This window comes from Ochotona princeps, chromosome 1 (genome assembly GCF_030435755.1).
Source record: "Ochotona princeps isolate mOchPri1 chromosome 1, mOchPri1.hap1, whole genome shotgun sequence".
Taxonomy (NCBI): Eukaryota; Metazoa; Chordata; class Mammalia; order Lagomorpha; family Ochotonidae; genus Ochotona; species Ochotona princeps.
Window position 1 is genome coordinate 64,702,653 of NC_080832.1, and position 144,179 is coordinate 64,846,831.

The window sequence follows — 144,179 nt, forward strand, 5'->3', positions numbered from 1 at the left end:
AAACACTTCAAGGTACCAGTTTTATTATGCAAAATTATTTCTCAAATATAGTGTCCCCAAGCCCTCAGAAATAGAACAATATTGATCTCCTCACTGTAACTCAGTACAAATAAAACCAAATAATTATGGGTAAAAACGAATGAAGTGAATAGAAAAATGAAGTAAAATAAAAACATTTAAGATATATATATATATGGAACTGACACTATGGCTTGGTGGCAAAATCCTCTTCTTGCAAGTGTTGGGATCACATATGAGTACTTACTCATATCCTGATTGCTCCATTTCGCATCCAGTTCCTTGCTTGTGACCTGGAAAAGCAGTAGACAATAGCCCAAAGTCTTGGGAACCTGCACCCACATGGGAGACCCAGATGAAGCTCATGGTTCCTGGCTTCAGATTGACCCAGCTCCGGCTGTTGCTGCCACTTGGGTAGTGAACCAGCAGATGGAATATATTTCCATGTCTCTTTCTCTCTCTGTGTATCTGCCTTTCCAATAAGAAAAAAAGTTCTTTAAAAATATTTATTCTCGTATTAAGGAAGCATAGTTACAAGGAGGAGAGACAGAAAGAGACTCTTCTGCCTTCTGGTTTGTTCCCCCAGAAGCCAACAACAGTCAGACCTGGGAACAACCTAAAGCCAGGACACAAGAGTTTCCTCTATGTTTCCTACATAGGTGCAGGAGTGCATCAGCTTGGGCCATCTTCGGCTGTTTGCCCAGGCCATGAACAGGAAGCTGAATCGGAAGTGGAGTAGCTTTCAGTCAAACCAGAGTAAATTTGGGATGATGGCATATCAGGTAGAGGCTTAGTGTCAATGTCAGCACACCGGCCCCCAAAAGAAAGCTGTTATCTCTTGATTTCATTCTCAAATGTTATTAGTTCATCTTTATGGCTAGCAAACCATAATTTATAAAGTTTAAGTAATTTTGGCAGTACACTTCTAGTTTTCTGAAGAAAACAGACTTCACTTATAAAATGCCTCTCTCCCACAGAGAATGAAACCTAAACATCCTGAATTCTTGCATACACAGTTTTATGCAGATTCCTAGATTTTTGCCTCTTAATTTGCATGTTTAGCCTCATTTGCCCAACCCAACCTCAGCAATTCGGCTACAACCTTTTGGTGTTAGAGTTTTTCAGATGCCTATCCTGAGACCATGAGTAAATTGTAAAATTTTCATGGATTTTGCTCAGTCATCTGTGTGAAGAGTGTAATCATAGCACTTTACTTCATACAGCAGTGCTAGTGATCAAAAGACATAATCTAAGTACGTGCTTAGCTTAGTACCTGGGACATAACAGGTGTAGGACATGTCTTTAACAAGTCATTCTTACAATTGTGATTTTGAGGGTCTCCTATTCTTTCTTGTGCTTCCTTATGTTCGGCAGAAGGTGATGAGATGCAGGAAAAGAGAATTATATGGATGACAAATCACATAAAAAGAGATGGGATACATTGAGGTATTATGAAGCTACCAAATATGTTTCTTTAACGTTTAAATAGCTAAAACAAACACCATAAAGAAAAGTGTACTGAAATTGTGCTAAGTAAAAATATTGAATATTATATGGTTCTATTTATTGAGGTTTGTGTAAATGACGCATTTATAGAAATGGATACTTGATTCAGGTTAGAGATGTTCAGTGGAAAGGTATATGTGATTGTAAAGGGAAATCTTTATGTTGATGGAGTAAAACTATACTTCAGTTCTCGTGATGGTCACACTAATCAATGGTGTGATTAGATGAAAAATAAGTGTAAAACATAATATATCAATATCAGATCTCTGATTTCAATATTGTATATAGTTCTAACAGAAGAAGCGAAATTGCATGATCGATCCTCGGAGCTGGTGAATAGTTAGCATGTGCAATTCAAAATACAAACTTTAAGGCAAATTAAGAAAAGAAATATAAAAATTTTTAGAGAGTAAAATTATTATGACAATTTTTGAGATACATTTAGCTATTAAAGATTTGAAAGGATCTCTAAGTATCAGCGTAAGAATTGGTTTCATCAGAGTTCGGCTGAGGCTAACATTAGGGAACCATGATAGTTCATTTTCTTACATTCCAACTAAGACTTAACATTGAATAAATTATAATACTAATTGCCACAGTCATTGTAAGCTTAAATTTAAATTGTCATATATGGCTGTATCTCCTCTTTATACTCTAAATGTATTTGCGTATACCACATTTTATGCATCCATTCATCTCCTAAAAGAATACCCATTGTTATACAATATGAATAAGTGTAGAGAATGCTAATCCAGTCTCAGAAGCACACATACTGATAGATTGTGCTTATATGAAGTGTATAACAACACAAAAAGGAGAAACAAAGGCAATGATGGTTACCAGGAGCTGGGAAGGAAAGTGAGATGGGGAGAGATTCTATTAAGAGGTCATGGATTTCCAGTCAGGAAAAACAGAAAGCTGTATGGACATGCATTATTGCATTGTGCTTATAAATAAAATACTGTTCTGTGCTTTAAAGAAAATTATGAGTAGATTAGATCTCAGTGTTTTCTTGATACAATAAGAAGCTTGCATTGCTATAGAAAATATCTTGTCATGTTAATACTCTTCAAACTGTACCTCATAAATTTTGATGACAACAAACTCATTAATAGAGGCTTGCACCCAAAAAAGGGAGCTTAGGATACAAACCACTATGGCACTCAGAATTTTGACACAGACATCTGAGAATTTCTTAGTTGCACAATCCTTTTAAATGCATAAACCAAATACATTGGATTAGAAGCCCCTTATCTCAGTATGTGGGTTACAAATAATTTCATTAATGGCCACTTTGAGTAGTGCAATTACTTTCAATATTTGTGAGTTATTTCAAGAATAGATTACCAAAAACAAAAATTGCAAGACAGGCAAAATGATTTACTCATCCTCAACCGAACTACTAAAAATCAAGAGAATCTTAATGTTCTTTATTTTGTCATTTTCTTATTATCTAGGAAAAGGATTATCAAACTTTTAGAATGGATTTATTTTAAATATTTGAAAGAGTTAGAGAGGTGGAGAAACAGAGAAAGAGATCCCACATCTCCTGGGTCGCCTCCTAAATGGTTGTAATGGCTAGGTCTGAAACGGGCTGACACTAGGTACAAGGAGCTTCTTCTGAATCTCCCCATGGGTGCATTTGCCCAGACATTTGAATCATCTTTCTTTGATTTTCCAGGTGTATTAGCAGGGACTGTATTAGAAGAAGAGCTGTTGGGACACACACCAGTCCTCTATGGGATGCTAGTTTTGCAAGCGTTTTCCTGTACACCATAATGCCACCTCCTGGATTATTAGATTTGGTTGTTGACATTAAATGATCAGCTCATTATCATCTATTTCCTGTATTTTCCTGTATTTAGTGAAAACCATGGCCAAGCCTGACATTACCATTTAATGACTAACTATTGTGCCAATAAACAAATACAGTAGACAAATTAAATATATTTTTTTGAAAAACAGTATAGTTGACAGATAATATGACTGTCCTTTTCCTTCGTTCTTTTTTTTTTAAGATTTATTCATTTTTATTGAAAGGCAGATTTACAGAGTAAAAATGAGACAAAGAGAAAGATCTTCTATCTACTGAGTCTCTCTCCTAGTGGTCACAATGGCTGAAGCTAAGCCAATCCAAAACCAGGAGTCAGGATCTTCCTCCCAAGGGTTTGGGCCATCTCCGCTGCTTTCCTAGGACAACAGAAGGAAGCTGGATGGGAAGTGGAGCAGCCTGTACATGAACTGGCACCCAAAAAGAGACCTAGTACATGTAAGGATGTAAGGTAAGAATTTACCCAGTAAGACCTCCCACTAGGCCCATGGCTATCATTTTTAAGCTGCTGAAAATGAAGTATCTGCAATCAACTGTTCTTAAATGTGTAATAATTTGCTGTGCTAAGTTCAAAAGTTGACATTGAAAATATTATAACATAGGCCATAATGTTTCTGCAACCCAGATATGTATCATGGGAGCATCTTATGGTGCATATTCAATATATGTCATTTGAATTCAGATAGCTAGTGGTATGGACACACTGGTTGCATGGGCTTGGGATCATAAGTTTTGGTTTTAGGCCCAGCACTAACAAAACTAGTCATGTGGCTTAAGTAAATCATTTGTTGATTTCACAATTTAATTTCCACTTATGCAAAATTCAGAGCTGCAGAAACAACATGGTAGGTTTTCTTACAAATTCTTTTTATATTGCTGTGCAACCCAATAAACATTAGTAACATATTTTCAAAATCTTATGTTAATTTTCTGATTGGTTTCTAGCCCCAACATTTCAGATTTACTGGTGACTTTGGGTAAATCTTTAAAGATTTCTTTATTGTTTTAACACACTGCTTTTTTTTGAATATTTTTATTTTGAATTATGTGGTACATTTTTGTATAGGCTAGGATTCCCCCATAATCTCCTACCCCCATCAGATTTTTCCCATTTTGTAACAACAGTATAATCCTTCATAAGGAATCATAATTCAGTCTTTTACTTAAGTTAACACACTGTTATTAAAACTAAATAATAAAGAAAGAAAGAAAATGTCTTTATTGCCCAAATGAATGATTCTCATAGACTTTTTTTTTTAAGATTTATTCATTGTATTACAAAGTCAGATATACAGAGAGTGGAGGAGAGACAGAGAGGAAGATCTTCCGTCCAAGGATTCACTCCCAAGTGAGCCACAACGGGCCGGTACGCTCCAATCCGAAGCCGGGAACCTGGAACCTCTTCCGGGTCTCCCACGCGGGTGCAGTGTCCCAATGCATTGGGCCGTCCTCAACTGCTTTCCCAGGCCACAAGCAGGAAGCTGGATGGGAAGTGGAGCTGCCAGGATTAGAACCGGTGCCCATATGGGATCCCGGGGCGTGTTCAAGGTGAGGACTTTAGCCACTAGGCCACGCCGCCGGCCTCCTCTCATGGACTTTTGTTAAGCTTTACTAAGTCCCTAGAACTCATCACTGGTTGCTATTCCGTGTGGAATGAATTCAACATTCATTTCAGTCCTACCATGGACTGCCATTTACCATGCCTGAATGAATTTTGTTTTGTTTCTTTGCATTTTGGCTTTTCATACTTCTCATAGAATGGCTCTCTCTCTTTTTTCTTTTTTTTTTTCCTTCTGGCCAGTTCTTCAGTCAACAACACATCACAGTATTGAGTGATCACCAGTACCAACATACAATCTTAAGAACTTCACAGCATGCTCATTTTTTAGTTTCCCAACAAAAGTCTCAAATATGTATGAGCACTTGTGCCATCTTACTAAAAAGTAAACGGAAATATGTAGAAGTTAAGTCAATATTCCAGTCAGACAGATAATGTTGTAGTAAAGTTGGAAATGAGCTATAGGAATCTGTATTATATGTGGAATGTGTATAGATTTTTCATAGAGAGAACCAAAGAAAATCATTTGGGTTGCTTAAAAAGTAATAATAGTAATGTTTATTTTCAAAATTATCTTAACATTACAATTGAGTCTTTATTTTCTTAATACAGTATCAGCAAATTTTAATTTTGACAAGTAGTATATGAGACTAAGAGAACACTATCTCGATTCCTAATAATCCATTTAATACTTTGAATATAAAACTTGACATAATATACTTGCTTTATGTTACTATTTAGTCATATAAATCATACTCCCATCTGAAAAGTGTGAAAACAGTTCCACTGGAATATTGATTTGTTTAAAGGAAGTATATCTAATATTGGCACTTTAAACAATGTAAACATAAATGCAGAACTTTTTTATAAATCACTCCATATCGAACAATGCCTGTCTGGAGTGTAAGTTTACCTGTTTTTTTTTTAATTGATGCTTACACTTATGTATATCTATTTTTGTTTTAATTTTCAACCTGTAGGCTAGGAAAGCCTTTCAAAAGATTTAAGAAGCTATTGCTTGTTGAACAAATGCTTTATGCTCACCATTGCAAAATAGGTTAATCCTGCTGGTTTAATTAGCTTAACTAATGAGAACTTCAGCTGGTCCTGGCATGTGTTAATTTTCTGATGTGGACCTATTGAGATATCTGCATAGAGAAACTTTCACATTTGGGAAAGCTTTCAGAAGCATTTGACTTACTTTGAAGTCACAAATATTAAATGTCCCAAATCTCCCTTGCTTCAGTACATTTGATACCAGGACAATCTCAGTTCTTCTCTTCCTACAGTCTTCTTTAATTGCTCCCACTCAGGCAAAAAACAAAGGATTCTGTCTGATTCTCTAAGGGGTAAAAATAAGACTAAGGATTGAAATTTGCTACTCATTGTTAGGAAGAACTCCTGAAGACTGTCTCCAGATGATAGCGTGTGTAATATGGAGGTAGGTTACAAAAACACTGGTGTGTTTGGGAATGAGTGTGTCTACATAGATCCTTAGCCCATTTACTAGTACTCCACTAAAAAAACTATAAATCACTTATTTTCATCTTGAAAGTGCAACAAACCATACTAAGGATAATAATTATGCAAATTTATGTAATAGAGCCAGATTCAATGAGTTTTTAAAACTGTGAGCTTTCTGTTACATGTATTACTCTTTATTTTACAGAAAAATCAGCAAATTGGAGGGCATAGGCTAAAAGGAATTCAAGCATTTGTTCAGGCACAGAGAAAGCATTGAACTAAGGTCTTGAATATATCTTACAATACCTTGAGAAACTAATCTCTTTCTAAATTGTCTGAAAAATGATGTGACCCTTATCATGACTGCTGATACATATAAAGAATGGTAAAATGAATGAGACAAAGTAGACCTCCAGAGATTAAATTCTTCTGAATTTTGCAACGGACAGATTTTATTCTATTCAACTTTAGCTTCTTTGCATAATGCTGGAAACAGGCCTAACATTTGTTCTAATGCTTGTTGCATAACAAGACAACTTCTTGTTCATTAGTTATTGTCTGAGAGGACTTTTCTGTTAATATCATGTCTACAATTTACCTTCTAACTGTACCCTAACTTTTTCTCATAAACAAGCGCCTGAAAAAAAATCCACGACTTTCAAATCTTTTCCTTCAGTGTGAACTATTCTTCTTTTGATATATCTTTTCCCAATTGGATCCCATTATGGGACGTCAGACACCTCTGGCAGCATAAAATTTCATATTGCTAACAAATTGGATAACCTGAGTGAAAATGGCTAAGTACATGTGAGCACACAATCTGAGAAAAGAGAATAAAAATCAGAAGGCATAACAAACCAATGGCAAGCAAGTGTATTTGTTTAATCAAAACAGAAATTTAACTATATATATATATATATATATATATATATATATTTTTTTTTTTTTTTTTCAGCAAAGGAAATCCAGGGCCAAATGACTTCACAGAACTGTTACGGCAAACATTTACAAATATTCTTATTTTCATCTACTTGAAAGTTGAATCATACCCACCCCCCACCACACACACACACACACACACACACACACATCTCATATCAGCTGGTTCACTCTCCAATTGCCCGTAACAACCAGGTCAAAGCTCAAAGCAGGTGGCTTCAGCGCATCTCCATACGGGTATCAGAATTCTGAGGATTTGTGCTGTCATCTGAGGCCTTCCAGGTTTAAATGGCAGAAAGCCAGACTGGAAGTAGTATATCCCAGACTCTAGCCAGGCACTCCAGTATGAGCTACAGATATCCCACGCATGTTTAGCTTGGTGTGGTACAATTTCCATTCCTGTACCAAATATTTGAAAAGAAGTTCATACCAATCCTTCTTAGGCTTGTTCAAAGAAATAAAGGACATGTTGTATTTCCCAACTCATTTTACATGCATATAAATACTCTGATAGCAAGATCAGGCAATACACTATTGAGAACTAATACATCAATATCTACAAAAAACTAATTCAGATTAGTAAAATAATAACAGAATACATAGAAAACAGTAGAGCTTACCAACATACGAGTACTTCAAGTGCATTTTTGGAAAAAGAGCTAAATACAACAGTGCTAGCAGAGAAAAAGGATGGTGAAAAACATTACAGTTTAGACTGTCCAGCAGTAGCTGGGAAATAACTGTCAGTGTTGCAGTGAATATAAAAGTTAGCACTACGTATGAGGACGAAAGGAGGAATGAACCGAGACTCTAAGCTATATTCTGTCTCCTTTATATTAGTATATGAAAAGATATTTAAATTGGAAAATGCTAACATCACTGAAAAAAGGAAAAATAACAAGTATTCCAAACAATGCAAGGCCACACTGCTGCCCTCAAGGACTTACCCCATTCAACTGACTCTCACTTCAATTACTAGTAATGCTGCTCAAAGTCTACCCACAATTTAATAATGTCCAGTAAGACTCATATCAAATACTTAAAAAAACCAGCTTGGGCCAGGCACGGTGGCCTAGTGGCTAAAGTCCTCACCTTGGATGCTCCAGGATCCCATATGGGCACTGGTTCTAATCCTGGCATCCCCGCTTCCCATCCAGCTCCCTGCTTGTGGCCTGGGAAAGCAGTTGAGGATGGCCCAAAGCCTTAGGACCCTGCACCCGCGTTTGAGACCTGGAGGAAGTTCCTGTCTCCTGGCTACAGATTGGCACAGCACCAGCCATTGTGGTCACTTAGGGAGCGAATCATCGGACGGAAGATCTTCTTCTCTGTCTCTCCTCATCTCTGAATATCTGACCTTGCGGTAAAAATAAATAATTTTTTTAAAAAAAACAAGCTTATGTATTTGTTCTATTTTTATTCTTTCTCATTTTATATAAATGGTAAGTGATATATTTCATATGCTATATATATTTATAAATATTTATGTGGCATGTGTATATTTACTGTTGGGAAGCACATTAACATACCTGTCATAGCAACATTATCATTCAGTTTGTGTGTGTGGAATAAGAAATATAAATATTATACTAGTGTATTAGATCCCTGTACTTAGTTATACTACATAATTGCAGTTTTGTACCTTTTGGTCTACATCATAATTTTTTAAAGAATTATTTATTTATTTATTTGAAAATCAGATATACAGATAGGAAGAGAAACAGAGAGTAGGATCTTCTGTCTGATGGTTCACTCCTCAAGTGGCCACATCATCTGGAGCTGAGCCAATTCGAAGCCAGGAGCTCAGACCCTGCACTGCCAAAACTTTGGGTGGTCCTCAACTGATTTTCCAGGCTGCAAGCAGGGAGTTGGAAGGGAAGTGGGGCCGCCAGGATTAGAACTGGCGTCTCGGTGTGTTCAAGGCGAGGATTTTAGCCGCTAGGCCACTGCGCCATGCCCTAGCTACATCATAATTTTAAAAAGATGTTACCCAGATAGAGAAAGGATAAACAAACTAAGAAAGCTTCTATTTTCTGGTTTACTCACATTAGCTAAGACAATCTAGGTCTCCCAAACAGGCAGCAGGGACCTAATTATGTGTGCCATCATCATCTGCCTCCCAGTTTATGCAGGGTCAGAAAACTGGAATTAGCAGCAAGAAATGAAATCAAACCCAGATACTGTGATATAGGACATACACATCTTTACCAGCATTTCAACAAAAATGCCAAATGATCATCACTGAATTTATTTTTAAGTATGAATTTTCAGCTAAATGATCAAACATTTGGGGAGCACTAATACCATGATATGGAAAGTCTCCAAATGAAGCTTGTTCAGAAAACTGATGAAAATATTTTAAAAGATCTGTTTTTCCTGATAAGATGGCATATCTTGAACTCTGCAATGAACTTGTGATTACTTATTTTACATACCTGAGGTACTATTCTTCAACTGTTTCCAACTACTTGGGGAGTACCTTTGTTGAGCAGAGACCTTAGTCTTCCTTTCTTATTGATAGCCGCTTTTCAGTTCAAAGCTGTCACCTTCAAGTTTGTATAAAGTCTATTCCAGCTTCACTTTTTCTGCTTTGAAGTCTCCATGTTACCTGAAGAATTTGCAAGTTATTTTGGGACATACGTTTAATGACACTTGGGAATCCTACCTTGTCCTTGGGGTTTCCCTGGACCATGGAGTGGGTGAATCTCATCTAGGGTCATGGCTTAGTCACCCACTGCGTTCTCATATACTACCTGGTGAATGGGTGATCATCTTCCAGAGCTCAGACAAGTCTGGAGGTTTTATTCTACTGAAATCATTGTTGCAGTCATCATGCATTATTTTGACATTTAGTCATTGACTTTTTGTTCTGAACGTCTTTCAAGTCTTTCAAAAGATTGTCAATATTAGGGCCCGGTGGCGTGGCTTAGCAGCTAAAGTCCTCGCCTTGAACGTGCCGAGATGCCATATGGGCGCCAGTTCTAATCCCGGCAGCTCCACTTTCCATCCAGCTCCCTGCTTGTGGCCTGGGAAAGCAGTTGAGGACTGGCCAAAGCCTTGCGACTCTGCACCTGCATGGGAGACCTGGAAGAGATTCCAGGTTCCCGGCTTCGGATCAGAGCAGCACCAGCTGTTGCGGTAACTTGGGTAGTGAATCATTGGACGGAAGATCTTCCTCTCTGTCTCTCCTCCTCTGTGTATATCTGGCTGTAACAAAAATAAAATCTTTCAAAAAAAAAGATTGTCAACATTGTAGAGAAAGTCCTACAGATTTAAATTCAAATTCCTCAGTTGTTAACATTTTGTCGTATTTTTCATGATTTCCTCTGTTTCTGTTTAGGGGGCGGATATCATTACACATATTATACCCTTTTACCCAAAATATTCCTGTGCCTTTTTTCAAATAGCAAGTATATTTTCTTACATAACCATAATAAAATTATCTAAATCAGTTAGTCAAGATTAGTATGATAATATTACTAAGTGCAATAAGATTATGAAAAGTTCCCAAGTGTCCTATAAATGTCCTTTATAACAAAAGAAAAAAAATGTCATTCAGAATCATACATCACACTTACTTGTCAAGTCCTTTTAATCTCCTTTGATATGGAACAGTTCCTCAGTACTTCTTTGTCTTATGTGACATTGATATTTGCAAAGTACAGAGCATTTATTTCATAGCATGTCTCCGTTTGGATCTGTCTGATGTCTCCACATGATTTTATTCAGTTTGTGTTCTTCTGGCAGAAACACCATGAGTGACTACTTTTTGGTTTCTAACCTCAACTATCTGCCCTACAGCAAGTAGCTACAAAGTCACTTCTTGCTTAAGAAAAAAAAAAAAGGAGCAAACTTTTTGGCTTTGGAGTCAATATCACCAGGAATCTGTTCTGCTTCTTTACAAGGCACAAGGGACTCAAGAATTCTTCCATGCTAAATATAAATATTATGAATCACTATGGAGTTAAAAATCAGACTGTTTCATTGCTTAAGTATGCATAACACTGAACTTTATTCTCAGTCTTTTGTTATGTTTGGAAAATAGGGATGATGGTCCTTCTATTCTTACCTTTCTTTTGAACCTAATTATCCAAATCAGATGGGAATTAGAGGTAACTGCATCCATATGACAATGTTAATATTTGAGTGTTTTATAAAAGAAAACAAAGAAATTCTTAATAGTTAGAAACGTCATTGCTGAATTATAAGAATGAAAGAAAAGTTCAATGGCAAACTCCAGAAAGTGTAATGGGAGGTAGAGTGCATAGGACTATATAACTATAACAAAGACAATATTAGAAATAAATTCAAGTAATCATTGAATTTCCAAAAGGAAAAATATCAATATTTGGAGTATGATCTAGTTTGAAAATAAGGCAGAGTCATTCTCAGACACAAAAACAATCAGTTAATTTCTGATATACTCTTTCAAAAGCAATTACTTGTGTATCTAAGGACATTTTGGCAGATTTTTAAACAAAGCCTCCACAATAATAACATGGTATTGGACAAACGTCTTGCACTTGACTAGTTTAGGATAAATGGTAACAAAACCAGTGTTATGATTTCAAAGGAAAACTTCAGAGTTATTAGTTTCCATGCCTAAATTTTGTTAGAGGTATTCACATAATCTTATATTCCTCATTTTTATTTGCTGACATATTTCTACCCATCACTTACTGTCCTGTGTTGAAATCCATAGAGAGGCATTTGTGTCTTCTTTCAAGAAACAAGACAAAGGATAAACAAGACAAGAATGTTAGCAAAATACAATGTTTAAAAATTGTCTAAGAATAATTTTTCAAATATGATTAAGACACCACATGATCTTGAGAAATCGATAGAGTGAAAGGGAAAATAGTGATTCTTTTGACAGTCTTGATGCAGTGAATCACTTCCTTGTATTGAACTGACTAGTGAGGTTCTTAAAGGTGGGTGCATAACATCAGCAAAAACTTGTTTCTTGCATTAGAATATGTTTTCATGCTTGTAAGCGTGGGGGACAGTTCTCCATGGATCATACATACCTGAGCATCCCCAAAGATATAAGTAGCTAATTTAATCTAATTTTTTTACAGATATGTTGGTTTCTCAGGTCTTCTTGGAAGATAAAAATGTTTCCCATAGTACACTTCTCCTTAGACCTTAGAGTGACAAGACAATAAGATCTCTTGGAAGGAAAGGTGGGAAGTAAAATCGGGGGTTTGGAGAATTAGTGTAATGGAAGAGATTTCTGGACATGGCAATTGTTGTGAAATTGAACTGAGGTAACAGGATGATGCTGCAACAAAGCACCAGAACATGTGAGAGAAGCACTCAACAGTTTTCTTGATGGCCTCAGAAGAAACAAAAGGAATTAACCTCGTTGGCCCATTGACTTGACCTTGATACCCCATAGAACTAGGCAACAGTATTTTGTGATTTCATCTCACACAGCTTGTGTGTTGTATGACAGTATCCCCAATGCACAAATATACCACTCATCAAACATTGTTACATTTGCACAGAAGACAATTGCAAATAGGCATCCAACAGAGAACTCTCCAAGACTGTTCACATTATTCATAACAGGCTCAGAGTGAAAATAACCTGTGTGCACAACACCAATTTAATAAATAAATCCTGATAGTTCAATGAAATAAAAAACCTTGTAGCAGTAAAAGGAGCATACTACTGATGCACATATAAATGAATACATTTGAAACAGAGTTGTGCTGAGTGAGAGAAACTATGTCCAATGATTTGCATCACATGGAAGACTAGAAAACATAAAAACTGATGCATAGAATCAGGATTGTGTGATTACACTTAGAGGGAGATGGTTTAGAAGCATCAGTCAGAAAGTAACTAGAGACTTTGGAGGTGATGGAAAAATATTTCTGTTGTAGTGATGTTCCTGTTTATAACATTTCATTGGATATTGCTTAGAATAAGCCTCATTAAGTGCAAATTATCCCTCAATAAATTTGTTGATTTTTTAAAAAAATCATTCTTAGCAATGAAATAAGTGTATTTAAGTTGAGACAATATGTGTGGAAATGACAACAAACTCATTTTTAGTTCTTAGTGTCTATATTACATAAACATGCTAATGAAACCTCTTCCTATATTTATCAGTTTTTAAATGGGCACATAAGAATATGACATGGTCTAAAAACTGCTCATAGGAAAAAAAGATGTATTTACTCTTGTTTTTGCTCAAGGTTCTGCATGGAGAACACACAGTTTGCTCTGTGAATTAAAATAGTTGGTTAGAAAAGATTGCTTTTCATTTGGAATTATTATAGCAATGTCTGGTCTTTGTTACACTAGTGCAGCATTTTGCTGAAAACTATTTTGACACAAAATGATGGATTTAAGTGAGTCTTAATTGTCTTTAGTTAAAGATAAACTTAGAGCAACTCTGTAACCAATGAGGGAATAATTCAAAAACTTCATGGACCTTATTCAGGCACTCTGTTACACCAAAGTTACCATAGTGTCTTCCTCAAATTTGGGTATGCATGTAATCACTTCTGAAAATACTTGTATTTGGATCTCAGACCACTTGAATATTTTTCTTTTATTTATTTGTATAAAGGGAAATCTTTCATATATTTAACATAGGTAAGGCTTTTTTGCTTGGTTGTTTATTTATTATTTATTTGAAAGACAGAACAACAGAGACAGGGAGACAAACAGCTTAAGCCTTTCCATCTGTTGGTTCTTTCCCGAAATGGCACATAGGTCAGGGCTGGGCAGACCAAATCCATGAATCCGAGACTCCATTGAGGTCTCCCAAGTAGGTGTAGGAGACAAACTACCTCACCTTCTGCTGATTTTTTCAAGTCACTCTCCAGTAACTGGATTAGAAGAGGGGTAGCAGGATTTAAACAAGAGCCCATATGCATTTGCAGGTGGTAGCTTCACATACTTTGCCATAACAGTGGCCTTTACATAAATACATTTAAAATGATACTTCTCACCCTCCCTTTGTCCTCTTTTCTTTTTTCTTTTAATTTTTGTGATGACGTGGTATCACTTTATATAGCCACAAGCTTAAGTCTCCACTAGAGAAGAAATTCACCAAGTAATAAGCACAAAAATGGTTATCCTTCAGGAGTACAGACAATGGCTATGAGCAATAGTAAACTTCATAAGATCAATAACCCTTTCAATAACGTTTTTGCTGTAACTCATGGGTTTTGATATTTTGTTTTTTTATTTTAATTTTCTTCCAAATAGATTATTGTCTCTTAAATTCTTCATTAACTCATACAACACATAGCAACATAATTTTCTCCAAGAATCAGTTGTGTTTTCTTTATCATTTCTTCAGCTACACATTGGTTTGCAATGGCATGTTACTAAACTCCATGGTACTGTAAATTTTTAAAATTTTATTCCTGTTGTTGATTTTGTTTTACAGCTTCTCATTTAAGGGAATATATAGTAACTGCCTAATAGAGATTATCATATGTAGATGTGAAGATATGGTGCAGTATGTGTTTCTGCTTCCAAATCAAAAATTGACTCCCACTGATACTGTTGGATGTATCGTGACAATAGGATGCTGGGCTGTCTGCCATTTTCTGTACCAGCAGTGTCAGGACACACTTAACTAGCAGGGTGATGGACTTATGATTGCTTATGAAGGACTATAGTATTGTAATAAGATGGGAGAAATAAGTTGGGGAGGATGGAATTTGGGGAGTGGGTAAGGGAAATCCCAGGGCCTATGAAATTGTACCATATAATTAAAAATAAAATAGAGGGGGAAAAGCATTTTATAATGAACCAATTCATCAAAAAAGTTCTAATTGCATTAATTTCATTGTGAAATACAGGATTTCATTATTTTTATGGCTGAATAATATTCTGCCATGTGCCTATGTGTATTCCACAATTTCATCATCCAGGCATCAGTTGATAATCATCTGTGCTAAGCATTTCACATCCTTGTTACTGTGACTTAAGTTATTTATAGAAACATGCTTTTTCATTTCCTGATTTAATTTACTTTAGTTAAATTACCGGAAATGGGATGGCTGGATCGTATGTTACATTTATTTTCAAATTTCTGAGGCTTTACCATAGTATCTTCAATAAAGGTTGTATTAGTTACATCCCAACCGATAGTGTAAAGGGAACGTTTCCCTCTGAATCCTAAATAGCATATGTTATATTTTTATTTTAGGATGATAGTCATTTCACTTGCAAGTGTGATGGAATGTTCGTATGGCTTTATTTGCATTTCTTTGTTGGTTACTGATTTTGAGAATCTTTTATTTTCTATTGCCATTTGCATGTTATCCTTTGAAAAATACCAGCTTATATCTTTAGCTCATTTCCTTTCTAAAACTATTAATTAATTAATTAATTAATTAATTTTGAAAATCGGAATTACATAGAGAGAGAGGAAGAGAGAGTAAAAGTGATTTTTCACTCATTTGTTTAGTTGAAGACTGACAGTCTCCAACTGTTAGTGCTGGTCTAAGCTGAATCCAGCACCCAAAAGCCATCACATGAGTTGCCATTACACTTGGGCCACTTTCTTCAGCTTTTTCCTTGCCGTTAGCAGGAAGCTTGAACGTAAGTGAAGCAACAGGGCATCACCTGGCATCTATATGGGATGCTGGTTTCACAGGTGTTGTTGTTGTTACCCATTCACTTAGCCCAGCCCCCTTAGCCCATTCACTGATTGGGATGTTTTACTGTTGCTTAGTTTCTTAAACTCCGTACAATATTTTATATATTAATTCTCTACCAGATGTATATTTTGAGACTATTTTCCTTCATTCTGCCTGCAGCTTCTTCTCTCAGTTGTGTATCCTTTGCTGTGCAGAAACTTCTCTGTATAATCCCATTTGTCCATTTTGTGTGTCTGATATCATATCCAATATGTCTTTGCTTAGACCAATGACTTTAAGTGTGTTACCCATGTTTTCCTTCAGAAATTTATTGGGTATTGATCTTGGATTTAAATCTTTTATCCATTGTTCACTGGTTTTTGTAGAGTATAATGCAGGAGATTTCTTTCAGAATTCTGTATGTGAAGATCTAATTTTCTGATCACACTTTGTTGAAGATACTGTCCCTTCTCCAGGAAATTATTTCAGCTCATATTAAATATAGGACTTTTTTTGAAAACCACTGGTATTTTTCTCTTGCACATTATAATAAAAACCTTGAATAACCGAGCATTAGTTTATGGCTTTTCACCTGTAGCAAGTAGATCAAAAGCAGCTGACTTCATGACTCTGGACTTCATGACTCTGGACTTCATGAAGGAGCCAGCTGCATTCTACTGATGAAAAGATTTTTTTTTTCTTTTTTGCTGTTCAACACAATAGACTTAAAGAGATTTACCTGAAAATTCTACTCTATAAGTGTGAATTTCAAGAATTGAATGGTCTATTGATAGGAAATTATCAGTTTTTAAAAGGACATTCCAATATGTTGAACACATTCTTTTTTTTTAAGATTTATTTTATTTTCATTGCAAAGTCAGATATACAGAGAGGAGGAGAGACAGAGAGGAAGATCTTCCATCCGATGAATCACTACCCAAGTGACCGCAACAGCTGGTGCTGCGCTGATCCGAAGCCAGGAATCTGGAACCTCTTCCAGGTCTCCCATGCGGGTGCAGGGTTCTGCTTTCCCAGGCCACAAGCAGGGAGCTGGATGGGAAGTGGAACTGCTGGGAATAGAACCGGTGCTCATATGGGATCCCAGGGCGTTCAAGGCGAGGACTTAAGCCGCTAAGCCGCGCTGCCGGGCCCAAACACATTCTTTTTTAAGTTCAAATTTTTCTGGAGAACTGCCATTTGATAACTCATTAATATCATGGAAGAGAAATACACACATACTTTCTCCTAATTTTAAGAGCAGTTTTATTAATCTGGTTAACTGATGGCATTTTAAATTTTATTTGCATATTTCTACTGACCATTTTCTACATTAGTGATTGTTATGGAATGAATTGTTTCCTCACAAGCGTCTTTGTTATAGTCCTAACAACAGTATTCAGATTGTGACTATATTGCAGGTGGGGTCTTTAAAAAGATAAAATCAGTTCATTGGGGTGGACCCTAATGTGGTATGTCTGATATTATTGTAGAAAATATTAGGACACACCCAGACTAAACAGCTTATGGAGACCCAGACAGAAAGATATTTACAAATGAATAAAAGGCTGCAGAAAAAAAAAATGATTGCTTAAAGCTTGTTTTTTGTACTTAAGTGTCATGTTTTGAGAAAAAAATGAATTTCTGTTGTTTCCATCATCACACCTGTGTGGTATATTGTGATGACAAATCTAACAAATGAATACAGTGGTTCTCCAATTGATTGCTCAGCGGAAAAATCTGTATCTATATGCCTATCAACCTAATAATAAAATCAAATGGTGCCCATGTCAATTTAATCACACAGAGGTTTGTACAGTAAGGGGAAGGGATTATAGGATGAACAACACTTTTTAAATGCAGTTTAAATTTGACATGTTAGATTACTGAGTGCAAGCTTCCATTTTACTGATTTCTTTCTATGAGAGTCTATTGCAAAGTTATTGGAATATAATAAGCTGAAAACTGATAAATACATCATAAATTTTTTACAATCCATAAAGTTTCTGTTGGCTATTTTGACAAGTGTGTACCTTATTTTGTATACTTTTCTCCTGAGTTAGAAAACAAAAGTGAGTTGGTTAAAATTTTTACTATCCTCTACTGAAATAAATTTCTTCTTCTGTGACTTATGCAAATAAGACATTATTTATTATATTTTAACATTTCCCTTAAGTGCCAGATATTGGTAGGTTTTTATTTTCTTGTGTAAACATACTCCCATGGAAAACATAAATGCCAGGACTTTAAGTGATTTCATACTCATATTTTGAGAATGAATGTAAAATAATCAGAGTCTATAGTTTGACTCCATTGAAGTGAAGGTACTACATCAAAAGTAGAGCTAGAAAAAGAATTCCTGAAACAGGGGAGAATACAAGTGAGAATCGCACAGCTGCTGCAACTAAGCACAGGAGCAACTGTGCCCAGAAATGCTGTTTGAACTATAGTTCTTTCCAAACTGACATTTGCAAATCAGTTCTGTTGATTGCTAGGCTAAAAATAGTAGGACAGATGTCACACATTAAAGATTGCATGCATAAAGGATCTCTGGAGCTGATCTCTATGACTTGGAGCAAAAACCATCTGGAGATACTCCTCCAGCTATTCCTGAAGCTCAGCTGACAGACAAAAGGGGTATAAGGCTTGATATTAGAGTCAAGTGTTGGAATATTTTGTCTCTGTTCAAATGTCATTTTCTTCTTTTTAAAATTTTGTGATGTTGGACAAATTATTATTGTTGTTGCCATTATTATTTTATCTTTGTGTGATTTTTTGTGGGGGGAGCTCCAAGACCTATGTCAATTTATTGAAGCCTGTAGTAACCATTCAGTGCTAACTTCTGTCAGCCATTATTTATCACAATTGTGTATGTTTACTTGAATCTTTATCTTCCTACATAATTTCATGTGTATTTTTTTCTACCCTGCTTATTTTCTCGTCTTATGTTTATACACTACTAATATCAGAAATTATTTCAATTCTGTAGCAACCATATCCTTGTACGGTTCCATCATAGCATAATTAGAGATCTCCTCATTGGTAATGATTATTGATTGAAAGAGAAACTCCTACTCTCATAACAGTCTTTTTTCCCATCCCTTTCTTCACTTTAGAAAGAGAAATTAATTCCACAGTGGTTGCTGATCAAGGTAAAGAATGATGACTGAAAAAGTATATCAAACTTTACAACAGCACACAGCCAAAATTATACTGTTTGGTGAAGACACCATGTCCCTTTATTGATTTTATCCAACCTGTTTAAAGATAATCTTTAGTCTTTTTTCCTGAAGTTTCTTTTGATTAATCGTCTTATGACATAGCTACACTAAAATCCACACCAAGATAAGTTGTTCAGTTACTGTGGGCTTAATACCTCTCAATATTTTATCCCTTTGAACCTTTTGTTTTTTCTGGTAACTTCTGAAATTTGATATTTCTGGATTCTGGAAATCTTTTGTAGAATCTTTAGCAAACACTGAAATATGTATCATATGAAATATATTATTATAACCCCTTTGTGTTTATATGTCAATGCATGTAACACTATTTTACATGTTTTTTGCTTTTTAAATAATTGGAGTAGTTATGAATAAGGAGATTCTGTTAATCTCTTCTCCAATACAAAATATTGGCAGAAGCAGAAAATATATATAAACCTTAATTCTCTAATTATTCATTTTGAAGAAAGCACCATCAAAATACATTATTTTTCTATATTCTAAAAGTATTATAGGGATATTTTTCTTGCTTGGCATCACTGTCCTTAAGAGATTTGGTTCTACTGTGGTTTGGCCATTGTCAGGGTAGAGATGAAATAAAAGCTCTAGGCATATTTCCCAAATGTAAGCAAAACTATAGATTGCTCTTAAGTCAGAATTTTTATGGTATGTATGTAAATATATTGCTAAACTACACCATGATATTAATTTGGCTGACTATTAATTGCTTGTGCAAAAGAATATTACTTGCTTCAGTTAAGCTCATTAAATGATATAATGCATTAAGAACAGATTTTTAAGATAGTTATCAATTTTATGTTTGCTTTTAAAATTTGTAACAGTCAATTCGCTATTTTTCTTGAGTTTAATAACATTTGGAAGGCACAAATGAAAATCCGACTGTATAGATAACAGCTTGCCTGATTTTTATTAGCTCCACTGGGTGATTCATTGCTTTACATTTATAAAACAGAGAGGCATTAAGTAGTAATTTCTTAAAAGTAACAAAACACTGTGATGTGGAAAGAATGAAAATTTTTCACTTGTGTAAAGAGGTTAATATTCCCACGAACCACAGGTATTTTATTGCGTATTGCATTGTATTAATTTGTGTATTTCAGTTCAGTTTGCACAGTGACTGCTAAAATCAGTCACTGAACACAGTAGACTGAGATACTGGAAAATCTTGCAATGAGGGCTTACTCATCCCCTAATGCTTTCTTGAAAACATTTTCCATTAGAATGCATGGATATGTGTGTGTGTGTGTGTGTGTGTGTGTGTGTGTGTGTGTGTATAAATTGCATGGGGCTCAGCACAGTAGACAAGCAACTGAAGTCCTCCCACTGCACATGCCAGGATCCCATATGGGCACCAGTTATTGTGCCAATGGTCTGCTTCCCATTCAGCTCCTTGCTTGTGGCTTGGGAAAACAGTAGAGGATGACTCAAAGCCTTGGGACTCTGTTCCTTTGTTGGAGACCGGGAAAAAGTTCCTGGCTCCTGCTTTCAGCTTGGCTCAGCTCTGGCCATTGTGGCCACTTGGGGAGTGAATTAGCAGATGGAAGATCTTCCTTTCTGTCTTCTTCCTCTCTGTATATCTGATTTTCCAATAAAAATAAGTAAATATTTAAAAAATAATGTTATATAAAAAGCATTGGGTTGGCATTGTGAAGCAGCAACTTTAGTGTTGCTTGATATATCAGTAATCTGTATTCAAACACTTATTTGAGCTGCAGCTACTTTGCTTCCAATCCAGATCTCTGTTGATATACCTGGAAAGCAGAAATTCTGGAGTGGTTGGCTGCTGGCTTCAAAATTGCCCATTTCATCATTGTGGCCATTAGGCAAAAGGACCAGCAAATGAAATATCTCTCTAATGTGTGCATATGTCTTCTCTCTCATACTATTGCCCTCACTATATGTCGCATCCTATCTCTCTCACTCTACCTTTCAAATAAATAGCTAAAAAATATTTTAAAGTGTCTCTCTCGAAGTATAAAAATGAGTTTATTTGTATTAAGTGGAGCATTAAACATATGAGTGTAATAGAAATAAAAAACACTTTCCAAAACCAAAAAGAAAAAGGAAGCAAGGAAGGAAGGGAGGAAGGGAGAGAAAACGAAGAAGCTGTGCCATATTACGCTGAGTTTTCTCATAGAATGCTGGCATCTCATGTGGTTTCTGGTTCATATCCAGGTTGCGTCACTTCTGATCTTGCTTCCTGTTTGTGACCTGGGAAAGTAACAGAATATGAGTCAAGTCCTTGGACACTTGTACCACATCAAAGACCCAGAAGAAGCTTCTGGTTCCTGATTTTGGACCACCCCAGCTCCAGCTATTGCAGCTATTGGATAAGTGAACAGATAGGTAGAAGAACACTTTCTCAAACTCTACCTTTCAAATAAAAATAAAATAAAATCTTATGAAAAGAAAGAAGGAAAGAAAGGAAGAAAGAGAGAGACAGAACTAGTGGAATGGAAAAGTAAATGTCATACAGTTAGAATTGTATCTATGGACTAAGAATTTCCTTCTCCTTGCACAAATGAAACATTAACATGAAAGAAATAATAATATTGCTAAGAGACAAAAGGTTAGCTTATAACAGTACACTATAGTAAAAAGAAAAAAGATTACTTGCCAAATTCAAATAAATTTGATAGTTCTAGTTACAGTTATGCATACTTTATAGCGTTTAAATTAGTAGTATTCTGTGAAGCAAAGTTCAAATGTTGAAACAGTCCCCTACGGTAGAAATAAAATCCTATTTCAGAAAAGGTTTTTTGGAAAAATTAACCATTGAAAATGTTTCTGATATTCGGTTATTGCCTTATAGTATATGAGAGTTATTGCCTAGAAAGATTAATATTCACAAATGGTTAATAGATTTTATATCCTGATCAATTGCTTTCTCTGATTTAATTGTATATGACTAAGGATAAAAAATAAATGTTGGTACACTATCACGACATATTGTGAAAAACATGTAGACCTCAAAGGGAAGACGTTAAGATTACCACAGATGCCATCTACAGCATAATTCAGAGCCAAGGGATTCCATAAGATAAAATTTACGTATAAGTTTCCTTCATCAGTAAAAGAAGACCTGTAATAAATGTTAGGAATAAGGATGATCATAATACAGTTGGTGGGTAAGATAAATAGGAAAACTAAATAGCTCATGATAAAACATCTCAATCAAAAAAAGTGAGAATTAATTTATTAAAATAATTGTCTCAGGGATCCACATCTCCTAACAGAATGTTTGTTTGAGTCATAGTTGTTCAAATTCGAACCAGATTCATGTGAATGGGTTTGAGAAAATAGCAGATGATGATCTCAGTACTTAGGGTCCTGCCACCCATGCAGGAGACTGGCTTGGATATTTGACTCATGGTTTTGGCATGGTGTAACACTGTTTGCAGCAATTTCTCTCTCCCTCTCTTGCTCTCTCACTCTCTCACTCTCACTCTCTTCCTTCTCCTATGCTCTGCCTTTCATATCAATAAATATTTAAAAAATTCACTATATCAACCAAAAAATATGATTGTGTAAAAGGTCCTGCATATGATACCCATATCCCTTCTGCATTCATCTCCATTGTGTCTATGTTATAGGTGCAGAAAAATCCAGTGCCTCTAAACAAAAGCACATTTATAATCATCACTTATATAAAATTTTAAGAATAAATTTTTAAAATAAGAAACAAATATTTAGAACATAGATTTCAGAATTTTTTTTTGATTAAGCCATTTTCAAATATACTTATAAACAGAGGAAATTTACAATGTGATATTCTAATGAGAAATAAATGTCCTGCAGATTAAAATAACAACAGTAGCAACAGAAAATAGAAAGCAATATTTCAGAATAGAAGTGAATAATTCCAGTAGAAATAAAATAAGATTAGAAAATAGGAAAAAAATGAAGTAAAATAATTATAGCATACATGGGAACCACTGAAAAAGCCAAGAATATTACAGAAATTAGAGAAATCAGAAGAGCCAAGAAAAGCCAATAATAATAGAGAAAACATAAAATGAGATGAGGCAGGACCTGGCGGCGTGGCTTAGCGGCTAAAGTCCTCGCCTTGAATGCCCCTGGATCCCATATGAGTGCCGGTTCTAATCCCGACAGCTCCACTTCCCAACCAGCTCCCTGCTTGTGGCCTGGGAAAGCAGTTGAGGACGGCCCAAAGCTTTGGGACCCTGCACCCACGTGGGAGACCCAGAAGAGGTTCCAGGTTCCCGGCTTCGGATCACAGCAGCACCAGCTGTTGCGGTAACTTGGGTAGTGAATCATTGGACGGAAGATCTTCCTCTCTGTCCCTCCTCCTCTCTGTATATCTGACTTTGTAATAAAAATAAATAAATCTTTGAAATAAATGAGATGAGACAAAAGTGATAAAGTTTATTGACAATTAGAATAATATTAATCTTTAGAACTGTAATTTAAGGAAAATTCCTCATGTCACACAGTATGACCTGAAGTTACACATCTGCCACTTGTTCTATTCCCTGAAGGGAACAGTCTTGTTTTAATAATGAGGGAAAAAAAAATTTGTGGATCTTTAGGCAAAATGTGGTACCTACTTATAAAAGAAACAAAAAATAGTTTCAGCACTCAGTTTCTTTTTTTGTGTAATTTTATTAGCATTATTATTATTAATTATATTGCATTATGTGACACAGCTTTATAGGTACTGGGAATCCCCCACCCCTCCCCAGCCCCTCCCCACATGGTGAATTCCTCCACCTTGTTGCATTACCACAGTTCGAGTTCAAGTTCAGTTGAGATTCTTTCATTGCAAGCATATACCAAGCATAGAGTCCAACATCTTATTGTCCAGATAAGTTCAACGGCTTGTCGGGGAGACCATTTCTGGTCTGAAGGTAGAGCTGGCAGAATATCATCCCAATCAATTAAAAGCTCCCAACATAATATCAATAATTGACATAGTATTGAGTAACCAATATGTTAAAAAAAATGCAAGTTCTTAGCCACATCCTGTGACTTCACTGACATTTCAATATTAGTTTATATACAGCTGGGTTCTATACACCTTAAAATGGCTATAGATCACTACTCAGCTGTCTTGTGTCTATTTTCATTTTAGTATTTAGCATTTTATAGCATTGAAGCATAATTTTGGTGAACCTGGCTTTTTATTTTTTTCAGGTAGTCTAGACTGGCTTATAACTCTAACGACAGATATGTCAACAGTTTAGGTGCAGTGCAGTTTTAGGTGGGGTGTGCAGAGAATCTTCAACACCCTAGTGAGGAGTAACTAATCTTTGTGTCCCCCCTAGTAAGCTATATGTGAATCCACGCTGACCATTTCCTGTCTGATTCTGAGGGGGCTAATCTCCAGAACATACAAAGATCTCCAGAGAAACCAAAACACCAAAACAAAAAACTAATTTAAAAATGGGCACAGGAAATGGACAAAAAGAACAAACCCAAATGGCAAACAAACATACGAAAAAATGCTCAAGTTCCTTGGCAATAAGGGAAATCCAAATGAAGACAACAATGAGGTACCACCTAACACCAGCAAGGATGGCACACATATAAAAAACCACCAACACTTGCTTGTGAGGATGTGGGGAAAAGGGAACCCTACTCCACTGCTGGTGGGGCTGCAAACTTGTACAGCCTCTATGGAAATCAGTATGGAGAATACTCAAACAACTGAAAATCAGCATACCATATGATCCAGCAATAGCACTCCTAGGAATATATCCAAAACACCTGCTACACGAGAAACTAACATGCACCCCTATGTTTATAGCAGCACAATCAATAATTGCAAAAACTTGGAAGCAACTGAAATGCCCATCAACAGAAGACTGGATAAGAAAGCTATGGTTCATCTACTCCATGGAATACAACTCAGCTATTAAAAAAAAGAAATGCAGTTTTTTGTGGCCAAATGGGCCCAACTGGAATCCATTATGCTAAGAGAAATGAACCAATCCCAAAAGGTTAAATACCACATGTTTGCCTTAATTTGAGATGAAAAGATGTCAATCTGGAAGATAGTACCTGTATATTATAATATTATTGCAATCTCTAATAGCCTGTGTCTAATGCAATAAGATAATGCGATGTAATCTATAAATCAACAATTAATGTCAGACTGCTTATGATCTACATGAAAAAACTGTAAAACCTAAAACACTCTTAATACCCTATGTTACTCCGTAATGGGGAGGGAATGCAGGGAAATCTTCCACATCCCTAAAAAGTGTGAGGAAAACGTGTAATATAGCTATCAAGATCAAATCTGGTAACTCATAGACAACAGACTCGAGTCGGCACTAGACAATAGTAAAGCTACAAAGGCATGAGGGGGGAATCGGGAGCGATCCTGACAGACTCTTAACAGCACTCAGTTTCTTAACCACCACATCACATTGAAACAAGAGAACCCTGGAACAAATGAGCAAATGCTTATTTTGTATTCAATCAAGTTTCTTTCAAATATAAAAGCTATTAGGCTATCACACTTGAAGAATATTGGGAAACACTTGATTAATGAGAAGTCAGCAAATAAATTGAATTTCATATTGCAGATTAAAGCAAAGATACAGGTGGAGTGAAGATGGGAACACAGTATGTCAATGTTGTGTACTTTGATAAGGTGAAACAGAAAAACAGGGAGACAGAAAGAAAAGCTATACTCTGAAACACAGGTAATATGTAGACACAAAGCAAAATTCTTTGTTAATGGAATGTTCAGATTTTATAAATATCCTTTATAAATATCCTTTATAAAAGAAAATTTGCATGGTAGTTATATGAGTTCATATATGTATGATGTATTTAACATATGTATCACATTTTATCAATTCATCTGATGACAAACATGTTGTTGCCTTGATACGTTGGCTATTGTGAACAGTTCTGTTATAAACATGACAGAGCAATTATCTTGTCAATAAAGCTCTCTAATGTTAAAAAAATGTAGTGTACAAAGATAAACAGGGAAAAAAGGAATTAACCATTAATATGATGGTATGGTTAGAATAGAGAAAAATGCTTTCTAAATTTCAAAAATATTGTATTATTTTTAAATAGCAAAAATAAATTCTATAATAGAAAACATAAGTAAAATAGCAAATTATATGCCAGAGTAGAAACTGAACAGATTAAATATATTAGAAATTTTAAATAAGCTTAGTTTTCTCTTTTTTTAAGAAAAATGTTTTTAAATTTGTTCAGAAAGCAAATCTTGTTATGTGCTATACAAACCTATTCCTTTATTTCCGCAAAATTCAGAAAGACTATTTACGTAAAATTAAAGGTGAAGTTTTAACAAACAATCTATTAGCACTCAAAGAATAAAACCAAACCCATTTTTGGCCTGGCACCGTGGCCTAGCGTCTAATCTCCTTGCCTTGAACACGCCGGGATCCCTTAGAGGAGCCAGTTCTAATCCCAGCAGCCCAGTTTCCCATCCAGTTCCCTCCTTGTGGCCTGGGAAAGCAGTCAAGGATGGCCCAAAGCCTTGGGACCCTGTACCTGCGTGGTAGACATGGAAATGCTCTGGGCTTAGCACCGGCCATTGTGGTCACTCGGGGAGTGATTCATTGGATGAAAGCTCTTCCTCTCTGTCTCTCCTCCTCTCTGAATATCTGACCTTGCAATAAAAATAAATAAATCATATATACATAAACACACACACATAACATGAAGACACAGTCCAGACTCCCGTTTCCCACAGCCTGCAGTTTCCTTGCCAAAAATGCATCCACTGCATTGAGTGAGAGGCACAAAAGACACTACAATGTTTTAATCACAGCACTCAAGGAGTCATTTGCTTCTCCAAATGGTAAGAACAATAACAGCAGATATTGTCTGGAGGGGTTCCTGTAGGAGAATTCCAGGTCTGGGAACAATTTGACTGCTGCCTTTACATAAACCCCAGACCAACTGGAACCCAGCCAGCATTATAAATTTGACAAAGAGCACGGATCCCCAACAAGTCCAAGCAGAATCACAAGCATTACTGGCTAATCAGAAAGTTGAATGTGAGCTGATCCCTCAGCCCCCAAATTAGCCTGTAAGAACATTCAACCCTAACTTCTATGGGAACTTGAGAATTAACCAATACATGCCCAGATCTTTGTTCTGTGCTTTGCAACACATATCTGCTTTCTTCCACTGTCAGAGGTCGGCTTTTATGGGCACAAGGCAAATTGTTCCATTTTGAGTGTTTTGCAGCAACACCTCCAAAGAGTAGGGGTGTTTGGTAACAAAACTACATCAAGACCAAGTGGATTTTGTCATATGAATGCAGATTGCTTTGTATGAAGTAAAATGTCTATGATTTATAACACATATTGGACCTAACGAAGAGTTTAAAGCACATCTGATTACTGATACATGGACATCTCTGTATCTAAATTTTTCTAGTTATAATTTATCAAACCAAGCACTTCATTTTAAAAATAATAGGCAGCCAGCAAGTACTGTGGTTAAACCACTGCTGGTACTGCTGGCATCCCAGAGGGCACCTAATTAAACTCTGAGGTCCTTTCAAATGTACCTGTGAAAACAGGAAAAGATGGTCCATCCCACATGGGAACCCCAGATGAAGCTCTCGGTTCCTGGCGTTGACCTGGGCAGTTATCTGCTGAAGATCTCTTTGTCGCTCCATCTCCTTCTGTAATTCTGCCACTAAAAAACAAATTTTTGCTCACAACAGAATTAATTTGTATAGTGGTTATTTACAAAAAGAGAAGGATGCAATATTTGATTCTTTACTTAGCTAGTAATTAGGCAAGTAATGCTACATTTTTATGCTGGTGATTATTTTTTCAAATTATGAACTGCCAAATAAATATTGAAATTGAATATTGCTCATACCATTTCAGCCTATAGACATATTAATATTCTTTCTTGCTTGTTTTTTGTGCTATTTGTTTAGTGAAGAAAATACAACAAAATATCAAATAAAAATGGCTATATAGTTTGCCATTCTATCAAAGAAGGAAGCATACTTATTGAATAAAGATTTACAGGATTCATTATTCTTTTTTTAATGAAATTGATATATTTACATATCAGAAAATAAAAATCATAATTACAGAAAAGTTTTATAATCTCCATTTAGCAATCACATGATAGTATAATTGGATGTCAGCTCTACAAAAGATATTTCTTTTTTTTGCAAAAGATGTTTCATGATATTTTTTCTAATAGGTAATATATAATTTATTCACAGTATATAAACTTAATGGCATATGTTGTTCAATCCACTAGTAACCCACTATTTTTTAAGATTTATTTATTTTTATTGCAAAGACAGATAAATACAGAGAAGAGGAGAGACAGAGAGGAAGATCTTCTGTCCAATGATTCACTACCCAAGTTACCGCAATGGCTGGTGATGCACTGATCTGAAGCCAGGAGCCAGGAGCTTCTTCTGGGTCTCCCATGCAGGTGCAGGGTCCCAAGTCTTTGGGCTGTCCTCGACTGCTTTCCCAGGCCACAAGCAGGGAGTTGGATGGGAAGTGGGGCTGCCAGGATTAGAACTGGTGCCCCATATGGGATCCCAGAGCGTTTAAGGTAAGTAATCCACTATCATGTAATTTTTAAATGACACAGATATAGTTTGCTGTGTAAAATTATACATGCACAAAAAAGATGTAGCTTAGTTTGAAAAATATGAATATAATTTTAATATTACCCAATCATAGAAGTAAATGCATATGTAGCTATATAAAACATTATATAGAAGCATAGCTCAAGAACATACACATTACTGGTACATATATGTTGATTCATTTAGACAAAGGCTAATGAGCTTTCTTTCTTCTGAAACTAGGGGTGGAGCAAAAAACTACAGTCCTCTTATTAAATATTCCAGCTCTTCTTGTATAACAGAAAGCACTGGGTCAGGCTCCTTTATCACTCTCAGCAGTGGGTCAGCATTCCCACTGAGATGGTGGCTTCCTTTCCCTAGTAGGTACTCCAGATGAAAATCTATCTGCTATAAATCAACCCATCCTAAAATGTAGCATCTTAATGTGGTAAGTGTAGCTCAGGTTCTACCCTGAGAAACTGAGAAAATCATAAGCAATGTTGCCTGTAAACAGGATTTCAGTTGAAAGGAAACTAGCCTGTGGTTTAAAAGAACAGCTTTGTTAGTTGAGTGTAACGTGGATTATTGGAGATATATTGCTACCAGATCAAAGGTGCCAGACCCATAAGGCTACATATCCCTAGGACAACCAACTCAGGTCACCTAGTCAATAATGTAGACACTCCTGCCTAAGTGACTTACAGGCCTTCTTATGAACAGCATCCTAGAGAATTGGGGGTTCAGGTCTCCATCATCTCACAGAGGCAGGTTAGTAAGCTCTGTGTACCATAATACACATGAGTGACCAAGATGAGTACAAAGCAGTCAGAGTGTGGGACCAGTCTCTGATGTTAGATGAGTGAAAATTATAGCCATCAAGGGTGACAAGCAATTGGGATGAGAGATTTGGGTCCATATATTAGAAAGTGTGAGTAGGACATATATTAAATAATGTGAATAGATGATATTAAATAGGATAAGGAGTTAGGGCTAGACAGGTACCAAAGTGAGTCAAAAGACCTTGGTTCACTTTATCTGACAGATTAGAACTGGCCCTCATTTGGGATCCTGGGCACATTCACGGCAAGGTCTTAAGCCACCGCTACCACGCCAGGCCTGGATTATTCAAATTTATGTTGCCTTTCCTGGTTGGACTCAATCAAGCCATTCCTTTTCTGAGTAACTAGGAGGCTCTTCTTTATGAATCTTCCACCCTCCATAGGTCTGCTCCCTACAGCAGGTTGGTAATGCAGAGTTCAAAGGGCAGTAGACTACTATATGTCTTCAGTGTTACACCTCCATACTGTGTTCTCTGATCATTGGTCATGCCCTGTCACTCCTCCTGGGTAAAGTTCATAGCTGGGTTTATAGATGTCACTAGCATTGGAAACAGGTAGAAGACTCCAGAACACAACATTCATATATACAGATTCCATGGCCAGAGTAGTAGAGCACTGTGAGGCAAGTCCCTGGGCCTTGAATCAGTGAGGAGGAGTTAGGACATATTTAATGTGAAGCACCTTGTTTAAATTTTATAAAGAAATTAATATATTTTCCAATTTCTAGTAAATAAGTGAGACAGACTCATTAAATAATGTTATAGTGAAGTAACCAACCAAATCGAGAATGTAGTATAAAAAGCATCTAACTTGAGTTCATCAAAATATAATATCATGAATACAAAAAAACAAGAGTTAAGAGAGATGCAAGTCACAGAAGTAAAAGCAATGCAAAGATATTGTTTACTGGTTTTGAAAAATAGTAATACACTGGAGGAGATTGGAAATATTTGAATAGACTGAAAGGCAGAAAATGTTAATAAATAGTTGTTAATTTAATTAGAAATGAAACTGGTATCATTGTTGTTTGTGTTTAAAAGGATTTTGGGATGAAATATGGTTTTTGTAACTTTAAATTGTTCGTGAAGTATGCATCTTATTAATATGTGTATATGTTAATATGTGTACATGTTGAAGAAGAAGATAGAGCATTTGGGAAAAAGCTAACAGTTGTTGATATAGATTTGTGAAGTTTCATCTTCATTGTAATATACTTCGAATTTTTTGTTTGTAATATTTCATAGTGAAAACCTGTGGGAGATATCTATTTTCAAAAATGAAATCGCGGCTACAAACATGAAGAATTTTTTATCATTTCAACCGTTGTTCAGCAAACGCCTACAGAATAAGTCCCTTTAAATAACAGAAAATAGAATCAGACATATTCCAGCACTCAAAGTGTAGTCAAATATTAAAACAAAATAGGTTTCATCTTAGAGGAAAAAGTAATGTATAGATAAAGAAATAAAATATGTATACATAAAATTAGTGGTATGCTTATGAAATAAATGATTGTCTACTACTAATAATAATGTCAGAAAAAAGCAGCAAGTTCTAATATGCCACAGCAGAAACAGAAGAATATATTTTACAGTAAAGACCTAGGAAAGATAACAAAATGGAGAAGCTAGCCTCCTGCTTTTGCTGGTTTATGCACTATATCCTATGTAGAAATATTACACTGTACCTGTAAAAATAAATATTTCAACAACAGTTTACAACTGTGTCACATAAAGCAGCATAATTAATAAAAAATAAGTATTTCATAATTAGTCAAATCTTTCATTCTAAAAAGAAACAAATTCAAGGAACACTCATGAAAGGCTATGGAGTAAACTTGCCAATACACAAAAATTAAAGTTGTACTTGTCAAGGTAACTAAAATAATATTTAAATAATAAACAACAATCAATAATTTTTAAGCTACTCCCACAAGTTATCCTTCTGTAGATAGTATATTGATCAACCAGTATACTTGTGGTTTCCATATTATATATATTATGATGGATTTGTTCAGGAAAAATGATATGCAAAAAAACAATTTTAAAGGCAAAAATACAGAACACTTAAGCTTTAATAATGTAATTTTTCTTTGAAATAGTAGTTTAATATTTTCCAGATGGTTGGCTTGAATTATTCCAAGTTATGTCAACACTCTTATGAGTTAATTAGCATAAACTGATAATTCCTCAAAGACAAAAATTAAACAAATGAGAAATCTGGGGACTGTGATTTATAGAATCAGGTACTTTCTTTTCTCTAAAACAATTTTAAAAAGTATACCTCATAATAAACCTTCCATGCCATCTTAAGTGAACAAACTCAAAGATGAGTGAATGATAATGTGGTTGTGTGAGTTAGCTGTTGACAAATATTCAGAGATGCTTGTTCTTCAAAGTATCCCCACTGTGCCTATATCCTTAAGAAGTGGTTCACTTGGGGCCCTGTGAGATATCCTAGTGGTTAAAGTCCCTGCCTTGCATGGCCAGGGTCCCATATGGTCACCGGTTCTAATCCCAGCCAAACTGCTTCCCATCCAGCTCCCTGCCTAAGGCCTGGAAAAGCAGTCGAGGATGCCCCAAAGCCTTGGGACCCTGCATCGTCGTGGGAGACCTGGAAGAGCTCCTGGCTTTGGATTGGCTCAGCTCCAGCCATCATGGCCACTTGGGAAGTGAACCATCTGAGGGAAGATCTTCCTCTTTGTCTCTCCTCCTCTCTGTATATCTGCCTTTCCAATAAAAATAAAATAAATCTTTAAAAAAATAAGTGGTTCACTTTCTTTATAGATTACAAGATGAAAATGTTTAAGAACAGTAACATGCTTTTGTTCCCATAATATAAAGTGTCATTTGGAATTTTATGTTTTTCTTGTTATGCACAGAAGGACAATTTCAGATTTAAGTATTAAGTTCCTGGTAAGTTACTTGGACCAAAGTATAACAGCCTAAAATAGTACTGGCAACTTCAAAAATGTAAATAGTGTCAACTCTCAACTAATGGCTAAGGAAGGAATAAGTTACAACTTGAAATGCTTTGTTTATGCAGGAAGTCATTCCAGTGCAATTGTATCAGAAAACCTGATAACTTACCAAAAGTCATATTCACATACCTGAAGTGCAAATAACGCATATCTATTTTTGAGTAGAGCTCACAATTAAATTTACTTCTTCATATTTTAATGGCCCATTCTGTTCCATAGCTTTTTTTTTTAAAGCAAAGATTTGGTGCTAAGTAAGCTCAAATGCCAAGAAATTCCTATAGTAGATACTGTGATAACTCATGTTACTAAATAAAAGGCACATTCAAAAATAATTTCTGTGTTTTGATTGTCTTCTCATCAACAACTTATGAAAAGTTTATGATACTTTGAATTTTGTTACAAACTGTAAAGGCATTATTTTCTGCTCAGTTTTTTTGGTAGCTGAATCACCTAATAATCACTCAGTTTTGAGTCTGCTTCCATCTACTTTAGAGAGCACTGCAAAGAACCAACTCAAATCAAAGCTTCCCTTTTTTAAAATAAGAACCAATTCATCAAATGCATTGATGTCAGCCAATCTTGCTGAAATTAGTATTATGGTAATTGCAGCATCAGTATTTTGACATTTTTAATGTATGCATCAACACTATTTGTTAAGTGTGTTACATGAGTTCTCTCATTTGGTTGTCCGAAGACAGTAAGGAGTTGTGTACATAGAACATATTGCCAATAATGTGACTTCCAAGGATACTCTCAGAAATGCCAAACTATAATGATTTGATTTCTTGGAAGCAAAACAAAGGCATTTCTCCTAAGCTCTCTGTCCAGTATAAAAGCATTCAAGCATTTGAATATAAACATCTATTTATGGATCAATCAACAAATAACATTTAGGCGTTTAGTCTTGCTACATCATTTCTTCTTTGAAATGTTGATAGGATTTTCCAGTTTATGCAATAGAGAAGCTATCTCTTCACTGGCTTTAAATCTTTCCTAAATGCAGTTCTCTCTGTCCACTTAAGCTGTCAAGTAGGCTGACCTAAGTGTGAAAATCACACATTCTAGTCTTCCACTAACAGCAAAGAAGCCATTGCTCTTCTTTTATTCCACTAGCTATGAGGTTTTAATTTGTTGTTGCTCAGAATCGCTACACACTGTTGCAGGCTAAAATGTTTCTCTCTCTCTCTCTCTCTCTCTCTCTCTTTCTCTCTCTTTCTCTCTCTCCCAGAGTCTTTTGCATTTAATGTAGCAATTAAGATGAAAATCTTTATATTCTGTGATGAAGTGCCTGGGTTCAATTCTCAAGTCTGCCTCTGCTTCCTATGAGGCAGCAATGATTGCTCCAATAATTGGCATCCTGACACCCGTACGGGAGACCAGAGTTATATTCCTAGTTCCTGGTTTTAGTCCTGGCCTAGACCCATCATTTGAGGAGTGAGACATTGGATAAATTTTTTCTGTTCTTTCTCACAAATAAATACAAAAATTAGCATCCCCAGTTTGTTCTCCTTTTCTTGTTTATCATTATCCTTACTGACATTCCCAAATACCTATCATACTTAATCTCTTCATTGAATGTTGGCTCACAGATGGGCAAATCTTCCCCCTTTTGTCAGTCAGTGCTCCTTTCCCTTCTGTGGCTCCAAATCCCATAATCACAGCATTTTCTTCATGATCCAGTTTCAGGAAAGAAAAATTGACACATAACCCATCCTTACACAAGTATTTTAAAAAGATGTATTTATTTATTTATTTATTTATATTAATTGCATTGCATTATGTGACACACTTTCATAGGCTCTGGGAATCCCCCAACCCCTCCCCGTATCCTCCCCCATGGTGGATTCCTCCACATTGTTGCAATATTACATTTCAAATTTAGTCAAGATTCTTTCATTGCAAACATATACCAATATAGAGTCCAGCATCTTATTGTCCAGATAAATTCAAAAGTTTTTTTGAGGAAACCATTTCTGGTCTGAAGGCAGAGTTGGCAGAATATCACCTCGATCAATTTAAAGCCACAACATAACATCAACAGAAATCTACAACATTATGGCATTATTTGCCATGGTATCAAATAACCAATATACTGAAGTTCTTAACCACATCCTGTGACTACTTCATTGACATTTCAATTTTGGTTTATATACAACCGAATTCTATACACCTTAAAATGGCTATAGGGTACTATTCAGCTGTCTCTTGTCCATTTTCGTTTTAGTATTTAGCAGTTTATAGTGTTGAAGCATAATTTTGCTGAACTTAGCAGATTTTAGGATAGTCTAAACTGCCTTAAAACTCTAACAAGGCATATGTCAACAATTGAGGTGCAGAACAGTTTTAGGCGGGGTGTGCAGAAAAATCTTTAATACCTTAGTGAGGAGTAATTAATCTTTGTGTCCTACCTAGTAAGGTATGTGTGAGTCCATGCTGACCATTTCCTGTCTGGTTCTAAGCTTTCCTTGTTGTTCTCTGTCTGTCTATTCTAATGTGTGTGTGTGTGTGTGTGTGTGTGTGTGTGTGTGTTTAGGGGTGGGGGGCTCTGGAGCAACCCTGATGGTCATTGCAAGAGAGAGTGGGGATCCAAAGTTGAAACTAAGCAAGGACCAGGGAAAGCTCCTCTCCCTAGTCCCGAAAGAAGTTTACTGTTATGTTTCTGCGGACTGCTCAGGGCTCCTGGCTGTTGTTCTGATGAAATTGGATCCTGCGAGGAAGGATTTGGGCTTTTACCATCCCATGTGGTAGAGCCAAACGGGAGTGGATGACTTCAGAATTCTTGGCCTCTGAAGGCACTCCAGTTCCCTGTGGTCTATTTGGCAGTTGGGATGTTGTCCTTGGTGCTCGTACTGATAGTCCTTGGTGAGGATCCGGGAGTCTCCATAGACAAGTATTTTAAAGACCAATTCTAATTGTTCATTTTGCATTAATCACCTGACTCTTCTGAGTCTAATAATTCCTAAAATATTTTAAATACTATCTTAATTTTTATTGTATATCTCTATTTTTTAATATGTAATCTTATTTTTGACTATTTAATGTGTAAAGGACTTAACTCATTTCTTACATAAAAATACCATAACTTGATTAGTTGAAATAAAAAACACTTGTTTTACATACTTTTGGAAGCAGGATTGTCCATGATCAAAGCACTAGAAGATTCTGCCTCTGGTCAGAGCCACTTCCCAGTACACAGAGAGCTGTCTTTAAATGCGTTTTCAAATGTCAGAGTGAACATGATGGCTTTCTGAGGCTTCTTTTATTTTTTAAGATATGTTTATTAGAAGGTGAACATGGGGGCCCAGCACGATAGAATAATGGTTAATATCCTGCCTTGAGCGCGCTGGGATCCCATATGGATGCCGGTTCTAATTCTGGCACCTCCACTTCCCATCCAGCTCCCTGCTTGTGGCCTGGGAAAGCAGTCAAGGATGGCCCAAAGCTTTGAGACCCTGCACCTGCGTGGGAGACCCAGAAAGAATTTCCTGGCTTCTGGCTTCGGATCGGTGGAGCACTGGTCATTGCGGCCACTTGGGTGGTGAACCATCGGATGGAAGATCTTCTTCTCTGTCTCTCCTCTTCTCTGTCCATCTGTCTTTCCAATAAATATAAATAAATCTTTAAAAAAAAAAGAAGGTGAACATGCCAGAAAAAGAGAAATAAAAATCTTCTATCTGCTGATTCAATCCCAAATGGTTATAAGAGCCATATCAAGGCAGATTGGAACTAGGAGTCAGAAACTCTGTGTTGGTTTCAGATGTGGGTGGCCATTTCATATGTATTTAAGCCAACTTCTACTTCCTTCCCAGGTACTTTAGACTGAGCTAGGTTGGAAGTGGAGTAACTCTTACTAAACTGGCACTCAGATATGTGATGCAGACGACAGTATGGACTTTACAAGCTGTGCAACGATGCAGGCCCCCTGAGTATTGACTTATAAAGCCATTAATATTAGTACTTCACCCTATAGACCTAATTCTTTCTTAAGGATGCTACTTCCTAGCAATATCACATTGGGGAACAGGATTTCAACAAATGAATTTTAGAGGGACACAAACATTCAATCTGTGGCACAAGGTTTTTTGTTAGCTTCACTTTATTTGCTCTTGCATGCTCCTCTTCTATTAAATTTTGGAGTCCAGGTAAATATCCAATTCACCTCACTCTAGTTCTATCTCTGTGAAATATATGAAGAAATTACTTTCTCCCTGAGAGAATACTATGCTCATACGAGCACCTAACTGAACAAGCATTTTGAATCCCCGATGGACTGAGGTAGTCCTGAGTTCAGGGATTTAGCTGACAGCACCACAGGCAGCCACTGCAGGAGTTCCTACCTGTGCACAGTTCTGCCTTGTCCCCTGCATTGTCTTTGCCATTGATACTGTTTCTACTAACCCCAGTTGGCATAATCTCTGTGTAGTAGTTCAGATTCTTTTTTATTTATTTATTTATTTTCTTTTTTTGTAGTTCAGATTCTTGAACTTCTCCCCTTTGCAGACTCTTGCTGGAAAGTTATTGACCACCTCATTAGCTTTTATTGTTCCTTCAGATTTACTATTTGTTCTAAATGAAGCATTTGAGCTGAATTATCTAAACAGCTATTAATGACAGAGAAAATATAAAACCTAAGTCATTTACTTTAGATAGGTTGGCTATTTAAATTCTCCAAATAATTGTATAATTACACCATTCTTTGCTTCATAGACAGATAATAAATAAAATAATCTTATCTGCTATAAAAAAGCTTTCTATTCAGAAAAGTAATAACAAATTATTTAGTAGACTATAGGAATTTAAGATGCATAGTAGTTCAGAAAACTTATCATGAATTATTATGAAATATTTGCTTGTGAAATATATTCTGCATTTGTAATGACTTTATTTTTTGCATCAAGAACTGTTGGAAACCATCTATCACATTATCTCTTAATGGTTTGATGGATTGAGCATTCAATCATTGTACATCTTCCCAAAATAATAATAAAGTGCTTCAAGACTCTAAGGAAAGTTATATAACCATTTTCTTCCAAAATATTTATTTATGTACAAATATGTGCAAATATAAAATTAGTGGATTGCTTTTAGTGCATATATGTATGAGGGTGTATTACAAAAGAATGATTATTTGAATAAGATATGACGTTCAGCGAGTAACACATGCTTACATTACACTAGTGATTTCAAGAATATCTGCATGTATTTTGGTCAATTTTTCTATGATTAGGATGTTCCATATTTTATATGGATTGCATAAGTAGGAATATGATAATAACAGATAAATTGATATAATAGAGTAAGAAGAGTGGAAGAAAACTGAAAATTACTTCATATAAGCAGAAAATAAGAATGACACAAGAGAGGAGACAGAGAAAGAAGGAATGAAGAAAAAGGTGGAGGACAAAAAAGAAAGCAGAAATAATCTTGGATCTAGGAAATTTCAGGTTCTTTATAATAGATTCAGGAAATTAACTTTCTAAAACAGTGAATACCAAGTAAAATTTGTACTTGCTTTGATATAACTGGAAGGTACATAATCTATAATTGATGAGTACTAGAGACTGGAAAAGATAAGAAAAAGGAGGTTGGTGGAAAGCTGGATAATGGATACCAAAACACAGGTCAGAGCAATAGATTGTATTGTTATATGGAGTCATAGGGTGACTACAGCTTGAAATAGCCAATCAGCCAACTAATCTTCAACAAGAGAGCTGAAGATAATTCAGGGAAACAGCTTGATCTCTTCAACAAGTACTTTTGGGACAATTGGATAGCAGTCTGCAGAAACAAGAAACAATAGCCCCACCTGTCACCCTATACAAAAATCAGCTATAAATATGCCGAGGACTTAAATCTGTTCCCAGAAACTATCAAAATATTTGAGGAAAACATAGGAAACACTCTATATGATACAGGTATTGGTAAAGAAAAACAGCTTAGAAAAGTCAGCAGAAATGCAGAGAGTCAAAGCCAAAATAAGTGGACTACATCAAACTAAGAATCTTCCTTATAGCGAAGTAAACAATCAACAAAGTAAAGAAGCAACTGAAAGAATGGTTGAAAATCTTTGCACAGTAAGCAATAGGGTATTAATATCCAGGAATTACAAGGAGCTGCAGAACCTCAATGCTGGCAAAATAAACGACCCAGTGAAGAAATGGGTGAATTGAACGTGCGGGCATTTTTCAAAAGGATAAATTGAAATGTATTACTATGAACATGCATTACATTTGTGAAGATAAAAATTTCATTAGAAAAAAATAATAAATCAAAATGCTTGAAGTAAAACTTTTATCACATTATTTTAGTGAACAGTATGTGAAACTATGTATCCTAAAAAGGACATTCTACCACTTGTTAATATATTTTTCAGCTCATCTAATTGTGTTATGGTCAAACTTTGCTAATTTCCATCAAATGGTTATTTGGAATCATCTCAGGTTGTGATATGAGATCTCTATTTCTTCTAAATAATATTCTATATATTTTCATGACAGCCCACTTGCTTTACTATATATCCCAGATGCTAGCAGCGTTGTTTTAATTATCTTGTTATTCAATGCCTGTTTTCTCCAAACATGTTTAACTGAGCTAAATATAAACCATCAAATAAACATCCAAAATTCAGAAGAATAATGGGGTTGTTTTCATTTTCTATGAAATCATGAGATTAAATGCCAGAAGTTTATCTATGTGAGTAAAAATAAGTAAGAATGAAAAAAATAGAAATAAAGAAATGTGTGGTGAGACACATTCAGATGGATGCCTTTTAGTTATTAAAATCCTGGGCTGCAGTTTTACAACAGCATATTAATTGAATGGTTGATTTTTTCTTTATTTCATAAATGGGAGTTAAAAGAAAATCTCAGGGAACTGTAAAAGCATAAAAAAAAGCTTTGCTTGTGTCCACAGTTGTACAGTGTTAATCTATGCCATTTATTGTTGAAAATTGGTATTTTAACAGATTAATTATCATTTATGATGACAAGAAAAATCAAATGTTATGAACAATGCCCTGATAGAGTTGTTTTGTCACCAAGCTTCTGAATCTTGTGTTCACATACCTTCACTACAGAATCTATCAATTTGGACTTCAAGTTTTACCTATTGTTAACGAGGATGGGCTGAAAAATACTTAGTCATGAAATTGTGAAATAAAAAGCTTTAGAGGAAGGTAAATATATAATACTTAGAATATTTTGATGAGAAGTAAAGTAGGTATTTCAGTGATAATTTAGTTGTAGAAAGCTCAATAGAAGTAACAAACCTTGCTTCTGACAAGCTGTAGGAACAAAGGACTAGAGTAGCTGAGGACATAGGAATATTTTTCTTTCTGTTTGAAGCTGAGGTTCTAGTGATAGAGCAATAATAACAGGCAGATAGAGGGAAGAGACTATCCTTGCGCTTGAGGCTGCTGAAATCTCCAGATGAATGCTCTAATGGAAAGTGTCTGAATCACATGAAAATCGAATAGAAGGTGAAGCAAACTGGGAACCCTCAGGCATGTGTATGGCTTACAAATGTGAACTCAGAGTATTTCTTGAGAGCCTGCTCTGTCCTTTACTTACCACACACCTAGATCTGCATTTTTAAAATATTATTATTTTTTAAAATTTTGTTATATGACACAGTTTCATAGGCTCTGGGATTCCCTCAACCCCTCCCCATGTCCTCCCCCCATTTTGGATTCCTCCACATTGTTGCAGTATTATAGTTCATATCCAGTCACGATTCCTTCATTGCTAGCATGTACCATGCATAGAGTCCAGCATCTTATTGTCCAGATAAATTCGACAGATTTCTTGGGAGACCATCCTTGGTCTGAAAGTAGAACTGGCAGAATATCATCCTGTCCAATGAAAAACTACAACATAACATCAACAACAATTTACAAGATTATGGAGTTAATTGATATGGCATTGAATGACCAATATGTTAGAAAATGCAAGTTCTTAACCACATCCTGTGACTACTTCATTGACTTTTCAATTTTGGCTTATATAAAACTGGCTGCTACACACCTTGCTTTTTAAAATCATGCCTTTCTGTTTGAATGTTATTGAGGCCTGGATTCCTGAATAATAATAGCATTCCATTTCTATACAAAGTTTAATCCTTAAGATATTTTTGGACTATATTGGAGATTCTCTTACCTAAATAGCCTGCATTGACTTTGCTGTTATCAAGTTATTTAACTTTGTCATCATGACAACAGATATAAAATATAAATTAGGCCAAAAAGAAATTTGCAATACTGAAACTACGTTGCAAAATGAAACTTGAAAACATTTATGTAAATTATGTTTTTATAAATGATTGAACATGACCTGAGAGGTGTAGGAGCATGTTTAAGCTTATGAGATTTAAAGTTTATATGCAAAATCATATGGGGACCAAGAAGAAAAAGGGATACAATTCTCAGAAATCCTATCTAGCCTTTATTACTTATTTGAATTCCCTTAATCATTAAAGCAGTGCTGGGATGACTTCATTCCAACTTCTACATGGTTTATCAAGTGTTATGTGACCCTGAAAAAACAAACATATAAAATTTTGTAGTAGACATGAAAAGCTGCAAATGAAGCAAGAACATAAAAAGGGCCAGTGCATTTATCTAACTGAATCACATGAAGAATAATAAGCCAACTCATTACCAAAGTCACAGTTCCACAATGGCCAGGATATAATTTCCTGGCTACTTCACTCTATTCAGTGCATGAGAAGAGAACGTTTCATGGAACACCTAGGGTCACACATCCTGCACTGATATTATTCAGTCTGAAATCAAATCATCATGATGACACTCTGACAAGTCGTGTGAGATACAGCATTACAGACACAGATGAAGTTGTGATCTGTATTTCCTGCCAGTTCCTTGCTGAGGAAAAAAAAAATGCAACCATGTTTTAGTAGCGGCACATCATAATAGACCCAAGGAGCTATGGATGAAAGTTCTTTGTTTATTAATGTGTGGAATGCATTTATGATTACAACTGAGTATGATTAATTCTGTTGACATCTAAAAAACATATGGCCTCTAATCAATTCTCACACATATATCTTTCCACTTGAACTTAGCAATTCATCATAAATGCCTTAGTTCTTTTCAAGAACAAGTAGATGGGCTTTGGACATTAGATACATTCATCAAATTGATCTTCCTTTCACAAATATAGAAAATTTTCCACAGGATGAAAATAATGTTATTTCCATTTTGATACAAATACACCTGAATAGTGGAATTTGATTGCCCTTCATTAAGTTGTTTTCTGCACCAATTTTTGTTTGCTCATCTTCTGAATCTACACTTTTGTTTAGAAAGACAGACATGCTTTTAAATGAGTCCTGAGCAGTAGCCTAGCAGCTAAAGTCCTCACCTTGCAAGTGCGAGGATCCCATATGGGCACTGGTTCTAATCCTGGCAGACCTGCTTGTGGCCTGGGAAGGCATTCAAGGAAGGCCCAAAGCCTTGGGACCCTGCACCTGAGTGGGAGACCAAGAAGAGGCTCTGGGCTCCTAGCTTCAGACTGATGCATCACCAGCCATTGTGGCTACTTGGGGAGTAAATCAACAAAAGGAAGATCTTCCTCTCTCTCCTCCTCACTCTGTGTTGGATTTTCCAATAAAAATAAATGAACCTCTAAGAAAAGAAATGCTTTTAACCATAACCTACCTAAAGATATCTAAATGTATATGCTGGTAAAGAGCTTACAAATTCAGCATATAGTCCTGATGTGCACACTGGAAAATATTATCTTTGAATTGATTGAAGTCTTATCTCTAATTTTTAATATTAGACATGATAGGTGTGCTCTTCAAAAACTCTGTATAATTTGATGAAGATTAATTATTTCATAAGAAGGAAGAGTTTAAATTGCGTATGAGCTTTAGAAAGCACCACATTCAATTCTTTATTTTAGGAGCCGTGTGTATTCAGATTAAAGGAAAATATGTTCTGATTGATGTGCAGATAAAGTAGGCTTCATAGCCAAAACGATTTCAATAAAAGTGCTCCACAGATTTGGAATTAATAAGTATTCTAAACTTCATTCATTCATCCACTCTGAGGATAATTTAAGTGAGTAACTTTTCAAACTGGTGCTGTATAAAATATTCTTTTTTTAATTATTATTATTTAACTTCATTAATTACATTGTATTATGTGACACAGTTACATAGATACTTGGGTTCTCCCACCCCTCCCCAAACCCTCCCACCATGGTGGATTCCTCCACCTTGTTGCATAACCACAGCTCAAGTTCAGTTGAGATTCCCCCATTGCAAGCATACACCAAACATAGAGTCCAGCATCTTATTGTCCAGTCAAGTTCAACGTCTTCTTAGGTATACCCTCTCTGGTCTGAAGACAGAGCTAGCAGTGTATCATCCCAGTCAATTGAAAGCTCCACCATACCATCAGCAAAAATTTACATCATTATGGAATTAATTGACATAGTAATGAGTAACCAACATGTTGAAAGTAAATGCGAGTTCCCAGCCACCTTCTGTGACCACCTCACCCATACTTCAATTTAGTTTATACACAACATATAACAGTCAAAACATAACATGTTATACATAACATCATATCATCTTAAATTAAGGCAAACATGTGGTATTTAACCTTTTGGGATTGGCTCATTTCCCTTAGCATTATGGTTTCCAGTTTGGCCCATTTGGCCACAAAGAACTGCATTTTGTTTTTTTTAATAGCTGAGTAGTATTCCATGGAGTAGATGAACCATAGCTTTCTTATCCAATCCTCTGTTGATGGGCATTTTGGTTGCTTCCATGTTTTTGCAATTACTGATTGTGCTGCTATGAGCATAGGAGTGCATGTTGGTTTCTCATAAAACAATTGTTCTGGATATATTCCTAGGAGTGCTATTGCTGGATCATACGGTATGTTGAATTTGAGTTGTTTGAGTATTCTCCATACTGATTTCCATAGAGGCTGTACAAGTTTGCAGTCCCACCAGCAGTGGAGTAGGGATCCCTTTTCCCCGCAACCTCACCAACAAGTGTCGTTGGTGCTTTTATTCATGTGGGCCAGTCTTACTGGCGTTAGGTGGTACCTCATTGATGTTTTAATTTGGATTTCCCTTATTGCCAAGGAACTTGAGCATTTTTTCATATGTTTATTTGCCATTTGGGTTTGTTCCTTTGTGAAGTGTTTGCCCATTTCCCGTGCCCATTTCTTGAGTGGCTTGTTTGTTTTGACATTTTGGTTGTTTTGTAGCTCTTTGTATATTCTGGAGATCAGCCCTCTATCACCTATGTCGTGTGCAAAGATCTTCTCCCATTCTGTGGGTTGCCTTTTCACTTTGTTAATTGTTTCTCTAGCTGTACAGAAGCTTCTTAGTTTGATGAGGTCCCAATTGTTTATTTTGGTCTCAATTTCTACTGCATTTGGAGTCTTTTTTAGGAAGTGAGGGCCTACCCCTAAGTGTTCCAGTGTGTTTCCAACATTTTCCTCCAAAAGTTTGAAGGTTTCTGGATGTAGGTTTAGATCTGTTATCCATTTAGATCTGATCTTAGTGTATGGTGAGAGATGTGGATCTATTTTTTTGTTTCTGCAGGCTATTAACCAGTTGTCCCAACAGCATTTATTGAACAGACCTTCCCATTTGCCTGGATTGTCGTTTGTCTTTTTGTCAAAGATTATTTGGCTGTATCTGTGTGGGTTTCCTTCTGGTGTTTCTATTCTGCTCCATTGATCTTCCTCTCTATCTTTGTGCCAGTACCACGCTGTTTTGATAACCACTGCCCTATAGTATGTCCAGAGGTCCGGAACTGTGATTCCCCCTGCTAACTTCCTCTTCTTCAGGATGGTTCTAGCTATCCGTGGTTTTTTGTGCTTCCAGATGAACTTTTGGATCATTGTTTCCAGTTCCATGAAGAATGTTTTGGGCAATTTGATTGGGATTGCGTTGAATGTATATATTGCTTTTGGCAGTATAGACATTTTAATGATATTGATTTTACCTATCCAGGAGCATGGGATGTTACTCCATCTTTTGAGGTCTTGTTCAATTTCTTTTTTAAGTAGTTTGTAGTTTTCTTCGAATAAGTCTCCTACATTTTTGGTTAGATTTATTCCCAGATATTTCATACTTTTCTCTGTTATTTTGAATGGTATCTTGCTGGTTAAGTCTTTTTCCATCTTGGGGCTGTTCGCATACACTATGGCTGTTGATTTTTGTTCATTAATTTTGTACCCTGCCACTCTACCAAACTCTCGTACAAGTTCTAGCAGTCTCTGTATTGAGTCTCTTGGCTCTTCTACATAAAGAATCATATCATCTGCATATAGTGAGAGTTTGACTTCTTCGTTTCCCATTTGGATTCCTCTGATTTCTTTTTCTTGTCTTATGGCCTCAGCGAGTACCTCTAGGACTATGTTGAATAGTAGTGGAGAAAGTGGACATCCCTGTCTTGTTCCAGATCTCAGTGGGAAGGGTTCCAGCTTTTCTCCATTCAGTATGATGCTGGCGTTGGGTTTTTCATATATGGCTTTAATTATGTTGTGGATTTTTCCATCTATGCCTACCTTGGTTAGGGTTTTTAGTAGGAAGTGGTGTTGGATTTTGTCGAAAGCTTTTTCTGCATCTATTGATACTATCATGTGATTCTTGTTTTTCAGTTTTTGGATGTAGTGTATCACATTTATGGATTTGTGAATGTTGAACCATCCCTGCATTCCAGGGATGAATCCTACTTGATCTGGATGAATGATCTGTCTGATGTGTTTTTGAATTCTGTTGGCTAGGATTTTGTTGAGAATCTTAGCATCAATGTTCATCAAAGAGATAGGTCTGTAGTTTTCCTTCTCTGTTAGTTCTCTGTCTGGTTTTGGGATTAAGGTAATGTTGGCTTCATAGAATGAGTTTGGAAGGGTTGCCTCTTTTTCTATTGTTTTGAAGAGTTTGTAGAGGATTGGGGTCAGTTCTGTTCAGAATGTTTTGTAGAATTCTGGAGTGAAGCCGTCTGGGCCTGGGCTTTTCTTTGTTGGGAGGTCTTTAATCACTGATTCAATCTCTACTTCAGTTATGGGTTTGTTCAGGTCGTTTGTTGCCTCTGGGCTAAGTTTTGGCAGGTGGTAGAAGTCTAAGAACTTTTCCATTTCTTGGTGATCTTCTGATTTGTTGGAGTACAGTGCTTTGTAGTAATTTCTAATTATGGCCTTAATGGATGCGGTGTCTGTTGTTATGTTGCCTTTTTCATCTTTAATGCTGTTAATTCTTGCCTTCTCTTGTTTTTTCTTTGTCAGTCGGGCCAGTGGGGTGTCTATCTTGTTTATCTTCTCAAAAAACCAGCTTTTTGATTCATTGATTTTGTGTATGTTTTTTTTTATTTCTATCTGGTTGATTTCCTCCCTTGTTTTGATGATTTCTTGTTTCCTATTGTGTGTGGGGCACTTCTGCTGTTGTTTTTCCAGTTCCTGGAGGTGTGTGTTTAGTTCTTGTATTTGGCGCCTCTCTTGGGCCTTGACATGAGTTCCAATTGCGATGAGTTTACCCCGTAGCACTGCTTTGGCAGTGTCCCACAAATTTTGGAATGTTGTGTCAGAGTTTTCATTGGTTTCCATAAATTTTTTGATCTCATCTTTAATTTCTTCTCTGATCCATTGTTCATTTAATAGCATATTGTTCAGCCTCCAAGAGTTTCTGTATTTCCTGGGGCATTTTGAATTGCTGATTTCCAGCTTCATTCCATGGTGGTCTGAGAGGGTACATGGTATGATTCCTATCTTTTTGAAGTTATTTAGGTTTGCTTTGTGTCCTATCATGTGGTCGATCCTGGAGAAGGTGCCATGCACTGCTGAAAAAAATGTATAATCTGTGGCCTTAGGGTAAAAAATTCTATAAATGTCAACCAAGTCCAGTTGTTCTATTGTTTGTATGAGCTCTGTTGTTTCTTTGCTGAGTTTTTGTTTTGTTGATCTGTCTATTGTTGTTAGTGGGGTGTTAAGATCACCCACTATTATTGTGTGCATATCTATGTCTCCCCTTAAGTCCGTGAGTAACTGCTTCACGTAGCTAGGTGCGTTTGAATTTGGTGCATATATGTTCACAATGGTAATTACTTCCTGATGGATCAGTCCCTTCACCAATATATAATGTCCTTCCCTGTCCTTTTTGATGTGTGTCAGATTGAAGTCCACATCATCTGAAATTAAGACAGCTACCCCGGCCTTTTTTTCTCGTCCATTGGCATGAAATATCTGTTTCCAACCTTTCACTTTCAGCTTCTTCGAATCTCTTCTGGTTAGATGTGTCTCTTGTAGGCAACAGATAGTTGGGTGCTGTTTGATAATCCATTCTGTTAATCTATGTCTTTCGATTGGTGAGTTCAGGCCATTTGTGTTAAGAGTTAAAATTGAGAGGTTGTGATTTTGCCCTGCCATACTTGTTTTTGTGGGTGTTGATATCTGTGTAATTGCCCTTCCTTGTGTGGACTTTAGTGGGGAGATCTTCCTGTTTGCCATCTTTGCTTATGATTCACCTCCTTTTTTTCTGGATTTAGTGCATTTCTAAGGAGATTTTGTAGAGCTGGTTTTGTGCTGGCATATTCTTCTAATTTCTCTTTGCTGTGAAAGTATTTGATTTCGTTCTCAAATACGAATGAGATCTTTGCTGGGTACAATATTCTTGGTTGACAGTTGTTCTGATTCAGGATTTGGAAGATCTTTGTCCATTCTCTTCTTGCTTGTAAAGTCTGTTCAGAGAAGTCAGCAGTGATCCTGATTGGTTTTCCCCGGTATGTGATCTTTTCTCTGCTTCGTACTTGTCTCAGGATTCTTTCTTTGTCTTCATTGGAGTGGAACTTGAGCACCATATGTCTGGGTGAAGATCGCTTTGGGTCATATCTGCTGGGAGTCCTCTGACTGTCCTGGATTTGGGCTGGGTTCATGTTCCAAGTGTTTTGGAAGTTTTCCTGTATAATTTTGTCGAGCACCATTTGCATTCCTGACTCTTTTTCCGCTCCTTCAGGAAGGCCAATAATCCTAATATTTGATTTTCTGAGGTTGTCTTTCATTTCTTGTATGGTCTTATTGGCTTTGTTCAGACTTGTCTCCAGCTGTTTAATGAACTGGGTATGTTCGTTTTGTGTGTCTTCCGTTTCAGAGATCCTCTCTTCTGCTGTATTTGTTCTGTTGGTTAGGCTCTCAATTTTGTGCTCTAAGTCAAGGATTTTACTTTTCATTTGTTGTATTTCTGAGGTTATGTGGTTCTTGAATTCCTTGAAGTCCTCCCAGTTCTTCTCATTGTCTCTGACATATTTTAACATTATTTTTTTGAATTCCTTGTCTGGCAGATCTTCTATGTCTTCATCTCGCATCTCCGAAATAGACATTGGCTTTTGATTCTTTATTGGTAGGGTGTTGGCACTCTCATCTGGATCATTACCTTTTCTGGTATTTCTTCCCATTGTGTTAGTGTTTCTTTTTTGAGATACCTAGGCACCAGTGTGCTGAGGGGTCTCCAAGCACTATCCTGTAGAGATCGGAGTCTGCAGGCCTTGGAGTAGCAGGGTGTGGGAATTTTCAAGGCACTTTTGGTGCGTCTCCAGAACACTGGACCTCAGGGGGCCACTTCCAGGGCCCAGCGGATTCAAAGCGCACTCTCAGCTCGTCCCCTACAGGTATGCTACCACAGGGAGTGGGGGAGTGAAGGCACTCTCTGTGTGCGCCCCCTGTGCGCAGGATCACAAGGCTCGGAGCACGGGACTATAGGGCGTGGGGTGTTCCAGGTGCTCTCTGGAGGCGCCTCCTGCGCAGGCCCGCCCACCCCAGCGCTTGCAGGGGACTGACCGCCCCAGCGCTAGCACGGGACTGCCCAGCCCAGAGGCGTGCTTGGGTTCCTGTGGGATAGCACCGCCCAGCTGAGTGCCACACCGCAAAGGCACGGGGGAGTATTCAGTGTGCCTTTTGCCTTTCTCCCAGACACAGCTTTGGCAGTTTCAAGGCACTCTCCCGGTGTCTCTAGACGCTGGAGTCTGGGGGGGGGGAGGGGCGGGGAGACGAGCACCAATTGTGTTCAGGCTCTGTGCATGCCCCTGGGGGGGCAACTCCCGAAGCCTCCAACCCACCACTGTCCCCACCCAACTCACTCAAACCTCAGGTTCTTGCAGTTTGCCTCTTCCTCTGGTGGGAACCCTCGCTGCGGATGCGTCTCTCAGCTACTGCGTCTGTTGCTGGTCTCGGCGGGTGTAGGTGGGTGGAACCTGGAGGCTGCGGAGGTCCCGGCGGGGCTTGGCGACCAGGGTGGGCGGATGCCAGCGGGTCCCGGTGACTCAGGGTCCTGGTGTCCACAGTGGGGGGAGTCCTGGCGGGTCCTGGTGACCAGGGTGAGCAGATGCCAGCAGGTCCCGATCACCGCCGGTCGTCACGGCCACAGCGTGTGCTGGTTGGTCGGCAGCTTTCAGCGTCTGCCTGTATAAAATATTCAATTTGATTCTTATTTGATCCTACTTACGGAAAAAGCATGCGTATAGATATATACAAACACAAAACAAGGGTTATTTTATGTGTTTATTTTTTAAAGGTTACATTTATCTTACTTAGCAAGTCAGAGTAAAGAGAAAGAGGGAGAAACACACAAGAGAGATCTTTCACGTGCTGATTCACTCCCCTAATGGCCACACACCCAGAGATGAACTGATCTGAACCTGGGAACCAGGAGCTTCTTACACATCCCCCATGTGTAAATAGGGTCACAAAACTTGAGCTATCCATCACTGCTTCCCAGGACATAAGGAGCTTTATAAAGAAGTGGAGAGGTTAGAACACCAACCAATGCACATATGGGATGCAGATGCCAGGGAGCAGAGAATTATCCTGTTATACCATGCCATCCCCTATTTTATTTGTTTTCAAAGGTTTATATAAAAGACTCGTTTGAAGACTTAGTTACACAGACAGAAGTAACAATAGAGAGATCTCCCATCCAGTAAGTTACTACTCATATGGTTGCAGAGGCTGGTGGTGTGTCAGCCTTAAACCAGGAACCTACAACCCATGTGGATCTTCCATAATGGGCAAAGGCACACGTGCTACAATCATGTTCTGCTGCTTTCCCAGGAAGCAAAGCAGTCAGCACTTGAGCCAGCGCTAACAGAGGATGGCAGTATCACAGGTGTTGCTTTACACATTTCGCAAAAACATCAGCCTCAGAAATAAGTTTTCTTAAAGATTTATTTATTTATTTATTTATTGCAAAGGCAGATTCACAGAGAGAAGGAGAGACAGAGACAATGAACCGCCATTTGCAGGTTAATAATTCTCCCAGTGCCCACAATGGTTGGAGCTGAGCCAACCCAAAACCAGCAACCAGGAGCTTCTTCCAGGTCTCCAACATGGGTACAGAGTCCCAAGACTTTCGGGCATCTTCTGCTGCTTTCCCAAGTCAGCAGCTGGGAGCTGGAAGGGAAGTGGAACAGCTGGGATATGAATAAGCACTGGTTTATGATCTGGGCCATTCATTAGCCACTAGACTATCGTGCTGGGCCCCACAAATAAGCTTGTAAAAGAAGGTAAAACCTGTCCTCCATTACTTATATGGAGAAATACAAATTTCTGTACGCTATTTTAACAGAGTTAAAATATTTTATAGTTGCACAGACACATGCAGTTTTAATCTTTAGAAACACAGTGACACAAACATGCATAGTCACACATTTAAAGGGTGTTTATAAAGCAGTTTGCCCAACTGAACTTGAACTGTGGTTATGCAACAAGGTGGAGGAAACCACCATGGGGGGAGGGTTTGGGGAGGGGTGGGAGAATCCCAGTACCTATGGCACTGTGTCACATAATACAATGCAATTATGAATAAATTTTTAAAAAATAAAGCAGTTTGCCGTTTATTAAAATAATTGCTGATACATGACATGAGGGTACAAGAAATGAAGAAAGGGCTGGGAGAACACATAGCCTCTAACGGCTGTCTCTAAAATGAGAGGTGATAAATAGTGGCACTTTCTGTCAGAGCCAGGCTTTGATAATTTAGAGAAGCATTTCTTTTAATTGCTGGCTTCCTCAGAACCCAAAACCCAACATCTGCCCCAAATTTGCTTGAGTATCAGGCTATTTTCTCTCTTTCCATCTTTGCTGACTTTAGGTTGAGTCTGGGCTCCAGGTTTTAGTTTGTCTCAGCACCAAATGTTACAAGCACTTGAGACATGAACCTGTGGAGAGAATATCTTTGTTTCTCTTTCAAATAAAATCAAGTAAACAAAAAATTAATAAATTAGTGTATATATATGTATGTGTATATATATATATATCAGAGTTATATATATGTGTGTATATATATATCAGAGTTATATATATATATATATATATATATATATATATATATATATATATATATATATATCTCAGAGTTATAGAGACAGGGAAATTGAGAGGCAAATGGAAGGGAAGAGAGAAATCTTCCATCCACTGCTTCACTCACCAAGTAGCTCAAAGTCAGGGCTGGACCAGACCGAAGCTGGAAGCCAGGGCCTTCATCTTAGTCTCCTACATGGGTGGTCCCGCTGGGGCTTGGCGGCCATTCATGTGGAGCACAAACACTTGTGCCATTTTCTACTGTATTTTTTTTTAATTTAAGATTTATTTTCTTTTTAGTTGAAAGAGTTACAGAGAAAGAAAGAGGGACATAGAGAGATGTTTCATCCACTGGGTCTCTCCCCAAATAGCTACAACAGCATAGGTGAGCCCATTCAAACCACGAGTCAGGAGCTACTTATGAATTTCCCACATGGGTGTGGGGGGACTAAAATATTGAACAATCCTGCACAACTTTCCAGGAGTATAAACAAAGAGCCAGTTCTGAAACAGAGTAGCTTGGATTCAAACTGGCGCCCATATGGAGTGCTGGGAATGCCGGCACAGACATCTAGCCTACTACACTGACACGTAGGCCTCTATACTGCACTAACCATTAACAGAAATATTCATTGCAAGTAGGGAAGCAGAACATGAGTTGGAAATCATATGGGATATAGGCATTGCAGACTTGAATTTGTTTACCCACTAGGCCATAGTGCAGCCCAAAGCAAATTAGTAATAATAATAATAATAATAATAATAATAATGAAAGAAATAGGCTGTATAAGCAGGATATAATAGCAGTCTATGATTTGAATGGTTATACAAGTTCAAATTATGTGGCTTGTATAATCTAGCTTGCAAAATAAGAATTTCAGAAAGATATTTCAGCAAGAATGTGTAGCATTGTCTCAATATTTTAATTACCAGTTGCTTTCTCTGCATCTATTGAGATGATTCCATGTTTTTTTTTTCAAGTTTTTATGTGAACTGATTTGTGAATGTTAAATCATCCCTGTATGCAAGGGACAAATCCCACCTGGTCTGGGTGAGTGATCTGCTTGATGTGTTGTTGGATCCTGTTGGCTAGTGTTTTGTTGATAACTGTATTATGCTCATCAGGGATGTCGGCTGATATTTCTCTTTTTCTGTTGTGTCTGTCTGCATGTGGTGTTAAGGTGATACTGGCTACAAAGAAAGATTCGGAAGGATTGCCTCCCTTTCTATTGTTTGGAATAGGAGGATTGAGGCAAGCTCTTCTAGAGGCATTTGATAAAATTCTGCAGTGAAGCCATCTGGTCCAAGGCTTTTCTTGAGTTGGGAGGGATTTAGTAACTAATTCAATACCAGTCCTTTTTATTGGTCTATTTAGATTATTAATCGACTCATGATGCAATTTTAGTAGATTGTGTGTGTCCAAAAATCTACCCATTTTTCCTAGATTTTCTGATTTGTTGGCATATAGTTACTTGTAATAGTTTCTGATTATTCTATGTATGTTCAAGTTTTATGTCTTCTGTTGTTATATTTCATTTTTTTGTCTCTGGTCCTATCGATTTATATCTTTCCCTTCCTTATTGATTAGTTGGGCTAGTAGGAAATCTATTTTGTGAATATTCTCAAAGAACCAGCTGTCTGATTCTTTGATCTCATGTATTATACTTTTGGTATCTATTTGGTTTATTTCCTCCCTTATTTTTGCTCTTATTTTTTCCTGCTAGTCTTGGGATTGCTTCGCTGTTATTTTTCTAATTCCTCCAAATGTATAATTAGCTCATTTACATCGTGCTTTTCTTATTTCTTGACATAAGCATTGATTGAGATGAACTTTCCTCTGAACAAGCCTTGATCATGTCCAAGTTTTGATATGTTGTGTTGATGTTTTCATTTGGCTCAAGCATTTTTTTTTTGTAGCATTTTGTTCAGTTTCCAGGTATTTGCATGTGTTCTGGAGTATTTTACCATCTGCAACAAAAAGATCTTAACTAGAGACCACTATGCTGAATGAAACAAAACAAAGCATAAGGACAAATATCATCTGTTCTCTCTGATATAAGGCAACCTTCATGCAAAATTATAAGATCGATATATATATAGTAAACATGCATATAAATAATGTCATCTACAAGAACTGAATAATAGGGACTATCATTTCAAGACGTAAATACAAAATGCAATATGCATCTCTACTTCCAAATCAAAGATGGACTCCCAAAGAAACTGGTAAATCTATCTTGACAATAGGATGCTGGACTCTGTCATTGTCCATACTTACAATGACAATGGCATGCTAGACTCTCTGCTATTGTCCTTACTTACAATGTCCCGCATTGTACTTACTTACAATGTATTTACTTACTTATAGGATACACTTAAGTAGCAGAATGATGGACTTATGACTGTTTTGAAGGCTTATACTATCATAAAATAGGAAAAATCAGTGGGGATAGGGAATTTTTGGAGGGAGGAATAAATATACAAATAAGTATATAAATAAATCTTCTAGAAACAATTTTAGTTAAAGTGTGTATATATGTAAAGTGTGTATATACATAAAGAGTATCTATAAAGTACATTTCTAGAGCCATACATTTATGTGCCATAAGAAGTAAAGAACTGAATGATCTTGGCTTATTTTTTGTCTGACTCTTTTAAAATACACAAAGACCAGGACGATTATAATTTTGCAGTGTGGAGAGCACATTAGTTTTTTGATTCACTTATTAATAAATAACTTTGATGACAATGCATGGATGTATGTAACATTACTTTTACAGGCTCCTCAGTGTGCCTCTCACACTTGTCCTGTTTAAATAATGCTTGTTTCTCCAATAATGTTACATATTTTCAAATTCTGTGACAGAATTAACATCTCTGCTATCATGTCGTACATATGAGGGTGAAAATAGAGATGGCTAAATAACTATACTTTTCTAAGAAAATTAGAAGATGATAAATCTTAAAAGGATAGATATATTAGAGATTATGAAATATCACATGATGCCTAATGAATATATACATTTAAGATACATGAACACTCTCACATATATTCTCATCAATGTTCTAAGTTGTAATAAGTCTGATAATGTGTTACAAAGATAAATTTAAGCACACAAATATGTGTGAGTCTTATAAAACATTAACCTTATCACTTACCTACAAAAACAAATATTTAAAAATATTATCATTATTTTCTTAAATTGAAGTAATTCTAAGAAATACATTAAGTTTTTAAAAGTGAAATGCGGCACAATATCACTCCTGTGTCTTTACAATATTTCCAGTTACTAACAGAAATGGAATTCACAAAAAAGTAAAATTTATACAGATGTTCAGCCTTATGTATAATCTGAGTTTATTGATTTTCTGGCCTCTTCTAAGCAGTTGACTTTTGTCAAGGAATGAAGCACACTAGGACGCATTTACATTTTAGATTCATAAAAGAATTTAAAGCACAGCCTGATAATGAACTAAGTGCAGATTTTGAAGTTTCTTTTTGTGGCATGATGTGCCATTAGCCATCAGCTTGTCAAAATCTACATCTGCCGTTCTCATTTAAAAACGAAACATTCAACAAGAGGAAGAAACACAACCACATGAATTCTTTGTGATGTATTTTCATACTCTTATTTTATGATTTATAAACTGCTAGCCACAATAAAATTTTCTTAAGCATGCATTATGCCTATTCAAGTTCTTCCTCAATGTTATTCCTAGCACATGTATAGATGTTTAAAGTAAAAATCTGTTGAAACACATTTTATAGTTGAAGATAAAGAGCAATGGCAAAATTTCTCTACAGATTTTAAGTCCCTGAATGATTGTGCTCATTATCGTTTGTCAAAACTTAGTGGAAAAATTACAATGACTACAAGATCATATCATTTGGAAGAAAACAAGAACTTCACAGATTAACATCACTGAAAAGGAAATGATACAATTAGTTAATGCATTAGAAAACAATTTTAAAAACAAATGTATTTGGAAATGATTTCCTGGAACTCTGAAAACTGGACACACTACAACTTTATTCTTTATTAAATTGATCTTATCTTTATTCTTTTCTTAGTTTTATTTTAGAAAATGTTTAGAACATGTAAGAGTCAAAACTTTCCAGATATTCCTCAGTGGATGCTTAGTGTTGTTTGGTGCAGTAGTGTGACCATGAATCACAATATCTTATTACAATTTATGAAAAATAGAGAAAAAATTGAAACTTCCAATCATAATGATAAGGAAAGTATTAATTATGCTGATTTGATCAGTGAACATTGAATAAGTACATGATTTGTCACGTGGTACTTCACAAGTATGTAACATTCAAAATAACGAATTATTTAATAGAAAATACACTTTTTGATAAAAGAACAAAAGCAGATGCATAGTACTATTAATTGGTAAGGTAGTAAGCTGCTTTTGGTGTAATCATATTAAAGAATACTATTCCTGATTAACCCATATAATATTAGTATTTAAAATACTGATAGATTGGGAAGCATTAAATATTAATCCAAAATAGAATCTCAAAAAAGTGAATTAAATTATTTCCATTAAAATGTACCTATGCAGAGTTCGATCAACAGTAAAAAAAAAAAATCAATATTGGGCCTGGCGCGATAGCATAGTGGGTAAAGTCCTCACCTTGAACACGCCTGGGATCCCATATGGATGCTGGTTCTAATCCTGCGGCCCTGCATCCCATCCAGCTCCCTGCTTGTGGCCTGGGAAAGCAGTTGAGGATGGCCCAAGGTTTTGGAACCCTGCACCCGCATGTGAGACCTGGAAAAAGAAGTTCCTGGCTCCTGGCTTCGGGTTTGCTCAGCTCCAGCTGTTGCAGCCGCTTAGGGAATGAATCATTGGGGGGAAGATCTTCCTGTCTGTCCTCCTCTCAGTATATGTGCCTTTCCAATTAAAAAAAAAAAAAACCTTAAAAAATTGAATATTTCTGTGAATTGAGATAAGGGTGAATTAAATGCAAAACATTAGCATGCTTCTTCTCAGGTGAATAGGTGACTGTGTGATTTAACTCCCCAGTGTTATCATAAGAAGCAAACACACACCTATGCATAAACTTAAGTGGTACTTAATTCATCTCCTAACTTAACATTTCAAGATATTTAGTTTAGCACTACCCAACTACGTGTTTTAATTAAAAAAAAATTGAAAGTATAAGTGAATTGCTGACAGTATTATAATCACGCAAAATTGCCTCAAATGTTACAGAACTGAGATAATTCAGTTTTGATTTTTTAAAAATTCTGTAGAAATTAAATTATTAAGAGCTAGGTGCTGAGGCTCAGTGGCAACATCCTAGTCTTCGTGAACATTTTGTCTCCTAGCTGCTCCTCTCCCCTTCCACCTCCCAACATGTGGCCTGAGAAAGCAGTCGAGGATGGTTCAAGACATTGGGACCCTGTGGCCATGTGGGAGACCTGAAAGAAGTTCCTGGCTTCTTTGCGGCCATATAGGAAGTGAACCAGTGGATGGAAGATCTTTCTCCCTTTCATTCCTTCTCTCTATAAATCTGTATTTCCAGTAAAAATAAATAAATCTAAAAAAGGAAATTAAGATAATAATGACTAATAGGAGCAAGATAAAGGTAAATGCAGACAGTGTGTGATAGTAGATGAAGGCTGGTCTCACAGGGACTTTTCATGTAAAGTACTAATAATGAGACCCAGTGCACCCTGGGTTGCAGTGAACTTTCCTGGAGCTCTTCACTACGTGGATGAACCACATGGAATCATAAATAATTCAGTTAAATTTTGCTTTTCTAGAGCCATGCAGCTGTCAAAAACCATGTTTCAGGGCTTGCAAAAATGACATTTTTAATACTAAAAGCGGGTGGTTTAGATTTTTTGGGGAAAAATAGCAGGAGAGATGGCTTATCTCAATAGTGGCATCAAAATTGCCCTTTTCTTGACCCATAATGAGTCAAGTCTTTTGCCTTATTAGTGATTAATTTAATTTTTTGATAAAATCATGAAGATTATATCTAGTGCTCTTTTGTTCATTAAAACGATGTAGTAGGGCCCAGCGGCGTGGCCTAGCGGCTAAAGTCCTCGCCTTGAAAGCCCCGGGATCCCATATGGGCACCAGTTCTAATCCCGGCCGCTCCACTTCCCATCCAGCTCCCTGCTTGTGGCCTGGGAAAGCAGTCGAGGATGGCCCAAGGCTTTGGGACCCTGCACCCGCGTGGGAGACCCGAAGAGGTTCCTGGTTCCCGGCATCGGATTGGCGCGTACCGGCCCGTTGCGGCTCACTTGGGGAGTGAAACATCGGATGGAAGATCTTCCTCTCTTTCTCTCCTCCTCTCTGTATATCCGGCTTTCCAATAATAATAATAATCTTAAAAAAAAAAAAGGTGTAGTAAATGAAATCTTCCAAAAATCACAGCTTGAGGACTCAGCATAATGGTCTTAGTGGCTAAAGTTCTCACTTTGAACATGTCAGGATCCCATATGGGTGCCAATTCTAATCCTGGCCAACCTGCTTCCCATCCAGCTCCCTGCTTGTGGCCTGGGAAAGCAGCTGAGGATAGCCCAAAGCCTTGGAACCCTGCATCCACGTGGGAGACCCAGAAGAGCTCCTGGTTCCTGGCTTCGGATTGGCTCAGCACTGATTGTTGCGCTCACTTGGAGAATGAATCATTGGACGGAAGATCTTCCTCTCTGTCTCTTCTCCTCTCTGTATATCTGACTTTACAATAAAAATAAACAAATCTTAAAAAAAATCGCAACATGAAAAATGGAATCAGTGAAATAAACCATAATGATACAGATTAAAACAAAATTTGATTTATGCAATTTACATTTTTATTAATCACAAAATCATGTTTGTAAAGAAGCAGATTATTGTGATGTATGTAATGTAGATGTTAATTTCTATTTGATTAAAAGACCCAAGACAGGAAATTTGAACATATTACATCTTTACATTTCTTACGGTTGATCAAGAATGATAATTTCTGTATCTCTTTTCTAAAATTCTACAATAAAGGCAAGCATAATTTTATCCTTTATTTCATTTAAGGAAATAAAGTTTCATGGCCTCTCACTTATGGTAATGTAGAGTGATGGAGTACTAGGGTTTATCATATACAGACGTGGGGGTACAATGGAACATGCATCCCTGCATCCAGACGAAAGATGGATTCCCAATGAAACTATTGGACATGTATAGAATCAATAATTGCAAAAACCTGGAAGCAACCGAAATGCCCATCAACAGAAGACTGGATAAGAAAGCTATGGTTCATTCACTCCATGGACTCAGCTCTTAAAAACAAAACAAAGAACGAAATGCAGCCCTTTGTAGCCAGATGGGCCCAACTGGAAACCATTATGCTAAGGGAAATGAGCCAATCCCAAAAGGTTAGCCAGCACATGTTTGGCTTAATTGAAGATGAAATGATGTCAATCCGAAAAACAGTACCTGTAAACTGTAGTATTATTTCAACCCCAAACAGCCTGTATTTCGTGCAATAAAATATTGTGATGTAACCAATGAACCAACAATCAATGTGAGTCAGACTGCTTATGATCTACATCAAAAAATTGTAAAACCTAATATATTTTCAAAACCCTGTGCTACTCAGAAATTTGGCGGGAGAGCAGATAAATCTTCCATCTCCTTAGAATGTGTGAGGAAGACATTCATTATAACCTATCAGGAACGTAACAGGTAACTTATAGATAAAAGATTCAAATCAGCATTAGACAATAGTAAAACTACAAAGACATACGGGGGAATCAAGAGCGATCCTAACAACATCTTAGCAGCAGGTCATGTGCACAGAGCAGGGGGGGTACCCAAGAGTGGGGCAGGGGGACAGAAGGCGGCTTGTATCCTAACCCTGGGGACTCCCGGATCCTCACCAAGGACTATCAGTAAGAGCACCAAGGACAACATCCCAACTGCCAAAGAGACCACGGGAAACTGGAGTGCCTTCAGAGGCCGAGAACTCTAAAGTCATCCACCCCCTTTTGGCTCTACCACATGGGATGGAAGAAACCCAAATCCTTCCTCGCAGCATCCAATTTCATCGGAACAACAGCCAGGAGCCTTGAGCAGTCCGCAGAAACAGAACAGTAAACTTCTTTCATGACTAGGGAGAGGAGCTTTCTCTGGTCCTCACTTGGTTCCAACTTTGGATCCCCACCCTCGCTTGCAATGACCATCAGGGTTGCTCCAGAGGGCACCCCCCCCAACATACACACACACACACACACACACACACAAACACACACACACACATTAGAATAGATAGGCAGAGAACAACAAGGAAAGCTTATGGGCCCAGCGGCATGGCCTAGCAGCTAAAGTCTTCGCCTTGAACGCCCTGGGATTCCATATGGGCACCGGTTCTAATCCCGGCAGCTCCACTTCCCATCCAGCTCCCTGCTTATAGCCTGGGAAAGTAGTCGAGGATGGCCCAAAGCCTTGGGATCCTGCACCCGCGTGGGAGACCTGGAAGAGGTTCCTGGCTTCTGGTTTCGGATCGGCACAAACCGGCCATGGCGGCTCACTTGGGGAGTGAAACATCAGACGGAAGATCTTTCTCTGTCTCTCCTCCTCTCTGTATATCTGACTTTGTAATAAAATAAATAAATCTAAAAAAAAAAAACAAACAAGGAGAGCTTAGAACCAGACAGGAAATGGTCAGCATGGACTCACACATACCTTACTAGGTAGGACACAAAGATTAATTACTCTTCTCTAAGGTATTGAAGATTTTTCTGCACACCCCGCCTAAATCTGTTCTGCACCTCAATTGTTGACATATGCCTTGTTAGAGTTTTAAGCCAGTTTAGACTATCCTAAAATCTGCTAAGTTCAGCAAAATTATGCTTCAACACTATAAACTGCTAAATACTAAAACGAAAATGGACAAGAGACAGCTGAATAGTACCCTATAGCCATTTTAAGGTGTATAGCAGCCGGTTCTGTATATAAACCAAAATTGAAATGTCAATGAAGTAGTCACAGGATGTGGTTAAGAACTTGCATTTTTTTAACATATTGGTTACTCAATACCATGTCAAATAATTCCATAATGTTGTAAATTGCTGTTGATGTTATGTTGTGGCTTTAAATTGATCGAGGTGATATTCTGCCAGCTCTGCCTTCAGACCGAGATGGTCTCCCCCAGAAACTGTTGAATTTACCTGGACAATAAGATGCTGGACTCTATGCTTGGTATACTCTTGCAATGAAAGAATCTTGACTGAATTTGAAATGTAATACATCAACAAGGTGGAGCAATCCACCATGTTGGGAGGATACGGGGAGGGGTTGGGGGATTCCCAGAGCCTATGAAACTATGTCACATAATGCAATGTAACTAATAAATATATATATATATATATTAAAAAATCTGTTCTCTGATACTTATTCTCATGTATACAGACACATGTAATACTCAAGTGATAAAATTTGAGAGAAATACTATGAAGAAAATGAAATAATGAATTAAGAGTTGAACAACCTTATAGAGAAGTTGAGAACTGTCAAGATTCAAGCTGATGAAAAATTTATAATTTATGCGAATATTCAAGGCAATAAGAGAAGCAAGTGCAAATCCTAAGGCTATCACTTCTGTAGAGCATTGAGGACTCGCAAAGAGGCCTTTGAGTGGGAGGATGACAGATTCAGAGAGGAAAGGGAAAGCAAAATTTAATACCATAAAATTTCTAACTACTCTTGTAAGTCACTAGAAGCTTTTTTAAAAAGGGCTAAAGTGATTAGGAACAAAGATGGGAATAAATGTACTGATTAAAAAGTTTGATTTGTAACCTCAGAGTGGCATGTTTTGTGTTTGAATTGAATTGAAGTGAATGGAAGTGATACAATGTGGAAGAATAATGAGGGCAATATTTTTTTAATGCAAACTGGGATGCAGTTTAATCTTCTTAACTAGAAACATGGTTGTTTCATCCATACATAGGAAAAGGACAGAAGACAAAGTGCATACAAATAGATAACTGTAAAAACGTGTAGATGTTCTATTTCAAATTTTTACTCACTGAAATGGTAGCAGTGTCACTGTGAGTGAATAGAATGGACAGAGTAAAGCACATTTGATTGCCATTTGTAATGAATTTGAAATGCAAATAGTGAGCATGGTTGTGTATTATTCTCTGACCATATTTATTTGGTTTATTTTAAAGGTAAAACTCACCAGGTTCAAAGTATAAGAAACACAAAGCAAAGAGAACTCAAACAGAAGTAGCATTTGGGGGCTGCTTGCTGAATGAACTGTTTGATGAATCCAAAGAGCACCAGCATACCTAGGAGGAAGAGGCACTAGCTGTGGTCCTGGGACTTTTGCATCATGAATGCATTTGCCAAGATAAGCAAAGTTTTAAGCACTATATTCATCAAGGTCAGGGACTCCTGAATAATGTCCTACGTCCCCTCAATGTCACAGACTAGTCTCAATACATTGCAGCATGTGGTGTATTTATTATAAAAGCTATGGAATAGAAATGTGAAGAATCACAGGGTTGTGGATCAATCTCTGATCATGTTCATTTTATCTAATTGAAAGGTGGAAAGACGTGCCTGCAGGCAGACAGACTGGGCTGCCCCATCCACGGTTTATTCTCTAAATGCACTTAACACCCAGGGTCGGGCCAAGGTGAAGTCAGGAGTTAAAATCTGAGAATTCCATCATGGTTTTACACCTGATTGGCAGGGACACACTAATTCAGCTATCACCTGCTACCTCTTAGGATATACAACAAGAGGAAAAAGGAATAAAAAATCTAACTAGCATTCAATACAAATGTCATGATATGGGATGAGGTTGTTCCAAGTGACAAATCTGTGCTAAATGTTTCATCCCCTTGTCATACTTGTCACAAACCTGTTAAGGATCAGAGTAGGTATAGATCTGAATGTTATGAGTTGGAATTCTGCTAATTGGTACAGGAATGGTAAGGAAGTTGGGAGTACATGAAAATGAGAAATCTCATTTACAGGATAGGACTCACAATGGGGTAGAAGAAAATAATGTTATGAAGGCCCAGTGCTGTAGCCTAGTTTCATTGCACGCTCCGGGATCCCTTATAGGCATCAGTTTTATCCCGGCTGCTCCACTTCCCATCCAGCTCCATGTTTTCGGCCTGGGGAAGCAGTTGAGGATGTCCGAAAGCCTTGGGATCCTGCACCTGCATGGCAGACTGAGAAGAAGCTCCTGGCTCTTGGCTTTGGAATGGCTCCACTCTGGGCATTGTAGACACTTGAGGAGTTAGCCAGAGGGTGAAAGTTCTTTCTCTTTGTCTCTCCTTCTCTCTGTAAATCTGTCTTTCCAATAAAAAGAAATGAATCTTAAAAAAAATGTTATGAGTATGGTAAGGTATGATGAGTAGTAGTCAGATTAATACTTTCAGGTCTTAGTGGGCATGAAAAAATTTATGAAGTTTTGGAATTAAGTGGAGAGCACTGGAAGACGAGATCAGAAAAAGATGACTTCAAAAACAAATGGAACCTGGAATGAGTATGAGTAGAAAAGAATACCACTGAGCATTTCATCACGTAAACTATTCCCTGAGCTGGGCATAATTTTGCACTTGTGGTGGTTTAATACTTTGGCTCCTTCTAATGTATCTCAAAGCAACTATATAAAGTTCTCAACCACATAGTTATTACCTGCAATTGGACATGCAGAGAATTTTTTATTAACAGCTCTTCTTAGGAGTGATTCTCTTCACATGCTGTGCCAAGACCGTAAAATAACTTAATTAAGACTTCAGCTATTGTCAGCAAGTCTGTGTTGTAAACTAGGTATTTCAAATCACAATTGTTCTCAGTTAGCCTTTGACTATCCTAGAGACAAGCAAGCCTGACTTGCTACCATATTTCTCTCACCTTGTCTTTGGTGATGGAACTGTTATTCTCCTAAGTTAGTGAAATGTTATGTTTAGCTTAAGTAAATCAAGATATTTTTCTTATATTCATATATATACACATATATCTGCATTAGTGAGAAAAAAACAAAATGGTATTTAAAACTTTTCTTTTTTTTTTTTAACATTTAACCTCAAAGTTAAAGTTATAGAGGGGGACAGAGTTAAGAGAGATCTTCCAGCACTGAGTCACTCATCAGAGATGAAAGTCCAGCTCTGGACCAGAGGTAAGCCAAGCCGAAGCCAGAAGCTTAATCTGGATCTCCCATGTGGTACCATCCACACGGGGCCCAAACACTGGGTCACCTTCTACTTTTTTCCCAGGCCCTTCTCAGGGAGCTGGATCAGAAGTGAAGCAGCAGGAATTCAAATGGGGCCAATATGGGTTGCTGGTGTCAGAGGTGGCAGTTTTACTTGCTATGAAACAACATCAATCCCCAAAAATATGTTTTTGAAAATCAATATATATAGTAAATATTAAAAAAAAATTATTCACATAAAAGGAAAAGCCAGATTGGTACAACTACTCAATTCAGTTTTCACACACAAAAAATGTACCATCATCTGCATCTCCTTAAAATTATAATGTTTTTAATTATATATATGTATATTTAATTAAAAATCTTCTGTCCACTGGTTTGCTCTCCAAGTGGCTGCAATGGCCAGAGCTCAGTGGATCCGAACCTAGGATCCAGGAGCTTCTTCCTGGCCTTCCATGTAGGCTCACAGTCCCAAGGTTTTGGGACTTCCTCCACTGCTTTCCCAGGCCACAAGTAGGGAGCTGGCTGGGAAGCCGGGCAGCCCAAACATGAACATGTTCCCATATGGACCCTGGATGCTTTCAGGTGGGGATTTAGCCACTGAGACATCGCACTTGGCCCAAAATATTTTTAATTTTAAGAAGAATATTTCAAAATCATCCTGAGTTCAAACTTTACGAAGATATTGAATGAGAATTTTGAAAGCTATGTCAAAACTTCCTTTGAAATCTCATGTATTCATTTTGAGAAATAAAGATATTTTCAACTATTACCTCTTATATTCCAGAAAAACAAATAACATATCAATCTTGAGAATGAACACTACAAATATAAGCACATTTGCATCAGCACTGTGTCATGCACATCCATTTCACTCTTTTATTTAGAGGGTAAAAAGAAGAGCAGCAACATGCATAGATTCTCCAGAAATTCAAGCTCTAGGATGTTCAATTACTTGGTGTGGCAGCCGATCAGTAGATCAGATACATTCTGGCACATCACAGAGAGTGAAAAGGTTCCTTTGGAGACAAAGGTGCTTTAGAGCAATTTCACTTCTAATTATGTTTCCTGTAAGATTTTGTTTGTGTCTGATTTAAAATAGGAGGTAATCTGCTAGAGGGAGAAAGAAATCAAAAGATTAACATCACCTTATTATCTAGTATGAAATGGGATTGGGCTCAGACGTTTCTGATGAAAACTATGTATAGAAATAGTGTGTTCTGTGTTATTTAAAGAGATGTTGCTGCAGAATAGAAAATATGAGCAGATGTATTGATTTAGCACAAGATAGTGGTATAATACCAAACACCAGCAGCTAACATCTGGGCCTACAAAATATGTGGAATAAGTTCAATTATGATTCACAGAAACTTCTAATATTTATTTCATGTTGCACATTATCATCAGCACAGTTGAAAAAACAGTTTTCATAAGCAGAAAACAAACTCCTTTTGTGTTTTTGTTAAGTTTGTTCAAGGCACCTTAAAAAATTAAATTTAATTTTAATGTTCTATACACTCTTATGTACAAAAGTATTTGAAAATAACGATTTGACTTTTTATCACTTATCTTTATATTTTTAAATAAAAAAGTAATTACCGCTCCAAAAAGTTGTTTATAAACAAAAAATAAAGAAAAAATTATGCTCAAAAAATATACAAAATGGTCTTTAATTCCCTTTGTCCTTTTAAAAATATTTATCCCTTTTTGGGGGGCGGGTAGTAAGAGTTACCCAGAGAGAAGGAGAGACAAAGAGAATGCTCTTTAATCCACTGGTTCATACCTAAATGGTCACAACATTGGTAACTAAGATGGTCAAGTCCAGGATTCAAGAGCCGGAATCTTCTTCTAGGTCTCCCAAGTGGATGCAGAGGCCCAAGCACATGGCCATCCTCTGCTACTTTCTCAGAGCATAAGCAGGGAGCAGGATCTAAAGTGGAGCAGCTGCGACCTGTAAGGTCCATTTGGGATGCCTGTGTTGTAGTCAGCGGATTAGTGATCTATGTCACTGCAATGGTGTCACTTTTGTCCTTTTAAAATGTAGCCATTGGATTTTTTTTTTTTTTTTTGGTCATCTGCCCTTGAGAGCAATCTCAGCCTTTGACCTCATCACTGCTGGCTTTAAGCCATATTAAAGTTTTAGCAAAATCTCAATTACAAAATGAAATAGCAAATACCTCTCACTGCTGGAAATGTTTTAAATAGTCTGTAATGCATTAAAATGTATCCAAAATTCCAGTTGCTTCCACAAGTATTTAATTCTTGCTCTCAGAGCCACAGAACAGCTGAATTCACATGAAATCAGTTGCTGTGTGCTGGATACCCGAGTTCAATATCCCTGAGTTCTTTTTTACTTGTTTCAATAATTTATGAGACTGATATTGTCCAGAGTGCTTTTCTCTGTGTGAATAGGCTTTCAATGTGAATAACCTAGGTGTAAGAGATCAAAGCAAAATTTTAAAAACTATTTTTCTTTTATTTTTAGAGGCAGAGAAAAAAGAAAGCAAGAAAAATAGAAAGGAAGGAGGGAAGGAAGGAGGAAGGAAGGAAGGAAGGAAGGAAAAAAGGTAGCGAGGGAGAAAAAGAGGGAGGGAAAGAGAAGAAGAAAAAAGAAAGAGAAAGAAACACAGAGAAAGAAAGAAAGAGAGGCTAATGGGAAATTCACATCCACAGTTATACCCTCCACATGCCTGGTGGACAGAACACACTTGGTGGCGGGGAATGGTCAGAGGCTGAAGTTGAGAGCCAGGAATTTAATCCAGACTTCCTAGGTAATATAAATAGTATAACATCATCAAGGTTCCTCTTTACTGTATCATCTGACAAAACTTCCCTTGATTACTCCCCTTCTTTAAACCACCAGGTCTCAGTCCCCTCACTTACCTGCAAGTACAGGGGCTTTATAGTTGAGTGTCCCTCAGGATTCATTCCTTTCTTACACGTACTGTGGCCTTATCCATGGATATCCCTAGCCAGAAATTTCAGATGCTCAAGATCACAGAGCTTGCTGCCAGGTGGCCGTCTGGTCAAGCCCAGCTCCATTGTGGTTCTGGCTGCTCACATTGTGGTGGGCGGAGCCATGATCCTAAGCATGCCCAGAGCCATCCCTGAGATCTGCCTGCCATGTGATCACTGTGGATGAAGGGATTTCTTGAACCTTGGGCTTGGACAAGCCCAGAATTCATCCACCACTTGGCAGTGGTAAATGGGGAGCTAGGATACCCAGCAGGAAATCTGGCCCAGCACAAGTCCTCCCAGCCACAGCCACAGCCACAGCCACAGGCACAGCCACGTAGTTGAGAGATTCAGATACCTGCACCTGTGAACAGACTTATCTCGTTATTTAGTATCTTTCTTTGTCCTTTGGTAAACAAATTTGGCCTAAATTCTATGTCGTCTGATAATAATAGGATAATAACCGTGCTGTCTTGGTAACTGTTTGCATATTGTTTATTTATTAATCTTTCATCTAAATTCTAATTTTGCCCATGTTTAGAACTTAGGCTTCTTATAGAGAGCACAGTTGTATCCTTTGCTTTATCTATTCTGGCAACCTTTTCATTCTGATTGAAGAGATTATTTGACTTTGCAATTGTTACTGAAAATGAAAGATTTGATTCTGCTATATAGTTTTTTGATATACTTTACAATATTCCCTCTCCTTTCAACTTATTTCTGACTTCTGTTTCTGAAATTTCTTAGTGCATATGTTGGTTCACCTGATGGCAGTCCACCAGTCTCTTAGGTTGTGCTTACTTTTCTTCAACTGTTTTTTCTTCTGTTCCTTAAAGCTGATCCATCGCCCCCTCATCAAGGTTGATGATTCCTCTACCTGATGAAACATGCACTGTAATCACTAATGGAATTTTCATGTGAACTATTGCACTGAGTGGCACCTCCAAAAAAATTTAAAATTCTCTTTAGAGATTTTATTGATACATTCATTTTATTTATTGTTGGGTTTTTTGGTTTTTACATTGTCTCTTAGTTTTTGAACATCTTGTGGTCAGTTGTTTTAAAGCCCTTAACAGAACTATCATTAGATTTCTTTTTTCTTCACAGAGATCCTGTTGATTTACTTTTTTATTCAAATGAGATATATTTTCCTATTTATTTGTATGTTATGAGTTTTTTTCTGAAAGCACAAATATTTAGAAGATGTTGCAATGGCTCAACTGAATAATCCTCTGACTGTAAGCAGCAGCTTCCCGTATGGGCGAAAGTTCCTGTCCTGGCTGTACAACTTCTTGATCCAGCTGTTTGCCTTAAGCATAGGAAAGCACTGGAGTATGGCCCAAAGCTTTGGGACCCTACGACCATGGGGGAAACCCAAAAGAAGCTTGTGGCACCTGGTTTTGATGGCTCAACTCCAGCTATTGCAGCCATTTGGGGAGTGAATCAGCAGATGAAAGATCTTTGTCTCTCTTTCTCATTATAAATCTGTAAATCTGCTTTTCCAATAACAAATATTTTGTTTTTATTAGAAACACAGAGAAAAACTTAGAGGGAAGGATCTGTCTGCTTGTTTATTACCCAAGTAGTTGCAACAACAGGAGCTCAGTGGACCCTAAGCCAGGGACAGGAGCTTCTTCCAGTTCTCCCACATAGCTGTTGGGTCCCAAGGCTTTGGACCATCCTCTACTGTTTTCCCAGGCCTTAGGCAGGGAGCTGGATAGGAAGTGGAGCAGCTGGGACAATAAGCAGCACCCATATGGGATCCTGGCAAAGGCAAGGTAACGACTTAGCCATTGAGACGTTTTGCCAGACCCCAAACTCTAGAAATCATATTGTCATATTCATCCAAAATTTGCTAGCAGAGAGTTATTTATTTTGTTTTATTTATTTTGTCACTCAACAGCATTTGGTACAGTAGTACTTTCGTTTTTAGTATTTTTGCATCGCTGCTGATGAGAACTGTTAGTCTGTAGTTGTCCTTATTTTAATGTTTTTGTCTGGGTTTGGCATATACAACACAAAAATCATTAAATGTCCATCTATGCTAGGTTCAGCTTGAGGAGTAATTTAAATTCTTCTCAGAAATGTTTGGATTTGCAAGTTTCTCTGGCAATGTGAAGTCACTTTCTGATTTTTCTAAGGAATTTGGTTCTCTTTAAGGTATGCTAAGCTTTACATCAGTCTCCCAAGTAAAGAAAGAAAATAGATGTTGGAAAAAGCGCAGTGCCCCCTGGTAGTACTCACTTCCACATGGATGGATGGGACTTGCAGCAACATACAAAAATGCAACAATAACTGATGCCTTCTCATATCCACTTTATCTATGGTGACCCAGAGGGAACTTCAGTCTTTTGAAAGCATGGCCTTTCGTTCCTTACCATTGGCAAGCTACCCTGAGTAATGCCATCAGGCTGAATAATTATTACAGTGTCTACTACCAAAGAATTAAACAGTTACTCTATTAAAAGACAAAACTGACCAAGGTGAACTACTGTTTGCCTTCTACGCCTTCCCCTGGATGGGTCCACGCTTTACTAGACTCCAGAGTTTACATGTGCATGTGTGTGTATGCATGTGTGTGTATTACTCCCAAGTGAGATATATATATATATACATATGCATATATAATTACACATACATACATCTTTTTATACATACATTTATATCAAACAGATTCTAAGAACATTACTATCGTGCAGTTGGAGAAATAGGTTTCTGATGCTTGCTACTCCATTACAGCTCTCCAAAATTTCTCCAGATGGTATTGTTTTTCTATAGCAGAAACTCTTCTCCCAATCCTTATTCATTTGTTTCTGATATCCCACATTTCCTGGACTCTAGGAACTTTCCTTAGGTTAGACTTAAAACAGTTTTGGCTCATTTTTCCTCCCCAGTGATGTACAAGTATTCATGCACCTTTGTAAGATTGCTCACCCGCTCCCCTGAAGCAGTCAGCTCCCTGCTGTTCAGTTGTCAAAGTGGCATTCTAACCTCTCATGAATCCAGTACACTGTTATTTTCAAAATGCAGAGTATATATTCCAACTTCTCTGTGAGCGACCTTCAAAATGTGTCTTTCTCTAATGGAGGTGAAGGGGGGGAAAGCTCCCCTTGTCCTGCTGTCTTCTTTAGAAAGGAGGGCAGGTTATGATAGGGTGAAATTATCTTTCTTTTATTTTTTTTTCTACAAAGGTTCATTGACAACACAGCTCTTTTTCTTTTTTTTTTTTCCCTCTAATACCCTTACATTTTATTGCTGTAGTCAGGGCTGCCTGGATGAGATGTCCAAGAATGATGAAATCAATTTTCATCCCTATTTCAACCTCTTTCTCAAGATGAACTATTTGATACAACTTCACTTTGCTATGAAGCAGACATTACAGGTTGGCACCCCGGTCAAAGCTTCAATTTTAACATCTCATTATATGTGAATGGCAGTAAGGATAGTATAGTCAGTTAAGAATAGCCACATGTTTCACTTTCATAGTCTCTGTTTCTGTCAACCAGAAAGAAATTCTTACAGAAATTTGGAACAAGACTCTTCGGAGTCTTTTCTCCTGATACAAAACCTTCATCTTCAAGCCCAAATACATCATTTTTCCTTCTCAATTCATTATTAGGCTTTGATGAAAACAAACCTTTAAAAGTAAAGACTTTTAATCAATGTTGTCCTCATAGCATGATTCTCTTAAAAAAAAAACAGGTAAAGGTTTAACTTCTTATGAACTTTGAGCACTAAGACAGAACGTAAAATTGATTGAAGATCTCCAAATGGTTATTTTTTTCTTGTAGTTGGATATTCTTTACATACACATTAATGTTTTCATACATTGAAGAGATTTCTCCACTTTTCTAGGTTAGTCACAGGTGTTAGTGCAGGTTTTTGCATTATTCTCAGTACGTGTGTACATAGCATACACATCTAAATGTACCTTCTCTACTTGTCCAGAGAACTCTGTATAAGTTGCCTGACTTCTTTGAATAAACGAATTGCTAGGTACATAGTCTCTGAAAGCAAATGGGTGTATTTTATTTTTAGAAGTGTTAATTTACAAAAATGTTTGTTTATTTGTAAAGCAATGATATGAAGAGAGATATACAGGAGACAGTTTGAAGAAATCTCCCATTTGGTATGATATAACTAGGCAATCAGTTGAAGTTCAGGTGAGCAGGAATTCTTACAACTCTGTGATGTAACACCGTATCTTTTACTGCTGGCTTGCTACATGCACATAGCTGTCATGTCCTTTCTCATCCAGTACCAGGCTGCACATATATTAATGTTCCAGTTCCGGAGGTATTACCAAATATTTTGTAACAATGCTTGTAATTTAATGTAGAGATATTAATCCAAAGTGATCAAAATGACCAGTTAATTTTCTTGATACATTATTTTGTCTTTGGGAATTCTTCATATTTATTTTATTGTTCATGAGGGACATACAGACAGGGATATATCTTCCACCTGCTGTTTGCTTCCCAATGCTTGCAACAAAGCGAGTGGACCAGGAAGAATCTGTTTAGGTCGGTTTAGGTCAAGGCCCTAAGGACCTTCATAAACATCTGCTGTCTTCAAGGATATTCACTGACATGAGGTGGAAATTCCAGATCTTTTCAGAACTTCAGCCCAGGCACTCCAACATGAGATGTAATCTCTCAGGTGATAGTATTTTTTAATTAATAAAAACAATTATACATCTTGGTTGCAAATATGATATGGCTAGAAAAATAGCTGTATTTGTTCCTTTTTCTTTACTTTTTTCTTCAAAAATCTTATTTAATTCAATAATATTTTGATTGCACTTGGTCAATGTAGCAACATGGAGATATCTGAAAAACCTCATAGTGATTCCATCTTCTCTACCGTTTGTTGCAATCTTAATGTTCCTGTGAACGCCAAATTATTTTAGAAGCTTGTGTCTTAGTTCCGGAGCTTGAATAACTTTCCAGATGGAATGGCTAAATGTAAATAATTCAATATTCATACTCTAGACTTGAGAACCTACGGAAGTACCTTACTTATTCAATTAAGCTTAGGTATCTAAACCTGATCAACCTGTTTAGTGTGTAATTGGGTTAGGGGGCCTATGGCATTTGAAGGCTAAAGTCCTTAATCAACAAGGGGTAAGTTCAGGAGTTGCATCATGGTAATTATGTTTAAACTCACTAATTATAAACCTATCTGCACACTAAACAAGCTAATGTAGATACTGACAGCAGATTCATTTTCAGTTTACTAACAACAAAAAATATCAAAAGACTTTATTCTCTGTTAGAATGTAGAAAGTTTTGTCAGGCTTGCAGTTAGCAATAATTAATAAGGTGAAAATTCTGTATCGTATTTATCAAAATACATAATATAATATTGTTTAATTGAATTCAAAGCATTATAAACAGGCCTTATCCTCACTCAGAATCAGCCAGGAGTTACTTAATTTGGGTAAATTCTCGCGAGTGGCTTGGCTGGGTTATGTGATAGCTCTATTCTCAGTTCTGTGATGGATCTCCTTGCTGTCTTCCATAATGATTGTTGTAGTTTACATTTCTTCCAGCAATGGATTGGGGTACACTTTTCCTCACTTCATCACCACCATTTATTGTTTTTCTTTTTTGAAGATTTTTGGATGACAGCCATTCTAACTGGAAGGTGTAGTTCTTATTTGCATTTCTGTGGTGGCTGGTGATCCTGAGCATTTGCTCATGTGTGTGCAGCAATTTGTATTGTTTGTATTCCATACTTTGCAAAGTATTTGTTCATATCCTTTGAAAATTATTAAATGAACTGTTTGTTTTGTTGTTGTTCAATTTATTAACATTTTTCAGAAACTAAATTAGTTTATCTTAATTTACAAATACATAGTTGACCAAAGTTTGGAAACTCTAGAAATTTCAGGAGAATCTTTAAACCTGCACACAAAACATTTTGTTTCAATATCTAAATGGGTTTGTTTCCTGAGAGTCCTGTCTGTATTGTGCTTTACTTTGTTTTTAATTAAAAAAAACTTATATAAAATGAGGGGATTTTGCATTTTTCACAATACCTATTTGGACGAACAGTTGTTCCATCCTTCCCTCTAGAGCTCTTCGCTTCCTATCTCTTCCCTCACTATTTTTTCCAAATTATTACAATGGCCTGCTTATTCACCACACAGTAATAAGCCTAACCCTCCAAAATTTAAAGATGTAATGGCATAGCTATTTGAGGAAGGAGAAAAAAAGAAAAATAAGATTAGCTATGATGAGAGTAAAATATTATGATAATGAAATTCCATTATTTGCAAGTATTGACTCTTGCTACATAAAGTTAATTTCTAGCATGATACATACACATATTTTTGTGTGTGTGCTGTGTGTATTTGTTTTCACACGTCAGCAGGAACATATGCTATTTGACTTTTAGGGGATTAACTTATTCAATGAGTCTAATGGATTTCAACTGAGTCTATTTTGTTGCAAATTATGATTTTACTTTTTATGAGTAGTATTCCATAATATATGTATATCACATTTTCTTAAAATTCATGTGGAAACCCAAGAGAGCACAAATAGCTAAAGCAATCCTAAGCAACAAAAATGATCTGAAAGTATCACAATACCAGACTTCAAGACATACTATAGGATAACTGTAATCAATATAACATGATATTAGCACAAAAGATCAATATAACAAAATAGAAGTATAAGAATTGAACTCTCATATCTATATTCAACTATATTTGACATGCAAACTAAAATAAATCCAAGAATGAAAGACATGCTTTTCAAAAAATAATGCTGGGAAAATTGGATCTAAGCATACAGAACTAATAGACAAAACCTTTCACCTTCTACAAAGATCAACTCCCCAAGTGACCGCAACGGTTGATGCTGTGTCAATAGGATGCCAGGATCCAGAAACCTCCTCCAGGTCTCCCATGTGGATGCAGGAACCAAGGCCCTGGGCCATCCTCAACTGCCTTTTCAGACCACAAGCAGGGAGCTGGATGAGAAGCAGTGCTGCCAGGATTAGAACCGGCACCCATGTGGGATCCCGGCATGTTCAAGGCGAGAACGTTAGCTGTTAGGCAACCGCACGGGGCCCAAGATTTGTATTATTTTTATTGGAAAAGCAGGCTTCTTGAAAGAAGGAGATGCAGATCTCCCAAATTCTGGTTTACCCCGCCCCCCAAGCGAGAGCAATGGCTGGAGTTGAGCTGGTCAGAAGCCAGGTGCCAGGAGATTGTTTTGTGTCTCCCATGCTGGTACAGAGTTTCAAGGCTTTGTGCCACCCTCTGCTGCTTTCCCAGACCACAAGCAGAGAGCTGGATGGAAGGTGAAACAGCCAGGACACAAACAGCGACCGTATGGGATATTGCCCCATGCAAGATGAGGATTTAGCCACTAGGCCATCGCACTAGGTCCTGATTTAGATATATTATTCCAAAAATATTGTTTTTGGTTTTATTTTGTTCCAATTTTACATAGTTAAAAATTTACTTTCAGACTTTGAAAAAATATTTGTGTTACATAATTTCATTGCATACTGTTCTTTATAATCATGTGGTATAATTTGTGAAGAATTTTCTACAACAGAGCTCTTTGTTTGAAACTGCTAATTTGCTGCATAACAAAAAACGCTGCTATTTTCCTGTTCAAATTTTACAGTTCACAGCTTTTCTCTACATAAAAAGTTCTAAATTAAAAAAAAAAAGCATAAAACACCTACAAAATACAACAACATTGGCTGCTTTCAAGACACGATTGGATTAGGGGTTCTGTGCTTTAAAAAAAGAAATGTTTTTTTGTGTCTTTCTAAACATTTATTTAGGTATAAGTTTGGAAATAAGTTGCTAACACATCTCAGCTGGAATTCTGTTATTGATTTTGTCATTTTTTCTGATAATTCTGATAAAAAAGTGTTGGAATTTATGTTAAATAAATGCTTTTTTTTTTCTTTACAGGAGGGATATACCATACCTTCCAGCAAACTAGCAATAATTTCAGGCAAAATCATTCCTTTTTCTGGATAGTAAATTAGAAAATTGGGAAAATGGCACAATTTAACAGATTCTGTGAAAATGATAGCTAATTTTTAAAAATTATTAGAATGGCTACATACACTGATGTAAAATAGTAATAAAATTAAAAGGAAAGAATTTCACATCCGAATGTGATGCATCTATATAGTGTACTGCATTTATCAGAACTATCAACCAACTGTTGATAAAAAGCAAGCAAGTGGGCCCAGCGTGGTGGCCTACCTGCTAAAGTCCTTGCCTTGAACACGCCAGAATCCCATATGGGTGCCGGTTCTAATCCTGATGGTACCGCTTCCCATCCAGCTCCCTGCCTGTGGCCTGAGAAAGCAGTTGAGGACGGCCCAAACCCTTGGGACCCTGCACCCGTGTGGGAGGCCTGGAGGAGGTTCCTGGCTCCTGGCTTCGGATCAGTGTAGCACCGCCCGTTGTGGTGACTTGGGGAGTGAATCATCAGATGGATGATCTTTCTCTCTATCTCTCCTCTTCTCTCTCTTTATATATGACTGTGCAATAAAAAATAAATAAATCTTTAAAAAAAGCAGACAAGCAAAGTAAACACTAGATTTCTTATGTAAGAACCTTGATACTAAATTATACACCCTGGGTAGGTTTTATGTTGTACTGCATTAAGCTATGTGTGTCATGCCTATATCTCAGACTGGAGTGCTGGTTCAGTTCTAGCACCTGTTTTTGCCCCACCTTCCTCCCAGTGCATCCTGAAAGGCAACAGATGATAGCATGAGTGCTCGGACTCATGACGCCCTTGTGGAAGTCTCAAATGTAATTCTGGGCTCCTGACTCATCTGTGATTGTTTCAGGCATTTTAGACAGTGAAACTTCAGTTTAGAGATATTTCTGTTGTTCTCTCTCTCTGTGTTTCTGTATGTCTCTTTGTAGTCCTGTCTTTCAAATAGATACAAATAGATAAATCAACATTAAACAAAGCAAAACAAAATATATACTTAAGCGATTTATACAAAACATCCTGCCACTGAATTTTGAAAATTTAATCTATGTCTTTCTGAAAATAGAGTTCAAACTTCAAAGCCAGATTAAATTTATTACTTGACAGTCAAGTGAATGACCATGCACCACACTTCACACCACACACACACACACACACACGTACAAATTAAAATTCAAATGCAGTAAAATAATACATATTTGGAGCATACTTTAAACAGATGCAGAAAATTTGCAAAGTATAAGTAGGTAAGTAGGTATAACCAATACTACTTATTATTGGTTCCTGTGAGAATGATATACATACTTGATATTAATAAGCCAGGCATTGGAATATCAAATAAATGACAAGGAATACTAATCAAATAAATGATTTGGAAAAAATGATGTGGATTAATTTGAGGCTATCAAGAAGTTTAAGGCCTAAATACCAGTTCTCAAATTATGTATATGGTTCTATAAATTATTCGTACATGTGCAGGTTGGAATGACTGTGGGATCTAAAGAAAAGTTGGGCTTCATCTTGTCTTTGCACTGTCTCTGGCCCACTTTTGTCATTTTTGAAACATCCCTTTACATACCCTAGTCTTAATTGAATCAAATAGACATAGGACAATTAATATCTTTTAATTCTAAATCGTAACAGTTATAGTACTCACAGATTTTGTGATGTCTGCCTGTATCCCAGCTCTTGGGAAGAGACTCTCCTGTCTCACTGCTCAAATCCTCCTAAGGCTTAGGATAATGTAGGTTTAGACTTGAGTATTTATCATCTGAGCTGATTGAAAGACATTAAAGAATCAATGGAAATAAAAAGTTGACTTTTGAACAATCAGTTCTGGAATATTATGCACCCATTAAGTTAAGTGAAACAGCCAGGCAGAAGACTAGCCCGTAGAACGAAATATGAATCTCCAAACTGATGTCATGGGTTCAAGTGTTGGAGCCCTAGTCTGCTGCCTGGTGAACATTACCAGGAAGTTGGAATTAGAGCAGGAGCTAAGACACTAGCCAAGGACATCTGATATGGGATATGGATGACTCAAGCGCTCTGCCAAATTGCTGCCACAAGAATAAATGTTCTGTTTATTGCACACTTTGAAGTGTTGAGAAGTATGTTACCCTATATGTGTTTTCTATATTGGTGCCTTGTAAACTTTTTTCAAGTCATAGAATCAGTATCTTTATAAAACCTAACCTTGTTCTTTTTTTAAATATTTATTTATTATTGTTATTGGAAAGCAAGATAAATAGAGAGATGGAAATACACAGAGAAATATCTTCCACCTGTTTTTCATTTTCTACCTACTAGTTTGAAGGGAACCTGTATCTAGTACATTAATTTTTTATTTCAGTTCTGAATGACAAACTTAAGCAAAGAGCTTTGTAATTCACCAAATAGCACAAAAATTACTGACAGTGGAAAACAAAACAAATTAATTTTTAATTTTATCTATAACACTGTATGGTAAGTAAACCAATTATACATTAACTACCACATTTAATCCACTTAAACACCCATGAAACCCCTTGAGGTAACAAACATCTCCCTGATTTATAAACAAAAGCATGATTTAAATGAGCTTTTTAAATATTGTTAAGATTTCGTTAAGATAATGATTCTCCATGTGCTGGTTCACTCCTCAAACAATGCTTGGCTCGGTAGAAGTCAGAAGCATTATCCAGGTCACCTACTTTGGTGCAGGGGTGAAAGTAAATGGATAATGATCCTCTGTCTTTCCATACAGAGCTGGGTTGCAAGTGAATCATCCAGGACAAGAGCTGATTCCCATACGTGGGGCCAGCATTGTGAATGGCAGCTTAACCTATTATGCTACAACACCGGTTCTTCCCTCAACATTATTCAGCTCTTGAATTTTAAAGTGGGGATTGAAACAAAGCTTAGTTTTCTTTGGAAGATCTTGACTGTTTTCAGAACTTCTCGTTGCAGTTTCCCATATACTTAGATTATTGATAACTTACATCTTAAGATTCGGTATTTGTAGCATTCCATGTCACAGAGGTTGATACAAAACACAGATGCAGGGTGTGACTTTTATTATGCATGAGTGTTTATGTCTGTAATTGTGCTTCTGTGTATATGAACAATGACATTAAATTGCAGTAAGCACAATTAATTGTGTAATAAAGCTACAGGCTAGTTTGTGACTTTTTTTTTTAAACTTATTTCTAGTTTTGTCAGGTTAAATGTAGCTTCAACATGGATAAAATACTTAAAATATGAAACATATTACCTCCAAGGTCTCCTGTCTTTGTATTAGCACAAATTTGCACAAGTGCTATTCATAAAATTGCGAATCAAATTGAAAATTTACTGTACTTTATTGGTTTTCAAATTAGGTATCAAACTCAGAATGATGGAGTATGTTGGGATCCACACTTACATTCATATTATTCAAATAATACAGCATATTATTTCTAGATGTTTCTAAATCAAGTAGGTTACAGAAAATCTATTTGGTAAATGTGCCTCCATTTCCCAGTTACATTGATAATTTTTTCCTTATATATTTTGACCTTGACTACTTCCTAAAAACTAAGGTATTGACAATATGCTGCTAATTTTCCAACACCCACAGAATCAAATTAGAAAAACCATAAAAACTCCCTACACTATAATTGAACATTTGGAATTCATGAGATGAAATTCTGATGTCTCAATAAATTTGATATACATGCAGGCTGCCTTTCAATGACTTTTGAAGTGATTCTAGGCATTGTTCATGAGATACAATATTGTTAATAGTGCAATATGATTCTAAGAGAAACAGATTAATGAATCAAATTAAATGTCATCTAAAAACTACTCTATGACAGCATTTCATGTATGAATAGTAAAATACTATGCCAATTGAAACACTGTCAGTTTACTTGAAGTCATATAAAATCTCTATTGTCTAATAACGCATACATAGTATTTCTTTTACAAAAGTTTAACGAAATTTTCTTTTGGTTATGGACTTGTTGAATAAAACAAAATTTGTGTATTTGATATATAAAATATGCTTGACCAAAGGGACTTTACAATATTACAATAATTCAAATAACTAAATAACATTTTAGTTATTATATCAGTTTTCCTACTTTTGGTGTATGTTGAAGGCCCAGATGCTCAGGATTAATGTACGTGAATATTTTTAGAATTACAAAATTCCAGGCCATGTTTCAAGCATACTTATTAGAACTTTTATACTTATGACCTTCTCAGAAGATTCATATGTCTATCAAATCTTTGGAAACACTCTGCTAATACATGTCTTCTCCTTATTTTTCCCCTAACCAAGAAAAAATGAATATATGTTAATTAATTTGCTTGATTATTTGAATAAAAAATATTCTCTGCTGGTTTTCTAATATTTAACAATCAGGAGAAAATAATATTTTATATTTTGCTATAGTCCAGTACCTCACATTGCAGACACTAATAATTTTTGTCAGTCTTCTCTGATAATTTTGCCTGAAATCCGAACTCTAATACAAATGCTTCCAACTGGATTAAAAAACTTGTCATTATGGGAAAAAGAGTATATATATTACTTTTAAAAGTTTAGTTCATTGCCCTTAAGTGTATTTTCTAATTGATTTAAATGAGCTATGTAAAGCAGGCCTATGACATAAGAATCAGCATTATTCTCACTTTGTGAATTGGAAGGCAATATATTTCACTAAGCTGATGACGGTCATGCAAACAGCATTGTTTTCCTAACGATATTATCTTAAAGAATATATTCTTTGCCACATTAACAGAATACAATAGATATTTACTTAGAATTCACTTTTATGAATTAAAAAATGCTGAATAATGACAAATCACACTGCCTTTAGTCACAAACAGAAAACAGTGAAGCAAAGGGAGGACTCTAATCCCAGAAGATACATTGTGTTAAATTTTCAGTGGAAATTTGAGACTTATTCAATACTTCCTTCTTTTTTAGTATTTTTTTTTATTTTTTTAATATTTATTTATTTGTTTTATTAGAAAGTGAGATATATAGACAGGAGGAGAGACAGATAGGAAGTTCTTCCATCCGCTGAGTGGCCACAACAGATGGAGGTGAGCCAATCTGAAGCCAGGAGCCTCTTCTGGATCTCCCACATGGGTGCAGGGCCCAAGGCCTTAGGCAGGTGCAGGATGCCATGACTTAGGCCATCCTTGTTTGCTTTCTCAGGCCCCAAATAGGCAACTGGATGGGAAGTGGGGCTGCTGGGATTAGAACCAGTGCCCACATGGGATCCCAGCACGTTCTTGGCTAGGTCTTTAGCTGATAGGATACCTTGCATGGCCACTCAATGCTTCATTCTAATGTATCCTCCACTTTTTTTAGTATCTCATTTACTGAATTTTTGCCTTTCACTATCTGGTTTCTTAATTTCAGTCAACTATTTCTCTGCTCTTAGGTAACCTTAAAATTATTCCTTTAAATTTATTTTCCAGTTCTTTTTCCAGTCTCTCATAGAAATAGTCCAACATTTATGCTTGATTGCATTCATTTTGTTTTTGTCATGTTGTCTTCCTTGTGTATTTCAATCTTTTTAAAAATCAGATTAGTCTCATGTTTCTAGCTTTCAGGGGACATGCTTTGTTGCTGATTTATTTATTTGCTTGTTTTATATTATTAAATGAAGGCTGAATAAGTAAAACAAATACATTGGAAGGTCTTAACAACAGAGTTGGTGAGTGAGAAGAAAGAATAAATGATCTAAATGACAGTTATTGTTGAAATATCTTTGTCAGAAATTAAAGAAATAAGAAAACAAATCATAAAAACCAAAAACAGTTTACAGGATCAATGGCATATCATCAGTCCAACTCTTTGAAGTTGTTGAAGCTATGGAAAATAAGAGTGCCTAGAGAAAATCTATACAGTAAAATAGCAACAGAAAATCCCACTTCCTAATTTGGAGAAAGATATTGACATCCAAACACAGGAAGCACAGAGAACTCAAAATAGGGATGATCAGAAAAGCATTCTCATAGCACATTATAGTAAAACTTTCAAACTAAAATACAAAAAGAATATCATAAGTTTGTAGTATTAGTGACAGATAAACTTTGCAGGAACCATTTAATATTCAAAAAAAATTATACTTGCCGGTACACAATGGAAAAATACAGTCTCAAGGCCTAAGAGAAAGGAACCTATAAATGAGGAATAATTTATCCTTTGATTATCTTAATCATAAATTAAGGTGAAATAAAGATTGCTTTAGACAGACAGACAGACATTGAAAGGATTTGGAGTGTCCTGGCCAGCCTCATAATTGGCACTAAGGATGTACCACACACAGACAAACCACTCTGAAGTGATGAGAAGACAGAGAACTCCAAAGGATTCAAAACAAACACTAAGAAGATTTTTGAAAAATGACAGAATCAAGTCATTTAGTTATTAAGAGCAATATCAAGTATAATTAAAATATATTCTCTAGTTAAAGCATACAGCCTTACTAAATGGATTAAAAAATATAAGACTCACACGTAAACTCCCCACAAAAATATACTTCAAAAATAAATATATGGGCTTGATGCAGTAGCCTAGCAGCTAACATCCTCATCTTGCATGTGCCAGAATCGCATATGGGCACCAGTTCTAATCCCAGCAGCCCTGTTTTCCATTCATCTCCCTGCTTGTGGCCTGGGAAAGCAGTTGAGGACAGCCCAAACCTTGGAAACTTCCACCCACATGAGAGACCCAGAGGAGGCTTATGGCTTCTGGCTTCGAATTGGCTCCGCTTCAGCTGCTGCGGCCATTTGGGGAGTGAATTATCAGATGGAAAATCTTTCTCTGACTTTCTTAACAAAATATTCTATCCCTTTGTTGTCAGCCCATTCAGCCCCCATAGTACCCATGACTTTCATGCCTGGACCCTGGGCTAAGAGTTGGGAACATGCAGCAGAGACACAGCTAGGTTGGGAAAGATAAATGAATAACTGAATAAATAAATGCATACATACATAAATGCATACAAATCTGGAAAGTGAAAAGATGGAAAATACATGTAAATAGATTCATTATACACATAGCAGACAAAACAGACTTTAATATAAAGTGTATTAAAATAAATAATGAAAGCTATTTTGTAATGATTGAGAAATTAATTCAGTAGAAAGACCCTAGTTTTATAAAACGAGTGTTAATGCATCTAAAGAGAGATACGTTCCAATGCAACAATATAGGAAAACTACAATATTCTACTTTCATCAGTGGACAGATTAATTAGACAAAGTAAAAAAAAAACCATAAAACTGATATTGCAAGCGAAATGGGTCTACAGATTGCTAGATATCTGTAGAATTTCATCACAACATCTTCAGAATACATATGCTGTACATAAGGTCATGCAATATTGTCTAGGTTAGAACGAACACAAGACCACAAAACAAAACTAAGCAAATTCAAAACTTTGAAGTTGTAGTATGTCTTCGTATCACAAAGGAAATAAACTGAAAATTAGCACAAAAGAAATCCCAGGAAAAATAAATATACATGGAAAAATATGCTCTTTAATGAAGGGTATATCAGAGAAGAAAATTAAAAGGGAAATAAAAAATTCTTGATGTCAATCAAAATGACAACACAGTATTTCACAACCCTTGGGGCACAGCTAAAGTAATGTGAAGAGGAAAGTTCATAGTAATAAATGCCTAAATCAAAAAATTTAGCAAGTATCAAATTAATGATTTAGTAATGCCTCTCAAGGATCTAAAAAAAAAATAAGAATGAATGACACCACAAATTACAAAAATTAAAGTGATAATGAAAGAAAGAAATAAAACAAATAAAAATCTATACAAAAGATCAATGAAACGGAAAGTGAAGTGAAAAAAAAAAGTTGATCACCATTGGCTAGCTCACCATAAAGGGCAGGGTGATGAAGAAGGAACAAATTATAACACCATAAATAAAAAATGAAATACTACAACTGAAACCACAGAAATAAAAATAATCCTTTTAAATTACTGGAAATGCATACATGCCCAATGGGTAGGTCTAGACACACAGTTTATCAAATTTGAGACAAAATGACAGTAAATGAACTAAATTCAATAGCCAAAGATTTAGGTTGGCTGAATGGATGAAAAACCAGGACACCCATTATGCTGCCTACAAGAAACTCACCTCATAAAGACACACAGACTAAAAATAAGGGGTTGCAAAAAGATGCCTCAGGCAAGTGGAAATCTAAAGTGAGCAGGCATAGCTGTCTTGATATCAGGATTACAGACATTAAATTAAAGAAGAAATAGGGCCCGGCGGCGTGGCCTAGCAGCTAAAGTCCTCGCCTTGAAAGCCCCGGGATCCCATATGGGCGCCAGTTCTAATCCCGGCAGCTCCACTTCCCATCCAGCTCCCTGCTTGTGGCCTGGGAAAGCAGTTGAGGACAGCCCAATGCATTGGGACACTGCACCCACGTGGGAGACCCGGAAGAGGTTCCAGGTTCCCGGCTTCGGATTGGCGTGCACCAGCCGTTGCACTCACTTGGGGAGTGAATCATCAGATGGAAGATCTTCCTTTCTGTCTCTCTTTCTCTCTGTAATAAAAATAAATAAATCTTTGTAATAAAATAAATAAATCTTAAAAAAAATACTGCCTCAATTAAAAAAAGATGAACCCTTTGCTGAACATGCTAGATGTTGTTAAAAAATGACACTGAATGCGCCATCTCACATTAAGTGTCCTAGAGGATGACAAAGGCAAAAGTTGAAGTTGAGACCATCAACGAACATGGATTGCCAGCAAATCACCAGGAGATGGGAAGAGGGAAACGAGTATTCCACTACAGATTGCAGAAGGAAAATGATGCTTATGACATCTTAATTCCTAGTTTCCAGAACTATGAAATAATGGATTTATGTTGTTTAAAGGAACCCATTGTGAAACTTTGGAATTCCATCTCCAGGCAAATCGCATGTAGAGCCCAGTTAAATTATGGTCTATGGAATTGGTTTCTCTTTTTCTGTTAAATTGTTGCCAATTGTAAATACCAAACTAAAGTATAATGTGTGATGTTTCATTGGAGTTATATTGAGTCACTAAAAGTTGAAATATTCAATTAGATCAAAAGTATAGAACTTGATTGTTATTGTTTTATTTCCACATATTGTGTGTACATGTGTGTATGTTCCACTAATTATGAAAGAAATAAATACATATAGAAAGTCTTGTAGCACATGATATCACATCAAATTTTATTGCATAATGAGTATTGCTTGCAAGAATTTTCAATAATCAAGTAAAACCTTGTAATTATAAAACCAATCATTTGAAAAACAATACAGGGCCCGGCACAATAGCATAGTGGTTAAAGTCCTCGCCTTGAACGCACCAGGATCCCATATGGATGCCGCTTCTAATCCCAGCAGTCCCGCTTCCCATCCAGCTCCATGCCTAAGGCCTGGGAAAGCAGTTGATGATGGCCCAAAGCCTTGGGACCCTGCCTCCACGTGGGAGACCCAGAAGAGGCTCTTGGCTCCGGATCAGCACAGCCCCGATTGCGGCTCACTTGGGAAGTGAATCATCAGACGGAAGCTCTTCCTCTCTGTCTTTCCTCCTCTCTGTATATCTGACTTTACAATAAAAATAAATACATCTTAAAAAAAATAGAAAAACAATATAATCAATATCAGACAGTAAGGAAAGCAAACACCAAAATACATTTGAATTATTATCATTCAAAACTGCATGCAGTTTTCAAAGTATTGCACTTATTTCTAAGACATTGATAGAAAAATGTATTGTGGTGCATCTAATTTCAAGTACCACTCCTAGCAGAATGTTGACATACCTTGAAGCCTCTAAGAGTTTAAAAATATCATCCTACCATTGATGGTATATTTTCTTTGTCATAGTCACATCTAGTAACACAAGTAAAGGATAAGTAACTTCTAATGAATGTCATAATTTTTGCTAATTAAGAGATTTGGGACTATTGTGTTCCATGAATTATTAAAAAGACCAATTATAGATTTTGATTTGTCCTATTCTCTCAAAACTTCTACCAACAAAACTCCATAGATTCATAATGTAGCCCAATATTAAAGCATTGCAGACAGAGTATGCAAAGTGAAAGTAAAAATACCAACATAGCATTTTAAAATACATTGCAAAAATTTTGAAATGCATCCTTTTATTTATGTATTTATATAAAGCCTAAAAAATAAAAAAAAATCCATCCTTTCATGACAGACACCGAGGATAATATTTTACATTATTATATTTTGGTTTATGTAGGGAGCTTAAAATTTTTGTATAAAAGATATATGAGAGCATCGTTGTTGTAAATGCAGCTGTATACAACCACACCAGCATTTTCTGTAAATTTACTCAATTCTCTTAAGGAAATTTTTATTAAATAGAAAAAAAAATAAAATTGTACATCACTGTAAAGTTAAACTACGGATTCACACTATACCACAAATTTCTTTTTATCATTAGGCTAATGCTATCATATTTCAGTGAACAAATTAAGTGACAAGGCTTCAGTCCATATGCAGTGGGAATGACTAATGAAATGAAGGTGACTTCTCAAAAATGTATTTTTGCTGATATTTTGATCAGTCATATTCTGAAAATTCTGATGATGGCAAGTAAATGAATGTAAATTGTTTGGGGGTTATGGGAAAGTAAAAACCAGTGTTAGAACCCAGTAAGTATGATGAGGAAGTTTTCAGACAACATGTGATCATTAGTGATGGTCTCTCGTCCTTTTTGGAATCTGTGGCCTACCCTAGAATTATTCACTTTCCACTATTCACAAGCAAGTCACTGTTGGTATTTCAAATATAGTATTTACTTTGGTCAAAGAGAACAAGGTTTCATAACAATATGTATGTATATATGGACATGTATAAATCCACGTACATAGTTGGCTATCAAGAGAAAGCATTAGCTTTTCTAGAAAATTCTTTTACATTTTACTTTATTTACTTAAAAAGAAGAAGAAAGAGGATGGAGAGGGAATGAGGAGAGATAGAAAGAGGAAGAGAGACAGAGAGAGAGAGACAAAGAGAGAGAGAGAGAGAGAGAGAGAGAGAGAGAGAGAGAGAGAGATGGGCAGATGCAGCCTGAGACACTGATATGGGATCTTGGGTCAGGTTTTTCCTAAGTGGGAGGCATCAAGCTGATGAGTTCTCCCTGTTCCTTCCCAGTTTCTACATTAGCAGAACCTAATCAAAACTGATTTGAATATTGAAAAATCAGAAGGATGGGGACAACATAAGAGGCTATAAGACTAATATATTTCAAGAAGTTATTTAAATAACACAAAGATTTATGAGGAGTGGAATTTGATTTGTCTCAAGGCATATGGATGAAATAGAGACGATACATTTTCCTTTTTAATATTTTATTATTATTATTACTATTATTATTATTATCATTTTATGATAGAGTTCCTTAGGCCCCTTGGATTCCCCTTATCCCCTCCGCAATCCCTCCTCCCCACCAAGATCCCCTATGTCATTACTGAAGTATAATTCTTCATACACAGTCATACGTCTATTATTGTGGGCATGGACAATGGCAGAGTCCATCATCCTATTGTCATATAGTAAACAGTTTCATTGGGAATCCATCTTTAGTCTGGAAGAAGAGATGCATACTACATTGTATCCCCACATCTGGAAAAGTTAGTCTCCATTACGCAGTTACTATACATCCCTTTAAATGAAAAACCACAATACAAAATCCAACAATAGAAATAAATATAGAAATTTACAATGCCATGAAGTAAAATAACGTACTACTAGATATGATTCTCCATTACACAGCTATTATACATCTCCTTAAATAAAAAGCCACAAACAAAATAAACAACAGGAAGAAAAAAGAAATTAACAACACCATAAAGTTAAATAACATGTTATTTAATGACTAATGTGTTGCTGAAGAAACGTAAAGGAAAATAAAGAACCTTCTTGAAGAAAATGATGTTACTGTATGATCTATGAGTCATTGAATAAGTTAATCAGAAGAAAGTGTTTTGAAGAGATGAAACTAACAACAACAACAACAAAAAATCAAAATCCATGAGATTTAGTTTCCACTGACTTTTGTTGGTGATATGTGTCTCATGTAAGCAACAGATAGATGGGTGGAGAGTGGCAAGCCAGGAGCTGGGGCTACGGAGACCTTGGTGGAAATCTAACTTAAGAACCCAGACCTGGAACTTGTTGGAGAGAGTAACACAACTGACTTTAAACAAGCAGCCATGTATCAACTGCAATAAGTAAAATCAAACTGTAGACCTGTGGGTGACACAGCTTAGAAAATTGCCCCAAGGATAATATTCTGCTAACTAGAAATACAATGACCAAAGAGCAAAAGAAGAGACAAAAAAGAAGAGACAAAAGCAGAATGAATATTACTGAAGACCACCCCCCTTGCAAAGGAGTAAAACCCTATGCTAAACTCAGAGTTCATTGAGGAATATATTGAGAAAATGGGAGATACAGAATTCAAAACACTTGTTATAAAGCTTCTTATCAACAATGAGAAGCATGTAAAGCTTGTGTTCAAGGAATTTAAGGAATATGTCACACTGGCAATGAATCAAATGAAAGCTGGTGTATCAGAAATGAAGAATATAGTGCAGCAAACTAAAAGTACAGTGGAGTGTCTCCCAAATAAAATGAAGGAGGCAGAAGAAAGAATCTCAGAATTGGAAGATATTTCCTATTACTAGAGGGAAACAAACAAAAAGCTGGAAGCAGAGCTGGATCAAGCCAAAAAATGCATTGAAGAATTGAACAACATTATTAAGACATGGTATGTTTTAATATGTGGTGGTGTGGTGGGGTAATCAAGTTGGCTGATTCATAACTCTTTATTAGTTCAGGTTCCACAAAGAACGCAAAATTTTAAGGGGATTCACAGAGCATCCCTGCGGCCCATTGAGCTGTTTGGTAGCTGCTGTGTTATTATCAACACAAATATGAAGTCCAATAGAAAGGACTGATTCTTCACATATTAACTCTCCAGTGAATTTTATATCTGCCTGCTGAAATACTGCTTTAAGAAATCAAGAATAAATTTCAATAATGATACCCAGTCCTCTACTCCCCAGTAATCACAATTACTTGGGAGTGAATTACATTCCACATCACAAAACAATTGCATATAAGTGAAACATCTAAACAATTTTTGTGTTATATAGTTTAAACAGCTTTATTCAAACCCTAAATTTACTTTTATTGATTCAAACACTCTCAAGTGAAAAAAGGGGGGCAGTGGAGAGTGAGGCGGAGGTCAAGGGGAAAGAGTTACTTATTTGGCTCTGAGATACGGGAAGAAAAACATGAAAGATAAGACTTTATTTTTCCAACAGGCATTTAGTTATTGCTGCGCTTTGTATTTTTTTACTCTAATTATTCATACAAACACCATTATATGCTGCCTTATCTCAAAAATTAGTCATATATTACACAGCTTTATATTACAGTGAGACCTGTGTATTATCACACACATGTAAATGCTCAAAACATTTTTTAATTCACAAAAAGACTCAAACTCACCCGTTCTATTTTCTCCGAAAAATGTTATTACTTTATAATAGAGAATGTAACAACAGAACAAAAGTTGTGATGCTGTACAAAGCAGATGTTTTTTTCTGCATAATCAAGAGCTCTGAGAATACATGTTACAATGATAATAGCATGAAGAAATAAGGCTGCTGCTAATTGGAACTTCAGTGAATATCCAGTGATCTTCTTTTCCCTTGGAAACTTCTGTTTAACATACTGCAAGTAAAGCAGGCTGTAAGGCCTAGGATTCAAGAATTCAGACCATGACCGATTATGAATTGTGCAGTTTAATCACTTGCCAGTATAGTCATCAACCACACATGCAAAGTAGATCTAATTTCATTATATCCCCTAGCAGCTCCTCTCCCTTCAGGAGCCTTCAAGCCGATTACTCTGAGGAAAGTTTGCTTTCATGATTTACATGCAAATCTTGCTGTTTTATGTTTGTTTTTTTTTTCACTTAAAGATTTTTTTTTTGCTGTTGTTGAACAGCAGATTTACAAAGAGAATGAGTCAGAGAGAGAAAGAGAGAGAGAGAGAGACCTTTTGTCTCTTGGTTCACTCCCCAAATAGACACAAAAGGCAGAGCTGAGCTGATGGCGAAGCCAAGAGCCAGGAGCTTCTTACAGATCTCCCACATGGGTGCAGGTACCCAAAGACTGGACAGTCTTCCACTGCTTTTCCAGGCCACAAGCAGGGAGCTGGATTGGAAGTGGAGCAGGTAGGACATGGATGGACATCCATGGGGATAGCTGGTGCTGCAGATGGAGGATGAGACAACGCCACTGCGCCACCCGAGATCCTGCATATTAAACTGTATTTTTCTCTTTTGCAATAAACATAGACACCCATTCATGAGCATTTCTTTCTCTAATTATATTTTATGATGTGTTTTTCTAGGAACATATTTGTAGAGTGAAGAAGAAATATTATCAGATGCCTGAAAATGGGTTTTCTAGTTTGTAAAATAAAGTAGTAATTTAAATATGCTATAAAGAAACTGTCCAAACAACTTTGAAGGACAAAAAAATCACAACTCCAATTAAATGGTACCTATTTGAAGGACATTTTTAGTCTCCAATTTTAGTGTAAATTATTTTCCTTCACACACTTAAGGCAATTGAGTTTCAGCACACACAGAAGGAAAGATACAAAGAGAACACAATAAGACATCTGTGAATTCTCTCTGACTTTGGAAATGGTTTAGGAGTAAAACAGCACAGACAAAACTCTGATTCAAGATATACAGTTTTAAAGGAGGAAATTATGGTTAAATGGTATTCAATAAAGCTATATATCAGAGATAAGTCAGATAACTACTGTATTTGGAGTTACTTTAATTATAATTGTTATTTTAAGAGTGATTAGGGGCTTATAGTTTGATACTTTGTATTCAAGTAACCAAATATAAGTAGATTAGTCCTCATATTTTCGCTCTTGTCAAGGTGTGAATATTCAACTTGAAAAAGTATTCATTCATTTAGTTAAAAAAAAAGACTACTGAGCATTTACAATTTATCAGTGACTAAAATACATAGTAGATATGAAGATAGTACAAAGTAATCTCAGTATATAAGAAATTTAACCTAAGATAGAGCACTGTTCATAAAAACTTAGTACACATTATGAATCAAAGATGTTATACCATCATGTTCACAGTAACACTGTTCACGGTAGCCAAAACTTAGAAGCAACCAAGATGCCTATTATCAGATGAATGGATAAAGAAAATAAGTGTGTATTCACATACATAAAGGATTATTATTTAGCTATAAAATGAATAAAGTCCACTATTTGCAGAAAATGGACTGACTTTGAGAGCTATACCCAGAAAGACAATTACCACATATTCCCTTTAGTAGTGTGAGCTAAAAATTAAAATAAAGGTATATATGCATCAATATCACTGTAAATATATTTTGTAGAACTTTATTTTGCATCTTTATCAAGCCAGTGGTTAGGGGTGTTACACAATAACAGCTTTACTGATCTTTAATCACTTTATTATTTACTATATATAAGTGAAATGGTCATTTTTCCATTCAATTTCTGGTTATAGTAATTGTCTATTTCCATTAATAGGGTGAATTTGATGTTTACTTGTTAAACATATTTGATGAAGTAGTAAACCTTTTGCTCTAATATAAATCTAGAATATCTTAAACCAAAAGTTAGAAGAGAAAGGAAGCAAGGGAATTGGGAGGGAGAGAGAAAAGGAGACAGGAAAGGAATATCATTAGATTCTTAGAGTTGTGTTTATAAACAATTTTGCACCTGTTAAATACTAATTAATTAAAAAACTCTAGTGGCTAATTCTATGCCACCAGTGCTGTAATAGACATGAATCAGGAAAACATAACAATTTAAAGGTAAATATATAAGGCAGAGGTCTCAGTGGAGGAAATGAACATTTCCTTTAACCTTCATTAATGAGCATGGTCCAGCATATGAGGAATTTGGAAGACCTGGTACAAACTGTGTGTAAAGGAATTACAAGGCTGCCTGGAAGAGCTATGTGTGCTGGAACACTAAGTGGGTCAATGTGACATCTTTGGAATGTTCTGTATACTTTATATTCATCATCCACTTTTAGAAGCATAGAGGAAAAAGTCAATAATGCATCAAGCTCTTTGATAGTTATTTTTTTTTCCTTTTAACCTTTGAAACTGTCTTGGGGAGTACATGCTCTTTGCCCTCCTCTGTCTTTCTTCCTGAAGATGGTTAGGAGTTGTTACTGAAAGAATCAAAGCAAAACATTTCAGCTTCTGACACTTAAAACTATGATTTGAAAGCAAGTGAATAATTTTGAAACCTAGGGCTCTGTCATAAGGAAATATTATCAAATTCCCTTATCTTTCTGTTTAGCATACCAAGACCTAGGGTATCTGAGCTACATTATGGACTTTCAAACATAAAAAGCCAACATAGGAGCCAAATATTTTCTACCACATAATGACAAAAAATATGAGAAGCAGAGGCTAGTGGAATACCCAGCAGACAGGTGCCCTGACTTATTTAATCTGTGTCGTTTTCTAGAAAGAACTACAATAATCAGATGACTACTTCTTTGGGTACCCAGGGACCCAATGACCTGCTGACAGAGCCATTGTAGTAAGCTTGGCGATACTGTGCTATCCAGAAGACATTTATTATTATTATTGCTATTATTATTATTATTATTATTATTATTATTAAAGTAGGAGCAATGAGAGGTTTGAGAGTTCCTATGGTAAGAAAAGAGCCTATAGATAAGACCATTCTGTTTGAAGACTAAAGGAGGAATAAAGATTAATAGACATAGACTTAAGCATCAGAGACCAGGACCATTTAAAGATAAAGCATTTACTTTGTAAGCAGCAGATGTTAGGCAATACAAAACCATTGCTGTTGTCAACCCAAAACAGAGATCACCTCCTCCCTGCCTCATTATATGATTGCTTAATGGTGAGAGTTGATAAGTGTATCTCTCAAAGATGGTTTAAATTTACTATTAGTCCAAGTTATAAAGTAAACAGGAAATTCAGTTGATTTATCCCCTACTAACCTCTTGGTTTCTCAGGAAGAGATTCAGGCAGCCAAGGAAAAATAAATGGGATAATACATTTTTCTTTATATCTTGGTAGTAGGAGTTAATTATGTAATTCAACTGAGTGTGCCTCTAAAATTCAAATTATTATCAAGGATATCTGCATGTGGACAAAGATTGTGAGGAAAAAAAATTGTGGATAAAATAATTTTTGATTTGTGTGTATTTTCAAAGATCAATTGAAAGTCCAAGATTTTCAGAGATCATCACCTCAGCTGTTTCATAACAACTGTTTCAGTCTTCTTTTTCCTTTTTTCTTTTTTCTCTTGTGTCTGCTGAATGGATGGGGGAGGGGGCATTCACGGTTATCAAACTACATCAGCATTAGGGGATGGGGGACAGTCATTTGATAATGCCTGAGAGACTGTTGTCAGTTCTGAGACATTGTCAGCTTTAATTCACTATGGTTGAGCAAATCTTTCCAAGGGCTGTTGGTTGAGCAAGTCTAACTTTAATGCATCCACAGACTCAGACACTTGCTTCAAAGCTGGCTAGGAGTGTTGTTCAGCCTATTCTGCTTTCCATGCTTCTCAAAAAGGCATTTCATGTCCTCTGCTGTCCTAGATGAGCTGGCTATCATGTCCCTTGGGTGCATCTGTCCATAGCACGGGCATCAGCAACTGAAAAGGCCCAGTCCTGATACAGAAACTCAAAAGTAGATCCATATATCCTGTGGTTTTCCCTGTGGCTGGGACTTGAGTGTAAAAGTCTTATTGGTGGTTTCCCCAAGAAACCTCACCCTGAGTAACCTCAAACTTGACTCTTGCATGTCAGGTAGTGCAGACTCTGGTTCAGTTTGTCACCAGCATCAGCCAACACACATATTGGTGGATGCAGCTGCTGGTCAGTTCCATACCCAGGCCCATCTCTCACACAAACTGACAGGTGTAGCCGCCAGCCTACCACAGGCATACTAGCGGTGCCACAGCTTAGTCAGGGTGACCTCCCAGTAACCTCATCAGACCTGCTCCAACCTTAGTTTATGCATGTTCTGCCATGATATCAGGCTTAGCATCACATCTGAGTCTCATCCTCATTCAGGAGTGATAGAGCTTACTTCAATCTGATCAACACCCAGACCCTGCAAACAAGTGTGGTAATGGGTGCTACTGCTTTGTCCAGCCTGGCCTGCCCCCATCCTTGTGCTCACCAGAAGGAGCTGCAATCTAGAAAGGGAGTGCCAACTTTCCCCCTACCAGTCCCACTACCAGCCCTGGATCTTACACTTGTCAGGAAATCTGCGATCCACGCTTACATGATTCACACTTAGTCTTAGAACTTGCCAGTGGGTGCTGCTGCAGCATGGCCCAGCCTTACCCCTCCCCAGACCCAGACCACACACTTGTCCAAAGGTTCTGCAGCCTTGTCCAGAACAACTTATCCCCTATGCTAGCTCTCTTGCTCATCAGTGGAAACAGTGGCCTGACAAGGGAGCCCTAAAGTTCCTCTACTAGGCCAACTCTTAATCCTATATCTTATGTGTGCCAGTGGGTGCTGCAGCCCAGTCTGTCATGGCCTGCCCCATTCTCAGCATTTGCCATCAGGTGCTGTGACCTGGCTCAGGCCAGCCTGCCTATAATCCTAGGTCTGAATGGTGGATGCAGCAGTCTAGCTTGGCCCATCCCCAGTCCAGCCCTTATATAAACTGGCAAGTGCTGCAACCCTACTCTTCTTGTCTGCACCCTCTCCTGGCTCTTGCTGAAGCCATGGTGTGCTGGCCTAGCCCAGGCCATCCCCAGACCTAGGCAATATGTTTACTCATGTGTGCTATAGCCCAGCATGGCCTGCCCCTTCCCCTGCTGCACCTGTGCCCAGCTCTCAGGCTTTCTATTAGAGCCTGTGGTCTAACAAGGTGTTCTCCATTATCCCCTACCAGGTCTGATCCTAGTTCCAGATCTTACATGTGCCAGCAGATGCTGCAACCCTGCTGGCATGGACTGCTCTATGTTCTTGCCTTTGCCTATACTAGCCAGTACTATTGCCTGGGCCAACAGAGTTTACTCACAGTCCTAGCTCCCATGACTGTCATGAGTTTCATGGTCTAGCCTGTCTAAGCCAATCACCACTCTCGCTCTCGTGCAAACTTGAGGTACTGCTGTCCCACAGAGGCAAGCCCTCAGATCCCCTGTAGAATCTCCCCCAGATTCAGTTATTTTACATTTTGATGGGAACTATGGCCCAGACTATGTGCCAACCCACCCCATCCTGACATTTACAACTATGTACTGTGTCCTAGCCCAGGTAGGCAAGACTCCCAGCCCCTGCTTATGCATGAGCTGAATGGTGGTGGACAATGCTACTTAGCTCAGGCCTAGGTCTCCCACAGGGATGCGTGTCTTGGCCTGATCCAGACATGACTTCCGGTTTCCCCCATCTAAACTACTTGTCTCAGGTCCCTTGAATACCTGTGAATGCAGTGGCCCAGTTCATGGAAGAGTCCGGAAGCCACTCCTCACTTAACATCACCTTTGCCCTCTCCACTCCAAGACATCCCCAGACTCCCTTTTACAGGCAAGCTTCAGATTGCCCTGTGTGTGAGAGCATGTGACATGTCTAGGGGCCATGGTAGCATGTCCAGGTCTGGTATCCCCCATCTTCTGGTAATTGTTAAAAAAGTAGAATAGGCAACTATGTTGGGACACTGGCATAATGAACACAAATCTGATGTTAACCAGGCCCAGAACGCCTGCCAGCTACTGGGTGCTATTCTCCCAGCAGTATAAAATTTGCCTAGGTACATGGAAACCTAGGCAGTTGTCTATAGCTGGCAATGTTCTGTGATTAGTTTAAAATGCACTATATATGGATGAAATTGTCATCTTTCCATTTGATTGTTGTCTGTAGCACTTGTCTACAGTCCAATTAAAGTAAGATCTTTTCACATTTTACAAGTTGAACTCTTTAGTGGAGTTCTAAGCCCTTGACTATTATGTACATTTCAATTACTTTTTTTTTTCTTTTCAAAAGCTATAAAAAAAAAAAAACAAGCAAAGAAGGGAGAGACAGAGAGACAGAGAGAAGGAATGGAGGGAACGAAGGGAGGAAAGAAGGAATCCAAATGGAATGAGAGAAGGGGAGAGAGAGGAAAGGAATAGTGTGTTAGAACTGCAATAAGTAGTTATGAACTACCTTGAGTTTAATCTCTTTGTGTTAATATCAGGCTAGAATGAAAAAAGCAAAGTATCATATAGTTAAAGAAAATACTTTCTTTGAATCTATTGACAACAATCATCCGATTCCTAACTTTTAGCCTGTTGACGTCGTGTACTGTTTTTACCAATTTGTATGTGTTAATCCATTCCTGCTGTCCTGGGACAAACCCCATTTGGTCTGGTTGGATGGTATTTTTCCTATCTTATTAGATTTGATTTACTGGCATTTGGTAGAGAAATTTTGTATTTATTTTTATCAGTGATATTCTTTCATCATTTTCTTTTTTTGTTGGTGTGCCCTATCTAGTTTTTGGATTGCGAGTATACTGGTCTCATGGAACAAATTTTGTACAATTTCCTCCATTCTGATTATTTAGAATATCTTGAAAATAAATAATGGTAATTTTCCATTAAATGGTTGGTAAAAATGAGCAGTGCAGCCATATCGTCTTGGCTTCCTTTTGCTGGCAGATGGTTTATGATGAATTCACCTTTATTCTTGTCTATTGGTCTGTTAGGGTCTATGAACCAACTTGTAAATTACACTTCCTGGAATCTATTCATTTCTTCTAGAATTTCCCTATGTGTTGATTTATAGTTTATTATTGCTCTAAACGATTAATCATGTTTCTACAAAAATCATTTGTCACAGCCTTTTTTTAATCTCTTATTGATTTGAGTCTTATCTCTTACTCTCTTGGTTAATTGTTCTTATAAAACACAACACTTTATTTTGCTAGTCTTTAATTTCTTCTTTAGTTCATATTTAATATTTAGTCTCTTTCCTTTTGAGTGTTTTGTTTGTTCTTTTTTTTCTAGATCCTTGAGATGTATGGTTAGCTTTTTATTAGGAATTTTTTTTCATATTTTTGCCATAGGTATTTAATGATAGATTTTCCTCAATACTGACTTTGCTGTAATTTGATAATGAAATGTAATAAGCTGCATTCCAATTTTCTTTAACTTCAATTAATTTTTAAATGTTCATTTTCATTTCCTTGATGATCCATAATTCGTTCAGAAGCATTATGTTAATTCTTCATGTATTTGTGTAATTTCTTGGGTTCTTCTCTTGTTACTTTACATCTTTAGTCTATGGTATTAAGAAAAGATGCATGACCTGATTTTGAAAGTTCTAGCTATTTTGGAGCCAAGGCAGTGGCTCAAGGGGCCTTAAAACTTTTACAGTAAGATATTTTTTAATTTATCTTATAATTGTAGGCTACAGTAAATGCAAATTCAATAACTGAAAGTGAAGATAGCACTTTTGAGCAGGAATATAGAAAAGGGTTATAAACATACACAAATCTCAGTGAATAATTTCACTCAAATGCATAATGAGATTTATTTGTACTTTATAAATTACCTATCACAAATCTGAGAAAATGTGTGATAAGGCCCAGTGTGATAGTCTAGGGGCTAAATCCTTGCGTTGCATCTACCGGCATTTCACATGGACACTGGTTCATGTACTGGCTGCTCCACTTCCCATCCACCTCTCTTCTTGTGAACCAAAGTCTTTGTACCCTGCAACTGTGTAGGAGACCTGGAAGAAGCTCGTGGCTCCTGGCTTCAGATAGGCTCAGCTCCAGCCATTGTAGCCGCTTAGGAAGTGAACCAGTAGACAGGAAATTTTTTGTCTCTCGTTCTCTTTGTAAATCTGCCTTTACAATAAAAATTAATAAATCTTAGAAAATTAAAATGTGTGATGTTTAGCTTTTATTTCATTTTCTCTTTTGCTTTTGTTTTGTTTTCTTATATTATCTGGTTGGTAGCTCCATTGATGAAAAGCAGCGGTACTGTGTACCGAAGTTCCTAAATTATTATATTGGAGTTTATGTCTCCATTAAAAAAAATATTGTTGGGCCCAGAGCGATAGCGTAGTGGTTAAAGTCCTCGCCTTGCACGCCCGGGATCCCATATAGTTCTAGTCCCAGTAGCCCTGTTTCCCATCCAGCTCCCTGCTGTGGCCTGGGAAAGCAGTCAAGTACAGCCCAAAGCCTTGTGACCCTGAACCTGCACGGGAGACCCAGAAGAAGCTCCTGGCTCCCAGCTTCAGATTGGCACAGCTCCGGCTGTTGCAGCCGCTTGGGGAGAGAACCATCAGACGGAAGATCTTCCTGTCTGTCTCTTCTCCTCTCTGTATATCTGCCTTTCCAATAAAAATAAATAAATCTTTAAAAAAAGAGCACAAAGGAGCAATAACGTAAGTTTACCTCCAATTGTTCCAAGATCACTTTTCATAGACTAAGGGTAATAGCTTTATTTTTAGGTTTAATTTAATGGTAGTAATTTTATATCCTTAGCTATACATTTTGGAGTCCTAAAATATAGCATGTGATTGTCACATGAACCTAAAAAAGTTTTGTTTTATTTTGTTTTGCTTTTTCGAATCTAACAGGACAGTAGCTGAGCTTAACAACTTTGTGAACAGCAACACCATCTCTAAGAAAGAAATCTATTGATTGAAAGGATGAACCACCGACCCTTAAACACAACAGCTGCTTCAATGGCTGGAACAGAGGCTTTTAAAGGTCAATGGCTTCAGTTTTGTGATGTCAGCCTGCAACTTCAATAACTCGTCATTTTGATTCTTTCCAGTTTTTTTCCTCTAATTCTCCTCTGCTCTTAAATAATCTTCAAAATATATAAATATTAAAAGTACAAAGAGCCTATGATATATTAATAGTACATTTCAAATGTGGTGGAATGGAGTAAATTTAAGTTAAACAGTACTTGTCAAGTTAAAACATCAGCATGCACATCTACTGTCCTTAATTTTTTTCTTTAACAGTAGTTACTATTAATACTCAGGAAAAATAAAATTTTCTCCCAATCTAAAAAAGCAAAATTCAATACATGGTTTTTATTTTCAAGCTAATCTATTTTTTTTTTTGTAAACAAATGTGAATTTTGATTACTATACTGAGTAGGTAATGTGGTATTACTTTTAAGTAAGGAAAGGAATTTTTTATATATTTAGTAATAAAATATACTTAAATTGTCATGAAGTGTAACTTAAGGTAATCACTCTTAAACAGGCATACTTTAAGATGACCTACATGCCATATTCACAGAAGTCAGACTGTCCGTCAGAAGATTCATTTATTTTAAAAAAATTAAAATTAGATTAGATAGACAGAGATCAATAAGGAAAGCTTAGAACCAGACAGGATATGGTCAGCTTGGACTCCCATATGCCTTACTAGGTAGGACACAAGATTAGTTACTCCACACTAAGGTATTGAAGATTTCTCTGCACACTCCTCCTAAAACTGTTTTGCGCCTCAATTGTTAGCATGTGCCTAGTTAGATTTATAAGCCACATTGGACTATCCTAAAATTCGCCAAGTTCAGTAAAAATTATGCTTCAATACTATAAACATTTTTATAAAAAATATAAAAATGAAAATAGACACGAGACAGCTGACTAGTTCCCTATAACCATTTTAAGGTGAATAGCAGCCAGTTGTGTATAAACTAAAATTGAAATGTCAATAAAATAGCCACAGGATGTGGTTAAGAACTTGTATTTTCTAACATATCAGTCACTCAATACCATGTCAATTAACTCCATAATGTTGTAAATTGTCGTTGATGTTATCTTATGGCTTTTCATTGGATGGGATGATATTCTGCCAGCTCTGCCTTCAGACCAGAGATGGTCTCCCCAAGAAACTGTTGAATTTATCTGGACAATAAGATGCTGGACTCTATGCATGGTACATGCTAGCAATGAAGGAATCATGACTGGATATGAACTGTAATACTGCAACAAGGTGGAGGAATTCACCATGGGGGAGGGCAATGGGAGAGGTTGAGTGAATCCCAGAATCTATGAAACTATGTCATAAAAGGAAATCAAATTAAAAAAGAAAGAAAATTAAAAAAGCTGTTAGCTACTGTGTATCCCTCCATGGCAAAATGCTAATTAGTCAATTACCTGCAGATCAACATTTTATGATTAAGTTTTTCCTTTGCTATTAACAGTGTTTCTGCTTTTATTCTTCAAATAGCTCTAATTACAATACAGTAAGTATTGTATGCTAGAAAATATTAGTTAATTGTATCAGTTTTAGAACTATGCAATTTTTCAGCATGACTTTTATTTATTTATCTATTTTAATTAATGTTTGACTCATTTTATTATTCCATGATACAGTTCCATATTATCCAGGATTTCCCTTCCTCCCCACTAATTTCCGATGTCATCACAATAGTGTGGTCCTTAAAATCATAAATCCATTATTCTGCTACTTATGTATATCCTACCATTGTGGGCATGGACAATGGCAGAGGATCCAGTATTCTATTTTTTTAAAAGATTTATTTATTTTTATTGCAAAGTGAGACATACAGAAAGGAGGAGAGACAGTGAGGAAAATCTTCCATCCAATGATTCACTCTCTAAATGACCACAATGGCTGGTGCTGCACTGATCCCAAGCCAGGAGCCAGGAGCTTGCCTCAGGTCTCCTATGCAAGTGCAGAGTCCCAAGGCTTTGGGCCATCCTCAACTACTTTCCTGGGCCACAAGCAAGGAGATGGATGAGTAGTGAATCTGCTGGGATTATAACCAGCACCCATATGGGATCCCGACATGTTTAAGGCGAGGATTTTAGCTGTTAAGCCACCAGGCTGGGCCCTCCAGCATTCTATTTTTAAGATACATTCATCAATTTAATTCAGAGTCTGTCTTTCATTCGGAAGTAGAGATGCATATTAGATTGTAACTTCACATCTATATGTGATAATTTCTAATACACAGTTGCTATACAACCCCACAAATTAAAAGCCAAAAAAATAAAATCAAAAACATAGGAAAAAATGAAAAAATTACAACAGCATGAAGTAAATGACACCATACTGAATGATCAATGTGTTGCTAAAGAAATAAAAAAGAAAATCAAAGACCTTCCTGAAGCAAATGATAACGAGTGATCCATGAGTCAGTGAGGAAATTAATTAAAAAAAACAAAAGCTTTTTTGAGTGAAGATAAAAACAAAATTAAAAAAAAAATACCTGAGATGTAGCATAAACACTATTGAAAGGGCTGTTCATCTTGTATTTTGTAGGAAAGTTGCCTTATATTAGAGAGGATATGCTATTTGTCTTTTTGGAATTTTTTTAATTTCATGGAGCATAGTGGTCTCTAGTTGAGACTATTTTGTTGCAAATGGTAGAATTTTATTTTTTTACATGATTGAATAGCATTCCATAGTGTAGATGTACCATAGTTTCTTTCTGTTTTTTGTTTATTTATTTATTTTTAAGATATATTTATTAGACCTGGCATGGTAGTCTAGTGGCTAAAATCTGCCTTGCACACGTTGGGATCCCATATGGGTGCCAGTTAGAGTCCTGGCTGTCCACTTCCACTCTCGCTCCCTGTTTCTAGCCTGGGAAAGAAGTGCAAAATGGTTTATTTATTTATTTATATTTATTGGAAAGTCAGATTTACTCAGAGAAGGAGAGACAGAGAGAAAGAATTGCATCTGCTGGTTCACTCCCCAAGTGGCCACAGTAGCAGGAGCTGGGCTGATCCAAAGCCAGGAGCAAGGAGCATGTTGCACGTCTTCCATATGGGTTCAGGGAACCAAGGATTTAGACCATCCTCGATTGCTTTCCCAGGCCACAAGCAAGGAACTGGATGGGAAGTAGAGAAGAAGGATCGATAATGAAGAAGGAAGCTAGGAGAGGGGCAAATGAAGGAGAAGATGAAAGAGGCGGGGAGCATAATTTCCATAAGACATGGATAAATGATTCCCGAAAAGTTTATATAAATTTTAAACACAGTATTGAAAAACACCGTAGAACACCGTTGATTCACTTCCAAAATGGAATCATGGGTTAGAGCTGGACTGCTGTGAAACCAGGAGTCTGAAGCTTTTGCTGGACCTCCCACGTGGATTCAGGGCCACTTCTCGGCTTTCCCAGGCATATTATCAGGGAGCTGGATTGTAAGTGGGTATTTTGGTACTCAAACCAGTGCCCATATGGAATGCCAGCACTGTAGGCAAAGGATTAATCTACTACACCATGGCAATGTCCCCCAAACTTCAAACTTAGTAAAATAAACAGTAATTGAAAGTGTAGAATTAATAAAAGAAAATAAAGGTAGATCAATGAAACAGAACGGGCCTGTAAATAGATATGCATGGCAACATGGTCTATAGTTTTTGACAGTAGAGCTCAGGGACCACCATTGGATAAAAGACAATCTTTCAACAAATGGTCCTACAACCTTAAACATATGAATCAAAAAGAAAAAAACACACACAAGTGTTAAACTCTTCACAAAAATTTAGCCAAAAATGAATCAGACCTGGGCCCAGCGCAGTAGCCTGGTCGCAAAAATCCTTGCCTTGCATGTGCCATATGGGTGCCAGTTTCAATCCGGTGGCCCAGGTTCCCACCCATCTCTCTGCTTTCAGCCTGGGGAAGCAGTTGAGGATGTTCCAGAGCCTTGGGACCCTGCACCCGCGTAGCAGACCTGGGGGAGGTTTCAGATTACTGGATACAGATCAGCTCAGCACCAGCCATTGTGGCTGCCTGGAGAGTGAATCAACAGATGGAAGATCTTCCTCTCTGTCTCTCCTCCTCTTTGTATAACTGGCTTTCAATAAAACCAAATAAATATTTTAAAAATCAGATCAAAATATAAAGTTAAAAAGATAAACAGCAACAATAACAAAAACAAACCTCCTGGGGAGTAAGATAGGAGAAAATATATAATCATAAAGTTGGCAATGATTTTACATATAACATCAAAAGCATGGGCTTTATTAAAATTAAAATTTTCAGCATTGAAAGATTGGTAAGGAAGTGAGAAGACAATTTACAGACCATTAGAAAATGTTTGCAAAAGGCACATCTGATAAACACCTATTATCCAAAATATACAAAGATTTCTTGAAATTCAACAATTAGACCTAAGTTTTCTTTTAAAGAATCCAAACAATAGAAATGAGACCTCACTACAGAAGACATACATATCACATATGTTCATATACATATGATGTGGGAAAATATGTTCTGCATGCTATGTTACCAGACAGCCATGAAGATAAGAAGGTATCACCCTTCTTTAAAATGGCCAAAATGCAGAACTCTGACAAAAGCAAATTCTGGTGAGGATGTGGCACAAGAGGAAGTCAAATTTCTAGCTGGTTGGAATGCAAATTCTGAGTCACTTTGGAAGACAGTTTGAGATTTGTTATAAAACCAGTCATGCTGTTTAATATTTACCCAAAAAAGATGCAAACTTATGTTCACATAAAAACCTGCAACATGGATGTTTATAGCAGCTTTATTCACAATTACCAAAAACTTGGAAACAAGTAGAATGTCATTCATTTAGTGTATGAATAATTAAATTGGTACTAGTAGGCAATTAATGCTGTTCTCGGTACTGACAGAATAATAATCCACAAAAACATGAAAAATGTGAAGGAACTCAGTGATCAATGAAATAATTTGGTGAATTTTACTCATGTGAGAAACCTAGATTGAGTTTTCAGCATGTGGTACAATCTTAATTCACTCCCATAACTGGCTATTGTGGGCATTTAGGGAATAAACTAGTGAATAGGTGTGTATTCTTCATTTTCTTTCTCAATCATAATTTCTTCCACATGCCATGTATCTAGCTGTCCAGCAAATGTGTGAGATATATATATATATCATAACATAATAAGTATAAAGCAACATGGAGTAGTCCTGTATATCCTGTTTCATTGGTGAGCAACTGGGGACTCTGGGAAATGGCTGACATAGATGGTAAAGATGCTTTTTTTGGTCCTGGGTGCTGGTTTGAGCCCTAGCTGCTCATCTCTGATCCAATTCCCTGATAGCATGCTTGGGAAAGCAGCAGAGACAGTTTGAGAGAAACGGTAGGGGGAAAGGATAAACAGGTCAGAGAAAGGCAGGGATGTTGGAAGCCTCCAGAAAGAGAATTCTAGGAAAGCAGGTAGATACTTGCTTACTATTCAACCTTTTTTCCCCCCTGTAGACTTCTATTGCCCTTTGCATTATCTCATCCCATGGTTCAGCATTCACTATCAAGCAGTAGACTTGGACCTTATGTCGATATTCAAATAACACATTGGGAATAAAAATAAAGGAAAATCAATGTATAGATGTGATTTTTCTCTAGATAGGTATTTTGAATGACTTTTACTTTAGTATCATACTTTATAAACTAGAGGTGACGATAAAATGGATGTTTTTTTAAAGGCAAAGAAATAAAATCATTTTAAAATTTCTCAATAGCATGAATGCTGCTACGCTATAAACCATAGTTTTGCTTGATGTGCCTTTTGTATATAAGCTTCTTGCTAGGGAAAAATGAATTATTTCTGGCCTTCTGATTATCAAAACTTAAGAAATATGGATTACTAGTAGCAATTACCAATTACTTTAGCTCTTTGTTATATTTTTATTTTTATAATGTAAATAAATGTCAGCAATCATGTAGTCACTTTCAACTTTCACAGTATTTACATTATGGAAACACAAAAAAGTCACATATTAACAAAGTTGGATCGCAAAATACTTATTCTTGATAAAAACTTAAAATTTCTAGTCTCACATTTATATTCCAAGTTGTCCACAGCCTTTCTTGCCAACACAAATAAAATCAAAGCATCAAAGCAAGTCTTTACATTTCAACAAATAAATCACAGTTAACAAAAGCATTATCTGATCTTTCTGAGAGATCATATTATTAATCCTAAAAATAGATACAATTTTGCGATTGTAGGACCCAAGGTGTCCTTTATATCTATTTTTTTTTTAACTGAGGCTTACTTAAAACAAAAAAAGTCTTCTTTGGCATTTTATTTTTTTAGTAAAATAAAACAGAAAAATCTGCAGTGGTCCTGTCTTGTTAAATTTTTCCCTGATTGAAATAAGTATCCCCAAAGTGCTGACTGTGACAATTCAGAAACTCAAACTAGATAAGCAGCATTTTTCATGCTACAAAAGCCTTCCATTGCTTTTTAATTTTTTTCTTTCCATTTTAACTGATTGAAATTTCCAAGAATTACATCTGATCTAAAACCACTCTTTACCCTCCGCTTTTAAACTTTTCTTCCCCACCCCCCAAACTCCTCTGCAGATACATAAACCCATGAATGAGTGCCTCACATATAAGGAAGCTTCTGCTACCATAGTGAGAAGAAAAGCAAATAACTGTTTAATGCAGAAATCACTTTGAACTTTCTTTTGTTTTCTCAATGACCAGAAAATGCCCATCTGGGCAAAACACAATGCCAAAAAAAAAGTGAAAGAAAGGAACAATTGGAACTAAATCATGTGCAAAGACAAAAGAACATCTGAGAGTGTTCACAAGAGAAGGAAAGAAAAGAGAGGAATTATGAGAACAAGAATGAGGATTTTCAGAGAAACTGAGTTCTTTATAAAGATTTATGTATTTTTATTGGAAAGTCAGATATACAGAGAGGAGGAGAGAAAGCGAGGAAGATCCTCCTCCCTCTGCTGATTCACTCTCCAAGTGCCCACAACGGCCAAAGCTGAGCTGCTCTGAAGCCAGAAGACAGAAACTGGGAGCTTCTTCCAGATCTCCCACAGAGATGCAAGGTCCCAAGGCTATGGGCCTTGCTCTAGTGCTTTCCCAGGCCACAGGCATGGAGCTGGAAGGGAAGCAGGGCCACCAGGACACATACTGGTGCCCATATGGGATCCTGGCGAGTGCAAGACGAGGACTTTAACCACTAGGTTACTGTGCTGGTTCAGAGAAACTGAGTTCTATATTGAAGACTAAATGTTCTGTGGATGCAAGTTAGGTAGAAAAAAAGGATAAGATTTCCACGAAGAAGGAAGAGAAGATTATGATCAGAAATCAACAGAATACACGACCTGTTAAAAATCGGTGAACTTAATACAGCACAAAGCCAGAAAGAGAAAGTGGCACCAGACTGGAGCAAGAGTAACCAGATGCAGAAGACTATTGTACTACAGTAACAGAGAGAAAGAATATTTTTACATAAAAGACAGTTGATCTGCAATTCTTTTAATTTATGATGGTGTTTTGTGAAAATATGTGGGTGAACATAATGCTATGTGCCAATGGAAGTAAGTCTTTTGAAACGCTGAGGAGCTTACAACTGTCCCGATCTTGTCACTCTAAATGTGAAGACAAGCAGCTATAGCAGTCATTTAGGAACAGTAATGAATATGAAATGGTGACTTTCCATGTTTAGTGTTTCAGGAAAAGAAGGCTCATATAAGAGGGAGTTTTAAAGAAAGGATTGTGATTAATAGATATGATGATTTAAATCCTGCTATTTTGCATGCACACACACACATATATATATAATATTATTTCATGATTCAGTTCCACAGGTTCTGTAATTGCCCTTCCCACCTCTCTAAATACCTACCCACACTAATTCCTCAATATCATGCAATAGTGCAGTCCTTCATAAACAGTCATAAGTCCATTATTCTTCTACTTAAGTGTATACTGACATTGCAGGTATGGACAATGGCAGAACGTCCAACATCCTATTGTCATGATATAGCTAAGAGTTTCATTGGGAGTCCATCTTTGATTTGGAAGTAGAGATGCATAGTTCATAGTGTCTTCACATCTGGATTTGATAGTCTCCATACACAGCAACTGCACAGTCCATTAACTGAAAAGCCATAAAATAAAATTAACAGCAAGAATAAAAATAGAAAATTTACAGCAACATCAGGTTAAATAGCATGCTATTGAATGACCAATATGTCACAGAGGAAAGAAAAAGGAAATCAAAAACTTTCTTAAAGAAAATGGTGCTGGGTCAGGTGCGGAAGCTTAGTGCCTAAAGTCCTTGCTTGTACTCACGAGGATTCCATATGGGCACCTAGTTCAATTCCAGTGGCCCTGCTTCCCATCCAGCTCCCTGTTTGTGGCCTGGGAAAGCAGTCGAGGATGGCCCAAACCTTGGGATCCTACACCTGCATGTGGGAGACCTGGAAGAAGCTCATGCTTTTGGATCAGCTCAGCTCCAGCAATTGTGGACACTTAGGAAGTGAATCATCAGATGGAAGATCTTCTCTGTCTCTCATTCTCTTTGTGTATCTCATTTTCCAATAAAAATAAATAATAAACAAACCTTTAAAAAAAAGAAAGAAAATGATGTTAGTGCTTGACCTATGAGTCACTAAAGAAACTAATTATGTCAAAAGAAATTATTCTTAGAAGTGAAAATAATAATAAAAATATCAAAACGATGAGATGTAGCAAAAACAATATTTAGAGGGACATTCATGACATCATGTACTTACAAAAATAGATATCTCAAATATATGATACATCTCAAGAACTTATTAAAAATAAAAATTGAACAAGAAACAAGGAATTATAAAATTCACAGCAAATATAAAATAAATTGAAACTACAAAGCAGAAATTGTAACAAGAAAGAACCATTTTTTAAGACAATGAGCTAAACAACCTTTTAACTAGATTAGCCAAAAAAAAAAAAGGAAGCAAGGGAGAAAAACCAGGTTAAATTAGAGATGAAAAAGAAAATATCATAAGAAAGGTGATCTTCTTCCTGAAGGGATCCTTTGATCATCATGTGGTGTCCTTCTTTATTGCTTTTAACACTTTTCACATCTAAGTATGGATTATCTGATGTAAGAATGGCTATAGCAGTCATTTTTTCTTTCCATTAGCCTGGCATATCTTTTTTCATCCTTTCACTTTCAGTTCCACACAACTTAGAAACTGGCTTTAAGGAGAGGAATCTGCTAACCAGAATAGCAATGACTAATAGCAAAAGAAAAGTCAGAGGCACAATGGACATTACTGATGCCCCCCACAAGCCCAAAAGACGCTTTGTCAACCCCAGACTTAAGTGAGGAAGACATTGAGGAACAGGGAGATAGAGAATTTAAAAATCTCTAAAAAAGCTTCACAACAGCAATGAAAAGCACATACAGGAGTTTAAGGAATTTAAGGAATTTGTTATACAGGAAATAGAAACCCTGAATCAAAATGAACTAAAATTATTAGAAATCATGAACACAAATGAGTAAATTGAAAATTTGGTGGAAAGTCTTAATGACAAAATGACCAAGGCAGAATAAAGATTCTCAGAAGACGTTTCTTTCAACAAATGGGAAACAATCACTAAACAGAAAATAGAAATGTGTCAAGCTATGAATAATATTTGAGAATTAAGGGGCACTAATAAAAAGCCGAATATAACAGTTATGAGGGCTCCAGAAGGCACAGAAAGAGAAGCTGGGTTTAAAAACATATTCCATGAAATGAAGATGGCAGAATAGCCACGTTAAACAGAGAAACACTAGCTAGTGTGAAGCAGAGAGGGCACATTCCAGGAAATAGGAGAGAACAGAAAAACAGCAGAGGGGTGCCTGGAGACAGACAGACACAGGAAAGCAGCGGAAACAATGGTGTGGTGTTGCAGTGACTGATACCCCATTGGCATCCAGCAAGGAGTGATCTGAACTGCACCAGGAGCCAGAACTACATCAGCAACAAGGTTCACTGGGAGCTCAGGAGGTGAACACAAAGAACTGCCCGTCCTGCTGGTCTGTTTGATTTGACCAGGAGAGAAAGGCAGAGTGCCAGGTCCCAGACAGCCAGTGTGGGAACAAGGTAGATTTCACAGCTGAGTCTGCCCTCTAGAGACAAATCTGGTGCTATTTTGTATAGGAAGGCAAAGGCTCTGAGACACTACTGCACATACACTGAACTGGCAGTGAAATCATTTCTGACTCAGTGAACTGAAACAACATGGTATCCTATAGTTTGCATTCAAGATAGTTACAGGTAACCCTCTGAAAGGAAGGCCAGCAGATCAAAAACTCTAGTAGAGGCACATTAGGCACCATTTTGTACCATGTGGAAAACTTTAAGACTGCAAGGACAATAGTCAGCTGCACATGCACTAAGCTCAGGGAGAACTCACTGAGCTTAGTGCATTGCACTAATCCCACAAGGAAAACAATGCTGACTATGGCATCGTGAAGCTCAAAATAGATCTGTGTGGTCCTCAGATCTAACAGCCAACAGGATCCGGCAAGATCAACACCACCAACATAGCTATATAGGGCATCTGGTGTCTCCCTAATCTTGGGAACTGATCTAATAAGGAGAGAAAGGTTGCACAGACAATGGTGCAACCTCAACATGGTATTATAGGAGGTGGAGAGTGGTGAGACAGGAATTGGGGCTATGGATAGCATGGTGGAAATCTAAAATAAGAACCCAGACCTGGAACTTGCTGGAGGGAGTGACACAGCTGACTTTAAACAAAGAGATGTGTACCAACTACAATAATTAAAATCAGATTTTCGACCTGTGGGTGAAACAGTTTAGAAACCTGCACCAAGGCGAAGCACTTAATAACTACAAGTAAAATGACCAAGAGCAAAAGAAGAGACAAAGGCAAAATGAATACTACTGAAGACTCCCCTGCAAAAAAGCAAAAGCCTTTGCCAATCTCAGAGTTAACTGAGGAATATATTGAGAAAATGGGAGATACAGAATTCAAAACACTTGTTATAAAGCTTCTGATCAACAATGGGAAACATATTACACTGGAAATGAATCAAATGAAAGCTGGTATATCAGAAATGAAGAATACAGTGAGGCAAACTAAAAGTACAATGGAGAGTCTCCCAAATAGAATCTAGGAGGCAGAAGAAAGAACCTCACAATTGGAAGGTATTTCCTATCTCAAGGAGGAAACAAACAAAAAGCTGGAAGTATAGCTGGGTGAAGCTAAAAATAGCATTCAAGAATTAAAAGACACTACTAAAAGGCCAAATATAAGAATTATGGGAATCCCAAAAGTTGCAGAAAGAGAAGATGATATTAAAGCTGTATTCAATGAAATAATAAGGGAAAACTTCCCTAATTTAGAGAAAGAATTTGGAAGCAATATCCAGGAGGGACATAGAACTCCCAACAGGCTTGACCAAAAGCAATCTTCACTATGAGACATGATAATCAAGCTCTCGTCCATTGAACATAAGAAAAAGATCCTTAAATGTGCACATGAAGAAAAAATAAATGATACATAAAGAAATGCCAATTAAATTCACAGGAGATCTCTCACAGGAAACTCTACAGGCCAGAAGAGAACGGAGTGACATACTCCAGATTCTAAAAACAAAGAAACAAAAAAACTAAAAAAAAAATTGTCAGTCCTTTGTCTTTGCAAATGAAATAAAATTCTTCCACAGTAAAGAAAAGTTAAAAGTATATGCCTCTTCCAAAGCTGCCCTACAAAGTATACTTAAAGATTTTCTCTTGACAGAGAAGAAGAGTCACACCCATCAAAATCAAAGGCAGGATTGCAGAGAGAAGGAGATACTAAGAGAAATATTTTCCATCTGCTAGTTCGCTCACCAAGTAGCTGCAATAACCAGAGCTGAGCTGATCCAAAGCTGGATGCTTCTTCTGGGTCTCTCTTAAGGGTGTAGTTTCCCATGGTGTTGGGCCATACTCTAGTGTTTTCACAGGACATTAGTATGGAGCTGGATGGGAAATGAAGCAACTGTGATATGAACTGGCTGCTATATGGGATCCTGGTACATGCTAGATGAGAATGTAATTACTATGTCATCATATCAAGCTCTGAAAAAATTGCTAAACACCTAGGGGAAGATTTTAGGAAGCTGATTTGAATATGTCATTATAAGTTGAGAGATATCTGTGCACTTTAGAGTAAACAGAATCATCTGAACACTATGGAATGGTAACACAGGAGAACTAAATAGAGATGTTTGAGGAATACCAGCATTTTGAAACTACATGGAGGTGAGGAAAGAAAACAGTGTGCTTCATAGATCTCAAAGTGAGAGTGCTTTCAGAAGAAAAGAAATCAGAATTATTCTTTGCAATTAATTATTATGAGATCACTAGGCTCAAATATAATTTGTTTCCCTCTAGCAATGAAATGCTTAATTAATGAGGATAGAGAGTGAGATTAAAGATGATGAGAATAATGAAAAAAATTAGCCCATCATTAGTACCTACATCAAAGATACACAGAAGTAACAATGCCCAGATCATGTGCAAGTACAGAAAATGTAGAAGAGCTTAGATAGAACAACGTAAATGATTTTCAAATAGAAAAAAAAATACATGGAGTATTTGAACTAACAAGTAGTATTGTTAGGTAGAGTCTTCAGAATGGAATTTAGGATTTTGGAATTTTATTGCTTGTGGTGTCCCTACATACTCTCAATTGACTTTCTTCATATCCTAGCTGATCTGAACCTCAGAGAAAGATTGAGATGATTGTTATGGCAATCAAATTATTAATTAGTCTAACAAACATGCTATTCCTAAGGCACCCTCCGATTGTAAGCTAAAAAAATATTAAAAATAAAACATGAGAAGGAGAATTGGTTTTCATGAGACAAAAATACTTCACATTTTAGAGTTATTTGTGAACCTAGCACAGCAATTGGAAGGACCAAAGTAAGGTGCTTTGATTCTGGCTGAAAGACGAGAGGGTCTACATTGGGAGATTTCATTTCTGATCTTCATAGAGGAAATCTCAAATAAAACACAAAGTGCCAATTCTAGAAAAACAATAGAAAAATGAAGCCCATTTGGAATACATAAAGGAGGCAATTATCTACGAATGTGATCTTAGAATGTATAGAAGTGAGGAGGTTTTTTTTATACCAATGGGCTTAGATGGGGCTTTATTTTACAGATAAGTAGTAATTCACATACAGTGTATAGTGTGAAATATAGCTGCAAATTTCTTTTTCCAGAACTTCTGCTTTGTCACTGAACAAACTCCAACTTAAGTTTGTGTTGTAATAGCTATCCAGTGCTGCTTAATCTACAGTATGTGCCTAACTTAATTTAACGCCTTGTTTTATTATATTTTATTTTCTATTGACAGCTGCCTTATATCACAATGCATTATTTTACTGCTAGAAGAATGTATAATGAGGGAAAGAACAACCAAAGCCCTAGGTTTGAGTTTTAAAAATGAAAAGTTACAAATAAATTTAAATTTTTCTTCTGTTGATGAGAATTATTCATCTTAACTTTGATTGCAGTCATAAGCAAGATTTTGTTCAAATGATCATTGTGAGATGTTAAAGTTTTTTTAAAGATTTATTTATTTTTATTACAAAGTCAGATGTACAGAAAGGAGGAGAGACAGAGAGGAAGATCTTTCGTTCAAGGATTCACTCCCCAAGTGAGCCGCAACTGCCAGTGCTGCACTGATCCGGGAACCTGGAACCTCTTCCGGGTCTCCCACACGGGTGCAGGGTCCCAAAGCTTTGGGCCATCCTCCACTGCTTTCCCAGACCACAAGCAGGGAGCTGGATGGGAAGTGGAGCTGTCAGGATTAGAACCGGCGCCCATATGGGATCCCGGGGCGTTCAAGGCGAGGACTTTAGCCTCTAGGCCATGCGATGTTAAAGTTTTAAAGGAAAATAAAGTTGGTACTATTCCAAACCACTTTTCAGAAAGGAGAAGGTTTTACAGCAGAGCTAAATTTAGCATGATGGACAGTATATTAAGACACTAGGCTACTTTACACAGATGAGTCATAACATCCAAAAAGACCTTAGAATGGCATTGGTAATTCCTTGAGGATCCGACCTTGTATATGAAAATATTATATTTTGTATCAGAAATCAAAAGGGAAAAGTATTGTTTATCTACAACACTAAATTGTTGATATTATCTCAAGCGTCATCCCTTTTCCTTGTTCAGCTTTTACAGAAAGTACTTCAAGAAGTTTATAGAGAAATAGATAACTTTATTTGGGTGAAATGGTTTTTGAATTCTATGTTAAGTATTTCATAATTCTCATGCCACACAAATGTTGGAGGTTGCTACGTCCTATGTATAACAAAGTCTAAAACAACTAACAATCACAGCAAAAAATGAGATAACAGATCTATTTTAGACCATCCCCACAATGTCAGTTGAAACTATTATAAATATAAGGGAATGGAATATAAATTCAATGGAAGAAATATGGATTTATGAGCTAGTTTGTTATTTAAAAGTACTGAACTGTTGATGTGGTGAAAAGACACTGCTCACGCCTCAAATCTCCTGAGCACCAAAAGATCAGCTCTTTATCTTTTTGAGGGGAAGTAATCTAATATACAAGATCCTTATTTCTTCATGACTAAAAATTGAAGGTCTAAACTAAATGATGATGGCATTACTACAAGGTTTTTAAAACCACTACCACATTTACATTATTTTTGATTCTGATACCACATAATTTTTACCTTAAACTGTGTAATACATTCGTATGCTTATGTTATTTACCTAGTAAGACATTTTAGAGAAGAAAAAAACTTCCAAATTATAACAACTGGGATAACAAACAACTAAACAACCACACCAATTAATCACAGTAAAAATTGCACACTAGTGTTCTGCATATTTTAGGCCAAGAGGTTGAATAACAATTTGTCATCTAGCCACATCTGTCCTATCATTTAGACATGGCAACATCCCTAGCATTCATCATACATTTTTGGAGACAAGTTTCACTGAGGACAATTAGCAAATAATCTCTATCCATTAGCAGACAGGAAGAGACAATGCCAAACTACTTGAGCATATGTATGCTAGTGTAAGGGGATGAAAATGTCCATTTAGTAGTTCATTTCTATTTCAAGTTTGTTCCTATGAGAAAGAGGTTCACACAAGATTTATTTATTTATTTATTTTTGCTGTTGTTGTTATCAAGTTGAGGAATATTTCTTTTTTTTTTTTAATTATATTGTTGACAATCTTTACATAGTTAATTACGGTAAAAAGGTTCAGGGGTATAGGGAAGTGGGTAAGACTATTATGTCCATATTGTTTCCTTCTTGTATCTGAAGTAAAGGGGGATATTGAGGGAGAAACCCCACCCAGTTTCCCACCCACCCCTCACACAAGATTTGGATTAGTAAAGAACCTTTATGGGAAAAAAATGAATAGAAGTGTAAGGCACACTCTTTAGAAATCTTATCAATATAAATGATCAGATCTTATGCATTCCATAGATACAGCTCCAAGAATTCAACCACCCTTCACTTACTTCCCTGCTCTTCATAAATTCCCCTCTCTCCACTCACTTTCGTCGGCAACTCTTGCGAAGATGTAATTTTAATTATTTCCATATTCACAGGCTTATTTGCCACTAATAATGATATTCAACATGAGAAAAGTAGGAAGATCACCATTCCACTGAAGAAAAACACAGGCTAAAACTGACAATCATATCCTGATGTGATCATTTTATTTATATATATTTAAACACATGCATATATTTCTTATATTATGTATTAATTATCACATAGTGTAAAAAATGATGAATTACTAAAGTAAAGCATTAAGAAAACTCTGCAAGACACAAGTATAGACAAAGACTTCTTACAAAGAGTTCCCAAAAAATAAGCAAAAGTAACATCATTTAGAAATGAGGTCTCCCAGACAAATTTCTGACAAATGTGTTTCATAGTAGCAGAAATACAATTAGATTCAGACAAGACCATTTGGGCTGAGATTCCAACTTCTATTCTCAGATTTTTATGGCTTTGCCCAACCAAGAAAATCCACATATGCCCCTAAAACTCAGATTTACAAATTAGAAATTATAGCACTATTGTCATAGTAAAAGGTAGAGAATGAGAAAGAAAAGGAAGAAAGTGAGCAAAGGAAGGATGAGAGGAAGGAAAGAAGCAAGGAAGAAAGGCAAGAAGGAAAGAAGAAAGAGAGATGGAAAGGGAGAGACTTATTAGGGTAGAGTTATTACTGTTTTCCTACCTGAACTTTTCCTCACAACTCCTTTACTGCTTATACTTTTAAAACCCTTAAGGAAAAGTGGGAATGGAACTCTTACCTGTGAAAGATGAACACTACCAGTGTGGATGCTAATATGAAATGGGAAGAAACTAGAAGGAGTGAATTAGGAGTGAAATAAGGAAGTTATAGTGAAAGAGAGCTATGTGTACATTAAGTAACATAAAAGCCAAAAATACGCTCTGTACTGTTAACCAGCGACGACCATGGCCGTGGAGAGCATAATTAATGGGCATCAAAATTTTAAGCATCGATTGCCTGCTTGTAACTGTGCTGTCTCTAAAATTAATTGAAATTTAATTTGCTTCAATTTTTCATATGTGAAAAGGGCTAAAGAGTATGAGCCTGATAAAGTTCTTCTGGATAATTTAGTTAAACAGGGACTACACATTTTAGGAATGATAGATACTCCAGCTATTGTTCACACTTGGACCTAAGCAATGAGCTGAACTTGGTACAAGAAAAATATACTAAGTATGAAAAATTGAGCAAATGAAAACTGTTGCTTATACTTTCTCCTTTACAAGTAATATAGTTTTGGGCCCGGCGGCGTGGCCTAGCGGCTAAAGTCCTGGCCTTGAACCTCCCAGGATCCCATATGAGCGCCGGTTCTAATCCCGGCAGCTCCACTTCCCATCCAGCTCCCTGCTTGTGGCCTGGGAAAGCAGTCGAGGATGGCCCAATGCATTGGGACACTGCACCACATCGGAGACCTGGAAGAGGTTCCTGGTTCCCGGCTTCGGATTGGCATGCATCGGCCCGTTGCGGCTCACTTGGGGAGTGAATCATCAGACGGAAGATCTTCCTCTCTGTCTCTCCTCCTCTCTGTATATCTGACTTTCTAATGAAAGTAAATCATAATTCTTTAAAAAAACAATTAATATAGTTTTTATTGTAATCCTAAGGTATAGATATATGCCCAAATGGGAATTAATTTCTAAATTGGCAGTATAACTCCTTACAGTTGTGGATATTAGATTTCTGTGAGCTTCCACAGTCTTTTCTCTAAATAGAATTAAAATTTCTGAGCTTTAGCAATCCTTAGAACGTAAGGCCAAAAATGTACTTATCAGTTGTTTGTTAATTGAATGTCATTCTGTACACAACCACACAGATATAATGTGGGTCATTTCCTTTATAAAATGGGAAGAACATAAATTACACTAATTGAACATGCCAACGAGACCAGAAAGATGGCAAGAATGCAATTACCCAAATTGGTCTTATGCCAGACCAGTACTGGTATGTCTGCTGTTACAAAACTACAGGGATTTATGTGGCTAAATCAACTTTGTTGGCAAAATGCAGGTGCTGCAAAGAGTCATTGCTTCACATCTTTATATGTATGTAGCCCTGTGTCCCCAGCAATTAGTGGCTAGGATGGAGCTCAGACAAGTGACTTTCTAACAATAACCATTTGCTTGCACACATTTGACTTCATTTTGCCTAAACTCAAGAGTGCTCTTGAATTTGCAGGCTTGGATATTTGCTATTGGAGTAAATTATTTTAGAACCCACAAGCTATTAGTTTTGTCTTAGGTTAGAAACTTTGCCACTTCTTCAGCCTTCAGGAATAGAAAAAGATAATTTTATCTTCCCTTTGGACAAGAATATTGAATTTAATATAGCGCTTTCATTTTTATGTGCTTCTTATGTATCTTGGGCTTCAATTCTGTGCAGATAAAGAATATTTTCAAGTATTTTTTAACTTTCTTATTATGTTTATTTTTACTCTAAGCTATGATAAAAACATGGGTGCATCAATTTATTTTAAAGATGGAAGAAAGCATATTTTTCCTTAGTACATTGCTTCCATGTTGTAATTCATATTATTTCCACTTTGTACATGAAGAAACAAGTGTTTCGATATGTTAAATAGTATTTACAAGATAAAACACATTCCTCACCAAGTAAGGCTCTGCCTCCTGCCCAGATAATCACAGTGGCGCTACTCTTGTTATAGCATCTAATACCCAATAGTGGAAAATGGGATATAAAGATACATTGGTAGTAAGGACTGTTCCCATAATGGCCAGCTTCTCTAGAATCCAAACTATGCATATTGTTAGGAATTAGGCAAGACTGAAAAAGTCAGTTTAATGGTAAATGACCTCAAAGAGTGTTGGGTACATGTGGAATGAGTGACTGGAAAAAAAAGTCATTCTATTAGGAGAGAAAAACACACATAACTCACTAGCCCAGAAGAAGTATGGGTGCTTCTAATCTTTCTCTCTCTCTCTCTCTTGTTTTATTAGAAATGTACCCTTTGCGTTTCCATTCCAACTAATTTCATAGCGTATTTCCAATAATTCTTGTCTGATAGTCATGTTTGATCTGAGGTTAGAGGCTGTGTTTCCCTTAATCCTTCACCAACAGCATCATGAACAAGTCATGAAACAGAATGCTCGCTAACAGCAGTAGCCCTGGAGTCAGCCACCTGAGCTCTAAGCTCTGCTCACCACCCACTAGTTTCATAAACTTGCACAACCTGATCAGTCTTTGTAGTTAAGATTTACTGTCTCTAAAATGGCCTTCTACAGAGCCTCCTTATGAGGGTTTATATGTGATAACATTAGTGAAATCCATACACAGTGCAACTACAAAATGGAATTAATTTAAACATTCCCTAACATGATCACTAACTTTTGGTCCATACTGTGTGTCAGGGACATCAATGCGCTTGCTTGACCTGCACAGTAGATAAAAGCAATATATATAAGGTTGGACACTTATGTAATGTAAGGGCACTTCATGCAGTCCATGAGAAAATTTATTTTAGTACAAAAATTTTGACTCCATGCCTAACTATACATATATCTCCTTTTACATAGTCATCAGTGCTCCTTATTTTTTTTTTTGCCACATTCCAAAATTTTGTGTCATCTGTCTTACCTTCACTAATTTGTTTCAAGATAATGACAAATCATCAAAGACACCAAAGACAAATGCCTTGATCCACTAGGGTAACATAAAGGTTTGATTCAACAATTTACATTACTTTTTCTATACAATTCAAAATCTGTTATGTTTCTTAAATCACAATAGTAGTTGTCACTGGAATATTCATTATATGCTAATGTTATAATAAATATGCATGTGGAAGTCTGAAAATTGACTTACAAAATTAACATTAGTTTTCGTTTGCTCTTTGTACATTTTTAATTATTTGCAGAACAATGTTATACTTTCAGAAACATTTTGAAACTTAAAAATACTTATCTTTCCACATAAATACTTTTTCCTACACTTGATCTTAGCCAAAAGGCCTAAATACTGTTTTTCTAATAAAGCGTTTATTTATAAAGCTTAATGTCTATCACACATCATATCCTTAGGATAAATTCCAAAAAGTGCCACTGCTTAATACTTCCTTTTCTTAAAAAAAGTATTAATTGTTTGGAAAAGCAGATATACAGAGAGGAGAAACAGAAAGATCTTCATTTGCTTGTTCATTCCCCAAATGGCCACAATGGCCAGACCTAAGCCCGTCTGAAGTCCGAAGCCTGGAACCTCTTTTGGGTCTCCCAGGTGAGTGCAGGTTCCTAAGGCTTTGTGCCATCCTCTGATGTTTTCCCAGGTCACAACCATGCTGCTGGAGGAGAGGTAGAGCATCCAGGGCCGTAAATTGGTGCTGTACGGGACTGTGGCACTTGAACGGGGAGGATTAGTCAATCAAGCCTTTAATTGGGCCCACATAATGTTTTCAGGATGTTACAACATTTCTTATATGAAGAACCATACAAATATAAGCTCATGACAAGAATAGGTGAAGCCTGTTGCAAGTTGTCTCTAATTTTAGATATTTTATCCTTTTCCAGTTTTATAAATAATAATGTGGCATTTCATTGTAGCTTTACTTTCCAATCTCTAAATAATAGCAAGCCTGAATATTCTACAACTTTTCACTGGCTATTTACAATTTTTTTGTGGTGAATTGTACATTCATATCATAATCTAAATATACATTATAAAATTGGGAATTCAAATTATCTGGCTAATCTGCCAGAATATTTTAGATACTCAGAAAATAATATTTCCTGTAATAACTCTTTCCCAACTATTCCATGGTAAGTTATTTACTTTGTTATATTATCAGAAAAGTAAGGTGATTTGAATAGCTTCATTTGATTAGGCTAAATTTACAAAGTCCATTAAACCTTAATATTTAATATGTTTTATTCTTGTTCATTATTCCCATTGAAGTCATTCTGAATATTTGCAAGGTAAAATTTATTTTTATTGTCTTTTCTGTGGTAAAAGGTGAAGTCCTTCAGCATCAGTAACTTAACAACCTTATATTTTACCATATTACATATCACTGTGTCCTCCCTTATGTGTTATTTTTTCTGGAGCACAAACTGGCAGAGCAATTACTTTTCCAACCAGGTAATTCTTATGGCCCAGGGAAAATGGAAGAAACATACAATCTGTCTTGTAAGTGAAATACTATAATTTTCACTGTATTGCTTTGATCTAGGTAATTCTATGACCAAATCTGAGAATAAAGAAGTACGTTTCATTCACAGGAAAAAGACTCTTAGTTGCAAAGAAATAGGGGAATGTGTGACATCCCATCTAAGTGCAGAGAAAACGGTTGCAACCCATATAAAGTGTAACATATCTGTGCTCCAGTTTTGCATACTCACTGTCACATTCCCCACTTTGCTTTTTCTTTCTCTGTACATGTAAAGCTATTCAATTACATTGTTTTTCAGACCAGATTTCCATAATCCTTGTTTTATATTATCACTGCTAATGTGGATCCAGTGTAATTAATATCCTTGGCAAATATTCCTTAAGTATATATTCTTTCTTGTATGGCTTTCATTTTCCAGTCTTATTGATATGCTCCAGCCATCTCTACCTGGTACAGTAGATATGTAATCATCAATTGACCTCACACAACTTCAGAGAAGTACCCATCTTCAAATAAACTTACACATATATTTGCTTTATAAATAAGAACATTTTAGATCCAGCAAAAATCAAGTGACTCATCACAGCATTAGTGAGAACATTCAGAAATTAAATGTCGAAATCATTAATTTATTTTCTTAAAGATATAATTTTAAAAAACGAAAATATTAATTATTTTGACAACTGGACAATGAGTGAAAGAATAATATAAAATAGTATAATACAATGTAATGATGCCATTGCTTCTTCTTCTGTCCCTATGTGATTGGAGTCTGTTGGGTTTCTGGGTTTTAGGCTTACAACAACAAAACCCTACAGTCATCCAACTTCCTATTTCTTTACAGGAACTTGAGAAAGCAATAGGAAAGGGTAGCAAAAGGACTGGCTTTGACACCTTGCTGATTCCCTGATTTTTATAAACACAAACTATATTACTGCAGATTTCTGATGAACTATAGAATAGCTTGAGAGGAGAAAATTCTGTCACTGTATCTTTAAGCTTAGATGCATACATATGTGGTAGTATATTTCAGGTCTCTGACCATTTTATACATTTGTTTCTCTTAATCTTTTTGCTAGGAACTCATATAAATTGAAAACAATGGGTCAAGTCTACTTGACATACATTCAATTATTTTTCCACTTATGGGTGAATATTCATATGTATAGCCACATATTTCCTTGGTTGAGAATTAAGATGTGTTTATTATTGTCTGTCCCATAATTCTTTCTTCTGAATAAAATATTTCTGGAAGTGACTCTGAAATTATATTTATATAACCCTTTAGTGCCCTAATATACAAATCTTCAAAATCTAGAGAACTGGGGTAATATAACTAGGACCTGCCTTATATCATTCATAAACTGTCTATAGTGATTTCTTTACGTGCTCTATTTTATTTATTTTGTAAGTCATTTTTTTTTGCTACAAAAGATAATCTGAAGAACTGATCTTGAAATTTATCCTATTTATTTGAGAGAGAGAAAGTGCTAATCTTTCACCTGTCACTCACTACTCAAATGTCTGCAAGAGTCAGAGCTATGCTGCACCGAAGTCAGGAGTCAGAAAATGTTTCCAGGTCACTCAGGTAGGTTCAGGAACCGAAGCTCTTGTGTCATCTCCTACTGCTTTCTCAGTGTTGGCAGGAACCAGATATATCTATTCTCTTTTTCTAAAATTTGCTTATGAGTAACTTTAGGAAAATTTGGGTTACTTTCTCAGCTTCCATCTGTCCCTTTTTCATCTGTAATTTCCAAAAACATAAAAAGGAAGACATCTCGTAAGACTGGTGACAAAGTCTGAAGAGGCACACAATGTAATCATAAATTATTTAGTGTAGAATTTTCCACATAAAATAAGTAAACTTCATAATAAGTCACAAACTCAATTTATACAATGTTTCCATGCAGTCATTTTTGCAGAGTAATTATTAATTTTTAAAAATCATTTTATTGTTATTATTTCCATGGTTCAGTTTAGTAGGTATATGGATTCCACAGTCTCCTCTTTTTTATCACTCCGCATTGTCCCCTTCCACTATTTTGTCCCATATTAATACAGTGGTATAGTCTTTTAGTAATAGTTATACGTTTAGTGTTCTTCTATTTCAATGCTTTATGACATTGAAGATAGAATTCTTTCTTTGGAAAGCATATACTCAGCTATAATTAATAGTGTGAGTTACAATGTAGGCGTATAAAGCCTTCAGACTGAAGTTCAGAAAAAGAACCAAAGAAAGGGGAAGGGAGGTGGGACAGAACAAGAAGAAAAGAAAAGAAAAACGGGATGTCTTTGGAAGAAGACAGGTATCTACCACAGTCTCATGTGTCCAAAGGGATTTTAACACACACACACACACCCCTTGTAGGAGTCTCGCAACATACCGAGAGTGCGGAACATGTTACCTCTGATATGCTCATTGTTAACTTAGCTAAGCCCAGGAAAGTGTAGTCTTTACACAGATCAAACGTTACTTTAAGATAATTTCAGTGTTTTGGGGCTAAAAAGCGAGTTCTCCCAGGATCAGAGATCCAGACCCTCATCCTGTCATGCAATAAATGGGAGACCCTGAAGTAGCTGCTGACCGCTGGCTTCATCTTCTATCATTGTGGTCACTTAGGGAATGAACGAGCAGATGGAAGATCTTTCTGTCTGTCTAGACTTCTCTGTAAATATGAGTTTCCAATCAAATTAAATAAATTTTTAAAATAAATTTTAAAAATACATGAATATTTCAAGAATCTCTCTAAATAAAAATGATCATTCCTAGATACTCGTATTGGAAAGTTAGATATACAGAGAGGAGGGGAGACAGGGGAAGATCCTCTGTCCGTTAAATCACTCCCCAAGTGGCTGCATTGGCTGGAGCTGTGCCAGTTAGAAGTCAGGAGCCAGGAACTTCTTCCTGGTCTCATTCAGGTGCAGGGTTCCAAGGCTCTGGGCCATCCATCACTACTTTCCCAGGCCATGAGCAGGGAGCCAGATGGGAGGTTGGTCTGCCGGGATTAGAGCTGGAGCCTGCATGGGATCCTGGCTGGTACAAGAAGACTTTAGCCACTGGGCTACCACGCTGGGCCCATTCATCTCATTTTCCTTCCCAAATCTTGCCCAGTCAGGGTACAAGCTTACAAAATTAGCTTTTCTGAGGGCAAGTCACAAATGCTGGCTGCTAAATCCTTTCCAGATAGAAGGGAGCTATTTTACAGATATCAAACTTAAAACGAGATTGAGGTTAGTGAGCCAGAAAAGAAATTACCTGTTTTGAAATAAATCCAGTGGTACAATTTGTAGAGATTTAATATTGAACAACACTGCATTCAGGTACTAGAAAGTTTCAGGAGATTTAGGTTGTATGAGTAATTTCATTTGTAAGAGGTATTTTCCTAATTTTAGCTAGGCTTATGATGTGAAAATGAAACAGACTTATCAGGCATTTTCTTTTTTTGAGATTGCTGAGATAAATAAGATTGAATAGTGACTGGATACATTCACAGAATCTCATCCAGTCCAAGAATGTCAATTATTTTAAGTACACTATTCGTTAAGAAGATATTCCTTTAGAGCAATTCCAGGGCTGCTAATTCTACTCACATTTAGAAACAAACAGTAAGCTTAGGAGTGGTTGGGAGAAGGAAACTGAATTGTTTTAACCAACTTAAGTGGCTGCCCTTATTTCTCTTTAATGTATCATTTCTTTTCTTTGTTTTATAATAATACCAATCTAATATATAGAGAAATATTGCTTCTAAAGGATATGTGTATCTCTTAGAATCAATCATAAGTCACCAATGACAATCATTTATTCACTCATTAAATATTTATTGAGCACATATTTTGTTATTGGCCTATATATAAGTACAGTGTTACTAAAATGAAAAATCAGAAAGGACATTTGAAATGTGTTCCTTTAAAAGTATTCATGATTTTTACATTGCCTACAGTGCCAAATCAGTATTGAGGTTACACTTTTATGAACTTAAATAATACTTGAACAAGATCCCTTGAGATCATGCTATTGCAATTGTAGGGATCAGATATCCTTCTCATACATTCTTGAACAATATCAAAATCTTGAACCTATGTGTTCATAGCATTTCTGATTTTGTGATTCTAATTATTAGGCACATGCCACCTTACATACTTTATGTTTAGGACTACCATTTGTTTTTTTGGGGGGGGTTCCTCTCACTCTTATTTCTGTCATAACTTTGAGTAATTGCCTTATTGTATTGAGTTTGGTATTATGCTGTACCCTAGCATTAATATGCAGACTACTAGAGAACAGGAACTATGCATTTCCATTTACAGCTTTAGCTATTAGACAATACAACATACAGGAGTTTCTCAATAAAGTATTTAAATATATTAATATTAAGATTTAAACGCTATTGACTATGTAATTTATGTTATTTTGGCTGTTTCGCATAACTATAGGAATATCCCTTTTGGCCTTCTAGAAGTATTTCAATCCTACTTAAAAGCTATAAGAGCACTATAATTTCCATTAGAGCACTATATTTTTGATTACTACTTTTCAGCTCCAAGATAAACATTGTGTGAGTTCTACAGAAGGGAAACAAGTAGGATAAATTATGACATTTGATTTTTATTATTTGAAATTTTCTACTTTAGGTCACAGAATTGCTTGAATATACTCAATAGTCTCTTCATATTCTTTGTGGTTCAGTGAAATAGAATACTTATATGGTTTATTCTATGTATCAGGTCAGAAACTCCTGTCCAACTAGGAAAGGAAATGAAATGTATTTAATTTAGTAATCTTAGTCTGAATCAATAACATTAAAACACTTCATACAATTCTATCTTTGGATGAAGATTGTTTCAGGTTTCTGTCTCTGTTTGCTATGAGAGGGCAATGATTTATGCTATCTGATTTTAGCAGTGGAGAATCATATTGTAGACACACCTGGTGCATCATGAATTTTTCAAAATCTGGTCTATGAAGGAGCTTGCACTTGTAAACTCTATGTTTTAGGAAATTAGAGTAAATGGTATTTCAGCATTTTTTGTGCCATGTATTTGCACTAGATTCTGGAGATTGTGGCTATGGATGCTAGCTTTATGTTGCATCTGTTCCAGTCTGCCATAACTCAGTCAGACTGTAATTTTAATAGGCCACCTAGTGTCTGTATAGCCACTTTGTGTCACTGGAATTCCCAGAGTCTCTGTGTATGAGTGAAAACTGAGAGGAACATAATTATTCTCAGGTGTCTACTGTCTGTCCACCAGCTCTGACCTTGGCTAAGGGAGACAGACAAGGGACTGCATCCCGCATTTACATTACAGGCATTTAGTTCCACTATCTCCATGTACCCTGCTATTCACCATCTGTCTCTGGTAACCACTAATTGACTCTAATTCTACTAAATTGACCTTTTAAGATCCCATACACATGTGAAAATGGGTGGTTTTTGTCTTTTCATTTTTCACTTCACTTAACATCTCCAAATTCTTCATGCTAATTCTTTGACAAAACAATTTGCATTCTTCTGGTTATTTAATGGACAGATGAGCTGCTTTCTTATAAAAATTGTGTAAATTAATAGAAATTAGGTGTCATATTTATTTATTGTAACTGGACAAGGAAAATAAAACAAAAATAGACAACCTTTCGATTTTGTCACCTCTATGCTGCATCTATGGCTATGCTTCATATACAAACCCGGAGGGATAACTTCCTTATAGCTAATTGTCAAGATATTCAGGAAGAAAATTGCAGACAAAATTCTATTAATATATTCAAACATTTTTTTATTTATTACATATACACAGACTAATGTGGAATTAAGACAGACTTTGAATTTGGAATATGTAACCTACACATTTCTGTGTATTTCGTATTAACCCACTTCTTTTTAAACTTTTTGTTAATGTAAAAAGGACAGCTTTTATGCACTTAATGTATCTAGAAAAATTATAAGAATATAATTGCATTTCTTTCTTTCTTTCTGTCCCTCAACTCATCTCAAATTTAAAAATTTCATCAAGCAAACACATCTTACCCATTGTCTTAATATTTATACTTTCTGCAACAAACTTGTAATTGACTTCTTTATGTGGCGTAAATCATCTTCAAGATTATATATCTCTGGAATTGATGATCCAGCAATGGTAGGATGAGACCATAAAATTTTAACAATTAATTTCTATTGTGACAGGATTCTGTTAGTCACAGTCTCTATTCTCCAATTGTTTCCCATTCTTTTGCTGCTATTCACATAGTAGATCAAACGTCTTACATTCATCTTTATTTTCCCTCTATGTCATATTATAATCACCTCAATTAGGCCCTTAACATATACTGTTCACACAGTCTTCTATTTGTTCATCCTTTCCACTTTAGTTCTGAAGAGCTGTGTAGCAAATTGCTTACAAATTTCATTCTTGAAAGCAAAAATACTAATAATCGGGACCCAGTGCAATAACCTAGTAGCTAAATTCCTCGCCTTGAACTCAACGGGATCCCTAATGGATGCCGTTTATAATCCCGGGAGCCCTGGTTCCCATCCAGATCCCTACTTGTGGGCTGGGAAAGCAGTGAGGAGTGGTCCAAGCCTTTGGGACCATGCATTCACATGGGAGACCTGGAAAAGACTCCAGGATTCTGGCTATGGATTGGCGCAACTCTGGAGGTTGTGATCCTTTTGGGAATGAATCAATGGATGGAAGGTCTTCCTCTCAGTCTCTCCTACTCTCTGTATATCAGATTTTGTAATAAAAAAAATCTTTAAAAAATGTTGATTCTTTAAAAATATATTGATTCTTATGCTACTTTTGTGTGACAAATTTGAGAAGGTCATTCTTTTTCTCTTACTTTGGGATTCTTCAAGAGGCTACAGTCAAGATGTATGCCTGGACTCTGGTAATCTCCGTATTTGTTGTGATTTTTATAGCCACGAGAATATTAATTTTAAAGAGTCTACTATTTCAGTGGCTATTGTTCAGAGGCCTCGGTCCTTACCTTCTGGGACTTTATGTATGATTCATTGGAAGGATGGGGTATCTTTGCAACATAGAGGGAAAAAAGAAGCATATTTTTATGACAGCATCAGAATTGTAGCTGGTTTTATTGACACATTCATTTTATTCCGAGTGTCAGAAACAAGTGTGTAATTCCAGATCACACCCAAGGGGTGTAAAAGTATAATGTGTTCTTGAAGGCAGAATTATCAAAGATTTCATGTGTAGATTTTCCAACTGCAGCAGTTCCCAGAGGAGCTCTCTGTCAGAATAATGGAAATTAATTTCATAGTGTTTTGATCTACCCTCAAGAATTAGCAAGTCAGACCAGATCGGTGACTTCCATCAACAGAACACTAGGGGGTTATTTCAGAATCTGTGGTTGAGAACTTATACTCTTCAACACAAGAGATGATCTACTTTTATGCAGCATAGACTCCATACCAATTCCCTATATCCTCTACCGTTAGCATTCATACTTCGGTGCATCTGTGGCATCCGAAATCCACACATTTGTTCACTCTATTTCCTTTTACTAAAGCGCATTTCTGTGTAAATTTGCTGTTACTACTTTTCTCTGAGGTTTACGTATTAAAACATTGGCACATTTATGAGATGTAGTTTGAATTGTAGCTGTTTATATTAAAAATATCTTTTCCATATCCCATCCTTTCATCCCACCACTTGTTTCCTAGTTGCCATGGCAACTATCCTCACACAAATAGACAGCAACTACTTCAGCTACACCAATTCAGACCATTTACTTTCTGTGTTAAGTGTCTCCCATACAGGACACCTGCAGATAGTAATTTGGCTACTCATTCATGTGTGACATGGAGGTATGAGGGTGTGAATGCCTCAGTCAGTAACAACTGGACAATGCAGGACAGCTAGTGCTAAGTTCAGATATCTGTCTCCCTCAAGCAGTTCTAGGACAGAATCTTTAATGGCCTCAGAAAAAGTCCACATTAAATCAAGTTAAGTTGTCATCAGAGCTATACAATTCAAGAAAGTGAGGAGCATTAAATCTTGATTATAATGTATATAAAATATGCTACTTCAAAAATATGTCATTTTCCAGACACATTAACAGGATGTTGGGTTGCAAGTAGAGGAGTTGGGACATGATCCAGCACCCATACAGGATTCTAACATCTTCAGTGGCAGCCTTATCTGCTATGCCACAATGCTGGCTCTGAAATAATCTTATATCTCTCTTTCTTTGTTCCTATGGCTTCAACGTGATTGTCATTCCATCTGGGTATCTTGAAAGTGACCATCCCATTAATCCAAAGGCAAACCTAATCATGACACTAATTTAAAGCCATGACCAATCCCATAGCTTGTAAGAAAAATAGCTCTCTGATACTGAATTCAGTATGTGCTTTGCTTCATGGATTTATCTTCATTTACATTGTATGCTGCTGCTTCCAACCAAATAAATTCTAAATGCTATGTATAAACTATTGTGTACTCACCAAAACTTTTCCTTCATTGCAGTGTCTTCCGTTCACTAAATTTGCTATTCAGTATGAAACTGGAAAAATATCTGGTATTCATCAAATCCTATTTTAAATATATTCTTTCCATGACACCTTCTCTGGTATTCTCATGAGGCTGATTATTTTTTTCAATACTTTGTAAAAATCTCTATTGCATAGGTTGGCATTAAGGTGCAGTGAGTTAAGCCGCCATTACGTATGTGTGCTAGTTTGAGTCCCGTCTACTCCACTTTTAACCAAACCTCCTCCTAATGGCTTGGGGGAGGGGAGTCAGCAAATGGTGGTCCAAGTGTGTTTTGGTTCCTGCATGGACATGAAAGACATGGCTCATGGCTTCTGGCTTTCTCTAGTCCAGACCTGGCATTAGCAGTCTTCTGGATAGTTACCAGGTGTATAAAAGACCTCTTTTTATCTGAATCTCCCCCAAACCATCATAATTATTTAACTAAGTTAAGTAGATTATCTAAAAAATAAATTCACTCAGAAGAGTACAGAATGGTCCTGACCCTGAAGGGCTAAAACTACTTTATTTGTGAAGACATTAACTGAAAAATTTACAAAAGGAAAGAAAGAAAGAAAGAAAGAAAGAAAGAAAGAAAGAAAGAAAGAAAGAAAGAAAGAAAGAAAGAGAGAGGAAGGAAGGGACACAATTCTCCTTTTTCTCATTTGATTTCTTGAAATTCATTTTCCACAAACAATAGCAAAGACTATTTAAAAGGGTCACCTGTGTATAATACTGCCTAAAGTGTAATGCACTAACCAATTTGTCTTTAACCCAACTGCACAGTTCTGCATATCTATTATTCAAAGATTTATTTATTTTTCTTACAAAGTCAGATATACAGAAAGGAGGAATTGCCATCCAGTGACTCACTCCCCAAGTGATCACAACGGCTGGAGCTGTGCCGTTTGATGCCAGGAGCCAGGAGCCCTTCTGTGTCTTCCACATGAGCAAAGGGTCCCAAAGCTTTTGGCTATCCTTGACTATTTTCCCAGACCACTAACAGGAAGCTGAATGACAAGCAGTGCTGCTGGGATTTTTACTTGAGAGTTCTACAATCCACTACTAGTGATATCACATCACATTCTACATTACTAAGTGCCTTTCTCACTCCTAGTTATTTAGTCCACTTAACATTTATCTGAAATGTTCATTTTTTTCTTTTATATGTCTGAGTCATTGTTCTTCTTCAGTCATTCAACGTTACCCCTTTATGATAGTTTTCCCGACAGCCACATACAATTGAATAATTTAACCATAACTTTCATATTACATTTTGCTCTGTCATTAGCATATATATTTATTTACTTTCCTTATTTTTTATCCTCAACATTACTTGCTTTCCCACTTCCCTAATGCTAGATCCATAAAATAACAAACCTGTTTTTGCTTGTATTGCTCTATCAATTGTCATTTTCCCAGAACAGTAATTTTCACATGTTTTCTAAATAAATGAGTGAGAAATAGGAGAACATGTTAGAAAAAACATAGACTTTGTGATCACAGGTCCTGGCTTTCAAACTAGCTTTTTCTGAACTAAGTTACAGCACCCATTGGTGAGAGTTGGGACTTGGGGCAGGCCAGACTGGAATAAGCAGCAGTACGCACCAGGGCTGACAGCTGCCTTCAGGTACTCTCCTGCTAGGCTGCTGCTTCCACTAGTGAGCTTGAGACTTGGGACTGGGGGCAAGCTGAAGCAGGCAGTTGTTTAATAGCATGTGGACTCTGTCCAGGGGTGGACTAGGTTGGGCTAGGCTACTGCATCCACAGGCAAGTGCTGGGACTGAGTACAAGCCATGTCAGGTGGCACCATAGTACAATGAAAGATTCTCAACTGGGAGGTGGCCTAATAGAGGAACTGTGCATATCATTCTATTAGGCTACAGTGCCCACTGGTGAACGTGAGAGCCAGGACTGGGGACAGGGCAGGCTGGATATAATAGCAGCAACATTAGCAAAATTGTGAGTAGGGTGTAGGGGTATGAACTAAGCTGCAGCACCTGTGGGTGTGACAAGAAATGGGAAGAGATGCTGAATGGACCATGCTAGACAACAGTATATGCCAGCATGCACAACAAATAGGGCTGGGGTAGACCTGGTCAGTGTTATTGGAGGTCTCCCTGACTAAGCTGCAGCACCTACTGGCACACATGAAGACTAGACCAGTGTATGTATGTGTATTGCCTAGTGCAGGTGACAGACCTAACCAGACCCTACATAGCTCATACACATGAGTCAAGTTTCAGTTCACCACAGGTGAGGTTTCTTGGAGAACCCACCAATTAGACAGTTGGACTCAAATCCTGACCAGAGAGAAGATATGTCCCAGTTTGGAGTACATATATCTAGACTGGGCCTCCTCAGTTGCTGACAGATGTGTGGTGGACAGCATACCCAGATGCACACAGGGGGCATGACAGCCGGCTAATCTAAGTCAGCATAGGGTATCGAGTTCCTCTCGAGAAGATGGAAAGCAGAAGAAGCTGGGCAAATCTGACCAACTTTGCAGCAAATGTCCCTGAGTCTGTTGATGCACTAAGGTGGACTGGGTTAGCCAATAGAGCTTGGAAAGATTTTCTCAATTATGGTACAACAAAATTGACAACGTGTTTGAGCTATCAAAATCACATAAGTAACACCCTCAGAACATTCTTCCCCATAGTGGAATCTAAGGCGTCATTAAACGACTGTCACTTTCCCTGTTGTTGATATATTTTGACAACAAGGAAATGGTCTACCACTTCCTCTTCTGCAGACAGAGGAGAAAAAGAAGAGGAAGAAGAAGAGGAAGAAGAAGAAGGAGGAGGAGGAGAAGGAGGAGGAAGAGAACAAGAAGAAGAAGGAGAAGAAGGAAAAGAACAAAAAGAAGGAGAAGAACAAGAACAGGATGAAAACAAAGAAGAAAAAGAAGGAGGAGGAGGCCTGAAATATTTGTCTCACCCACCTTCTTTTCTCATCACTCCAGAGACCCACATGGAAGGTGTATCCCTCTCAACCATGTAAACATTATGAAAAATAAAGCAATTTTTTACAAGAAGCTAACTTGTTGTTTCCTATGATGCTACCACACATTAGTTCACTGTGTCTGGGTAAGGAACAAATGACCAGAAGACTGTACTTGGAAATATTGTGTTAAGATGAAAAACCTGGAATATATCCCAACTAATCAGCTAATAAGCATCAGCAAGCAGAAAGAATGATGAGAAACCAAAAAGAGAGAGAAAGAGAAGAGAGAGGCACAGGAGGAGAGAGGAATGGAGTGGGGCCTGGGAAGTAAAGAAAAAGGAGAAGGTAAATATAACATTTTGTGAGGGGGAGGCTGACTCTATCAGTCATTTGTATAACGGACTGTTATAGGAAGTGGAGAAAAGAAGGACAAGAAAAGTGGTGGATATTTTGTTTCCTTCATGTAGGAAAACAAAATTTAAGGCCTTTCTCTATTATCTCCTGAAGAAATAATGCATTACGGCAGTGGCATAAAATGGGATTGATTTTCTTGCAGTATTTTACCATAATAATTGAAGACTTGATTTTCTTTTTTAAATGGTTTATTTATTTGAAAGGCAGTTACACACACAGAGAGAGAGAGAGAGAGAGAGAGAGAGAGGGGGGAGAGTGGGGGGAAGAGAGAGAGGGAGAGAGAGAGAGAGAGAGAGAGAGAGAGAGAGAGAGAGAGAGAGAGAGAAGCAAATACAGAGAGGTCTTCCATCCTCTGCTTCACTCTCCAAATCATCACAGCCACCTGGGATGGACCAATACAAAGCCATGAGTCAGGTGTTTGTTTCAGGTACTCCGTGTGGGTACAGGAACCTAATCACTTGGGTCTTCTTTTACGGTTTCCCCAGGCTATTAGCAGGAATCTGGAGTCAGAAACTGAACCAGTGCCCATGTGATGTCGGCCATTACTTAACCTGCTGCACCAAAGTGCCAGCCTTATATATATGTTTTTCATAAAAAAAAAACATTTAGCTTTCAATGGACTTTTTGAAGATACTCCATATGCATGAATTTCAGAATGAATTTCAAAGCTTACATTTTAATTACATATGTATTTAAAAATTGATATATTTTAAAGGAAAAGTAATAGAAGAAGGGGCATAAACATTTTTGAATATAAGATGGCTTATCTACCTATTTTTGCATGCTATCTGGAATGTTACCAGTGTTTTGGTGATTATTAATAAGACTACTATACATATTTTAGTATTTATTAATACAACTGATATATAGCTTTTTGTGTGATGTATATTCAAACCTCTTGGTTAAATACCTGGGAGTTTGATGGTAAATTGTGTGCTATAATCAGGTTAAGCTTTGTAAGAAATTCCCAGACTGCCTCCAAATGTGACTGTACAATTTTACATTCTACCAATTTAATCAATGAACATGTTACTGTATTCACCAGCATTCTGTTTTGCCAACTACATACTTTTAAGTGTCTAGTATTATTTCTTTCCTTTAATTTAGTTTCTCTAATTATATCATTCATTGTTTATACTCTAAATAAATGGATCATACTTTTATGCATTTGTTTGTTATTTCTGTACCTTTTCTGTTAATGCAGTGCTCAGATCGTTTGGCTGTTAGATAATAATTTATTTTTTCTTTCAGCCCCTTTAAATGTTTAGCAACATTTCCTTGACCACACATAGATAATGCAAATATGTTTTCTTTGCTTTGTGTTTCATGCTGGTAATGGTATAATTGCCATAGATGAAGGATTTAATTTTATTTGTTTACCTTTACTTTTAAAAGATTTATTTCATTTTTATTGAAAAAGATTTATAGAGAGAAGGAGAGACAGAAAGATCTAATTCCTGGCTCATTCACAAAGTGGATCCAATAGCTGGAGTTGAGTCTGTTAGAAGACAGGCATTTATTCTCAGTCTCCCACAGGTGTTCAGGGTTCCAAGATGTTGGGCCATCCACCACTGCTTTCCCAGGCCATTAGCAGGAGCTGGATGGGAAACAGAGCAAGTAAGACATGAACTGGTATGTATTTGGAATCTCCCTAGAAGAGAAAGATTACTCTGTTGAGAAATCACACCAGAGCCAGAATTTCATTTTAATCAGCATCAATACATTATGTATTTCTCTTCTTATGGATTATGTTTTTGAACAAAATTTATGTATTTATTTTGAAAGTTAGAGTCAAAGAGGGAAGAAGGCAGCTGTAGGGAGAGAGATGAAGAGAGAGATTTTGCATACACTGGTTTACTCCTCAGGTAGCTGTAAGGGCCAACACTGGGCCCAAAACTAGGAACAAAATCTCACAGATTATTTTTTTAAAATATTTTCTTCTAGAGATTTAGCAATTTTTCATTTTATAATCAGGGAATACATTTTTGTAATAATTTTTTGTAAATGAATTTTTGACATGGGAGCTTTGTTATTTTTGTTACAAAGATGAACCTTCTCTTCCAACATTATTTTGCCAAGTGCTTAGCCTCCAGGAACTGAGTTGCATTTCAAGTAGGCTGTCTATTGCTGTAAGCTGGCCAGATTCAGGTAAAAGCAAATTTCTGCCAACATTTCCCTTTTTCCTTGAATCTGACCTCTACCATGAACAAAATCTGGAGTTACAGTATATTATTAATCTTTCATGTCTCAGGATGTAGACATCTCTGCATCTTCAGTGACCTTCATTGTCTTCTGTTCATTCTCGATAGAATCTCATGGGGAAAAAAGCAGATGGCAAGAGTAGGCTGAGCATGGCTTATCCTCACATCTCTCAGCACTACACATGAGATTCAACAGTATAACCTGAGTTTTGTATAAAAATTCTATATAGTAACTTGACTGGAGTACATATTAAAATTTCTTTTTTATCAAAATATTACTTCAGTATTCACTACCAGGAGTCCAGATTGATTAATGACTCCTTAGCAATAATAGCATGGATATTAGAAGTGCAGGCAGGTGGGCATTGCTGACATTTCTAAAACTAGATTTATTGTACAGTCAACTTTAAGGTTGAAATACTCTCCCTTGGGTTGGAATTCATCTTTTGTTAATTAAAAGCTCATTTACCTAAATTTTGGTAGGTTTTTCATGAATCTGAAATATTAACACCTGCAAGTGATATTGGGCATTCTAAAGCATGGCAGCATAAGAATTAGTGAATTATTATTCTTTATTGCCAGAATTGCTCTTGGTCCAGTTCTTCCTTTGATGAAAGTAAGTAGAGAATAGAGAAAAAACGAAGCTCAGTATTATTCTCTGGAACGATATGTAACTTTTGGAAGCAAGTATACAAAAGTATATTGGTTTTCTTAACTTACTATGGAACTAATCTTGAAAGAAGCAGAATATCATGATGAATGAAAACTCTGATACTGATCATATCAGATTTTATTCTCGTCCCCCAAATGCCTTGGTCACTGATCTTACAGATGCTGCTTAAACACTATGTGCCTCATTTTCCTAACCTATTTTTAGCTTTATTGAGCTTAATGTTACTACGTCTGGACACACTACCTACCTTCTTGGTGTAATGTAACATTGGTATGATAGATATTAACCCTATCTTCAAAAGGAAGCCACATTCTCTACTCTCTATTTATAAAGGGCTTAAAAATGTACAGAGTTATCCAAGATAGGTTTTCCCCATCAATAAGTGGGAGTAAAAGGGTATATGATCCACCACAGGTTCGTTCAGGAGGCTTTTAGTTAATCCTGTTAGGTTTTCTGAATCATATCCCTTTTTAAGGTTCATTTGTCTAAAGAAAAATGTTTCTATGTAAACAACAATCCTTTCTCTCATCCATTGGCATTTTTTCAGTCTTTCTTTGTCCTTCCCTAAAAAAGTGGAGGGTACAAAATGAAACTTGGGTTATTAATGTGAGAGAAGACTGATCAGAGGCATAAAAAAAATACAGAAAATCACTAGAAGGGATGAGAAATCCTAGAAATAAATTCAAATAAGTCCATGCATTTATGACATATTTGTCCTTAACAGGTATGCTAAAAACATATTCCCAGAGAAAAGATTGTTTCAAGAACAAATCATGTAGGAAATATAGGATTTTCACACACAGATGTTTGAAACAGAAATCCTACCTTACAACTATGTAAAAATCAACTCAAGATATAAAAGGTGTAAATGTAAAACCTGCAAGCGCTGTTAGAAGGAAATATAGAGGAAATACTAGAAGATATTGACATAAGCACTGATTGAGTAAGAGCCTAAAGCCCAAATAAAAGGTGGGATCCCACCAAACTAAGAATCTTCTGCACAGCCAAGGATAGGGAACGATAAACAAAGTAAAAGGGCAACCAATTGAATGTGAGAAAATATTTATGAAATATACAGCCAATAAAGGATTAATATCCTAAGTGAATAAAGCAACTAAAACAATTCAACAAAACAAATATTCTAGTTAAAAAATAGACAAAAACTCTGAGTAGAATTTATTAAAAAATTGAATACATTTGGAAAACCAGTAACAAAATTCAGAGGATCACTAGCCATCAGAAAATGCAAATTAAACTTACAATGAATATTTCCCTTACTCTAGATAGAAAAACTATTGTCAAAAATAAGTTATCATGCAATTATGTTAACAAATGACCATTATGGCCCTAATGATGTATAGAAAGCAAACTTAATACATTCCTGGTGGGATGTAAGGTGATACGACCATTATGGAAAACAATGTGATGACCCTCAAGAAACTGAAACTGGACCAACCATACGAATTAGCGACCAATATTCTGGGAATACGCACAGAGGAAAGGAAGTCAACATATGAAAGTGATATCTATATTCCTATGTTTATTGCAGGCAGATTCACAAGAACAAAGATATGGTATTAAATCAGATATTCATCTGAGTGAACAAAAATATGATCCATATCAACAATTGAGTAGTAATCACAATGAAAATGAAATCCTAACATATCAGAAAAATGAATATAATTGGAGGTCATTATTCTAAGTGAAGTAAACCAGATGGAGAAAGATGGATTTCACATTTTCCTTCACATGTATAAAAATATGATGGATGCCATATTATTTGCTATATGTATACTTGCAAAAGGCAGTTTCCACTGAATTATACTATTTACACAATATCATACCCTTGTTTCTTTGTGATATTTGCTATTTATTTATTGCTATAGTTACTCCTTCTTTTAATAAAAGTGGCATATGTATGTATATAACTGTTAAAATTGATTACGTCTGGAAAAATACATAAAATCATTTCATGTATAAATCTACTTCCTGTACAATTGTTGGCACAAACTAAGAGCTTAGCAAATTTGTTATTGTCTGAAAACAACTATCATGGTATGCTAGGGCTTTGGAAATTCAGAAAGGATATAAATTAGAACTCTATGCTAAAGGAAGGGGAGGGAGAGTATGGGGAAGGCAGAAGGGACTGTGAACTGTTTCAAGAAAAATTAAAATTACACAAACAAAAACTTCAGCTTACTTTTAATGAGAAATGAACTGTTTAGAAAGAATAGCAGCAACAATACTAAGAGGAAATAAAGGAAAATGTGACAAGGATTAAAATGTAAAGAATTCCAACTTTTCCGTATGTATCCTTTGATTACATTTTATTTTATACTAAATTTAAGTCATTTTGCCCTCTACTGATTTGCCCTCTAGTATTGCAATGGGTAGTCATTCATGAACAGTCATAAGTCCATCATTCTACTATTGAAGTGTTTCCTGAGATTATAGGCATAGACAATGTCAGAGAGTCAGCATCCTGCTCTCAGAATATATTTAAGTGTTTTCATCTTTGGTCTAGATATAGAGATTCATTCTGCGTTTTTTTCTCCACTTCTGGACATGTCGATCTCTGCTGCACTTCTTTTATTCATCCCTTTAATAGATGGCCAGAGAACACAGTCCACAACAGGGAGAAAAACAGAAAATTTATATCAACATTAAGTTAAACAACATGCTGAAGAATGACCAATGCATCACTAGAGTGATGAAAGAAATCAAAAACTTTCTTGAAGAAAAATGATGCTACTGCATGACTCATGTGATACTGAAGAAATAATAATGATAATAAAAGAATTACAATAAAAACAAGAATATCAATGACCATGAGATGTATCAAAAACAGTGCTGAGGGACATTTAGAATATCTGGTACTTACAAACAGTCAAAATGTCTCATACAAATGAAATATAAATGAATCACAAGGAGTTACTGAGAAAGAAACAAATGAATAGGAGATGTGAGAAGGCAAAATTCACAGCTAAAATAATGTGATTTGAAAGCAAAAAACTACAAACTGAAACAAAAAGTCATTCTCTAAGAAGAGCAAAACAACCCCTCAGGCATGTTAACAAACACAAAGCAACAGCAGAGAACAACTACTTAAAATTAGAGATGGAAGAGAAATGGTTTCAACTCTCTGCTCAAGTGAATCATGACACTGTTGGCATAGGCAATAGTAGACATTCTAGTTTCTTGTTGTCTAGGTATATTTAGAAGTTTTGATGGGAATCTACCTTCATTTCTTAGCAGAGGTGCATTCTGTTGATTTTCTTTGGTAACTGGTACTCTGTTCTCCATTACATCTTTCATTTGTATGGTTATGTGTGTGTATTTATTCACCTTTATTATTTCATCTCACTTTTAAAAGTAAGTTGTCCTATAGTAAAGCGAACATATGATATCTTTCCTTAGGGGATTGGCTCATATAACAGCATAAAGGTCTCATTGGTAGTTTTGTCTATGTGAGCCATTCTGCACAGTTAGGTGGAACATCAGTGTTGTTTTTATTTGAATTTCCCTTATTGCTGGAAAGCTTGAGCATTTGTGTGTGTGTGTGTGTGTGTGTGTGTGTCTGTTAGCCATTTGGGTTTTTTCCTTTGAAAAGTGTTTATTGCTTTTGCCCATTTCTTACTGGTTTGTTTATTTTGTTGTTACTTTTTTTTAGTTATTCCAATATTCAGGATATTACCCCCCCCCCCCGTCTGTTGAGTAATATGCAAAGATTTTCTCACATACTCTTGGTTGCTTCTTTACTTTGTTTATTTTTTTTTTCTTTGCTCTGCAGAAGTTTCTTGGTTTGATGTAGTTCCATTTGTTTATTTTGGTCTTGACTGCCTGACCTTTTGATGATTTTTCTAGGAAGTCTTTGCCTGTTCCTATATCTTATGGTATTTCCTACATTTTATTCTAAAGTTCATTGTTTCTGGGTGCAAGTTTACATTCCTTTGCCATTTAGATTTGAGCTTTGTGTATATTGAAAGGTTGGGGTCTTGTTTCTTAGTTCTGCAGGCTGCTATCCAATTGTCTCAACAGCATTTGTTGAAGAAATCTTTTCTCTTCCCTTGGTTCTTTGTGTTCTCTTGTTGAAGATTACAGGGCTCTGCATGTGCAGACTCCCTTCTAAAGTTTCTATTCTCCTCCATTGATCTTCCTCTGTTTCTGTACCAGTGACAGGCTCTTTTAATTACTACCACCCTATAATAAGCACTTAGGTCTGACATTGTGATCCTTCAGCTAGGTTCTTATTCTTCAGGGTAATTTTGGCTATTTGTGGTCACTTTTGTTTCCAGATGATCTTTTGTATCATTTTTTCCAACTCTGAATATTCTTGGTATTTTGATTGGAAAATATATTTTATATATTGCTTTTGTATTTTCATGTATTTTGTATATTGCTTTTGGTAAGATGGACATTTTAATGATATTGACTCTGCCCACTCAAGAATATGGTATATTTCTCCATGTTTTCTATTCGTTTTTTGCAATGTCTCATAATTTCCTTATAGGGATCCTCTGCATCTTTAGTTAGATTTATCCTAAGGTTACTTCAGCATCATCTCTGTTATTTTGAAGGATATCATACAGATTAGTTCTTTTTCAGCCTTGGAGTTGTTTCCATACACCAGGGCCATTGATTTGTGTTCATTTATTTTGTATCCTGCCACCTTACCAAAGTCCTTTTAAAGTTGTAACAGTATATTGAGTTTTTGATTCTCCTATGCATAGGAGATAGCTCAACTTCCTCTTTTCCAGTTTCTTGTCTAATTGCTTTTGTGAGTACTTCCAGCACTATGTTAAATAGAAGTGGTGATAATGGACATCCTTGCTAGTTCCAGTTCTTAGTTTGAAATCTTCCAGTCTTTCCCTATTCAGTATGATGCTTCATTGGGTTTTTCATAAGCTGCTTTATATTTGGACTGTTCCTTGTATACTTACGTTTGTAGCATTAAGTGATATTGGATTTTATCAAATGCTTTCTCTGCATCTACTGAGACTCTCATAGGATTTTTGTTCTTTAGTTTCTTGATGTGGTGTGTCACATTTATAAAGTTGCATATGTTAAACCTTCCTTTCATGCCAGGGATAAATCCCGCCTGTTTTCGTAAATGACCTGCCTAAAATGTATGTTGTTGGTTAGTATTTTGTTAAAGATATTAGTGTCAATGTTCATGAAGATAGCAGTGTATAACTTTCTTTATCTGTTGTGTCTCTGGTTTTAGTATTAAGCTGATATTAGCCTTGTATAATAGTATGGAAATGTTGCATCCGTGCATATTATTTTGAATAGTTTATGAAGAATTAGGGTCAGTTCTGCTTATTATGTTTTGGACAATACAGCTGTGAAGCCATCTGAGTCTAGGATTTTCTTTGTTGGGAAGGTTTTAATTAATGATTTAATTAAATAAGCATTGCCACAGTTATGTTTATTTACGTTTTCTGTTATCTCTTCACTTAGTTTTGATAGATGGTATGAGTCTAGGAATCTATCAATGTATTGAAAGTCTTCTAATTTGTTGGTATATATATTCTTGTATTGATTTGTGATTATTTTCTGTATAGCTTAGATCTTTCGTTATGTTCCCTTTCCTTTTTTGGTACTATTAATCTTTGTCTTCAACTTTTTGTCAGTTGGAGAATTGTGGTGTTTATTCTGTTTATTTTCTCCAAGAATCAATTCTTTGATTCATTGATTTTGTATATTTTTTGGTCTCGATTTAGTTTATTTCTTCTCTTAATTTTTTTCTGTTGTTCTTCGTATTATTTTGTTGTTACTTTTCCAGGTCCTTCAGATGTGTACTTACCTTATTTACCAGGTGTCTGTCTTGTTTCATAAAGTAGTGACCAGTTGCAATAAATTTACCTCTTAACACTGCCTTGGTAATGTCTCACAGGTGTTTGTATGTTGTGTTTGAGTTCTAATTGGTTTCAAGAAATTTTTAAATTTCTTCTTTAATTCTTCTCTAACCCATTGTTTGTTCAGAAGCATGTTGTTCAATATCCTAAAGTTTACAATTTTCTTGGGGCATTTTGATTTACTGATTTCTACCTTCACTCTGTGGTGGTTTGAAAAGATACATGGTATCATTTAAATAGTTTTGATGTGAGTGAAACTTGTTTTATCACCTATGATGTGGTTGATTCTTGAGAAGTTTCAATGTACAGATGAAATAAATGTATATTCAATGTCGATGGGATGGAAGGTTCTGTACATACCTATAAAGTTCATTTGTTCTTTTGTCTATGTGAGGTTTCTTTGCTGAGTTTCGATCTTATCTGTCTGTTGTTGTTAATGGGGTTTTCAGGTCCCCCACTATTATTGTACTGTCTTTTTCTGTCCCCTTAGGTCCATCAATAATTGTTTCATATAGCTAGGTGCTCTTGTATTTGGCATGTAAACATGTATTATTGGTGTTTCTTCTTGGTGGATAGCTCTCTTTATCATTATGTAGTGTCTCTCTTTATCTCTTTTAATGTTTTTCATGATGAAGTTTATATCTTCTGACAGTAGAATGGCTACACTGTCTCTTTTTTTTCTTCTCCATTGGCATGAAATGCCCTTTTCATTGTTTCACTCTCAGCTTCCTTGCATCTTTGTTAATTCAGTGTGTCTCTTGTGGGTTACAGATAACTGGATCAAAAGAGATAGCTTTTTGATCCATTCTGTTAATCCAATGCTTTTTAATTGATGAGAGTAGGCCATTTGTATTCAGAGTTAATATTGAGAGGTTATAATTTAGTCCTGTGTTTTGTGTTGTGTGTGTGTGTGTGTGCTTAACTTAGGTTTATTTTGTGGGCTTTAATGGGAAGATCATCACCTTTGTTATAATTGGTTATTGCTGACTTCTTCCTGACTTAAGCACATTTCTGAGCAGTGTTTTAAGGACTGACTTAGTGTAGGTATATTCTTCTAACTTCTTTATACTGTGGAGGTATTTTATTTCATTTTCAAACATAAATGAGAGCCTTGCTGGATATAGTATTCTGGCCTTACAGTTTTTTTTGTTGTTGTTGTTCTAGGATCTGAGAAATATTACTTCATTCTCTTCTTGCTTGAAGGGTCTCTTCTGAGAAGTCAGCAGAGATTCTGCTTGGTTTTCCCCTATCAATTATCTGAGACTTTTTTTTGGTGTGCCTTCACATAGCTCATCTGCACTCATCCTCCTGGGCTTCAGGCTACAGCCTTGGATGCTTTCAGCAGTTTTTCCTTGTCTGCCTGGCTCCAGCTTCCCTCTGGTAAAATTCACAGAACTTTGGTCACCTTGTCCAGTGATTTTCCTTTTCCCAACTTTTAGTGTCTTCATTACACATGTAGCTATTTGATACTGAACCTTAGTTTGGATTTTACATAATATGACTATTTGCATATCAACATGCCAACTATTATATTGTTATTCTTTTTGCTCTACTTAGGATTTTATGATAAAATTCTGTTTTCTGAGTTTATATTATGACTGTAACTATTCTCTGAAGCTAATATTAGCTTACCCAATTATTCATATTTCCTTTTATATATTAAAACATAATTTTGTTTTGATGTGTGCCTTTGCATGCATATTTGTCTCCAAATAAGAGATGGTAATTAGTTTGGAAGTTTTGTATATTTATTTCATTTTAAAATGTTTAATGTAATAAATTCGAATCACAGAGAACATGAAATGGAGAGAGATGGCAACTCCAAACCACTAATTTACTCCATAAATACTCAGCAGAAAGGCCTACCAAGCTGAATCTAGGAGACAGGAACTCATGTTTTCCACATAAGTAGGCAAGGACTCATCATCTTGAGCCATCAACTTATGCCTCTCAAAATGTATTAGCTTGAAAACTGGAACAGGTTGTAGAGACTGGAGTTGAACATCCGGTACTCAATATGAGATACTTATATCCTATGCCATGTCTTGCCATTGTGTTGAATACCTAATCCTCTTTTTCATAGCTTGGACTTCAGTGGAAATTTATTGTAGTTTTTCAATTACTACGCATTTTCCCTAGCAGTTTGTATTTCCAAAAATAAGTTTGGGCCATATAAATTCAAAGCAACATTTTCTACATCAAAATCTACCACATTAGATCGTTACTACTGTCTTTTATTTTTATTTACTTATTTTTTGAAGTGGATATGTCCTTTTAAGTACATTGAAAAACTGACAGATAACAATTTTATCTTTGTGGAGAATTTTATGATTCTTTGGTTTAATTTTTGCACTATCCCCAGCATTTGTTGTTCATATGATAAGAACATCAAAAATCATTTCTTCTCTTCTTAGAGGCATACTATAAAAGCATTATCATAATTACAGTTCTGTATATCAGAACACCTAAAGTTAATCCTAAAGTAACTGTGATTCTGAGTTTTCCTATTGTCTCTCTCCTCTACCCTCTTGTCCAATTGCAACAAGTAATCTGCTCTGTACATTTATGAGTTTATTTATTCACTTTCTAATGGCTCATATGAGTCATAGAGAAAATACAAATCAAAGCCACAATAATGAGTGAGAATTTGGGCTGGCAATTAGGATACCTGTATTTCACATTGGAGTGCCTAAGCATTAACCCACTCTCCAGCTCTCAATTCCAGCTGCTGCAAACACAAACCCAGGAAGGCCACAGGTTATGGGTTGAATAACCATATTCCTTCCATGCATTTGGAGACTTAGATTCAGTTCCTGACTTCTGTTTCTAACCACAGTCCAATCCCAGGAATTGCAGACATTCATGCAATAAATCAACAAAATGCAGTTCTGCCTTTCTGCCTCTCTATATACATGCCTTTAAAATTGAAAAAATTAACACATAAACATTTTGAAAACACAATGAAGCATCATATAATCCCAGTTAGATTTAAGTTGTAATAAAAAAAAACAGGAATGATGGAATAAGGGAGAAATCTCATATACTGCTGGCAAAATATAAATTAGCACACACACTAAGGAAGACAGTATGGAGGCTACTGAAAAATTTAAAAACAGGACTAATAGGCAATTCAGCATCCACACTTCTGGATAGATATAACCATGGGAAATTAGCCCAGGATATCAAAGAAGTGCTTTCATTTTCCTGTTTATTACACCATCATTCTCATGATTCAAGAGCAAATAAAAGTTAATCAATTAGTGAAATATGTCAGATGAGTGGTTTTCCAAAGATTCATGCAAAATGTATTCTGAAAGAATATATGCACATGTGTCAAAAACATACAGGAAAGACATTGAAAGATTATTTCATTCCTTCAGGTAATCAGTTCCTAAAGTAATTCCTGCTGAAGGAAAGTATATAATGAGAAAAACAGGCAAATTCAATCCTAGAAAAAGACTGAAAAAGTTACTAAGAGGAAATACACACTAGACAATAAAGAAAAAGTCTTCATAATGTATTTTCTAGCATCTTTAAGATACATGAGATAGCATCCATTTAGATAAATGGGATGATACAAAATGGAAGTGTTCAAAGGAGGAGTTCCTGATATTGGAAAGGTATATGAAATATATAAAATCAATTAAATAATACATTAAATATTCAATAAAGTGAGAGATATAAATAAAAGATAGGAAGTGTCCATAACAAGAGTTTCAAGGTCTACAAAGAGAAAACAGAAAGAAAATACCACCAGGAGCACACTGCAAGCAGAAAATAAATAAACCAGAATAGGAAAATATCAAAGAAAGGCTCTAAAGATTTACAATTTCCATTGATGAATGAAATGGTTGACATGGAGACATATAATGGTGACATTTCTTTGTTACTATATTTTAATTAGTATGGGGGAAGGTAATTCTTCTTCTTTAAAATCTTAATGTTAATATTGTAAACTTTTATACTCATAATTTTATACTAGGAATTGCTATGTGGTTTGGTCCTGATGCCTCTTCTTGAAACACTACTACCTCACAGAGATAGAAAAGACTATCACATTTCAATGAAAGAAAGATACTTCATGAACTACAAGTACTTGTTTGAAGAAGCTGACAATTGGGAATCCATGCTGGGTTTCCATAGAAACATCCTGCAATTATAAGAACAACTCTTACTGCCAGATTTTAATCTCAAATGCAAGAAGCTCTGAGCTATACTTTTAAATGGAGAAGAAGAGTAGGGTGATACAGAAAATGCTGATTTGAAGACACAGAGTGATTTTTATTCCTGTAAGCTTCAAGCCACTTTCTAAATTCATGTAAATTTCGGTGTACAGATATTTTGTTTACAAATACTGTACCCAAATTTGATTTGGTCATAGGTCCAGAGATACTCAGAATGAAGTATTCTTAGTAGGAGATCCTCTGCTGTTAAAGAAAAAATAAGAAAGAGCTTAAGAATATTACATGGGGACAATTTTGTGTGTACGTTATATGCCACTGGGTAATGAAAGTCTGGCACAGGATCATCTCTGTGGAAGCAAATCACTTTTTCTGACATGAAATGAGAAGCTGGCTGTGTGTTGAATTCATAGCATCTATATGAGAAGCACTATAAACAGAGTTTAAATAGTTGGGTTCTTTTGTAATACCTGTAGCGGAAGAGCAAGAGAAAGAAAATTGTGATAATCTGAAAAAGATTCTTGAGTAAATTGGCATAATTAAAGAGTAAATTAAAATAAGTCAAGAATATTTCCAGCTAGAGCAACGAAAAGTTAAAAAAAAAAAAAACATTTATGGGCCCGGCGGCATGGCCTAGCGGCTGAAGTCCTCACCTTGAACGCCCTGGGATCCCATATGGACGCTGGTTCTAATCCCCACAGTTCCACTTCACATCCAGCTCCCTGCTTGTGGCTTGGGAAAGCAGTTGAGGATGGCCCAATGCTTTGGGATCCTGTACCCTCCTGGGAGACCCGCAAGAGGCTCCTGGATCCTGGTTTCGGATTGGTACAGCACGGGCCATTGCGCTCACTTGGGGAGTGAATCATTGGACGGAAGATCTTCCTCTCCGTCTCTCCTCCTCTCTGTATATCTGACTTTGTAATAAAAGATTAAAAAAATTTTTAAAATATCTTTCAAGGTTTTTGCTAGTGGGAACGATCAAACTGACTGGAAGATTGCTAATTAGACAGTGAATTTTATAAAATTTCCTAAGTGATTATGAATTTTCATCAGTAAAAGTTCTAGAGCACACAAAGATCAATTGTTGGAAATCTTGGAAAGCTTGGATGTATAATAATTTTCAGAGTTAAAACAAAAAACAGTGGAGATATTTAAGTAGATTATAACGCTCAGGGATAAGCAGATGGAGCCCAAGTACGCTAGATCCAGAAGAAAAACAAATTAAACTATCAGAATTGTTGTAAGAACATCAAAAATTCCAGAAATAGTTAACAACTTGTTCTATTAGGTGAAGTTATGAGGCATTAGAGACATGTTCATTAATCTCTAGCATTTTAATGAAAAACTATCTTTTTATAACTCAAAAATCTTGATGCTTTGATAATTCCATTTCTAAGATTTGCATTCTGCTCATGCTTCACAAACTTCCAGGAAATTGACACAGTAAGGACTAAACAAAGGATCCACAAAGATATGGGGATGAGATATCCTAAGAACACATACAACATATTTACTTTTCCAAAGATTTATTTATTTTATTGGGAAGGCAGATGTACAAAGAGAAAGAAATACAAAGAAAAAAATCTTCCATCAGCTGATTCAGTCCCCAAGTGGCCAAAGTGGCTGGAGCCGAGCCAGGATACCAGGATGTGTTCTGCAATCTCCCATGTCTTTGCAGGGTCCCAAGATCTTCGGCCATCCATTACTTGGTCTTTAAAAAAAAAAAATTTATATATATATATATATATATATATATATATATATATATATATATATGTTAGTTAATTAATGTGTTTGCTTGTTTTACTGGAAAGGCAGATTCATATAGAGAGGGAGAGACAGAGAGAATGATCTTCCATCTACTGGTTCACCTCCCAAGTGGATGTAACAGCTGGAGCTCAGCTGATCT